Source organism: Schistocerca americana, chromosome 4, assembly GCF_021461395.2.
Source record: "Schistocerca americana isolate TAMUIC-IGC-003095 chromosome 4, iqSchAmer2.1, whole genome shotgun sequence".
Lineage (NCBI taxonomy): Eukaryota > Metazoa > Arthropoda > Insecta > Orthoptera > Acrididae > Schistocerca > Schistocerca americana.
Genome location: NC_060122.1, coordinates 62,222,983 through 62,367,161, shown reverse-complemented (window position 1 = coordinate 62,367,161; position 144,179 = coordinate 62,222,983). Strand labels below are relative to the sequence as shown.

Genomic DNA, 144,179 nt, shown 5'->3' with positions numbered 1-144,179 from the left:
AGCACTTACAGAGTGCCCAATTGCTGTTACATGTTTCGTATACCTAAAATGTGGTTTTGGCAAATTCAACACAGTGCGGGGATCATTACCAGCCCTTGTACCTCTACCAGTGCATCTAAGGCCATAGCACAGTCTCACTTTAGTTTTATACAATTCGTTACCTGAGCACTTTGATGAAGTATGAAATGCTTTTTTCGTTTTTGCACTTGTGACATTTAATAATTAATTTAGACGCAACACCTGTTCTATCTCCAATATCCTCATAAAGTTTAACTTCACCAATACAAAGACAGCAGGAGACAGTTTCAGAAAGAACTTGTGCAAGGGTTTGCAGATCAATAATGACGTTGTCCATAATATCATTACCTTTACCACTGTCACCCGTTTCTAAAGTTACTGTCCTTATCGATGCACTAGGAGGTGTGGTCACTTCAGAAACATTATCGTGGTTTCCCTCACTGCTAGCACACATGTTATCAAGTACTTCAGAAGAAAATGCAGGTCTCACATATCTGTTACCTGCAAATTTGCGTTTCTTGAAGTTACTTTCACGCTTAGTCATTTTATTTACATATAAGAAGCAATAGAAATTATCTTTCTACAAAAATAGCCGATAATCCCACTACTTTCGACGAAAACAAATATCAGAAACAAAGGACTGATTTGTTTATTCGTAATACCAACTTCTGAGAAGTAGCAGTAGGTACAAAACAAAGCAATTCACAGCTTTCTAGAGTGGGTACTTCGCTATATATGAATGCTCAACTGTGGCAATATAAACTGCAAACTTTGACAGTCACACATCGGCATTCAAAATATTATTTGAAGGTCTCACAGTTGACTGATTTTAATGAATTATATACCAAAATGTTCAAGAAAATCAGAAGTACATTATAGAGTAGGAAACAGAAAATGTCTAACTTCAGTGAATTTGACATAAAATCTCCGCTTAACAAGGATTTTGAAGACAAAGTAGACACAGATGGTGATGGCGTAGTTGAAGCCTGGCTGGAAGATTCAGAAACAGAGGAAGACAACAGTGAAGATGATGAGGAAGTGTTTGAGGAAAACGGCCGTTACTACATTGGAAGGGACAAAGAGACAAAATAGAATAAGTATCGCCATCGCAGAGAGTACAAGACAGGGCTCTCAGTATTATTTGGAAGTTACCTGGGAAAAGCAGCGAGAACGCCTTTTGAATGCCTCATAGATGACGAAATTTTGTCTATTATAATTTTTTGTACGAATCAGTATACTGAGGCCGTCAAAGCTTTATTCCAGCGTGAACGAGACGTAAAACAAATAAAGATTATTGAACTGAAAGCCTTCATCAGTCTCTTATTTTTAGCTGGCGTAAGCAAAAGTAACAGACAAAGATTAGAGGATATGTGGCGGACTGATGGCGATGGCTTCGAGAAATTTCGCCTCTTAGTGAACGTAAAACGTTTCAAATTCATTATGTGGTGTCATAAATTTAACAATCGTGCGACTCGCGATGAAACGATTGGACAAGATAACAGCTATTCGGGAATTATTTTATATATTTTTTACAGGACTGCCAGAAATCCTACACCCTCAGAGAAAATGTTACAGTAGATCAGAAACTGGAAGAATTCCACGGACGGTGCAGTTTTCGCCACTATGTACCTAGCATACCAAACAAATATGGGATTAGGATAAATGCTCTTGTGGATTCCCGAGTATTTTACCTGTATAAGTTGGATATATACGCTGAGTTGAAACCATAAGTATTATATTACATAAGCAATAAACCTTCATATGTTGTGCGACTATGTGAACCTATTTATCAGTCAGTTCGAAATGTGACCGCAGACAACTGGTTTACTAGTATCGGATTGATAGAAGAGTTATGCAGGAAAAATCTTTCTTTTGTTGGAACTATGAAGAAAAACAAGCGTCAGATTCCTCCGGAGTTAGTTACCAGTAAAGGGTTCGCTTTTTGGCTTCAAGAAAGGATGTACTCTAGTCTCCTATGTTCCTAGAAAGGGGAAGTGTGTGATCCTAAAATCAAGTATGCCTGACGATAATTCAATAGATGCAGACACTGGAGATAAACTGCAGCCATCGAATGTAACGTTCTACAATAGCACCAAAGGTGGAGTCGACACTACGGATAACTTGACCTCTTCGTACAATGTTGCAAGAAACGTGAGCTGTTGGCCCATGGATTTATTGTTTGCAGTGATCAATACGAGTGAAATCAATGCGCAAGTAATCAATTGTGAGAACAATGAGAGTTGTATCAGAAGGAAAGGATTCCTGAAACAATTATTTCATTTGATTCAAAGACGTTTGGACTCCACAGGAGTTCACAGGGATCTTCAACTGAGGCTACAGCACTATAGGCCAACGTGTGAAGATGAAGCAGAAGACGAAAGCAGAAAAGGAGAAAAAACAACTGCAAGCAAGATGACACGGTAAAGAGAAGACTGAGAAAATATTGTTGCAAAATATGACAAAAGCCAACCTGTTTGACGCACATTGAACCTTATTGTTCTGATTGTGGCAAAATACCTCATATGTTACCACAGTCCAAAAGTGACGATGATACAACTGAATAAATAATGTTACCAATGTTTCCAGAATGAGATTTTCATTCTGCAGCGGAGTGTGTGCTGATATGAAACTTTTGGAAGGTAGCAGAAGTAAAGCTGTGAGGAGGAGGGCGTGAGTCTTGCTTGGGTATCTCAATTGGAAGAGCACTTGCCCGTGAAAGGCAAAGTTTCCGAGTTCGAGTCTCGGTCCGGCACACAGTTTTAATCTGCCAGGAAGTTTCTTATCAATGTTATTGTCCCATAATGTTATCTTTGCCTTTCTGTAAAGATAATCCAACACTGACGAAATAATATTTCTGTTGCTGTGTGCTTTTATGTCATCTTTGTCTTTCTTTAACGATATATTTAATTTATTGTGTGTTTTGTTAATGAAATTTAATAACTAATCTCGTGAATAAGCGATATGATTAATTTGATACACCACTCCCGATCTCGTAGCGAAAAACACAGATAGAAGGTTAAATATTACGTTTGGAATCTCAATCTGACAACATTCGATAATAAGCGCAGTAATGGAAATACACCCTCCGGGCGACTGTGGTTCTGGAAATACACATATCTATAGCATTCATGTGACTGGACATAATTTTTCACATAAAACAATCCTGTGTTTACCTGACGGCAGTCACAGTTTTCCCGTCAAGTCCATACCTCCCTTACAACATGACATAGTCATTTTCTTTGCATATGTCAGAACACACACATGCTTTATAAGCCCACTAATCACAGTGAATCTACCGCACATCTCCTACTAAGTATAATACTTCGCCAGTAACTGAATGCTGGTGATATCAAACAATATTGAGTGATAATCCGCAATGGATGGACATGTCCCACATGTTTTTCTTGCGAGTGGCACCTGTCTGTCTTAGGAACAGAGACGTAATCATCTTATAAGCGACTAGCTGTTACTTGTTACGAAAACACGATTGCAACGGCTGTATTACTGTAACAGGCGGTCTTGATTCTATAGAAACAGACAAATATCGCTAACGATACCCATGTTACAAACTATACAGGATTTATAAATCGAGATGTGATATTGCTTCCAAATGAAGTGGACTTCTACACAAATACCGTGCCGTTGAATATAGATGGTAATCGCTGAGGTGTGTATTAACAGACGGAAAGCACGGGGTGCACGTCGCCGACGGTGAAAGCTCGTAATAAAATCACAGAATTTAGAAAGAGATTCGATTAAGGAATATTTCTCCAGTGTTTGCAACGCATTCTATCTTGATGCCATTCAGAGATTCGGCAATATATCCACTGGAATAAAGGCGATGGTTGATTGAGAATGATCGCATGCAGTGGATGGTGTGCTGTGTGACGAATCACAAAAAAAAAAAACAAATATCGACGCTGTATTTTGGTTGTGAGAAATGTCAAAATCCTATGACCAATACATTGGTTTTTGAGATCTATAGTGTTAGGCTTCCTGGTAGAAATGCTGTCTATTTCGAGCCAATTCTTTCCATTCAAATATATAGCTACGCTGGATCCTCTGGAGAAATCTTTCAATGATTACAGCCAATAGTCACTCACATTCATGGCACTCTCATATCTATAAAGTTACTTTTTCTAACCTATCTGCTACAGCAAAACTCCAAAGTGGTTTTTTAGGCAGCCCCTGTACACCTTGTAACAGTTCCTTAATCTCTGGAGCTTTGTCCATATGATTGTTCCACTTTAAGACAGAGAGCGCTATATCTACCATCTTCTGCAGCCCATGTAGAAACAGTGAGCTGAGTTAGTGGGACAGGACCGTGTTTTGACCGTTCGGTGGAAGTGGGAACATGTTGTCATGTACAATGTGTAAGGCCAACACCAAATGAATCTTTCTCCCACAACACAAAGATTCGATGATCTTAAACAAAGGTCACTCGCAACATATGGAAGCTGGAAGAGTTTTGCAGCGTTGTGGAGTCTCTTTAAAGGCCGAGCATTTTTCCAACGCACTGCGGTGCGTCTCCAAACTACATACAGGTACTGAAGTATGAAGTAGATCTGTGTCCCTCAGGGCGCATTGACGTCTGTCACCCTAACATATTCTCTATCATCGTTATTTTGTACCATATAACAGATAATAAACAACTACTCTATAAAAAATCTGCTAACGTCATCCTGTAGAGAACTCAATCAAAAGATTCTACAGCAGCCCTGTCTTCCAATATATATCAATATATATATATATATATATATATATATATATATATATATATGTGTGTGTGTGTGTGTGTGTGTGTGTGTGTATAATAAAACAAATACCGTCTGCATGTTTGCATGGAGCATATGCGCTGACCACCATTAAAAATACAGGTACTTATACACTCAGTCGCCTGAACTGTAGGTGGAGGAACATATCCCACAGACTATACTATCAGTCGCAGGAGATGGTCCCTGTGTCATTGTCTGATACATTGCTTTTTTTTCTGCTGTGACACAGCCAAGCGGCGTACTACCCAACTTTGTACACTGCCATACATTTTGTTTACTGCACCAGACTTCGAAGTCTGAGTCACTTTCTAAACACACATTAACATGTTTTGATCCATTAGCTCTCACAGAAATCTAGATCTTGTTCAGTGTAAATTATGTTGCTGCTGCTGCTCCTACAACACACAACTGGATGGTTTTAAATAAGAGACAGTAACATCATATGGAAACTGGAAGAGATTTGCAGTATTGTGGAGTGTTTTCAAACAGCTGTCCGGAGGTGATTGCTTGTCTCTAGATTTAAACTCATCTTTCACAATAAGGGGATAGCTGATGGCTCAGTGTACTGTAACAATTGGTTCCTTGGATTGCAGTCATGTACATGATAACTGTTTCGGTGGTAGCCATCCCTGGAAGGTGTTACCAACCCACCAAGACCCTTTCTCCATCTCAAATAACTGATTTCAGCCAATCATTATGTAGTAATCAACAGTATAGCAGTAGACAGATGGGATGGAAAAGACACCGTCAGTGTACTGTATCAATAAGCGTAACAGTTGGTAGTGCTATCAATTTCAGCAGTTTTACCGTAGTTTCAACAACGAGCAATGATGAAGCAGCATGCTTTCCTATTTCTAGACAGCCCCTCCACTACTTTGCAAGTATGATATACTTGATTGCGAATGTAGATATATGAGGATTGCCCAGAAAGTATTGCACCACAATTTTTTCTTCAATGATTCTTTATTGAACATACATATTTCCACTCCCCCCTCTCGTTTATAGTGGGGAACGTCTTGAATGCTGATTCCCGAACAAATTTTCACCACCGTAATTTGGACCGCAGCACCAGTAGAGGCGATGGTGTCTATTTTGTGATGATCTGACTATGCGTCAGAATCATTAGTTAAAGTTTCTACACAGATTATGATGTAACAACGAAATTCTGTTAATGACCATTCCTCTGCCTAATTCTCTAGTTGGTTTCCGTGAAAGTTGTGGAGGTTAGCACACAAAAGGATGGCACTGGATTCCACTCCCCCCACTCGTTCATAGTGGGGAATGAAGTGGCTGACTGGATGGAACATCGAAATCACATTTGGTAGGATCAGTATTTCAATATCTGTCAGGTACTTTTCGCTGTTTCTTATTGATTATCTTGATTCATTCTTCTAGACGTCCACGAGAGAATGCTTGCCGTATTGTTACCATATCTGACCCTATGCTACTTCTCCAATGATCTTGACGTATATCAGATGCTAAATTTTAGCCCTACTCCCATTCTGCATACTGGCATGGAGCATATGCACTGACCACCATTAAATATGTCATTGCCTGTACTGTAGGTTTGGGAACATATCCCACAGACTATACTACCAGTCGTAGGGGACGGTCCTTTTGTTGTTGTTTCATACATTGTGTTTCTTTCTGCTGTAGCACATCCAAGCAGCGTATGACACAACTTTGTATACCGTCTTACATTTTGTTTACTGCGCCATGACTTCGAAGCCTGTGTCAGTTTCTAAACACAAATTAACACCTTTTGATACATTATCTCTCACAGAAAACTATATACCGCGTGGTGTAAGTTATGTTGCTGTGGCTGCTCCCACAACACACACACTGGATGGTTTTAAATAAGAGACAGTCACAACATATGGAAACTGGAAGGGCTTCGCAGCACTGTGGAGCACTACCGAAGAGCTGTCCGAAGGTGATTGCTGGCCTCTAGATTTAAACTAATCTTTCTCAGTGAGGGGATAGCTGATGGCTCGGTGTACTGTTTTGATTGGTGCAGTCATCTACATGATAACTGTTTCGGTGCTAGCCATCCCCAGAAGGTGTTGACTGTCCACCAAGACTCTTTCTCCATGTCAAACAAGTGATGTCAGTCAATTATTGTGTGGTGATCAACAGCATACCAGTGGATGGATGGGATGGAAAGGAGACCATCAATGTACAGTAATAACACGCATCACAGTTGATAGTGCAATCAGTTTTAGCAAGTTTACCGTAATTTCAACACCTACCAATGACGCAGCAGCATGCATTCAAATTTCTAAACCTGCCCTCCAATACTTTGCGAGTACCATACACTTGATTGTCAATGTAGAGAGATACTCTGCAGTAAGTTCATTCATTGTTAATTCTCGAATGAATACACCAATATATACCAGACAGCATTCTACATGTGGAATAATAGGGTCTACTGCCGGATGTTTGTGTCGCTGTGGCACAATATTTCGGCCACGTAACTCGTTACCTTCTTCAGGTGCTACGTGAGACTGACGTATTGGAGGATCTTGTCCAGTATTTATGCCCAGAGGGCGTTGGGTGCTCTCTGTTACCAGTGAAAATGGAAAGATAGCTCTGCGAAGCAATGACGGTTGAACGAAAATTGAAGTAAACGTAAATCACACTTGTGGACAACACACAGCAGTTACACCTACATTTACAATACGAGAGCCATATGCTGCGGTGAGACAACTCGGTGTATCAGAATCAACCACTCCGCTCCACTGTTCTTTTACGATCTCTTATCATTAATAGTAGCAAAGTTTACTGATTCTGCACGAAATTACATGTTGATATTCATAAAGTTTTTCACTAAATTTTATTACTCACAGAATATTTGCAGTGTACGGATGCCAACAGCTGGTTCTCTGCAGTGCTTGGGTAATAAACGATAACAGTTCACAGGAAAACTATTAGTACTATGTAATGTGCTACACATAGCGAAAACCGTGGCATTGCAAATGACAATTTATATGAACTACTGCTACCTGTTCACTACTATTTCTAAATAGTTTGCAGGTTCGTCTCTTTTTAGAAGGAAGAGGACGAGAAATGTTAATACTTCTGACTGACATTTATTTCTGAAATTCTCTAATTTAGTTGTTTTGTCTGCGTTGCTTACGTCATTAACGATAGTATTTTACATAGTGCCCCGGCATGGAGGTAAACATCCATGTGCTCCGCTGAGTTTACTGGATCTCTGGTGCTCTAGGATTCAAACATGAAATCAAATATTTTCTACCTTAATGTGGAAAGTGGTAATTTTTCTTTCTGTCAGAGCAAAATAATTTCTTTTTATTATTATGGAGTCGAGGTAGCAGTTGCCGTTATACTGGTTATCAGTGTTAACATTCTACCGCGATTCTTATACATATATTTTAACAAAAAAAAATATAACTATTCGGAGCGTGGTAGTATGACCATGATAGGTGAAATTAAAGATACGCCAGTCACTGACACTTCCCGTTTGGTTTCGTTGGATGTTAAGAACTTATACTCCAGTGTTCCGGTTAACGAAACTATAGAAATCATTAAGAGAAATATCCTTAAATACGGTAAAATTTCAACGCAAGAGACAATTGAATTTATTGAACTCCTACAGCTCATTACAAGTTTTAATTATTTTACGTTTAATAACAAATTTCATATTCAGGATGATGGGTTAGCCATGGGGTCCAGTATTTCAGGAACTATGGCGGACATTTTTATCAACGACCTTGAAGATATAGTTCTAAATTCTGACGATAACATTATGGATAAAATTGTTTATTACAAACGTTATGTTGACGAAACTCTGTTACTTGTCGATGGTTCCCGTGAGGACATCGAGGAAATAGTAAAAAAGTTCAACGACGCACATAATAAAATAGAATTTATCGTGGAGTATGAAACTGACAATTGTTTACAATTCCTGGACCTGAATATAAAAAAGCAGGGCAATAAACATGCGTTCTCCGTTTATAGAAAACAAACTATGACTGATGCCATGATCCCGAATGATTCACGCCATCCGCAGGCTTATAAAGAAGCTGCTTTCCGTAGTCTCGTGCGCAGGGCAGTAATATACCTATGAACGAAAAAGATAGGGAGACTGAAGTTAATACCGTTAACAGAATAGCGATGAATAACGGCTACAGAATAGATATGGTTAAAAAACTGTTACGGAAAAGTAATAAGCGCAAAAAGAAAAAAACTGATGGAGAGAAAGTGAAAATTATCACGATGCCATACTACGGAACAGTCTCACAAAAGATAGCAAATATTTTTAAGCCATACGACGTTAAAATAGCTTTTCAGACTAATAACCTAGTGAGGTATAGCCTTAAGCACGATATTGGGGAGAAGAGAAATAAGTTTGAAAGATCGGAAGTTTATAAGATTCAGTGCAGAACTTGTGATGCAAAATATATAGGGCAGACAGGAAGATCATTCGCGATCCGCTATAAAGAATATAAAGATGCGTTTAGGTTAGGAAATTATGACAAATCAGCTGTTGCGAACCATATATACGAAACAGGCCATCCCCTTAATAGCATAGATGATAACGTAGAAATATGGCATGTAGAAAAGAAAGGGAGGAAACTTGATTTACTAGAGGAATTCGAGATAGCTATCCATGAAAAGAAACAAAGCAATATTCTAAATGCACAAGATAATTTTAAAGAAATGAGATTTTTTAGCGGGTTTTTAGAATTACTTTAGGGCAGGTATGCAACTTTAAACTTGTAGCTTGTCACTGACGGAGTTGCGAGAGGCTAACGATGGCAGACCAACGCAATAAGGAAATAAGGCGCCCAATAGCATAGCGTTACCGCAAGCACACGGTTCTAACCACGCCACAACACCCAGGCCTAGGCACGTCAGTCCACAACAGCTCCCGAGCCGGCACAGTGCGACAGCATACTTGGTAGCTATGGGATGGCCATCGACTTGTGTCAACAACTTCAATGTAAGACGGGGACCCACAGTCCAATATACTTTTAATTCTGTTTTACTCTATCGACTTCCCAACTATTTGTGATGGTGTTTTGTCTTTTTAGTCCGTTTAATTTCATGACATAGACTTTACAACCTGATGATGAGAGCATTGTCTCTTGAAACGCGTTGTTAAAATATGTGTATAAGAATCACGGTTGAATGCTAACAGTGATAACCTAAAATAATTTCATTGGAACTCAAATTACAGGTCACCCCGTCTCTTAAAAACACCAGTTAACTTTCTACAAATATATATCGGTGACGTGTTTCAAAAGAAAGACGTCACTAAATACTTCTGTCGCTGCTTTCATTTTAAATACTTCTTTTCATGTATGTAAGCAGTTTACTGAATATCCATCAAGACAGAAATGAAAATAGATTTCTTCATAAATACTTCAGAAAATATGTATAACTCAGTTATTTTCATTTATCTCCAAAACCGCCATTTCAACTTGATTTAGTCAGTAATAAAGAATGCAGTCCAATGGCAAGCATTAAAGCCGTTAAGCAAGAACATATATTTTGACTTGATTGTGGTCTGGACAAGAAGAATACAACATCCAGAAAATTCAGTACAATTTCAGTTTTCCGTTCTTTTTCTTAATTATACATCCCGTGAAATTTGAACGTGGCGATCTGATTTTCTCGTTCTTCGCGAAGAAAGGTCATCATAGCTCCTCCTATCTCTGCGACCCATGTGAAACAAAACACTTTTTAGTTTCACTTCAAGTAACTGTCTCTATGACAGCTCATTAACATTAATATGGAGTATACCATGTATAGTGAGGGCAACGGCCTTGCCTCAGTAGATACAACGGTTCCCGTGAGATCACCGTTAAGCGAGGTCGGCACTTGGATGGGTGACCAACCAAGCCGCCATGCGCTGTTGCCATTTTTCGGGGTGCACTCAGCCTCGTGTTGCCAATCGAGGAGCTACTGGACTGCATAGTAGCGGCTTCGGTCAAAAATACCATCATAAGGACCGGGAGAGCAGTGTGCTGACCCCACGCCCCTCCTACTCGCATTCTCCACTGAGGATGACACGGCGGTCGGATGGTCCCGGTAGGTCACTCGTGGCCTGACGACGGAGTGCTTTTTTTATACCATCTATAGTAATTTATCAACATCGTTCAGGCGGTCAGTTCTTCAGTGATTCGAATGGCTCTGAGCACCATATGACTTAAACCTAACTAACCTAAGGACATCATACACATCCATACCCGACGCAGGGTTCGAACCTGCGACCGTAGTGGTCGCGCGGTTCCGGACTGAAGTGCCTAAAACCGCTCAGCCACAACGGCCGGCCTTCAGTGGCAGAGCGCAAAATCTGTACCACTACAACTCGTGTTGTTGCACTCGTACAGTTGGCGTCGAACATCAGATGCAAAATCCCGTCTAAGTTACGTATTAGCATGGAGTACAACGTATCTGTAGAAAGAAAACAAGACATTATCGAGGGAAGATAGTAAGGACAAAGAAAGAAAGTAGGATACAGTAGGAGAAAGTAAATGAGGCGGACACGTAATTGATGAACAGCGTCGAGTGGAGAAAAAGTTCGTCAAAACGGCCGAGCGGTGTTATGGTAATGGATCGAACTACGAAAGCGGCCATCCCTCTTCTATTTATAGCCGTGTGGGTACGTCACATGCGGCCGTCCGCCTCCCTCGGCAGGAGAATTAAATATGTATGAAACGGCCGCCCGGACAAAGTTACTTTCCGTCCCTCCGAGCGAAGCCTAACCCCCCCCCCCCCCCCCTTCCTCCACCAACCCTACAATCCAGAGTCTGTCGGTCGCATGCTGGCGACAGCGGCGGCGGCAGAGAAAGAGAAACGTCGGTGGGTGCAGCCAACGTGGTGAGGTGTAGCCGGGGTGGTTGGAGAGGGTGGGAGCGAGGGCACAAGTGGATTTTTCAGATGTCGCTGGCACCGTCAACAAAAAGCGTTCGGTCCGGCGAGCAGGGACCGGGATTAGCATCAGCACACGGCGCCGCTGGGCTCCCGTAGGCCCTGCTGTCTGCCTAATATGACGTCCGGGAGCGCTCTCCGCCGTACCAACTTCCAACAACGCTCTGGGGATAGCCACTCACCGCATGTAGACAAAGTGGATCACTTTACTATCAGGGGTCACTAGCGAAACCTTGGGAAAGTGCATTTTCGATGCTAAAGTAAAGAAATTTATAAGATAGTATTAATGAACATTAAAGGGAAATTATGAAGGGTTGTAAGGAAGCAATAGGATACGATAATGGACAATGATTTCGTCACAAAGCAGTTATTAATATTGCTTTCAGTGAAATTCTTCGACAGTGTAGGATCGCACAAGATGTTCGAAACTCTCAGAAAAATTGTTGAGTTATAAGGGGAAGAGCCGGCCGGAGTGGCCGAGCGGTACTAGGCGCTTAAGTCTGGAACCGCGCGACCGCTACGGTCGCAGGTTCGAATCCTGCCTCGGGCATGGATGTGTGTGACGTCCTTAGGTCAGTTAGGTTTATGTAGTTCTAAGTTCTAGGGGATTCATGACCTCCGCTGTTAAGTCCCATAGTGCTCAGAGCCATTATTATAGGGAACGACAGGTAATAATATTTATAAACCACTTTCTTCACCTTGGGCCCCACAGCCTCAACAATCATCAATAGTTAAACATAAGTCCATAGACACAAGCTGTGGAACAAATGATGCATTTAATGTACAACAGCGTATACAGACAGCCATCTTAATGTTATCTGTTTTCATCTTACATCTGCTATTACTGTTTTATCAGAATTATTCTCTGTATGGACAAAGTTGTTTATGTCACGTAACAAGTTTGTTTCGGCCACAATTGATTGCAGTCGTCGTGTCTCCATGTCTGTCACATGCTGTAATTGTGAACACTTTGCTTTACGTTACAGATGTGGAAATACTTCCACACATTTTTCTACTGCATTTATTAAGATATTGTACTTGATACTTGTATTTTTATTTTTATTTTCTAGTCGACAGGTCAAGTTTTTCCACGAAAACTGCACATGTTACAACTTGATGAGTGAATGTATACAGTGTGCTTCGTAGGAAATACTTCAAGGGTTGTTTTCTTAGCGCTTCTGTCCGGATATGATATTTAAACAATGTGATAATAATTTTGCCCTCGTAAGCACTTCTATGTCATGTACCTTTATATTTTAGATGAGGACCTGTGATGACTGTGCTTTGTATAACTATGCATGGCAGGCCATTTTTAAATTAATGGCAATGCTATAGCCACGTTTATTACTTTAAGTAAGTGTTATGTTTGTGTGATGATACGTTCAGTGTGGTCATGTGATATGTGCTTAGCAAAATTTTGCAATGGTTGTTGTTATGTTTTGAGACATACTTGAGAGTGAACAATGCCCGAAACTGGTAGTGTAAAATACAATAAACTTTTATACGCAGTCTGGTGGAAACATTTCAGTCTTCAAATATAAAAACCGCAAAAGAAGTTCTGGGATTAAAAATAATATGAGAGATGTAGTGTTTCTCCCCTACTGTTCAGTTTATACATCGAAGAAAGAATGAGAGATATCAAAGTGTTTAAAATTCACCGCAAAGACTGTCACAGATATGATTCACTGATAACATTGCTGTTCTCAGTGAAAGTGAAGAAGAATTTCAGGACGTGTGGAACGGATTGAACACTCTATTTACCACACAATATCGACTGGGAGAAAACCAGGGAAAGACGAAAGCAATGAGGATTAATAGAAATGAGATTAGTGAGGTATGTACTGTTGTAACTGGCAACCACGAAGTAGCAAATGACGATTGGAGCAAGAACTATATAATGAACAGATAGCATAGGCAAAGATGGTGCTACTGACCTTAATGTGAAGAACAAAATTCTGAGATTGTCTTTCAGGTCACATAGTTGTATAGAGGTGAATTATGGACTGCAGCTAAACCACAAAACACGAGAATCGAAACGTTTGTTATATGGTGTTACGGAGGAATACTGAAAATATGATGCATCACTAAGATAACAAACGAGGATGTCCTCCGCAGAACTGGCGTGGAACGAAATATATGGAAAGCAGTGGTAAGTAGGGACCGGGTGACAGGACCTGTGTTAAGATATCAATGTATAACTTCTATGCTACTAATAATAAATCTTCAGAATGTCGTGTCTCTCTGTCCTTGCACAGCTAATCTCCAAAAATGCCACACCAGTTTTCATGGGGTTTTTGCTGTTAACTTGAGTACAGTTTGGGGTACCGTAGAGACTTTAATTCATTAATATCGAATCACGGAAAGAAAGATATAAAGATATAAAATTTTACTAAAATTTCTTGTCTTTCTGTCTGAACACGCTAATCTTCAGAGCTGTGGGATCGATTTTTATGGCGTTTAAACTGGTAACTTCAGTGGCGCTAGTGGTACCGTACAGACAATATTTCATCTAAAGTTGATCACGAAGGAAAAAAAAAAAGAAATTCACACGTGTTACAAAAATGTATGAATGTATTTACGTACATTCTACATCTCCTCGGAAACCTCTTGACCGTGTAACGATATATATATATATATATATATATATATATATATATATATATATATATATGTGTGTGTGTGTGTGTGTGTGTTGTTCTGTTAATAAAACACAGTAAGGTAACATGGAGCTACATACGATATATTCACTACAACTTCTTATCACAGCTGATTATTATCATATTTGATATTGTGAACACTTTCTCTATTCAAGTGCCCGATAAATAAATCGCTTTCGAATGTCCATACAGACGCAAAATAAATTAGAAACATCTCGGTATGAAAAGCCCTTTATCTTTCACTTATAGAAATATCTCATGGCTGTAATGGAATGTCTATTCATATGAGTAATAATTTATACTTCCGTAGGTTCGGGTAGAGAAACACCTTTTACGTGATACAGTTACTATTACTTCAAATATGAGCACTTTCTTAACTGTGAAAATCTCGTCGCTTGAACAAAAGATAGCCGTGAAGCAACAACCACAAATATCTGTCTTGATATCAACAAGTCTCTTTGCAAAATGAATGAAATTAACTTGACTTTAGTCTGTTTATTCAAAAAATTAATTGTAACACGTCTCCCTTTGGCTTTAAGACACGTAATGTTAGGTCAATTTAGAAAAGGATCTGCCGTCTTGCAAATGGCAGTCAACAGTACTAACTAAACTCGCTCTGTACCTCACGTTACTAATATCTGAAAAAAATGTACAATTAATTTTTCATGCATGTTGGAATGCTACTGCTGCTGAAATAAGTGCTTTGATTATAAATAACATACTGTATTTACCAGAAATACGTTGCAAGATACATACATCTCCATCTACGTCTTACTCTTAGGAAGATTCGAACTAGAGATAATTATGGAAATCTGATGATGCAATAGTGCACACGGCGAATATCACCACGATAGTGTTACCTGAGATCTCTTGGGGACACTTCATTTCACATGACTTCGCTCTCCCCCCCCCCCCCCCCCCCCCCTCCCCACCACCAGATTTTTTCTTTGGGGACGTGCGAAGCGTAACGCCTCTGATAACAACCCTCACACAATCGACTGACTGAAGCACAACACTGAAGACGAAATATCACTCTACAGTGTGGGGAGCATCCAAAAAATAGCAACTCACGTAAAGAAACATGTAGAGGTATGTGTTCAGCACGTGGAGGACATTTTTGGCATCTATTATGAGAAAATGTATGTTGTGAATATGCACTTTACAAGTTAATTAAGAAAGATTTTTAAATTCTTTGCATTTAGGGTTGCTTAACATCTGGCTCATGTTGCGGAAATTCTAGTCTTTGAGTATGACGTCAGTCACGTTCATGCGGCGTTTCGCATGTCCTGGTCCGTCGAACGCTCAGACACATTATCTCCTCTCGCCTGTTAAATCAGTTAAGCTTAATACAATAGAAAATACGTCTGAGTATTTAGAGCAGCAAATGAAATTACCAGTCAACATTCTCGCAGCTTGGTACGTATATGAAATCGTCATAATCAATGAGTGACTTCGGATGTACATGGTGTACGCCATGCACGCCTGAAGAAACCTGATAACTCTAGTCGTCACAGATTTAAGGTCATTGTGAAGGATGGTGGTTCTGTTACCCGTCGTTCGTATGAAGTCTGTTGAGGTGTGACAGTCCTATACATGAACACCGAAAATGTAGTAAGTGATAAATTCTTTTCATCATTTTGTAGGGTCTGTAAGCGAGAAAATCTATCCTAATTGTGTGAAATTATGTGTAGAGTTTGTTGCAACTCAGTTAATGCTCTCTTTCTGAAATACTGGACAGCGCGCACCATACAATGTGTATATTACGAACAAATAGTGTGGAAGTTTAGTTTAAAAACATTTTGGTTTGTATAAAAATGGCGTTCGTTAGTCTGAATCGTGCTATGTAGCACACATTCGCGAAGAACAGCATTTTCGCAAAAATAATAAAGCTCAATAGTCAACGAGGAAATATACTACTGGCCATTAAAATTGCTACACCACGAAGATAACGTTCTACAGACGCGAAATTTAACCGACAGGAAGAAGTTGCTGTGATATGCAAATCATTATTGTTTCATAGCATTCACACAAGGTTGGCATCGGTGGCGACACCTACAATGCGCTGACATGAGGAAATTTTCCAACCGATTTCTCATACACAAACAGCAAATGACCGGCGTTGCCTGGTGAAACGATGTTATAATGCTTCGTGTAAGGAGGAGACATGCGTACCATCACCTTTCCGACTTTGATAAAGGTCGGATTGTAGCCTATCGCGATTGCGGTTTATCGTACGCGGCATTGCTGCTCGCGTTGGTTGAGATCCAATGACTGTTAGCAGAATATGGAATCGGTGGGTTCAGGTGAGTATCACTAGCAGTCGACATGACTGACATCTTATCCGCATGGCTGTAACGGATCGTGCAGCCACGTCTCGATCCCTGAGTCAACAGATGGGGACGTTTGAAAGACAACAACCATTTGAACGAACAGTTCGACGACGTTTGAAGCAGCATGGACTATCAGCTCGGAGAGCATGGCCGTGGTTACCTCTGACGCTGCATCACAGACAGGAGCGCCTGTGATAGTGTACTCAACGACGAACCTGGTTGCACGAATGGCAAAACGTCATTTTTTCGGATAAATCCAGGTTCTGTTTACATCATCATGATGGTCGAATCCGTGTTTGTCGACATCGCGGTGAACACACATTGGAAGCGTGTATTCGTCGTCGCCATACTGGCGTATCCACCGGCGTGATGGTATGGGGTCCCATTGGTTACACGTCTCGGTCACCTCTTGTTCGCATTGACGGCACTGTGAACAGTGGACGTTACATTTCAGATGTGTTACGACCTCTGGCTCTACCCTTCATTCGATCCCTGCGAAACCCTTCATTTCAGCAGTATAATGCACGACCGCATGTTTCATGTCCTGTACAGGCCTTTCTGGATACAGAAAATGTTAGACTGCTGCCCTGGCCAGCACATTCTCCAGATCTCTCATGAATTGAAAAGGTCTGGTAAATGGTGGGCGAGCAACTGGCTCGTCGCAGTACGCCAGTCACTACTCTTGATGAACTGTGGTTACGTGTTGAAGCTGTTTGGGCGGCTGTACTTGTACACGCCATCCAAGCTGTGTTTGACTCATTGTCCAGGCGTATCAAGGACGTTATTACGGCCAGAGGTGGTTGTTCTGGGTTCTGATTTCTCAGGATCTATGCACCCAAATTCCGTGAAGATGCAATCAGATGCCAGTTCTAGTATAATATATTTGTCCAATGAATACCCGCTTATCATCTGCATTTCTTTTTGGTGTAGCAATTTTAATGGCCAGTAGTGTAGGTTTTCCCAGTTCGCTGAATATTGTTCAAAACAGTAAGCATCTTGTACTACACACATTCTAAGGTAGCCTATGTTCATCCTTTGGGTTCAAGCCGTCTCCTTACAAAATTTCATCTAATTTTGTCCAGCGGTTAGCAATAACAAACGTTTTTGCCATGCAGGGAGGTGACAGAGGTCATGGATCACCACCTAATATACTGACAGACCTCCTTTTGCCCGGCTTAGTGCAGCAACCCGATGTGGCACGGACTCAACAGGTCGTTGGCAGTCTGTTCTGAAAATGTTGCCTGTGCAGGATGCTGTGTACGAACTGACCTCTCCATCGTGTACCATAAGTGTTGGATGGGATTCATGCGGGGTGATCTGGATGGCAAAGTCATTCTTTCTGATTGTCCAGAATCTTCTTCAAACCAATCGCGAACAAGTGTGGCCGGTGACATGAAATCCATGAATGGCTACAAATAGCCTCCTCATAGCCGAACATAACAATTCCCTGTCACTGATCGCTTCACGTGGTCCAGAGGACTCAGTCTGTTCCATGAAAATACATCCCACACGATTGAGGAGACAGCGCCAGCTTGCACAGTGCCTTGTTGACAAGTTGGGTCCCTGGTTTAGAGGGGTCTGCGCCACACTCGAACCCTACCACGAGTTCCTGCCCACTGAAATCGAGACTCATCTGAACAGTCCACGGGTTTCCTGTCGTTTAAGGTCCAACCGATGTTGTTACGAGACCAGGAGAGGCGCTGCAGGCGACGTCGTGCTGTTAGGAAAGGCTCTCGTGTCGGTCGTGTGGTGCCACAGCCCATTAACAACAACTTTCGCCGTACTGTCCTAACTGATACGTTCGTCGTACAGTTTTTCACACATCTTACTGTTTATGATGTTGTTGTTGTTGTTGTGGTCTTCAGTCCTGAGACTGGTTTGATGCAGCTCTCCGTGCTACTCTACCCTGCGCAAGCTTCTTCATCTCCCAGTACCTACTGCAACCTACATCGTTCTGAATTTGTTTAGTGTATTCATCTCTTTCTCTCCCTCTCCGATTTTTACCCTCCACGCTGCCCTCCAATACTAAATTGGAGATCCCTTGATCCCTCAGAACATGTCCTACCAACCGGTCCCTTCTTCTAGTCAAGTTGTGCCACAAACTCCTCTTCTCCCCAATTCTATTCAATACTTCATCATTAGTTATGTGATCTACCCATCCAATCTTCAGCATTCTTCTGTAGCACCAAATTTCGGAAGCTTCTATTCTCTTCTTGTCCAAACTATTTATCTTCCATGTTTTACTTGCATACATGGCTACACTCCATACAAAGACTTTCAGAAACGACTTACTGACACTTAAATCTATACTCTATGTTAACAAATTTCTCTTCTTGAGAAACGCTTTCCTTGCCATTGCCAGTCTACAATTTATATCCTCTCTACTTCGACCATCATCAGTTATTTTGCTCCCCAAATAGCAAAACTCCTTTACTACTTTAAGTGCCTCATTTCCTAATCTAATTCCCTCAGCATCACCAGACATAATTCGACTACATTCCATTATCCTCGTTTTGCTTTTGTTGATGTTCATCTTATATCCTCCTTTCAAGACACTGTCCATTCCATTCAACTGCTCTTCCAAGCCCTTTGGTGTCTCACAGAATTACAATGTCATCGGCGAACCTCAAAGTTTTTATTTCTTCTCCATGGATTTTAATACCTACTCCAAATTTTTCTTTTGTTTCCTTTACTGCTTGCTCAGTATACAGATTGAATAACATCGGGGAGAGGTTACAATCCTGTCTCACTCCCTTCCCAATCACTGCTTGCCTTTCATGTCCGTCGACTCTTATAACTGCCATCTGGTTTCTGTACAGTTTTTCACACATCTTACTGTTTATGACGTTATACTCGTATATACGTATATAAACGATGTGTCGTACAATGACAAAATTTAGCAAGAACATTCAAAGTTATAATGGAACACTGAAAAATATGTCGCGAATACACTTACTATTCAAGAAAAAAAAATTAAAACATCATGCCTGATGCGAAAATGAACAACGAAAACGTAGTAAGCGAAAACTTTATTTTTTTCCTTTCAACGTAATGTGATGAGTGTAATGGACAAGAAGTTTCGTACGGGTTTGAGATTATACTGTCACGTACAAGAAGGTGTAATTAAATGAACCACGAACACTGACTTCACATAACGAAGGTTTTTTCACCATTTGCACCATCAAGAGCGCGCAGCGGACTGTCTCAGGCCAGAACACATACAGCTACAGAACATCCCAGTACAATATAAAATGGAAATGTCGTGTGGCTAGGGCCTACCGTCGGGTAGACCGTTCGCCTGGTGCAGGTCTTTCGATTTGACGCCACTTCGGCGACTTGCGCGTCGATGGGGATGAAATGATGATGATTAGGACAACACAACACCCAGTCCCTCAGCGGAGAAAATCTCCGACCCAGACGGGAATCGAACCCGGGCCCTTAGGATTGACAGTCTGTCACGCTGACCACTCAGCTACCGGGGCGGACATCCCAGAACAATGATTCTTGACATTTGTGGATACTTCTAGAATGTACTCGAACCGAATACAGAAACTGAAATTGTATTGTCCAGGTGAGACTTGAACTCACGACCTTCCATGCATCAGTCTAGTATCATATCCAGTACACCACAGTGCTAATCAGCTTATATTGTGACAATATGTTATCTTTGTTCCACGCCACTAAGTGCTCTTTTCTGAAATACTGAAAGAAAAAACTCTAGGTAATCGTACGTTGTGGCCCACACTTCTTTTTCATACCACAGTTACCCTGTTGATAGGTAGGTTAGGTAGGTGGTTTTTATCCCAAGAACGACACTTTCCAGACAGTAAGTGATATGCATACCTTGAACGAACTGTTATTCTGTGTGAAAAAGAGTACATAAAAATATTAATAATCTCCGTGTAATGTATATGAAGAGCAGTATCGATATTTTACGATAATCTATGTTCTGTAGTAAAGATACTGTGAATAATGAAAACAAGCAAGCAGTGTCGATCACCAACCTCTAACAATGCTACGAATCGCATGATGAGGTACTGCTAATTTCCTGATGTTATCGTTCCCGACAAAAAAGAAGGCCTACAATTATCCTGCGGGCAGCTGCACACCAGACTCGAAACTTCTGTGATTATCACGGGGTGTCATCGAAAACATGACGGCTTGTTGAGCTCCAGTATCTGTCATTCTGGATTTTTAAATAGCCACATAGATGAAACAATGCTTCATCAGAGTAGAAAACAGAACCCAACAGCCGACACACTGTTGTGAATAAAACCATTGACAATAGCGTAATCTTTTTCCTGTATCAGGTTCTCGAAGCACATGCACAACAGCTTCTTTGTGGCTGTGCAAGTACTCCCGTAGGTCTTTCCAGTTTGCTGACATTTTTCGCATCAACTCTGTTCGTGAAGGTAGCAATGATGCACGAACATTTTTCCGTGTGGCATCACTTAACACTCATGATCGGCCGGTTGCTTCTCATTCATTCCCAGTACCAGTTTATCTGAAATGGGTGCCTGTGCGTGAAATCGTTGATTTTTTATGCACCCTTGTTGCAGTATAAGCTACACTAATGTCTCCCTGGCATTTTCAGAATTATCGCATTTTGACTTAACTTTCAAGAATGAACACAAGCGCAGCCTCGGAAAAATGTAGATTCATCCGCACACAGACAACTCGATACTGATACCAAAAGTGAGGGAAATTGCTTGGATATCACTTGCTATGCGTCTCTCCATTTCCAGCGCACAATATTCCCACTGGTAAAAAACTCACTTCCTCACCACAATATTTTCTTGATGTAAGGTTTGCGTATATCTGGCTCATCCTGTAGAATAAAGAGGAAAACTTGCTTACCGAGAACGTTGAAATAAAATGCTTGGTTCATATTCGCTATAATGCAATTGAGTTGGTGCTCGCTCTTTCCCTAAAGAGGCACGTCCTTATGTCTCGTTGTTTCTGCAAGATAAACGGGCTGCGGTGTTCCAGCACTTAATAACTTTTTGGTTTTTTATTTTCCTAGCATTTTTGTACTTTTTCACGTGTGTTAGTGCTGTTTTTGTGTACTTTTGCTGCTGTTCTGTTAGGTAAACAGTTTTCTGGTAGCGTGTCAGGCCAACCGATGGTGCCACGACTGTGTATCTGGTGTCTCACATTAGAAAAAAATGGTTCAAATGGCTCTGAGCATTATGGGACTAACATCTGAGATCATCAGTCACCTAGAACTTAGTACTAGTTAAACCTAACTAACCTAAGGACATCACACACATCCATGCCCGAGGCAGAATTCGAATCTGCAACCGTAGCAGTTGCGCGGTTCCGCACTGAAGCTTCTAGAACCGCTCGGCCACACTAGAAATTGAGCTATTATACGACTGCAGAGACTTTTCACAGAACTGCCGAGCAATCGTCTTAAGTTGATCCCGCACTAGTGGAATTGCAGTAAGTTCATGTTATTCTCTAGCAGGGAATGGGGACTCGAGCACTGGGCCTTATAGTCCTTCAAGCAGACGCACATGTTTCATAATAAATTAGCATCTCTTTCCAAAATCAGAGATGGAATTCTACCCTATACTACTAATAACCTACACCATGTGTTGTTTCAAAAGTCTAATCAGGAAACATCGCGTTTCTTTAACGCTTGAGCGACGCCAGGTAAGAAATGTTAATATGCATATTTTTTTATTTGTAGTATGTTAAGTGGAGACTTGTTACTTAAAAATATTTTGTTTCTTTTCTTTCATGTCGAGCGTGGCAGCAAGATGATCCAGTGGGGACTCCAGACGCGGCGGACGACAAGAGCTAATCACTATTGCATCGTAGTCGACGGCCGGCGGCTGGAAGAACCGTTGAAACATCATGCTGACCATTATTAAAATATGTTTTATGTTTTTTTATGTAAAATGAGAAGGAATTCAATGTTCAATGTGGAATGATAAAGTTTTTAATTGGATGCCAATTGGTTATCAACTGTTAAATAAACTTCGAGTTGGAAGTTAAAATAGTCAGTTGACTCTGTTGTTATGACATACATCGTAAATATTACTTTGTGTGGAATTTGCAAATTTTATTAAAATTCAGACTTCTTGAAGAGATTCTGGCAGAATTTTATCAGGAGTGTGGACGATCTTCAATAATATATTTAAAGGAGGAAAGGGACCTCAGGGAAGAATTATTGGAAGAAACTGAGACCACAGAAAGAGGTGATTTTAGAAAACCGTTCGTCCAAGGGCATAGAAATGGCGAAAGAGTCATCATGATGATTGATTGCGGCAGTGAAGTCTGTGTGATAGGTGAAGCACATTTTAGAGGTAGGGAAGAAAACCTGAAGTGTCCAAAACTTCCTGTAACGAGTGTCAAGATAGTAGGAATTACAGGCAGACATGGACCAAATGTAAAGTTGGAGGTGTGGATTTCTTTTGTAATCGCGGGTTTAGATTTTACCTAAACTTTTTGATAGCTCCTAAGATGAATATACCCGTTCTTTTGGGATTAGATTGGTTAAATAACCATGGGGTTATTCTAGATTTTGAGAAAGGTTTTATGATATGCACTGTACAGGGTAAGAGTTTTGAATCCCAGTTTGTAAAGGTGAAATTGAGGATGTGCAGAATGTAGAGAAAGCACACCTATGTGCAGTCATACACGTACCAGTTAATGGTAAGAAACTACTAGAACAAAGTAATGAAAATCGTTTTGAAAAGAAATTAAAATAGAATGATTATTTATCACCAACGGAAAAAAACACTATTAGTAGACTTGTTGGTAAAATATAAGGAAGTTTTCTCCGATAAACCCGGTCGTATAGCAGGGTATGAATGCAAACTTAATATTAAAGATAATAAGCCTTTCTTTAAGAAACCGTCTCCCATACCTATAGCTATTAAACCAGCTGTAGCTCTGGAACTTAAAAAGATGATAGATCAAGACATTATTGAAAGATCTCAAAGCCAATATAATGATCCGATTTTTGTGGTAAAAAAGGCAGACGGCAGTGTGAGATTATTTTAGATGGACGGACACTGAATCGCGTGACTGAAATGGAACGAGATCGTCCCTTACCTATGGAAGTAGTGTTGGCCCGATTAAAAGGGGGGAAGTACATCAGTACAATGGATATAACTACTGGATATTGGCAAGTAAAACTCCATCCAGATTATAGGCCATATACTGCATTTTTATTTGAGGGCAGGTAATTCCAATTCAGAGTTTTACCATTCGGTCTTAATGTATCGGTATCGGTATTTATGAGCTCTATGTGGACGACTTGTTAGTAATCTCTGAGGATTGGGAAGAACACAGGGAATCATTGGAAAATGTATTTGATAAGTTTAAACAAAATGGAATAACACTTAAGTTAGCTAAATCTACATTTGGTAACAAAGAGGTTAAATTTCTAGCCCATATAATTGATGCTAAGGGGATTAGACCTCACCCGAGTAGAGTAGATGCTATTGCACGATGTCCCTATTCGCAAGATAAAAAAACAATTAAAGTCCTTTCTAGGAATGGTAAATTTTTTTAGAAAGTTCATGTCAGGAGACTGTACAATTAACCCATGTGTTACAATTTTGCTTAAACAAAAGACACCCTGGCGTTGCAGTGATAAAGAGAAGGGAGCTTCTAACGACATCAAAAATAATTTAGTATTTTCGGGGTTACTGTACCACCCAGATTTTAATGAAGAATTTAAAACGACTACAGATGCCTCGCATTATGGGATAGCGTGTGAGTTTTTTCAAGGAGATTTTGGGAAGGATTTACGGGATCACCGTAGTATAGCGTTCGCTAGTCACACACTGAATGAGCACGAACGAAACTACAGAAAAGGAAGCCTTAGCCGTTGTGTTGTGTTTCAAAAGGTTTAGATATTTATTAGCAGGAAATAAAACCATATTATATACATATCATCAGGAACTTACATTCCAGATGAAAAGTAAATTATTATGTGAACGACTAATGAGGTGGATGTTAGCCCTACAAGAATTTAATTTCGAAGTAGTATATATAAAAGGGTCACAGAATACAGTGCTTGATGATTTGTCAAGACTGCCGGTAGGAACTGGAGAGTATCCGGAAAGGTTAAAAAACAACACACAAATTAGGATCTATTTCCTTAAACAAGGGGACCATAAAAAGGGATTAAAAAGTTAGTTAAGCTAAAAATGGAGGAACAAGAATTACATGAGAATTTAAAAGCAGTAATACAAGCTTTAAGAAATCATACTCTGGTATCTGGTAAGAAAGGTTACTTGGTAATGAGATCTTGTATTGGAGGAGCGATAAGGAACAAGGTAGATGGAGGATTTGTACACCCTCTCACGTAACTGAACAACTTACTGAATACATACACCAAGGTTATGGACACTGTGGTATTAGAAAATGTCAGTTGCATATGATTGGAGATTATTATCTTAGGAATATGGGAAGAATAACAAGAAAAATAACTCGTGTGTGCAAGTTATGCCAAAAGGTGAAAGAAACGGCACCAGCCTTACGCTATCGTATGTACCCTATAATTCCAGATAGGTTACTATAGACCTCATAGCTGTGGATCTCCTAGGACCCCTTCCGACTGGAAAAGGAAAACAGAGATATATTTTTGTGATGGTTGATTGTTGGTCAAAATATGTTCGGTTATATCCACTTCGCACAGCAAATGCACGTAACCTGAGTCGATTCACTGAAAGAGATTGTGTAGTGAAAGTGGGTGTTCCAAAGAGAATATTGTCAGATAATGGGAGTCAGTTTACAAGTAAAATCTTTAGAAATTATGGAGAAATTTAATATTCTCCACATTAGAGCTTCAAGATATTATCCGCAAAGTAACCTGGCAACGAGGGTAATCCGAGAAATCGTACAACTTTACAGAGTGCATTGTGCACATAAAAATTCAAAGTGGCCTGAGACACTAACTGAATTTGAATTATTGTCAAATGAGTTGCCTCATATTAGTACTGGGGTAGTGACCTTGGAAGTAATGAAAAAGGAGGTGTTAGGAGAACCATTATTACATCTTTTACCATGGCCTGAAAATAACAGCCCCCCTGTAGATATGAATCAATATAAAGTGAGGAAAAAACTCGAAGCCAGTGCAGAAAAGAGATTACAGCGGTATAATCAGGATGCTAAAGTACCCCAGTTTAATAAGGGAGAAAAGGTTATGGTTAGGACACATATTAAGAGTTCCAAAATTAAAAAACAAATCGCGAAATTTTCTCATATTTATCAGGGTCCATGGGAGGTTTTAGATAGTTCCCATCCCAAAGTATTACGTTTATACAACCCCATAAGTAAGAAAGAGAAGGGGACTTGTAACGTGACAGAAGTTAGAAAATATCGGGAGATTAGAGAACCATTACCTCAGGAGGTTCACTGATTTTTAGTTAATGTAGCGATCACAGGGTTCAAGCTGTGACAGTGGTTATCTTACGACAACCTTCCTTATTTTCTATCTTATTCGAATGATCTAAGAATAAAGCAGATAGTTTCGATGCCCACTGTAATCAATTTGAGGATGAAATCTAGAGAAAGACCATTACAATAATCAAAGTTTACAGTACATAGATTATTTTCTATAAATTGCATTTAATAATTACATATTTCCGTTGAAATATGTTTATTGACTTGTAAGGAAAGATTATTTGTATGTTTTATGGACCCAATCGAATGCAATAAGGGTGGGTTTATATTGTTATTTGTAGAGAAGGTATAATTCGACACATTAAACATACACAACACATTACACTTACGCACACAGACACACACACACACACACACACACACACACACATACACACACAGATACTAACGCAGGTAAGGAAGGGTTAAGTTAGTAGGGATTCGTCATTTTAAGAGGATTGAATATCTTCGCGTATGTATGAGAAGGTAAAAAGTGTCAAGCAAAGAGGTTTTGGATAAATAATAAGATACGGGAGAGAGCGAGAGAAAAGGAGTGGATACCTCGGGATAACAGAAAGAAATAAAAATCTATTGAAGGATAAGTAGTAAATAGAAGTTAACCGTCCAGAATGCGAAAACTAAATGACAAGTGAACTTTAATGAAGCGTTAATAATATTACAGAGGGTGTAGGAGAGTGATTATAATAATGAAGTTGCATACTGGTGATGTTTTAATTAGAAGGAAATATGGGTTTTACTAGCCTCACTTTAGTGTAATCCCTTCTCTTGATACATAGTACCCAGGTATTGCTATGAAGCTTCTCTGCAATAACAAACACATATAGAGGAAATTGTTTAGTCATTGAGACTAAGGTTCGTTCAGAGAAAGACTTGTAAGTATACTATGCAATGACACCTAACTGGAATATGGTGATCAATGGGGCCATGGGCGCATGCTTAGAGAAAAGGGCAGTAATCAATTCCAATTAACAAAAAAAAAAAACATCAACGCAATTGGAAGTAGGAGGATGTTTAGATGGTTGTATATAGTTAATGAAATTAAATTTCGACTCTGATTACTAGTAAGAGCATTCTCAAATGGTAGTTTATAAAGTTCGTATAGGGAGTGTGTTAATATGCACTATTTAAACCCTTGGGATAAAACCAGTAAACTTGTGTTAATTTAAAATATTAAATAACCTGTAAGGAGTTCGGATCCATAGAGGATCAGATACCTGATCTCTCCAGAATGTATCACAATATATATTTATAAATCAAGATGTATTATCAAAAAGTTAAACATCAATCGTTAGAAATAAATAACGTGGAAACACAGTAAAATTTCATTAGTAGAAGGTATTTTGGTAGTAACCAATGATTACGATATTATGAAAGAATAAATATCATGAAAAGTTACTGAAAATCTGATATGTAAGTAATTAATAGAGCTCTGGTAGATAAGACAGATATGTATAATATAAGTGGTTAAACTAGATGTATTAAACAACAAAGATAAAGGCTGTAATCTGTTACAAAATAATGTTGTTTTTAGAGTAACCACCTTAATGGATGACAATTAAATTTAAGAGTTTGAACCTTACAATGACTTTTAGTTTAACTATTTAGTACTAAAACGACTAATAACTAACTTACCTAAAGGAGACTACTATGTAGTCTGAAATAATTTCTTCAAATATTCTTAAAAGGAGTAATATGAATGAATCCTATGAATGACTGGTAGGGAACGATACAAAAAAGGATAGATGTACATATATACACAAAATAAAATGATGTTTATAGTCAATATTAAAAGGTTGAAGAGGACTAAAGGCAAAGATGTTAATATACTTTGGAAAAGAAAAATATGAGTGTATACAAAAATGAACTGGAACAATTAATCATAAAGTAGATGAATTACGTCTAAGTTAATAGTAACATTTTGAGATTAATATGAGAAAATAATAGGTTTAGTAGATCTGGAGTCGCTCAGCTAGTGGTGGGGATATGTGGTGTATCAAGAGTCTAAACAGGAAACATAGCGTTTCTTTACCGCTTGAGCGACGCCAGGTAAGAAAAGTTAATATATATACATATATATATATATATATATATATATATATATATATATATATATATATATATATATATATATATGTGTGTGTGTGTGTGTGTGTGTGTGTGTGGTATGTTAAGTGGAGACTTGTTATTTATAAATATTTTGTTTCTTTTCTTTCATTTCGAGCGTGGTAGCAAGATGATCCAATGGGAACTCCAGACGCGGCGGACGACAAGTGCTAACCACTATTGCAGCGTAGTCGACGGCCGGCGCCTGGAAGAGTCGTTGAAACATCATGCTGAGCATTATTAAAATATGTTTTATGTTTTTTTATATAAAATGAGAAGGAATTCAATGTTGAATGTGGAATGATAAAGTTTTTAATTAGATGTCAATTGGTTATCAACTGTTAAATAAACTTCGAGTTGGAAGTTAAAACTGTCAGTTGACTCTGTTGTTACGACATACATAGTAAATATTACTTATGTGTCAAATTTGGAAATTATATTAAAATTCAGACTTCTTGATGATTCTGGCAGAATTTTATCAGGAGTGTGGACGATCTTCAATAATTAACTAGTTTAAAGTTTTATTAATGAGAAGTCGACACGTCCTGACATTTTGAAAATAATCGATACTGTGAAGTGTATTAAAATTCTGTTTTACAACTTTATCGGCGATTGTGGTCAAGAAGATCGGTTCATTAGTGGAATAATTCATTAAATGAGAATAAGATTGATTCTTTAGTGACATTAATTAATTATTTATGGAAGAATTAGGAGAAATTCAATTTATTCTGGCAAAGATATCAAGGAGTGTCGGACCGCACACCGAACATATAAAAAACTCTGTGACTCTATTAAACTGTAAAATTATTTTTTTACGATACAACTTTTCTACAACAGGGACTTGCTGCGTCTATCCTTATCTTCTCGGTTGAATCTGCTACAGCTTAATGTTTTCTTTATGGATTTTTCAAGTAAGTAGGAAAAGAACTTATAATTTGATCAGCAGCGGACCGTCGATATTGGGTACACGGTTAGGCCGTTGTGAAGCCTGTTGCTTTGCAGATTGCCTTTCTTTCTCCTGCTGCAGACATCGTTGCTGAGTTGCTGCGACAGTATCGGCGGTTCAGCGCAAGCGCCATTTAAGTAATATCTTTTCTCATTTTTTGTAATAACTGAGACATGAAACATCTCGTGCCCATCACCCTTTCTCTTACGTCTTGCATCCTGTATGCACGCCATGTTCCTTGCTCTCTCTAATGCATTGACAGAAAAAGAGATCGCAACACCAACAATAATTATTGTAGGGCAATGAAATGTCTAGGTAACAACTTTAACTTCTTAAAATGATACGATCACAGGCAAATGAAAGCGCGAAATTAGCCATCGCAAATATGAAATGCTGGTACATTATTAATAACCGGTGTAACCACCAGAAGCGAAGGTGTTGTAGTTCAAACGGCTCGCTGGGTCGCCGGTGAACTTGACCGTTTTTATCGTTTGGAAAGAGCTATAGTTGAGACTCGTGACACCACATTATACGTCTCCAGTTAGTTGCTGCCCAGCTTCTATGTTGTTCGGCCCGTTTCAGATGTGTAAGCCAAATGTGCTACATTATCAGAGGCCATCTGCTACGTAAGAGACTCCACATGATCACTGCATGCCGCTCTCTTCCCAAATTTCTGTCGGTAACTGGCTGAGTCTGTATTCAGTGAGAGCAGCTATTTCTGCCGGATTTGAAATAGACTGTCATTTGACAGTGCGATGCAGACTTTTCTTCTTCCTGTTAGTTAATACACTTTTATAACCATTGTTTTCACACCGTGTTACGTGTATGCGAGTGGTACACAGCTTTCTGCTTACCTTTTAATTACAAATAAAAGCGTTCCCACGTTTGAATACATCAGCTGGGAACTGAAGAACTCGCGCACTAGCAGATATTTTCAGGACGGTATGTGTGTTCATTTCATTCTGAATCATCATGGTGATGTAGAGGATGTTTTGATAGGATCTCTACATGATTGTAAGGAGCACTTCAGGTACCTAATAACACGTTTGGTTGTCTTAATTTTTGGTGCCCTCCCATGACTTTTCAACGTGATGTATACGGTCTATAAGTAAGCAACGTTCAGAACAGTTTCACACTTGTTACTATAAAATTAATGCTAATTCTGAAAAGAAGAAAGAGAAAAGAAAGAGAGAAAAATTTGTATTCGACGAAGCAAAATTGTGACCTCTTTCTAATATAATGAGTCTTTAGAAACTATATGCCGTTTCCTATAACTTTGTATGTCTATTGCTTTTCTGAGAGGTTACATTCCGCGAATAAAATTCTTAAAAGTTGAGATTGTCTTTTCAAGAAGTTGAAGTTCAAGCAAGGATTACTGGTTCAAAATGTCCAAATGACACTGAGCACTATGGGACTTAACATCTGAGGTCATCAGTCCCCTAGAACTTAGAACTACTTAAACCTAACTAACCTAAGGACATCACACACATCCATGTCCGAGGCAGGATTCGAACTTGCGACCGCAGCATTGGCACGGTTCCAGACTGAAGCGACTAGAACTGCTCGGCCACTACGGTGGGCTTAAGGATTACTGAGATTAACTTAAATTCAGAAAGATTCTTATACATAATACTCCTCGTGATCAGAAGGAAAGCGAATAGGTGCTTCAGTTAGCAAGGTGCTGCTCCAACTGTAATGTCTTAATTCTATTCACATCTTGAAACTTTATAACGATAGCCGTTACAGACAACGGAAACGTCAGATTCATTTACCTGTTTACTTATCTCGGCATTCCTTTCGTTTCCTAATATTGTTTAATCAAATGATTATTATTACTTTAGTTGCTCTTTCACTGAATATTATAACAGTAAGTGACATTGAAAATAATCCACACAACCACACATCCTGGAATCTTAGCAATTAAATATTCGGAGCCTAGTTCGTGCATAAATGCGTCGGAGTCGAACTTGGTGTGGGTTTATTTACAAGGAGAGAGAAAATTTCGTCTTTCAGTTTTTATTGTTAGTACACTAAAGACGTTACGGGAGTTATGTGTGGAACAAGTAAGTTTATCCAGTTTTTAAAATGCGTAGTATGTTATCAATAGAATAAAAAAAAGTATAATCTCGAGCTCTCTTCATCCAACAATAACATATCCTTAACGTTTGAAAATAACAAGATTGAATTCTCTAGACACACTCTCGTTATCTTCAATGAATCCTGACTAGAAGCATAAGATATAAAGTGATGACACATTTCTAAAGAAGGAAATCTACATCTTATGTAAAAAAGTGTCACACTTTTCAGTTGAGAGCAATTACATTTAACTCATTTGTCTTGTTGGTGTGGGCGTAGATAACAGTGAATAGTTTAACCAGATACAGATATCAATCACCAGTTATTGTTTTGATACATTTATTTGATTTAATTTTACTGATTCTTTATCTAGGATTAAAGTTCTTGCAGACTCCATGACTTCTCAATTGTCCATCTTCGCAAAAAACGGTACTTCAGCCGTATCCCTACATTAATTTGAGATTTATGCAGTATTTTTCGACAGTTAGCAGTCTACCGACTATCCTGTGCTATTTCCTTTCATCTCTACCTAGCTACTACACGTAACATGGTCTTTAATCTGTTATTCACATTCTAGTGGTGTTCTGCCTCTAGCATTTCACGCCTGTATGCAGTCCATCAAGAGTAGTGACTGGCGTATTGTGTCGAGCCAGTTGCTCGGCCACCATTGACCAGACGTTTTCAATTGGCGAGAGATCTGGAGAATGTGCTGGCAAGGTCGGCAGTCGAACATTTTCTGTGCCCAGAAAGCCCCGCACAGGTCTGGCATGCGGTCGTGCATTATCCTGCTGAAATGTAGGATTTCGCAGGGATCGAATGAAGGGCAGAGCCACGGGTCGTAACACACCTGAAATGTAACGTCCACTGTTCAAAGTGCCGTCAACGCAAACAAGAGGTGACCGAGACATGTAACCAATGGTACCCCATACCATCACAATGGGCGATAAGCCAGTATGGCGATGACGAATACACGCTTCCAATGTGCGTTCACCGCAATGTCGCCAAACACGGATGCGATCATCATGGTGCTGTAAACAGAACATGGGCTCATCCGAAAAATTACCCTTTCCATTCGTGCACGCAGGTTCGTCGTCGAGTACACCACCGCAGGCGCTCCTGTCTGTGATGCAGCGTCAAAGGAAACCGCAGTCACGGTCGGCGAGGTGATAGTCTATGCTGCTGCAAACGTCGTCGAACTGTTCATGCAGATGGTTGTTGTCCTGCAAACGTCCCTCTGTTGACTCAGGGATCGAGACGTGGCTGCACGATCCGTTACACCCATGAGGATAAGATGCCTTTCATCTCGACTGCTAGTGATACCAGGCCGTTGGGATCATGCACGGCGTTCCGTATTACCCTCCTGAACCCACCAATTTCATATTCTGCTAACAGTTATTGGATCTCGACCAACGCGAGCAACAATGTCGCAATACGATAAACCGTAATCGCGATAGGCTACAATCCGATCTTTATAAAAGTCGGAAACGTGATGGTACGCATTTCTCCCCGTTGCACGAGGCATCACAACAACGTTTCACCAGGCAACGCCGGTCAGCTGCTGTTTGTGTATGATAAATCGGTTGGAAACTTTCTTCATATGAGCACGTTGTAGCTGTCGCCACCGGCGCCAACCCCGTGTGAATGCTCTGAAAAGCTAATCATTTGTATATCACAGCACCTTCTCCCTTTCGGTTAAATTTCGCGTCCGTAGCACGCCGTCTTCGTGGTGTAGCAGTTTTTAATGGCCAGTAGTGTATTTCAATTGATCATTTGGAATAATTTCTTAACAATACTGGAGGCTTTCAAATTTACAAATGTAATGGAAACAGTTTCTAAAAAGAGAAGAGCACAAAATACTTTACTGTAACATGATAATTTTGCTAACTACATGCAGCGTGTATGAAATGTTTGTGTTTTAAGGACTTGACTTTTAGAATGGCGGTACGAAAACAGTGTCATTGTTAGTATTTAACAACACAAAACGATTCCAATACTGCATTTGACTCTTGATTTTCAGATTTTCATCAAACGGGGACAGGCAGACGCCGGATGCGTTGCACCCGACGTGTGGTCGCAGTGCGAGGCAGTGGGTGGCTGGCAGCGGTGGCGGGGGCGTCGCAGCCGGTCAGCGGCCCGCCCTGGGAGAGCAGTAGGCGCGCTCGTGCACCGCCGCCAGCTCCTCGTCCAGCAGCAGCTCGAACTCCCCCAGGGCCTTGGCGCTCGGCACCTTGTTCCAGCGCGCGCTGCACCGCGACACAACACGACACAGCTCTCTCAGCAAAATACATCGTTACGTGGGCACACTTTTCAATAGCACACCCTACAAATTCTATGGCGTACGTGTCTTACCTGGTGAGCCAAAGCATTATGACCACCACCCACCGAAAGTGACGTAGTAAGGACAATATATATATGGCGCAGAGGTAATCATTCTAGTAACAATTTACTACGAGGATGGCCACACAAATTGCAGCGGGTTTTCGACCTCCCCTATCTTCCTCGGTCCATGACGTCCTCTCCAGTTAGTTCCATCTTGCACATAACCTCTCTGATCCCATCAATCCACCTCAGCCGTGGTCTTCCTCTCGGACTGTTGCCTCTGATGTCTTCTTCCAACACCCGCCAGGTAATCTGACCTCGCTGCAGAACGTGCCTGTCCTACGTCAGTCTCCTCTCTTCGATCACGGCCACAATGTCGAGAGACTTGTATATCTGTTGGAATACGCCAGTTTCCCTTTTTCTCCTCGTTCTCCATCCTTCACTGACCAAATACTATGTCTCATAACAGCATTCTGAAATGTCAGGCGTTTCCTTTCTATCTTCTGCGTCTTAGTCCAGATCTCTATTCCCAAATAGGACGATAGGTTGTATAGCTGTTCAGCAGATCCTAATCTTCGTGGGCACCGATAGAAGCCAAGAATTCAGCAGCATTCCAAGTGCAGACCTTGACCTGTTTCCAGTGACGAAACTAGTACAAAATTGGCACATCCATTGACATTAGCGACTTTGATAAAGGGCAGATTGTTAATGCACGGCGCCCGGGAGCGAGAATCTCGCAAATGAAGAAACTGGTTGACTGTTTACCTCTTACTGTCGTGAGCATCTATGGAAAGTCGTTGCAGGAGAGTGAAGCAACGAGTATCTGAGAATGTGTTGGACGCCACACGCCTCGCCACAGGAGGGGGATGCCGGAGGCTTCCCTACTGTGAAAAGCAGGATAGGCCGCGGCATGTGACAGAACTGACGACAAAAAACAGTGATTGTGCAAGCATAATAATTTCGGAGCCCACCGTTCAGCGGACATCGTTGGTAATGGGTCTCTACAGCAGCCACCCCAGTCTGTTCCCAAGTTGACCCAACGACATCGGGCTGCGCACGCAACACCGAGATTGGGCCTTGTCCCAATGGACAGCCTCTGTCGACCTGGAAACAGCATTCGATAGTGTCAAATGAGGCAAGGTGCTCGAAATTCCGAGAGAAATGTGGGTAAGCTATAGGGAAAGGTAGCTAATAAATTATGGTTGGTTCAAATGGTACAAATGGCTCTGAGTACTATGGGACTTAACTTCTGAGGTCATCAGTCCCGTAGAACTCAGAACTACTTAAACCTAACTAACCTAAGGACATCACACACATCCATGTCAGAGGCAGGATTTGAACCTGCGACCGTAGCGGTCGTGCGGTTCCAGACTGTAGCTCCTAGAACCCCTCGGCCACCACGGCCGGCAATGATGGTTGAAACTTTAACAGTGGCAACTTTATTTACAGTTCGTACAAAATAGATACGTGTTTCAAAGTTTTACTGACCTTCAAAGTAGTCACCAGCATTGTGTATAGCCCGTTGCCAGTGATGTGGATGTCGTATGACACTCTTAGCAGTTTGTGTTGACTGTTCATTTTTGGAACACAGCCTACGACCAGCATATAGACCGAAGTGATAGCACTTTCTGCAGTACCTGACCATCATTTTGCAGGACAATGCTCAAGCACGTACAGTGCCAGCTGTTACTGATTTGAAACTTCCTGGCAGATTAAAACTGTGTGCCCGACCGAGACTCGAACTCGGGACCTTTGCCTTTCGCGGGCAAGTGCTCTACCATCTGAGCTACCGAAGCACGACTCACGTCCGGTACTCACAGCTTTACTTCTGCCAGTATCTCGTCCCGAGTTCGAGTCTCGGTCGGGCACACAGTTTTAATCTGCCAGGAAGTTTCATACCAGCGCACACTCCGCTGCAGAGTGAAAATCTCATTCTGTTACTGATTTGTTTGACTGATGGGACTGCTAAGTACAATACCACGTACTGCACTCCCCTGACTCAAGCCCTCATGAGCTCAACTGCATTTCTGAACCAAGGAAACACTTCACGGCATTCGCTTCAGAACTGCTACAAATTCGTCAGGCAGTAGACCGCGGCTCTCGAGCTGTCAACACAACTGGCACTGCTAAGAGTATCCTACGACTTCATCATCGCTGAAAACGGGTTATACACAATGCTAGGTGACTACTTTGAAGGCCAGCAAAACTTTGAAACACGTATCTATTTTGTACGAGCTGTAAATAAATAGTTGCCAGTATTAAAGTTCCAACCCTCGTACAACGCGAGCAAGAACCGAGACGGAAAAATAAGACTACAAGACGAAGAACGAAGTGCTCGGATTAGAAAGGTTGTAAGACGGCGATGTAGTCTTCGCCTCTACTGTTCAATCTGCACATCGAAGAAACAATGACGGAAAAAAAAGCAACGATAAAAAGTGAGATTAAAATTCACGGGGAAAGGATATCAGTCGTTAGATTCGTTGATGACATTGCTATCTTCAATGAAAGTCAAGAACAGTTACAGGATATGTTGAAAGGGATAAAATCTAATGAGTAGAGATTATGGATTGAGAGTAAATAAAAGAAAAATAGAAATTAATTAGAAGCAGCAGAAATGACTACAACAAGAAAGTTTACATCAGAATTGGGGTTAACGAAATAGGCGAAGCTAAGGATTCTGATAGATATGTAGTGTTGTGTCCTACTCACGCGCTGTGTGCTTCTTAGTGGATACAGGAGTGAGAAGATGTTTATGAACAGAGGATTTGAATCCACGTCAACATCTACTTAGATGCTCTGCAAATCACATTTAAGTGTCTGGCAGAGGATTCATAGACCCATCTTCACAATTCTCTATTATATGTCTATTATATCTTTCTATCTCGTACAGCTCGCGGAAAAAATGAACACCTGTATCTTTCCCTACGAGCTGTGGTTTCCGTTACTTTATCGTGGCGATCGGTCCGCCCTATATAGATCGGTGTCAACTAAATATTTTCGCATTCGGAGGAGGAAGTTGGTGATTTCAATTTCGTTAGAAGATTCCGTCGCAACGAAAAACGCCTTTCTTTGAATGATGTCCAGCCCAAGTCCTGTGACACTCTCTCCCACATTTCGCGATAATACAAAACGTGCTACCTTTCTTTGAACGTTTCGATGTACTCCGCCAGTCCTATCTGGTAAGGATCCCACACCGCGCAGCAGTATTCTAAAAGCGGACGGACAGGCGTAGTGTAGGCAGTCTCCTTAGTAGGTCTGTTACATTTTCTAAGTGTCCTGCCAATAAAACGCAGTCTTTAGTTAGCCTTCCCCACAACATTTTCTATGTGTTGATTCCAATTTGAGTTGTTCGTAATTGTAATACCTAGGTATTTAGTTGAATTAACGGCGTTTAGGTTAGACTGATTTATCATGTAACCGAGGTTTAACGAGTTCCTTTTAGCACTGACGTGGATGACCTCACACTTTTCGTTATTTAGGGTGAACTGTCAGTTTTCGCACCATTCAGGTATCTTTTCTAAATCGTTTTGCAGTTTGTTTTGATCTTCTGGTGACTTTATTAGTCAATAAACCTAGCGTCATTTGCAAACAACCGACGACGGCTGCTCAGATTGTCTCCCAAATCGTTTGTATAAAAGGAACAGCAAAGGGCCTATAACACTACCTTGGGGAACGCCAGAAATCAGTTCTGTTTTACTCTATGACTTTCCATCAGCTACTACGAACTGTGACCTCTCTGACAGGAAATGACGAATCCAGTCACATAACTGAGACGATATTCAATAAGCACGCAATTTAACTAGGAGCCGCTTGTGTGGAACCGTGTCAAAAGCCTTCCGGAAATCCAGACTAACGGAATCGATCTGAAATCCCCGTCAATAGCACTCAATACTTCACGTGAATAAAGAGCTAGTTGTGTTTCACAGAAACGATGTTTTCTAAGCCCATGTTGACTGTGTGTCAATAGAACGTTTTGTTCGAGGTAATTCATAATGTTCGAACAAAACATATGTTCCAAAATTTATTTGGTTTAAATCTCTCAATTGCTGCCGATACTATTTCTCTGATTTAAGTCAGTCTTTTCTACACATAATGTCAAATAGTAAAAACAATACATAACTCCGTTGCTGCATTTTCAGCAATAGTTACTTTCAGTAACATTGAATGCTGAAACATCTACAGATATAAAAGATTTTTAAATCTGTCTCTCATCAATACAGTGTCTATTCATGTTAAGTCCTGACCACTTTGAAAGTCTGCAAGTGTTATTCAGTAGGTTAACACACCAAATGAACTCAGTCCATGAATGGAGCTCCGGAGAGGGGATGCTTCTATCTTACCAGCAGCGGCCTAATCATTCGTGGCGGTGCTTTCCTGCCACGGTGGCGGCTGTAGGAAGAGCGACGGCGTAACTGGCCGCACGCGTGTTTGAAGGAGCGGTCGATCAGATAGATGCCGATACCACAGGTAGCAAAAACAACCCGCGAGGGACGGAGGAAGGAGGACATAAAATGCGGACCAGCCCTCGCAAAAAGAGCGTTCCTGGCCAAGAGATATCTACTAGTGTCAAACGTAGTTCTTAATTTGATGAATAAATTTCTGAGAATGTATGTTTGGCGCACAGCGTTGCGTGACAGTGAAACACGGGCTGTGCGAAAATCATAGCGCAAGTGAATCGGAACATTTGCGATGTGGTGCTACAGACCAGTGCTGAAAATTAGGTGGACTGGTAAGGGTAAGGAATGAGGAGATTCTCCGCAGAATCCACGAGGGAAGGAATATATGGAAAACAGTGACAAGAAGAAGGGACAGGATGACGGGACATCCGTTAAGACTTCCTAGGTATTAGAGAGCTGCAGAGGATAAAAGTTGTAGAGGAAGGTTTTAATACATCCAGCATATAATTGAGATCGTGGGCTGCTATTCTGAAATAAAAAGGATGGCACAGGAGAGAAAAATGCCTCAAACAAGTCAGAAGAATAATGACCGAAAAATGAAGTAACGTCAATGAAAACGTGTCGGAAGAGTCACCTTTCTTGTTACACTCGGTCGACAGTGGTTTCTGGATACGCCGTCATCCAGCGAACGGCTGTTCGAGACGCGCAGCGCGCAACAGACACGCACCCAGTGTGGGCCCTATTATGCTTTGAGGGGTAGTAACCCCGTGGTAGTAATCCAAAGCACCACGATAGCTGAGGACAATGTGAACTTCATTACCGACCACCGGAATTCTTTCATGTTCGGTGTCATCCCCGGCAGCGATGGCATCATTCTAACTGTAACTCGACATCATCCTAAGACATTAATTTTTCTCAACAGTAGTTGTAGGTACCAGCGTTATTATTCAAATTTTAGACAGGTCAGTCTTATGTCAGCTGCTTTGCTGAAAACTTTCATATACTTTTATACACAATACGCTATATTTCAAGCTACAATTTATGAAAAAGGAGTTACTTCCTTTTCGATGTTACAATCGATAAGTATTAGCTCTGAATGTACATTTTAATTTTTTTGTTTTAGAAACATTTGGAATTACGAATTATTTGGCACACTTAAAATTTCTATTGTTAATTACGCAATCTAGTGCTGTTTACTATGTTTATTTCTGGAGTCATTCATGAAATAATGATCGAAACTAATAGAAATTCATTTCTCAAGAAAAATTGTACACCTTTTAATACTGAGTGAGATACTAGTAAGCATGCCTTTGTATTTTGGGTGAACAATGTAATTTCGACTCTCTTAATGAGAAAATTCAAAAGACTGTATGATATACTAAAATCTGACAAAATACAGCAACGTAACAACAAAACTTGTGCAACAACAATCTTCAAATTTATTTAGATCAATTCGACAATGAGGACCTAAAATGTGAGAGTGAGAATTTCAGCTTGAAGAATAAGACTCCTAGACAAGAAGAAGTGGAGCTAACCCTACACGAAAAGCTAAGTAAACTGGAAAATTTTATTGTAATCTTTGCTCTTCGCAAATTCTTCATAAAAGACTTTGCTTATTGTGGACAATAACTGGAATTAGGAAAGAGGGGGGAGATTAGAAGCTGGATGACTGTTCTCATCAAAGGCCAGATTCGTGCGTCAGTTGTTTGAGGCGAATGGCAGTGAACTCATGATCGTGTCTTTGAAAGTGAATTAGCCTCATTTTAATCCGACGGAAGCATCTGGGAATTGCATAAACTACGCGTAAACATCTGGTGCCACATACTCCCCAAAAATCTACGATGGGCTTGTCGTAACAATGGCACGAAGAACCCCTGTTGTATTGAGTTCCGAAGGTGGTCATAAAGTTTCAGCTCATCAGTGTATATCGTGCTAATATCATTGTTACACATTGTTATGCACCTTCGAACACACTAAACAGTGCACTGCGTCACAGTAAGCAGTAGCTCTTTGTCATGTTCTATTGAACGAAATGCTGATTCTGCAATGATCAGCAATGCTGGACAGAGATACCTGATGGGAACTTTAAATCTTTTATTAAAAGGCTTAAACGCCAGCAGCTATACTCGGCTGGAAAAACGCATCTAGGCACAGATTATGTTTTGTGGAATTAATTTGCAATAATTTAACAAAACAACAGTGTTATAAGAATAATCATTGATAAATGCAGTGAACAGATACGGCAGCGTGAAGTTTGACGCTCTGCGGATTAACTTCGGTCTGTAGTCACTACAAAATGTGCCGCGGGGAGGGGGTTGGATGTATTAACGTTTATTAAAAAAATGGAGTCCGTCTGATTAAGTTTAATTCGGTAGGGTACGAAATTTATTTATAATTTTGCAAAATGTGGCCAATTCACACGGTTAAAGCAAATTGCCAACGATGTTACATTATCGTTATTATTTAATCGGCAACAGCACATGACACCGCAAAATTGTTATTGTTATTATTGTTGTTCTGATCTTCAGTTCAAAGACTGGGTCTATGGAGCTGTGCACGTTTATCTAATCTGTACAAGGCTCTTCATCTCCAAATACCTACTACCACCTCCATCCATTTTGACCCCGTTATCGTGTTCATCCCCATGTCTGTTTCTATAATTTTTGCGTCCAACACTTCCCTGTTACTTGATGCATCAGGATGTGTCCCGTCAGCGAATCACTTCTTTTAGTAGAGTTGTCTCTTAAATTTCCTTTTTTTTGCGTTACAATTCAGTTCCTCCTCATATTTTATTTCATCTTATTTTGAGTGACGGAGAATGTATCTGATGTTCATTTAATCAATCGGTATCTGTATAACTTTCAATATACACTGTAGGGCAGAAAAACGACGGACCACGAAGGAATTAACGGAATTGAGTGGAACTCGGTAGATGTGATGAACATATACGGCAAACAAATGAATACAGTTGCAGAACAATTGGACGATGTATTCAGGACAAAGAGTTTCACAATGGACCGAGTCAGTTTCGCTTTGGTCCGCTCCAGGTCCTTATGCAAGCAGTTAGTCGGCTTGGCACTGACTGACAGAGCTGTTTGATGTGCTTGCTGGGAATATCTTGTGGAATTCTGGCCAAATGGCGCGTTAGGTCGTCAAAATTCCGACCTGGTTGTAGAGCCCCGCCCATAATGCTCCAAACTTTTTCAACTAGGGAGGTATCCGGGCGACCTTGCTCGCCAAGGTAGGGCTTGATAAGCACGAAGAGAAGCAATAGAAACTCTTGCCGTTTGTGGGCCGGCATTATCTAACTAAAATGTAAGCCCAGGATGGGTTGGCATGAAAGGCCAACAAAACGGGACGTAGAATGTTGTTGACGTGTCACTGTGCTGTTAAGGGTGCTACACATGACCAACGGGATCCTGCTACGAAACGAAATGGCTTCCCAGAACATCAGTCGGGGTTGTCGGGTGGCATGGCAGGCAACAGTCATCTCGGTATCCCACCTCCGTCTGAGGTGTCTCCAATCATGTCTTCGGCCTGGAATCTCATTGGCTGGAGTAGAACTGTCTTTGCTGATGAGTCTCGCCTTGCATTGAGCCCCTCACAGCAGTGGGCTACATCCCTGGCTGTCGCCCATCTTACGGCCTGACAACCAAGAGTGATGGTTTGGGATGCCATCTCTTTTCGTAGCAGAAATCCTTTGATTGTCATCCACTGCACCCTTACAGCACAGCGATACGTCGAGGGTATTCCATGCCCCGTTTCGTTGCACTTCATGACAAGTCATCCAGTGCTTACATCCCGGCAAGATGGCGCCCGACCGCGCACGGCGAGAGTTCCCACTGCCTATCTTCGTGCCTGCCAAATCATCCCTTGTCCGGTAAGTTCGCCGGATCTGTCCCCCAGTTGAGAACGTTTGGAGCATTCTAGGTCCCTCCAACCACCTCGGGATTTTGAAGATCTAACAAGCCAATTGGACAGAATTTGGCACGATATCTCTCAGGACGAAATCCAACGTAGCTATCAATCAGTGCCAAGTAGAGTAACTCCTTGCGTAAGAGCGAGAGGTCGATGAACACATGACTGACTTGCTCAATCTGTTAAGCTCTTTCTCTTCCAAAAATCATGCAATCTTTCTGGACTTGTAATCATCTACTTCTACATCCGTACTATGCAAGCCACCTGACGGTGTGTGGCGGAGGGTACCTTGAGTACCTCTATCGGTTCTCCCTTCTATTCCAGTCTCGTTATGTTTGCGGAAAGAAAGACTGTCGGTATGCCTCTGTGTGGGCTCTAATCTCTCTGATTTTATCCTTATGGTCTCTTCGAGAGATACACGTAGGAGGGTGCAATACTGTATACTGCTTGACTCCTCGGTGAAGGTGTGTTCTCGAAACTTCAACAAAAGCTTGTACCGAGCTACTGAGCGTCTCTCCTGCAGAGTCTTCCACTGGAGTTTATCATCTGCGTAAGGCTTTCGCGATTACTAGACGATCCTGTAACGAAGCGCGCTGCTCTCCGTGGGATCTTCTCTATCTCTCCTATCAACCCTATCCGGTACGGATCCCACACCGGTGAGCACTATTCAAGCAGTGGGCGTACAAGTGTACTGTAACCTGCTTCCTTTGTTTCGGACTGCATTTCCTTAGGATTCTACCAATGAATCTCAGTCTGGCATCTGCTTTAGCGACGATTAATTTTATATGGTCACTCCATTTTAAATCACTCCTAATGCCTACTCCCAGATAATTTATGGAATTAACTGCTTCCAGTTGCTTACCTGCTATATTGTAGCTGAATGATAAGGGATCTTTCTTTCTATGTATTCGAAGCACATTACACTTGTCTACACTGAGATTCAATTGCCATTTCCTGCGTCAGTTCGTTGCAGATCCTCCTACATTTCAGTACAATTTTCCATTGTTACAACCTCTCGATATACTACAGCATCATCCGCAAAAAGCCTCAGTGAACTTCCGATGCTACCCACAAGGTCATTTATGTATATTGTGAATAGCAACGCTCCTATGACACTCCCCTGCGGCACACCTCAAATCACTCTTACTTCGGAAGACTTCTCTCCATTGAGAATGACATGCTGCGTCCATTTGTTTACCTGTGCATTTACATCACGTGTACCGATTTCCGTTCCATTCGAATAATTGCTTCGTGATGCGTCTATTGGTCTTCAGTTGTATTTACGTGCAGATCTGAAGTGAATGTCATATGGATTTATTTATTTCATGTTTTATATAGTTTATGTTATGTCGACGGTACAGAAAGTGCTTTGTTGCCATAAGTGAAAGTTAATTTTTTTAAACTTTACGGCAGAAGTGACAACTGAGAAGCGTATGCTGATGTGTAAATGTGGACAGAAGTAACATCTCAGTTTAATAGTGCAGAGGTAAGCGGTATTCTGCGGAGAAGTTGTTTTTCTTCGTGGTAACGAAAGGACGGTGACATGTGGAAAGGAGAACCGAATTATTATGTACGGTCAGTTGAACAGAGGAGAGTCAAGTGACAAGATGGGGATGACAGATTATTACGGGTGAAAGGAGTGGTATTTTGTGGAAAGTAGGTTTTTTTGTTGTAATAGTTGGACACTGTAATGCGGTAAGGACAGTGAAAGTACTGAGACAGTGGAAGAAATTGGCAGAAAATTATCATAATGGCACTGTTGCAATGACTTACAAAATCGTAAACAAAAAATGTCGGGTCTTGAGATTCTCAAAGGAGAAGGATGACTGGAGAGGTAAGTAGCAAGAGAGAAGTTGCAAACTCTGACGATTTAACCAGAAGACCTACGCAGAATACAGGGTTAACGCTGTAAGTGGTAAAGCCGAAAACGAATGGGTCGGCTTTACGTTCCTCCTTTCTCCGAATCTGTCTGTACTGGCTCGTAACTCGTGGAAATCAGTCGCAAAAGAGTCCAACAGTCCAACAATGGAAAATCCAGGGTGGAATGTAACAACACCAGAGAAGGAAAGTGGTTACTCACGATATAGCGGAGATGCTGACTCGCGATAAGCACAATAGAAAGATTCACACAATGAAACCTCTCGGCGATTAAGGCCTTTGTCAGCAGTAGACACACATACACGCACGCACGCACACACATAAACGCAACTTGCACACTATTCTGCAGTCTCAGAGAGTACAACAGTGTTAGTAACTGTCAGAAAGTAAAACACGCAGTTAATTTTTGACTGTTGAAGTCACTTACTCACCTCGGGAAGCCGTCAGGTGGCAAAACGACGTTTAAAATGTTGTCTATCAACTTCGTTTTAAGGATGCGGTCTTTAATAGTTGTTGATGTCATAGAAGGCGAAGCGTTAATCTGTAACAGAAGAAACACAACAAACTTACGACTACTGTATATGTAAGGCAAGGCAGACTGCACGTTGTCTTCAGTCATAAGACTGGTTTGATGCAGCTTTGCACCCTACTCCGTTCAGTGTAAGCCTGTTCAACTCTGCGTACATACCAGGAACTACATCCACTGGAATCTGCTAACAGTAGTCAAGTGCTAGCCTCCCTCTCCCCTCCACAGTTTTCTTCGCTACCAAATTAACGACTTCTCTATGTCTCATGACGCATCCGGTCAAACGACTCGTTGTCTCTGTCAGTTGTGCTCTAAATTTCTTCACTTTCCTAGTTGACTGGTTGCCTTTTCAACAGTTACCCGAACTACTCGTTGAGTCTTCAGAGTTCTTCTATAATAGCGCATTTCAAAATCTTTTATCTGCTTCTCATCTGAACAGTTTATCCTCCTCATTTGCAGGTCAGGGTGGCCGAGCGGTTCTAGGCGCTACAGTCTGGAACCGCGCGACCGCTAAGGTCGCAGGTTCGAATCCTGCCTCGGGCACGAACGTGTGTCTTGTCCTTAGGTTAGTTACGTTTAAGTAGTTCTGAGTCCTAGGGGACTGATGACCTGAGAAGTTAAGTCCCATAGTGCTCAGAGCCTCCTCGCTTCACTCTCGTATAATGCTACAAACTAGGAAATTGCCTTCACAAAGATATCCTAACATTTTATTTTGTATTGGAGGTTAACAAATTCCTCTTTTTTACAAAACACTCCCTAAGACAAAAAAGAAAGAAAAAAGTGACGCACAGCGAAAGAGTTATGCAAATTGGTCACAAATTGATATTCATACAGATAGCGACAGAAAATGCAAAACTGTTAACTTTGGCGACCGATGAAAGAATCTATGACGTTGCATTGCAATTCACTAGGTACCTGGCATGGATAGCAAACAGAATACATGTCGATACCAGCGCGTAAGATCTTTGCGAATATCATTCCATGTACTCAATTGGACAGCAAACGATGTACGCAGATGTCAGCATTTGAGAGAGGACGTGTAGCTGGGCTTGAAGAAGCCAGTTGGAGTAATCGGTGAAACCCTTGACATTTGAATAGGAGCCCCGTTTTGTTGGCCTTCATGGCAAACCATCCTGGGCTTAAATGTTAGCAAAATAATGTCCACTAGCACACGGCGAGAGTTTCAGCTGCTTGTCTTCTCACTTTCCTAACCTTATCTTCGCCAGCAAGTTCGATGGATCTCTGCCTATTTGAGAAGGTCTGGAGTAGTATTTTTTATTTATTTCAATCACACGTCTAGTTCCGTAGGACCAAATTGAGGAGCAAATCTCCAAGGTCATGGAACGTGTCAGTGCATGAAACTACAACGTAAAAGTAATAACAGATGAAATAAAACGTTTATGGACTCGCAAAAAGTCAAGCCATAAGTTTATGAAGAAGCAATCAAAAATATAAGAATCAGCTTAATTTTTCAAGGAACTCCTCAACAGAATAGAAGGAATGACCCATGAGGAAACTCTTCCGTTTCGATTTGAAAGAGCATGGATTACTGCTAAGATTTTGAATTATTGTGGTAGCTTATTGAAAATGGATGCAGCAGTATACTGAATGAACATCTTTCTGCACAAGAGTTAAAGAAGTGCAATCCAAATGCCGATTGGATTTCTGCCGAGTATTTACTGAGTGAAAGTTGCTATTTTCTGGGAATAAGCTGACATTGTTAACACGAAACGACAGTAAAGAGTATATATATTTAGAGTGCAACGTCAAAATACCCATACTAGTGAACAGGGCCCTCTTACCACGATCTAAAGCCCCAATTAGACAGAATTTAGCGCCATATCCCTCAGGTGGACGTCCAACAACTCTGTCAACCAATACCAAGCCGAGTGACTGCTGGTATAATGACCAGAGGTGGATCAACGCCATTTTGATTTGCTCAGTTTGTGAAGCTCTTCCTCGTGAATGAATCATCCTCATTTACTGAAACTGAAATTATTTGTTTGCCTGCAGATGTAAATCATATCTTCCGATTTCCGTTCGATTCGGATAATTCCTCTGTGGTGCTTCGTCCTTTTTTTCTGTCTTCCTGTTGCTAGTGTATTTTCATGCTACTGCATCTGTAGTGTACATCTTCTCTATTTCTAGCACAATGAGTTATTTTCATCCCTAGACAGCAAAACTAGTCGAACAATGTTAGTATTTCATTTCCTAATCTAATTCGTTCAGCATTCCCTGGTTTCATTCGACTACAGTCCATCATTACCCTTGTTTCACTTTCGTTTATGTAATTTTCAACCCTCTTTTGAAGACATTATCTATTACATTTAACTGCTGTTTCAATTCATTTAAAGTCTGCGTGGTGGAAGTTACTAGAAATATGACTGCCTATGAGGGGAAGAAATCCATTGTGCACTTGGTGTACGTACTGGCTAGAGTCAGTGCGGGAGTAGAACGTGTCCTTTCGGATGCCCTGAAGAGGTCATGGTAGCCAACTGCAGGTAGTGGCAACTGTAGGTAGTAACGACGTGTGTCGCTGTGGAACAGGAAAAAATGTTTTTGGTTTCTAGTGGATATACGTAGTCTGAAGACGGCCAGGCTTGCTTGCAAGATGAAGAGAGAGGTCACTATGTGTAGCATCTTCGACAGAACCGATTACGGACATCTGTTAAAGAGTTGGTCAAACCAGAGGCTCAGAAGGTTCTGCAACCATGAAGGCTGCAAGTTCCTACGCTTGCGCCATAAGATGGATTGGCCTCGGGATCCACTGAAAAGTTCAGGGGTCCATTACATACAGGAAGCAGGGATATGGGTAGCCGGGGCTGAGCGGAATGGACTGGGCAGTTTTTTTGGTTAGAATTTCTAGGAAAAGTGGAAACAGAGCTTCGGTCTCAAAGAGTGCGTGTCAAACACAGAGCAAGGATAGCTCCAGGAACCATTGGTATTGTAGCTGAAAATTGTCGTGTCTGTGTTGAAAAAAAAAAAGCAGAGTTCTCAGAATGTCAAATCGTTATGTATACTGAAATCTAGCCGGAGCCGGAATAAGTTCAGCAGAGCCTTTTACTAAAGACCTAATGGTGTTCAGAAGTGATGGACTGCATTCAGCTGGTGGACGTGTGTTTGTTACTGATAGAAGTACTTTATCTCGTAGCGACGTTGAAGTGGATAATTGCTGTCAGGTAGTATGAATAGAGGTTACACTTAACAACCATAATAAAGAAATAACTTGGTCCTTTTACCGAGCTTCAATTCACGAAATACGGTTGCTGAAGGGCCCAAGGAATATATTTGTCTCATTTCGAAAAGATCATTTATACAATTATAGTTGGTGGGGACTTCAATTTGACCTCCCCTTATTGGCGAAAATACATGTTTAAAATCGGTGGTAGGCATCAAATTTCATCCGGAATGGCACTAAATGTTTCCTTCGAAAATTATGTTGAGCAATTAGTTCAGGAGCCAACTCGAAGTGTATATGTCTGCAATAACACGCATGATCTCTCAAAGACAAGTAATGCTGAGCAAATACCGAGCTCCCTGAGGCAAACAGTGATAAATGACCAAAAGGTTCGAGGAATATATTTGTCTCATTTCGAAAGGGTCATTTATACAAATATAGTTGGTGGTAGCTTCAATTTGACCTCCCCTTATTGGCGAAAATACATGTTTAAAATCGGTGGTAGGCATCAAATTTCATCCGGAATGGCACTAAATGTTTCCTTCGGAAATTATGTTGTGCAGTTAGGGAGCTTGAATGCCGCATCATCTAAACTCACCAAAGAACAACGCAAAATATATCTATTTAAAAATAGATAAAAATTCACTTGACGCCTTCCTATAAAACAGCCTCCATTCTTTCCAAACTAACTATGTAGCTTAGATCACATGTGACTTAAACTCAGCGGAACAGTAGTGGTGACAAATGAGGGATCTGTAACAAGGATAATTAATAAGAGGCGGAAGGACTCTGTCGCGTAAGCTACGAAAGGAGCATGCCAGATGTCAAATAACGGAAAAATTGTAAGATTGGCGATGTTTTACTGAAGCCGAAAATTTAGTGTTGACTTTTAATGTTTCCCATAAGGAAACTCTGTAAAACACGCGAGCGGCAAGAAAGAGTCAATACCTTCACTGGCCGATCAGCAACGGTAATGTTACCGAAAACAGGGCAACTAAAGTGGAGTTACTAAGCCTGGTTTTCTGAAATACCTCCACCAAAGAAGAAGCAGTAAATATTCTAGAATTGAAAGCAGGAACAGCTGCCAACATGGGTAACTTAGCAATAGATAACCTCAGAGCAGCAAAGTAAACTTAATCAATGTAAATATTCCAGAATTCAAACCATGAACAGCCGCCAACATGAGTAACATAGTACAAGATACCCTCAGAGTTGCAAGGTAACTTGAATCAATCAATAAAAGCAAATTTTCCTATCCAGACATGTTCAAAATGGTTCAAATGGCTCTGAGCACTATGGGACTTAACATCAATGGTCTTCAGTCCTCTAGAACTTAGAACTACTTAAACCTAACTAACCTAAGGACAGCACACAAACACCCAGTCATCAGACATGTTCCTTTTGGAGTATGATTACGTAATAACTCCATATTTAGCAGGACTTCATGAATAACCGCTCGCTCGACGAGTGACCCTTATTGTCGTAGCTCAAAGTTGCAAAGATTACATGAATAAACAATTACGGACGCTGAATTTCAATAGGATTTTGGAAAAATATTGAGTGCGAACATAGTGAATTCAATCGTAGAAAACGACCTGTTGACACCTATCAGTACGGATTCAGAAAACATCCATTTTGTGAAAAACAACAGCCTCTTTATTCACACTAAGTAATCAGTGCTCTAAGCTGGGGTTCCCAAACTGATTCAATATTTCTAGATTTCCAGAAGGATTTTGCCAGGTTGACTCACAAACTGCTTCTAATTACACTGCATGTCATTGGAGTCCCATCGCAGCTCTGCAAGTGGATTCCTGACACTCCGTCACAAAGGTCACAGTTCATAGTAATTATATGACAGTCACCGAGTATTACAGAAGCGATATCAGACGTTCCGCTGAATCTGATAGGTCCTCTGCTGTTCGTAATATATGTAACCGATTTAAGACAACATCTGAGCGGCGCTCTTAGATAGTTTGCAGATGATACTGTTTAGTAAAATCATCAGTGTATCAACACCAATTGCAAACTGACTTAGATATTATATGTGTATACACACGAGTGCTAAAAGGAATCCAATGAATTATGGTTGCACAATGAACTGCACAAATCTAAAGGCTGTTAGTTCAACTAATTACCTTCTGATTGCAGTTACGAACGAGATGGACAGAAACCATCCAATAGAAAATGTTGTGGGGGAAGACGAACTAAAGACTGCCTTTTGTTGGCGGATCTTTTTAAAGATGCAGCAAATCCGCTCAAAGAGACTGCCTACATTAATAGTAGAACAATCTTCATACCACCCCACACTCCAATGTTGCCAAAATTATTCAACATGGCGGATCCTAGATGACGGCGATAGATATGGCAACGTCGCAATAACGTCATGGTGGGAAGTTCAAACTTTGGTTTGAAAGCCGGCCGGTGTGGCTGAGTGGTTCTAGGCACTTCAGTCTATAACCACACAACCGCTACAGTCGCAGGTTCGAATCCTGCCTCAGGCATGGATGTGTGTGATGTCCTTAAGTTAGTTAGGTTCAAATAGTTCTAAGTTCTAAGGGAGTGATGACCTAAGATGTTAAGTCCCATAGTGCTCAGAGCCATTTGAACCATTTATTTTGCCAGGAAAATAGGTCAATTGTACTACCTTCACTAACCTAACCACTTCCCCTCTAACCCTCTCCTACCCCCACAGAAAATGGCGGGAAGTTCTTATTCCAGGAGGACAAGGCAACACACCGCAGCTACCTCCACTAACCTAAGTAAATGGCGGTAGAAAAGGGTACTTGGGCTACCTCCACTAACCTAAGTCATCCAACCACCTCCTCTTCCTAGGAATTGGCGGGAAAAGAACTCAGCCTGTGCTGGATAGGATGGATGTAGGATTTTATTTTGCAGGCAACCTTTATTTAAACAATTAGGGGCAGTACCTCCATCCAGTGTGTTCACAACGAGGTCCGGAATCCAACTGACCTAATACACAGTAGTGCCACCACAGGGCACCATCGTTCCTGTTGTGACATAATCCAGGATGCCGGTCCAGGAGGGAAAATTGCGGGAAAAGGACTCAGCCTGTGCTCGGCTGGTGGATAGGTTGGACGTAAGTCGTTATTTTCACGCTTTATTTAAACAATTTAAGGCAGTAGCTCCATCCAGTGTGTCCACCATGATGTCTGGAGTCCAACAGGCTTAGTACACTGAGCCTGAGGTGGGCTGCTGGAGAGGGGAATGAGTGTACTTTATTTATTTTGGAACAATTTATCTAGGGATGGATTTCACACACTTTATTTATTACACTGATACAAAACACGCGCTCTGATATGCTTGGGGGTCGCAATTTACAGCCTACAGACCTGCATACTACTCGTAAATCACCAAAATAATGCAGTAAAATGACGTACAGACAAGCAAAAATTTCGTAAATTGTCGAAATAATGTATGTATAAAGCTCGCAAACACGCCTGTTAATAGTAAATTCTTGAAATAATGCATTTAACTGCCTACAAAACTGCAAACTAATCGTAAATCACCGAAATAAATGAAGTTCACAGACGTGCATACACACTCACAAATTATAAACTCTCGACACAAAGCATACCATTTATTTAGGGACGGATTTCACCTATTTTATTTATTACACTAATACAAAACACTCACCCTGGCGTGCTTGATGTCGCAGTAAATAATCTACAGACCTGCAAACTACTTGTAAATCACCTAAATAATGCAATACACTGATGTGCAGAGACTCATACTACTCGTAAATTGTCAAAATAATGCTGCAAACATGCTTGCTATTCGTCAACTGTCGAAATCATGCATTCCAGTGCCTACAGACTTGTTCACAAAATAATGTGACAGACACGAAAACAACTCCTAAATCACCGAAATAATGCATATATAACTCTCTGACTACATGCTCACAACGCTTAAATAGCCGAATATAATGCGCTGCACAAACACTCAGTGCAAGTATAAAAACACTTTCCAACTATAGTCAACCACGATATATCAGCAAACTGGTCCCCTACAGAACTCTAACATGCACATGCCAGATGGCATGGTCATGCCAGTCCCATACGCAAGACGAATCTGGGCATGCGTGTATACCATTGCTGGGACGATACCCCTTTACCTATTGATACTGATGTCACAGGCCGTGCTATAGCAATCTGTTCCAGATTAACATAGAATGCGCTCCCCCCCCCCCCCCCCCCCGCGATCCTAACGGGACATGGTAGCTGCGTCTAGCCATGAACACGTGCTTACCTGCCCAGTGTGGTTGACGCATTGCTGTGAAATGGATGCAAGGCGACTGACCATCTAAATGGTTCTCAATGTTATACCGTTGTCACTTGGCTATGTAAAATAAGAGCCAAGTTGACTTCTCGGATATTGTAAAGTGCTGCAGAAGATAGCATGTAGGACTGATAGACATGAATGGGCCCTGAGGGACATAGATGTGCTTCAGACTGTAGTATCTGTACGTATTTTGGGGATGCACCACATTACAGTAACAAAATCCACGTCCTTCTCCCAGTTCCCTTACTGCCTTCTATACTATCTAGTGCTGTACAAGCAGGCTTCATTTCACGCTGACCTAACACGTCGTGCACCATTGGCAGAGTTACGACATCTTTTCCCATTTGCACCGAATGGTCAAATCGTGGTCCTGTCGCACCAACTCAGGTCACTCTATTTATATGCATGTTGCAGAAAGTGGTAGATTTGGCTCTCTCCGACGTACGCTCAGTTCCAACTTAAATTCGAACGGTCTCATGCACTAAGCTGCAGAAATGACAGCAGTTGCAAGATGCATAGGGACTACCTAAAACAATGTTGGAATTTTATTGTAGCAGACTGGCTGTAATCGTTAAAGGACTTCTCCATCGGATTCAACAGATGTATGTGGTTGAATGGAAAGACTTTATTCCAGATCATAGACATCATTTCTAGCAGATAGCGATACTGTAGAGATCTGAGAGGCCTGTGTACATTTCTTATGACCTCAGTCACCATGCCATCTACTGTTTGTGATCCTTCTCAATCAACCATCAACCATAATCCAGTGGATATATAGTGGAACTACTGACATGGTATTGATACAGAATACATTACAAATACTGGAGAAATATCAAGGGGCTACATGAGGGATCCGCAAGCAGCACTTTCATACCACGTTCCTTAGCCGAATCACTTTCAAAATTCAACAATTTTATCACGAGGTTGCATTGTGGCCTACGTGTAATTGCACTGCTGGTCTGGAAATATACAGTGCTACGATCACTGTCTATATTCAGTGTCACTGTGTTAGTCTGGAAAAACCCAATTCATTCAGAGGTAACGCCATACCTCGATTTATAAATCCAGGAGAGCTTTTAACACGAATCCTTGTGTGTGTCTGTAGAACCAGGACCTGTTGTGATACTAATATTGCCATGCCTTTTAACATCTGTTTGTAAGACGATTACGTCTATGTTTCTAAGGCACAGTATTACATCTCGCAAGAACGACTTGTGAGGCATGTTCACCCATTGTTGACTTTCGGTTGCTATTATTTCGTTAGTTTTAGGGGTTGTGTGAGAGGTTCACCTTGAGCATCAAGCTTATAAAGTATCTACAAACAGTGTTCTGATAATTGCAAAGGAAATGGCTATGTCCAGTCATAAGAGGGTATGCATTTGAGGTGGGATACTGTGATAGCAAAGAGAAGAGTATGTCAAGTCATAAGAATTGTACAGATACTTCTGTTTGCAGAGCCCCACCCTTGAGCAGGGTGTATCTCCGATAGTTCACTCATTGTCAGATGTCATTCAACTGAGACCGTGATTGTAATATTTAACTGCAAGTACTATGATTAAATATATATGTGACCAATTACCTAGAATGATTTTCTGACTGGGTGTGTGTGCCGCACAGCGCCGGTGGCCTGCGGAGGGCATGATTCACGTTTCTGGCTAATGGAGGAGCTGTCCAAATGGAGAGACCTGTTGAGATGCAGGGATGTAGCTGACTTAACCGTGCTGTCCTCTAGACGGCCGAATAGCGAACTAATATTTAGTATCTGTTGGACAGCTTTCGTGATCGTGTGGAAATTTGAGAAGAGTCGATATTGGGGCGTGGCTGCATATTTCACACCTTTATTCAGTTGAGAGAACATCGACTGTGCTTCGTGTGTCTACCAGGTGAAAGACGGGTGGAAGAGACATTTACTGGTTCTCTAGACATGAGAAACACTTTAGTTGATTTTGTAAATTATAGGTATGATTTGTAATCTGTTACATCACTGACAGCAGTTTCCTCAACTGTTTTCTACTTTTCACATAAAGGTCTAAGTAGACCTAGTTACCCAGTTTCTAGTTACTCAGTGGTTTACAGCATGCTCCACCTTGTTAAAGGTTCAGGTTTCTAGAGTAAAAATGTCCAGTCTATATATTCAAAACTATGTTGCATGAGTGATGCTGCTATGCAAGCGATATTGCTATTCTGGCAAACCATGCGAAATTGCATATGTTCTTGTAATCCCAGAGTCTGGGGATGGGTGTAGAAAAGCAAGCAAGCAAGCAGGTTGGGGCTGGAAGCAGTACCGAGGGGAACCGAATACGAATTTGTAGAACAGTTCTGAGAGTGACTTTAGTCTGCTGAGGACGCTCTGGTCACGCATTGTGATTGTATGACCGCCTGACCTCGCAGGAAATATCTCATGCAACGAGGAGTATACCTACGGTGCATGTGCTTATCCCATCCGTCTTTGTGGTATACTCATATGTACGAGTGTCTGGTGAGCGTTAGCTATACCGATTATGGAAAAGGGGCGTTTTTGTATGGCACAGGATACGAATTGTATGTTTATTACATTGACTTGGTAAGTGGTGAAATATTGCTGCTCTGGAGATCAGTTTCATGCTCCTGTCTTCAGTGGCAGAACAGAGTAAATGAGTAAGAGTCTTTCCGTATCTGACAATCTGTAGGCCAATTTGCTGGGTTTAGTTGTCAGCCCAATATGGCGATTTGTACCAAATAGATTTTGCCATTTAACATCTCATCTGCAGAAAAAAAAGGCGGACAGTGTTTCCACTATGGCAGCTTTAGTATTTCGCAGGTAAATTCACTAAGAGTCAATCAGAATGCTCCATTCATTCACAAGATATCCTTTGTACTGGGAACATAGGAGCCTCTACATAGCAGTGGGGACGTTTGTGTTTCAGATTTGTTCATTGAAAGTGGAAAGTGTAACACGTGATGGACAGGGTGTTATGTTAGGACCAATCAGGATGAATGTATTCGGCGATAATCTGCGCTATTTTTCGTATACAGGTTCTGTTAGGAGAAGAATTCCATGCAGACAAGCTGAGACATCATGAAAGCTCTTACAAAAAGATCGTTAACTATTTCTGGAGCACTTTACAATTTCCGAGTGCTCAACTCAACTCATATTTTACATAGCCATGTGACATCGGTATAACATGGAGAACCTTTCAGATGGTGAGCCGCTACACACGCATTTCGCAGCGATTCGTCAGCCACTCTGGGCAGGTAAGCACACATTCACGGCAGCCCGCATGTCCCGTTAGGATCGCTAGGAGGAAAACAGTCTATGTTATTCTGGAACAGATTTGTATAGCAAGACCTGTGACGACAGTATCCATAGGTAGAGGGGTATTGTGCCACCAATGGCAAATACACATGCCTGGGGGCGTCTTGCATATGGGACAAGCGTGAGCGCGCCACCCAGCATGCATACTATGAGGTTCTGTAGGAGACCAATTTGCTGATACATCGTGGTTGACTATAGTTTGAAAGCGATTTATTATTTAGGTGATTTACTTGTAGTTGGCAGGTCTGTAGACTAATTACTGCGACCTCAAGCAAGCTAGGTGAGTGTTTTCCATTAGTGTAATAAATAAAATAGATGAAATGCGTCCCTAAATAAATTGTATGCATTATTTCGAGAGTTTATAATTGATGAGCGTGTGTGCAGCATTATTTCGCTGATTTACGAGTAATTTGTTGGTCTGTAGGCTGTGAATTGCGACCCCAAGCATGTCAGAGCATGTGTTTGTATCAGTGTAATAAATAAACTATGGGAAATCCGTCCATACATAAATTGTTCCAAAATAAATAAAGTAGACTCCTTCTCCTTCCAACAGCCCAGAACAGGCTGAGTCATTTTCCCGCAATTTTCCTGCAGACCACCATAGGATGAAAAGTCACTCTAGTGTCATGGAAGGTACAACAGTGCCTTCAGGTGGCAGTACTGTGTACTAGGTCAGTTTGACTCTGGACTTTATGGTGGACACACTGTATGGAGCTACTGTCTCAAATTGTTTAAATAAAGACTGAAAATAAAGACTTACATCCAATGTATCCAGGAGCCCAACGCAATCTGAGAACTTTTCCCGCCATTTTTCCTCCGCAGTCCACCATCTTGGATTACGTCACAGAAGGTATGACAATGCCCTCTGGTGACAGTCCTGTGCACGAAATCGGTTGGACTTCGGACCTTGTGGTGAAACTGGTTGGAGTTACTGCCTCTAATGGTTTAAATAAAGACTGCCTGCAAAACATAGGCTTGTATGCATCTTATTCATCTACCCGTGGTCTAGGGGTAGCGTCTTTGATTCATAATCAAAACGCTTTCGGTCCCGGGTTAGATCCCCGCCACTGCCTAAATTTTGATAAATAATCAGCATTGGCGGCCGAAGACTTCCGGCATAAGACGTCAGCCTCATTCTGCCAACGGCCTTGTCAAAGAGGGCGGAGGAGCGGATGGAGGTTCAGGGCACTCTTTTGTCCTAGGGGTGGGAAATTTCCCCTAAAGGCGGAAGAATCAGCAATGATCAACGACATGAGGGTCCAGAAGGCGATGGAAACCACTGCATTAAAGACACGTAGCCTGTATCCACAGGACATGTGGCCTATATTTGAAGAAGTGTCATAATGATCTCTCCATTGGCAAAAGATTCCGGAATAGTCCCCCATTCGGATCTCCGGGAGGGGACTGCCAAGGGGGAGGTTACCATGAGAAAAAGACTGAATAATCCACGAAAGGATAACATTCTACAAGTCGGGGCGTGGAATGTCAGAAGCTTGAACGTGGTAGGGAAACTAGAAAATCTGAAAAGGGAAATGCAAAGGCTCAATCTAGATATAGTAGGGGTCAGTGAAGTGAAGTGGAAGGAAGACAAGGATTTCTGGTCAGATGAGTATCGGGTAATATCAACAGCAGCAGAAAATGGTATAACAGGTGTAGGATTCGTTATGAATAGGAAGATATGGCAGAGGGTGTGTTACTGTTCAAATGGCTCTGAGCACTATGGGACTCAACTGCTGTGGTCATAAGTCCCCTAGAACTACTTAAATCTAACTAACCTAAGGACATCACACAACACCCAGTCATCGCGAGGCAGAGAAAATCCCTGGCCCCGGGGATTTGTCTGATGTGATAGAAGAAGAAACAGGAGTCGATTTAGAAGAGATAGGGGATCCAGTATTAGAATCGGAATTTAAAAGAGCTTTGGAGGATTTACGGTCAAATAAGGCAGAAGGGATAGATAACATTTCTAAAATCATTGGGGGAAGTGGCAACAAAACGACTATTCACGTTGGTGTGTAGAATATATGAGTCTGGCGATATACCATCTGACTTTCGGAAAAGCATCATCCACACAATTCCGAAGACGGCAAGAGCTGACAAGTGCGAGAATTATCGCACAATCAGCTTAACAGCTCATGCATCGAAGCTGCTTACAAGAATAATATACAGAAGAATGGAAAAGAAAATTGAGAATGCGCTAGGTGACGATCAGTTTGGCTTTAGGAAAAGTAAAGGGACGAGAGAGGCAATTCTGACGTTACGGCTAAAGATGAATCAAGACACTTTCATAGGATTTGTCGACCTGGAAAAAGCGTTCGACAATATAAAATGGTGCAAGCTGTTCGAGATTCTGATAAAAGTAGGGGTAAGCTATAGGGAGACACGAGTCATATACAATATGTACAACAACCAAGAGGGAATAATAAGAGTGGACGATCAAGAACGAAGTGCTCGTATTAAGAAGGGTGTAAGACAAGGCTGTAGCCTTTCGCCCCTACTCTTCAATCTGTACATCGAGGAAGCAATGATGGAAATAGAAGAAAGGTTCAGGAGTGGAATTAAAATACAAGGTGAAAGGATATCAATGATATGATTCGCTGATGACATTGCTATCCTGAGTGAAAGTGAAGAAGAATTAAATGATCTGCTGAACGGAAGGAACAGTCTGTACTCATTAGTACACAGTATGGTTTGAGAGTAAATTGGAGAAAGACGAAGGTAATGAGAAGTGGTAGAAATGAGAACAGCGAGAAACTTAACATCAGGATTGATGGTCACGAAGTCAATGAAGTTAAGGAATTCTGCTACCTAGGCAGTAAAATAACCAATGACGGACGGAGCAAGGAGGACATCAAAAGCAGACTCGCTATGGCAAAAAAGGCATTTCTGGCCAAGAGAAGTCTACTAATATCAAATACCGGCCTTAGCTTGAGGAAGAAATTTCTGAGGATGTAAGTCTGGATTACAGCATTGTATGGTAGTGAATCATGGACTGTGGGAAAACCGGAACAGAAGAGAATCGAGGCATTTGAGATGTGGTGCTATAGACGAATGTTGAAAATTAGGTGGACTGATAAGGTAAGGAATGAGGAGGTTCTACGCAGAATCGGGGAGCAAAGGAATATGTGGGAAACACTGATAAGGAGAAGGGACAGGATGATAGGACATCTGCTAAGACATGAGGGAATGACTTCCATGGTACTAGAAGGAGCTGTAGAGGGCAAAAACTGTAGTGGAAGAGAGAGATTGGAATACGTCAAGCAAATAATTGAGGACGTAGGTTGCAAGTGCTACTCTGAGATGAAGAGGTTAGCACAGGAAATGAATTCGTGGCGGGCCGCATCAAACCAGTCAGTAGACTGATGACAAAAAAAAACCCATCTTATTCAGCAGTGTCCTTTTCCCACTAATTCCTAGGAAGAGTGGGTGGTTGGATGACTTAGGTTAGTGGCAGTAGCCCTAGTGTCGTTTTTTCCCACCATTTTCTCAGCTTAGTGGAGATAGCCACGGTGTGTTGCATTGTCCAAATGGAATCTGAACTTTCCTTTATTTTCTGGGGTGTAGGGAGGGATTGGGGGGAGGGGGTTAGGTTAGTAGAAATGGCCCAACTGACCTATTTTCCCGCCAAAATCTAAACTTTTGCCATGACGTCATTGTGACAGTGCCATATACTTCGTAGCCATTTAGCTCCACCATTTTGAATAAATTTGGCAACAATGGAGAGTGGGGTGGTACAGAGGTTGTTTTACTGCTTACATTATGCCTGTCCATTCCATTCTGGAGTACTGCTGCATGGTATGGGATCCTTGCCAGGAAGGTTTGGCGGATGACATCAAATAATTTCAATGAACAGAAGCCTGTTTCGTTTTACAGTGAAAAAATAAAGGTGTCAAAGATAAGATACGCGGATGAGAGTGGCAGTTATTAAAAGAAAGGTGTTTCTCTTTGCGACACAATCTCAGTTTGAATTTATTTGAGTCACCACTCTTCTCCTCCAAATGCGACAATATTTTGTTGACTCCCACGTACATAGCGATTAACGATCATCTTAACGAATTGGAGTTCGGTGAGAAAGATTTAAGTTTCATTTCAGCCATGTGTTATTCGAGAGTAGCATGGCAGAGAAATGGGCTAAAAGTGGTTCGATGACGGGTGTGTCAAGCATTTAAGCGTGAAGAGAATGGTGGTTAATAGGTGTAGATGCAGATGGACAGAATTACAGTGTTATCAGCAATCCTTCGTTATTTCATATCTTCTCCCTGAACTTTGATGCCCTTTTCAATTTCTCCTCGGTTTCCTTTAGTGCTTTTCTAATATGTGGACAGGATGACATAGGTGATACGCAACAATCCTGTCTCAATATACTCTCAACTACTGTTTCCGTTTCATGTCCTTCGACTTTAGAACTGCTCATTAGCTTTACTACATGTTGTAGACAAGCTTCCGCTCACTGTACTTTATTCATACTATGTTCATAACTGAAAAGAGTGTCTTCCAGACAACATTAAAAGAATTTCTGTAGGTATAATAATGCAATTAACATACGTTTTTGAGCTTTATTCTAAGATAAGGCGTAGGGTCAGCTGATCCGCGTGTTGTTACACTTTTCTGGAACCCAATCTGATCAATCCCAAGGTCGGCTTCCACCAATTTTTCCATTATTATGTAAATAAGATGTGTCAGTATTTTGCAAATATGACTATTTAAACTGATGGATCGGTAGCACTCACATCTCTCAGTACCCACTATCTTTGAAAGTATTACGTTTCTCGTTGACGTGTAAGTACATTTTTCCAGACTCAAATGTCTTGCACACCAGATGGAATAGGTCTGCCTTGGCTAGCTTCTCCAAGTACCTCAATAATCCTGGGGGAATGTCACCTACTGCATCAGCCTTGTTTCAGCTTTGATCTTTCAGCCATCTGTCACGCAATGCTCGCCGAATCATATCTACCAAGTCATCCTCACCTACCTCCTCTTCCATTTCCATAATACTGTCCACAAATTCATTTCCCTTGTATAGTCCCTTTGCATAATCCTTCCACCTTACAGAAATCATTTCTTCAGTCAGTACTGGCTTGCGAAATGAGCTCTGTATATTCACCATATTCAAAGAACATAGCAACCCACAAACAGGTTTCAGGTATAAGTAGAGAACCTTAATGGTTGTATCAGAAGATGATGGCAAAGATGGGTCGCCGGTTCACCTCTATGAGCCACGGCTTGAGGTTCTTGTCGATGATGATGTCGTAGCCGTAGCACTCGAAGCAGTGGCGGTCGTTGACCATGACGGGCACTGCCGCCTTGAGCGAGTGCACGATCAGCCACGAGATGTCGTCGAAGAGCTTCTGGGTGACGGCGGCGCCGCGAGTGCCCTCCAGGTAGAGGCGCAGGTTCTCCACCCCCCACTTGCCGCCGTGGCCCTCCTTGTACTCCGTCTGCGGGCAAGCGGACACCGGGGCTGCTTGACGCAATTCGTGACTTTTAATTCACGAACTTACTTAGCTAGTTTCATGTTCCATAATTTTAACGATTCCTTTATGGAAATGATGTGGAACGAGTCAGTTTACAGGATATGAATACCTGATTATTTTTATCATTAATGAACTGGTTACCATTTTACGCCAACTCACGCAACTACACTTAAAACAAGTATGAGGGTCACTCCGAAAGAAATGCACACAATTTTTTTAAATTTCAGTTTTCATTTTGCATGTGTGAAAGTTTTACAGTGTGTCGATACATCCTTACCGCTTGTTTTCAAAATTAGTTCAACCTGTTCCCGTGAGTTGCGACGGCACAGCATGTCTTCAAGATGGCTGCTACACGTGACGTTCGTCAGAAGCAACGTGCTGTCATACAATTCCTGTGCTGTGAAAACGAGACAGCGGAAACATCCACAAGGGGTTGAAAAAAGTGTAGGGAGATGCTGCTGTCGATCGCAGTACAGTTAGTCAGTGGGCAAGCAGGTTACGTGATGAAAGCGGGCACGGCAATATTGAGGATTGTCCTCGCAGCGGCAGGCCTCGTACTGCACACACTCCAGACAATGTGCAGAGAGTTAACGAATTGCTGACTGCTGGCAACGCATCACAGTGAACGAATTGTCACGCCACGTTGGGCTAGGGGAAGTAACTGTTTGCAGAATACTGAAAGTGTTGGCGTTAAAAAAGGTTTGTGCCAGGTGGGTCCCCAGGATGTTGACAGTGGCTCACAAAGAAAGAAGAAAAACGGAATGCAGCGAACGTTTGGAACAGTACTAGAATGATGAAGATGAATTTCTTGGAAGAACTGTGACAGGTGATGAAACATGGCTCCATAATTTTTCACCAGAGACGAAGAGGCAATCAATGCAGTGGCACCAGGCAAATTCACATAAGAAACAAAATTCTGAACCACACCTTCTGCTGGAAAAGTTATGGCTACTGTGTTTCTCACATAAGAAAAAAAATTCAGAACCACACCTTCTGCTGGAAAAGTTATGGCTACGGTGTTTTTCGATTCCGAAAGACTGTTGCTAGTGGACACATGCCAAGTGGAACCACCATAAATTCTGATGCACATATGACAGCACTGAAGAAACTTCAAGCTCGACTGAGTCGTGTTCCACCACATCGGCAAAAGCAGGATGTTTTTCTGTTGCACGACAATGCACAGCCATCCCCCCAGGGGGTCCACAACTCTTTTGTGGATACGTGCGTAGCGAGCACGGGACCCTGAGCTAATGTGGCCCTCCTTCCTTTCCGGGCTGCATACCCTCCCTTTCCGCATCCTTCCCCGTCCCCCATCTTCGCCCCCCCCCCCCTCACCTCTGGCTCTTTCCTTCCCTTTCTCCCCCTCTGGGAGTATGGTTTGTGCCTACGTCCAGAGACGGACGCTCGAAACTCTTACAAATTCCTTGCTTTCTACACTTGCAAGTCTTCGTCTTTCCTCTGTCCTTCTCTTTTCCTTCCCTCTTCTCTTTGCCCTTTTCTCCGCTGCGGCGTTTGAGACCCCTCTTCTTTCCTTTCCCTTTCTCATTTTTCCTCCCTGTGCGTGTCTGAAGGCCGACCCACGCAGTTCCATGCGTAGCCGGTGACGGGGTAACGCGTAATTCCCCGCCCCGGGTAGACAGGTAGGACACGTACGTACCCCCTGGCAACGGCCAGGCCCAGGGAGGGGTGATTACCCGAGCTGATACCTTCCGAAAGTGCCGATTGTTCCCTCCATCCGTTTGTCGGGAGGTGTGACCTGAGGTGTGAACAATCACCTAAGGCGGGAGTGCCCTCAGAGAGGGCCCCCACAAGGGAGGAGTGCGCCATCGGAGACGCTGGTAATCATGGGGGATTTTTCCGCAATGGTTTCCTCACCTTCCACTATGTCTGCTCACAAGCGTAAGTTCACTGAGTCTCAGCCACAGACAGTTCTTCCATCGTTGCCACAGTTCCTTGTTGTTTCTCGGTCTGACGAAGGTCACAACTTCTCCACGGTCAACCCTTTCATTATTCAGAAAGGTGTCGACGCAATTGCAGGTCCTGTACAGTCTTGTTCCAGATTACGGAATGGCACCCTGTTGTTAGAAACAGTCAGTGCCCTCCAGGCACAAAAATTGTTGCGTACCTCACTGCTACACACCTTCCCTGTCTGGGTGGAACCGCACCGTACTTTAAATTCCTCGCGTGGAGTCGTTTATACACGCTCCCTCGATGGATTGTCTGACGAAGAAATTCAGCACTACCTGTCTGACCAGGGCGTAGCGGCTGTTCATAGGGTTATGAAAAGGGTTGACACGAACATCATTCCAACCCGCACTGTCTTCTTGACATTTGACAAAGTTCAACTCCCATCGAAAATCAAAGCAGGCTATGAGATAATTTCCGTTCGCCCTTACGTCCCAAACCCTACGCGTTGCTATCGGTTTCAGCGGTTCAATCACACCAGCCAGTCCTGTTCCAATCCAGCCAAATGTGTTACGTGTGACAAGGATGCTCATGAGGGTGCTTGTCCTCCTCCATCCCCTCGCTGCATCAACTGTATGGGTGACCACGCTGCTTCCTCTCGAGATTGCCCCGTTTTTAAGGACGAAAAGCTCATCCAGGAAATTAGAGTGAAGGAAAAGGTGTCGACCTTTGCTGCTCGAAAATTATTCGCCAGTCGACAGCCCACCGTGCCTCAGACAGGAAAATACAGCACTGTCATTGCTTCTCCTCGGCCAACAAAGGAGGCGGCCACGCAGACTTGCGACCTCACCTTTAGTGCCACGGTCGTCAGATCAGCCAGCGCAAAGATCGCCCGTTCAACCTCACCACTTTCGCCTGCCCACTCTCTGGCTCACCCTTCGTCGAGTTCTGCTAAATCTCGAGCTCAAAAGTCAGACACCAAGACTTCGAAAAAAGAGCATACTCGTGAAGAGCTTTTACGTACCGCAACTTCCCAATCATCGGTTCCTCCTTCATCTAAACATCATACTTCCAAGAAGGCTACTAAGAAGCCCAGTTCCTCTCCTTCTCCGCCACGGCGTGTCCCATCTACAGCACCACCTGGCGGAAATCGCCCTCAGCCGTCTTCTGTGTCGCCGAGGCGCACTGCTGGCGGCCGATCAACCGGCCGATCGCTGGTGGCAGGAGCTGCTCCTGACCAGCCTATGGATCAGGATCTTCTGCCTTCGGCTGAATGCCATTCCATGCAAGCTCTGAGCAGTCGTTGAGTTGACAGCGACCTTGGTCACATTCCTCCATTTTCTGTTCACCCTATGTCCATTATCCACTGGAATATTCGCGGTTCTCGAGCCAATCGGGATGAATTGTCGATCCTCTTACGATCCTACTCGCCGGTCATCTTCTGTCTACAGGAAACAAAGCTGCATCCCCATGACCGCTTTGTTCTCCCTCATTTTCAGTCCGCCCGATATGATCTCCCCTCTGTTGAAGACACTGCAGCACGTGGAGGACTCATGATTCTTCTCCATGAAACTCTCCATTATCACCCAATCCATTTGAACACTTCCTTCCAAGCTGTCGCCGTCCGTCTTTCCCTTTCCGGATGCACGTTCTCTCTTTGTACTGTATACATTCCATCGTCGACAGCAATGGCACGAGCTGATGTCCTTCATCTTCTTGGTCAGCTTCCCCCCCCCTATTTGCTGGTTGGGGACTTCAGTGCCCACCACCCGCTTTGGGGATCTCCACATCCCTGTCCACGTGGCTCACTATTGCTAGACGTCTTCCACCAAGCGGATCTAGTTTGCCTCAACACTGGGGTCCCTACATTTTTATCTGCCTCCACGACAAATTTATCTCATTTGGACCTTGCGGTCGGTACTGTTCTGCTAGCTCGGCGCTTCGAATAGTTCGCCTTTGATGATACACACTCGAGTGACCACTTTCCATGTGTCCTTGGACTGCAGCCTCAACTGCCATACATGCGCCCGCGACGCTGGAAGTTTGCCCAAGCTGATTGGACACTTTTTTCGTCTCTAGCGACATTCGATGACCATCACTTTCCCAGCGTCGACGATGAGGTCACACATATTACCGACGTTATTCTTACAGCTGCGGAACATTCAATACCACGCACCTCCGAATTGCCCCGGTGCCCCCCAGTTCCTTGGTGGAACGAGGCATGCCGTGATGCAATACGTGAGCGGCGACGTGCTCTCCGCGTTTTCCGCCACCATCCTACTTTGGCCAGCTGTATCCGCTATAAGCAGTTCCGAGCGCGATGCTGTCGTGTCATCCGCGATAGCAAGAAGGCAAGCTGGAAATTCTTTATTAGCTCATTTAACACCATCACTCCCTCCTCGGAAGTTTGGAGTCGGCTTCGACGGTTCTCAGGCGCGCCTAGTTTCTCCCCGGTCTCCGGGCTCACTGTCGCGCATGACACATTAGTGGACCCCGTCACAATTTCCAACTCGTTGGGTCAGCACTTTGCTGAGATTTCGAGCTCTTCAAATTACCCGCCAGCGTTTCTCCCGAAGAAACGTACAGCGGAAGTGCGACCTCTTGCTTTCTCCTCTCAAAATCGCGAAAGCTACAATACTGTTTTCTCCATGCGGGAACTCCAACATTCACTCTCTTCTTCTAGCTCCTCTGCCCCAGGACCGGATGGTATCCACGTCCAAATGTTGCTGCATTTATCAACCCATAGTCTGCGTTACCTCCTTCGCCTTTATAATCGAATTTGGACCGACAGTACTTTTCCCAGACGATGGCGGGAAGCTATCGTCGTTCCTGTTCCGAAACCTGGAAAGGACAAACATCTCCCCTCTAGCTATCGCCCCATTTCTCTCACGAGTAGTGTCTGTAAGGTTTTGGAGCGTACGGTGAATTACCGTTTAGCATGGTGGCTGGAATCCCGCAGTCTTTTAACTCCTGCCCAATGTGGATTCCGAAAGCATTGTTCTGCAGTTGACCATCTTGTTGCTCTCTCCACTTATATCATGAACAATTTTCTCCGGAAACGCCAAACAGTAGCAATATTTTTTGGTCTGGAGAGAGCATACGATACCTGTTGGAGGACAAGCATCCTCCGCACACTGTTCTCTTGGGGCTTTCGAGGTCGGCTGCCCCTTTTTCTTCGCGAATTTATGGCAGAGCGCACATTTAGGGTGCGGGTGAACACTACTCTCTCCCGTACTTTCTCCCAAGAAAACGGGGTACCCCAGGGCTCCGTGCTGAGTGCTGTACTGTTTGCCATTGCCATCAATCCAATTATGGATTGTCTCCTTCCTGATGTTTCGGGCTCCCTCTTTGTGGATGATTTTGCGATCTACTACAGCTCTCAATGGACCAGCCTTCTTGAACGACGTCTTCAAGGATGTCTCGATCGCCTCCACTCTTGGAGCATCGAAACCGGCTTCCGTTTTTCTCCCAGTAAGACCGTTTGTGTTAATTTTTGGCGACGTAAGGAGTTTCTTCCGCCCTCCTTACATCTATGTCCTGTCAACCTTCCGTTTTGAAACGTCGCTAAATTCTTGGGTCTTATGTTTGACAGAAAACTGTGCTGGTCCTCCCACGTTTCCTATCTTTCGGCTCGCTGTCTGCGATCCCTTAACACCCTCCGTGTCCTGAATGGTACCTCCTGGGGAGCGGACCGAGTGGTCCTTCTCCGCCTCTATCGCGCCTTAGTGCGCTCGAAATTGGACAATGGAAGCATAGTCTACTCCTCTGCTCGGCCGTCTATTCTTCGGCGTCTCGACTCTATCCACCACCGTGGATTACGTTTAGTGTCTGGAGCTTTTTACACCAGCCCTGTGGAAAGCCTTTATGCTGAGACTGCTGAACCTCCGCTGTCCAATCGGCGAGCAGTCCTTCTGAGTCGTTATGCTAGCCATCTGTCTTCCATGCCTGCTAATCCAGCCCATGACCTTTTTTTCGACGCCTCCTTTGATGTAGGGTGTGCAGGCCGCCCCTCCTCCTACTACCACCGGGAGTCCGCTTCCGACAACTGCTCCATCCTCTTTCCTTCGGCTTTCCTAAAACCTTCTTGACATCTTGGGGTACAGCACCGCCTTGGCTCCGTCCCCGGATCTGCCTGCTCCGTGACCTTTGTCGATTTCCCAAGGATGGTACCCCTTCACTTGTTTATCGTCGGGAATTTGCTGCTCTATGTGCACAAATGACGGACGCCACATTTATTTACACCGACGGCTCGAAAACATCGTTAGGTGTAGGGAGTGCCTATATTGTTGGCGACACCCCAAATCACTTTCGGCTTCCCGACCAGTGTTCGGTTTCTACTGCGGAGCTTTACGCTGTTCTCCAGGCTGTCCACTACATCCGCCGCCATCAGTGGATACAGTACGTTATCTGCTCAGATTCTCTCAGCTGTCTCCTCAGTCTCCAAGCTCTTTATCCTGTGCACCCTCTGGTCCACGGGATTCAGGACTGTCTGCGCTTGCTCCACATGGGGGGGCGTCTCGGTGGCGTTCCTCTGGCTCCCGCTACACGTTGGTATCTGTGGAAATGAGGCGGTCGATATAGCAGCCAAGGCTGCAGTCTCTCTTCTTCGGTCAGCTATTCAATCGATCCCCTTCGTCGATCTACGGAGCGTTTTATGTCGTCGTGTTGTTCATTTATGGCATGCGCATTGGTCGACACTTCTCCCTAATAAATTGCGGGACGTGAAAGCTCTTCCTTGTGCTTGGACCTCTTCCTCCCGAACGCGTCGTCGGGAGGAGGTAATTTTAACTAGACTCCGGATAGGGCACTGTCTTTTTAGCCATCGACATCTTTTAAGCGGCGATCCTCCCCCACTCTGTCCCCACTGCTCTCAGCTGTGGACGGTAAGACACCTTTTAATTGAGTGCCCCTATTTTAATCCGTTACGCTCCCGTCTACAGCTATCGCCCGATATGTCGTCGATTTTAGCAGATGACACGCGCTCAGCCGACCGCGTTCTCAAGTCTATTAGTGCCAGTGAAATGAGGTCAGTCATTTGAAGCTTTTTTTGGGGACAACCAACCCCTTTCTGTAGTGGATTTTTAAGCCTTCCTTCTGCTTTTAGTTTCTCCAATTTTATAACTTTCGTTCCCATTGCTGCTGGTTTTCAATTTCGTTTTTTTACTGTTTCCTAAGTCACGGACCGGGCGCTAATGACATTAGCAGTTTTACGCCCTAACACCAAAACAAAAAAAAAATGCACGGCCACATGTCAGTCAAAAAACCATGGAAGCGATCACAAAACTCGGATGGACAAGACTGAAACACCCGCCTTACAGTCCTGACCTGGCTCCATGTGACTATCATCTCGTTGGAAAACTGAAAGACTCTCTTCGTGGAACAAGGTTTGAAGATGATGACTGCCTTGTGCACACTGCCAAACAGCGGCTCCAACAGGTTGGTCCAGAATTTTACCGTGCGGTTATACAGGCGCTGGTTCCAAGATGGCGTAAGGCAATTGAGAGGGATGGAAATTATGTGGAAAATGAAAATATTGTTCTTAAAGGATGTATCTACAAACTGTAAAACTTTCAAACATGTAGAGTAAAAGATGTATTTAAAAAAATGTGTGCATTTCTTTTGGAGTGACCCTCGTACATTTTTTACTGCTGTTAATTTTTAAGTGGAAATTCGTTAATGGAATAGAAAGAGTCGTCCAGGAGATATGATTTTAAAGTAGTCCGACATTTTCTGTTATTGGCCAAATGATCAAAATCTTTTATTGCTCCATATTTAACTCCTCTCTCATCCACTCACAGCATTAACAACCTCTGTACATAAAAGGCGATGTCCTCACTGCCTACTGATTGACTTATCATGGCCCAACAAAAACCGCTAAACTTGAAATTTGGAAGAGAAGTGTATCTTACACTATAGGCGTCGTTTAAGAAGGGATTTTTCTAAATTCTATGTCCAACGGGGCTGAAATAGGGGATGAAGCGTTTTTTTTAACAAGCCACTATTAAGGCTGCTTTGAAGTTAGGCCAACGAAAATTGGTATTTGGTTTCTAGATCAGAAATAAAGAAATACATGTTTCAGCATTTTCGGGAATTTAATTCCATGAGGGTAAAATAGTGAGTGAAAGCCTTATTTGAAAATACTTTGTTATTAAAGAACTACTAAAGTATTTTTAAAGCTATGTCTGTGAACATTGATATTTCACTCCTCTATTACAAATAAAGAGAGACGTGTTGCAGTGTTCCTGGAAACTGAACCCCTATGGGGGCAAAATACGGTATGAGACTTTTGTGAAAATATTCTATTATAAAAGCATTTTTAATTCTAAATCTCTGAAATTTTAAATTTGCCTGCAGTTAGAAATAAAAAGATACATATTTCAGTGTTTTTGGAAATTCAACTGCTATCGAGGTGAAACGGGGGATGAGTGTTTTTATCGAAATATTTAATTGTGGAAAAATTTCTGAAGTTGAATCTATGAAAATTTGCATTTGGCTTCTTTGTTAGAAATAAAACAGAAGCATGCCACTGTTTTTGGGAATTCACCCTCTAAGGGAATGTAACAGAATCAGACTGATTCGCTGACTCGTCATCACCCAGCCAAAACCACTAAGGATAGGAACTTGAAGTTCGGAGAGGATGTATGTATCCTATACTGTAGGCATCGCTCTAGAAGGGATTGTCCTAAATCCTGCCCCTAACGCAGTGAAATAAGGGATGAAAGACCTTTAGAAAGCATGTCATTGTTAAGGGAATTTTGAAGCCAGATCTGCGAAAATTAGTGTTTGGTTTCTCAGTCACAAAATAAAAAATACTTATTTTGGCATTTTGGAGATTCAACCACTAAGGGAATAAAATAGTGGCTGACTTATTTTGAAAATAAAGAATTACTAAAGAACTAATAAAGGCATTTTTTAGGCTACATACATGAAAACTGGCATTTGACTTCTCGCTTAGAAACAAGAAAAGTCTTTAAGTGTTTCTGGAAATTCAACCCCTAAGGGAGTGCAGTAGAGGATGAAAAATTTTAAGAAAATGTTTTGTTACATTAAAAAAAATTAATGAAATTTATGAATATTGGTGCTTCATTTCTCCGTTAGTTCCACAAGAACGCAAAAGGCATGATTAACAAAAATGTTGGATTCCAGCTACTAGAATCATTTTTTGGTCAAAAGTACATTCGACTAAAAGAAAATGAAAAAAAAAGTCTCTGCAGGCCGTACAGTCCTCAAGAGCGAAGCAACGGGAGCTAAACTAGTAGATAATAAAGGTCATTTCTCCCTATAGTGTCGAAGGTACGTACACCACTATTGTTCTCAAACTTGACGGACTGTTTATGACGAATTTCAGTTGCGAAAATGTACTTGTGATGGTGCAGATGAAATGCCTAGCTCCTCAAAGGGTTACCTGCAAACGTCTGTGGAGGTACACCAGAATTTATTCTTACTGTTCGCTTTTGTGCTATCAGTACTTTCTATCTAGGTGATGAGTTAAAACCAGAAAATTATTCCGTATGAGATTATTCATTGGAAATATGCAAAATATATCAAGAGAATGATATATTTATTTCCAAGATTACCAATTATACAAAGAGCTAAATTAGCTGAACTGTTTGAGAATCTCAGTAATATGCTTCAGGCAGGTCAAAATTTTATCAGTATGTACAACAAAAATTTCACGCATTGTACCCTTCTTACTGAGTCCTGTTGATGTGCTGTTGTTGGTATGTCTATGTTTGTTGTACAGGACAGAATGTAGTTCCTTTTTTTTCAAAATTGAGAGAGAGTCTATTATTCAGAGCACTACTTAGTAAATCTTTGTAAAATATAATTTACCAACACTTGTGTTGCTTCTCTAATGGGATTTATGATAACATTAGTATCATCTGCATAAAGTACAAATTTTAATTATTGAATGTTAAGTGGAAGATCATTCTCATATATGAGGTATAGGAGTGGACCCACAAGTAAACCCTGTGGGACTGTCTTCGTTATTTATGATTTTATTGTCCAGTCACTAAAATTTTCTGCCTTTGCGATATCGTCTGAAATATTGAATACAACCTTCCACGTCTTGTTTGTCAAGTATGATTCGAACTAGCTGTGTCTAAAGCCATCAGTTCCATAAAATTCGAGTTTTTCAAAGAGAGAATCATGATCCACACAATAAAATGCCTTGGAGACATCACAAAAAATACCAACTGGCGATATATTACTATTCAATGCTTGTCCTATTTGATGAGTGAATGCATAAATACCAACAGACCATATATTACCATTCAAGGCTTGTGCTATTTGGTGATTGAATGTACAAGTAGCATACTCAGTCGAGAACCCTTTCTGTAATCCAAACTATTTTACGGTACCAAAACTGTTTCCACTTAAATGCACGACTGCTCTTCAGTGCATTACTTTTTCGAATATTTTGGAAAAAAAAGTCATTAAGGAAATTAGATGATAGTTGTTTAAGTCTGCCTTGTCATATTTCTTATGCAGTAGTTTAAAAATTAAATATTTTAAACTGTCTGGAAAAATTCCCTGTGCCAGTAATGCAATCACTATGGATATTACATATTAAGCTGGACAACATTTTATGATTCTATCTGAAATACCATGAGCTTTCGTTTTTTGGAATTTTTCGAATCGTATTAATTTCAGTCAAGGATGTTGATGCTACTTTTAGCTGCTTAAAGCAGTGATTGCTGTTCACGTCACTAACACTAGTAAGCCTCGTGATATGTGCCCATGGCTGTATTTTTCCACTAAGTTGTAGCCATAGCAATATTCAAAATTTTAGAAAATGAATGTTGTATCGGAGAAAAATTTTGTGACGAAGTGGCACTGTCATTGGTGTTGGCTATCACAGGTTATTTGGATGAGAAATTACTTATTAAAAATCGTATTTACAACGAAAAAAACATACAGTGACATTGATGAACCACTAATACATATTTTAGACCAATTTAGGACTAAACAGTAATTTGAATAAATGTTTAAGAAAATATAGCACACTCTTCCAGTTACTTTTGAGCGCGCTCTCAAAATTTTCACACGTGTGAAAGTTAGTTGACTCTTTGTGCTTAATCCGTGCGCTCGTCTTTCATTCTACGCACTGGAGCCAATTTCCCTCAGTTTTATGGTTGGAAACGATCCGTTCAGGCCACTGCACTAAAGTACAGCCGATCCGTCAATGTTCCAATTTGCGCGAGAGTGAAAATCTCGTCTTCAGAGAATTATTGTCAAGTTACTTGCAAAAGATTCCACATTTGTTCGGTTGCAGTTCCTGCTAAGCTGGTTTTCTTTGACCGATAGTCCTTGCACTGTGAACCGAATTATCGAATGTAAAGCACATGTCTCGGTCCCAATCTCACGCAAAGAACGTTAGGAAGCGTTTTCGAACATCTGCGGTTTATTTCGAATACATGAGCTTTTTGCACTGTAACAGTTTTTAAACTGTTCTGAAAATGGCATAGTTACCAAGAAAAGAAAATATGTTGCCCACTGGCACATATGTAAGTGTATGCAGTTCCTCATTAACTTGTCTTTGGTGGAGTTTAGTAATGAGTACATGCTGCTGACAAAACCAGAAATGTAATCGGAAACGTTAGCCATGTGATAATAGGTATGGCAGCTGGAAGCCGGTTATGGCACTGAAATAAACCATCTTCGAAGTATTTGTGGCTGGCTGTGTTCTTCACCAACAACCTTAACGGTCATGGAGTTCAGAAACCCACCATTGATAAAATAAAATTTAAATATATAAATATTCTTCAGCCCTCTAAGTGTAGCTCCCATATGGGTTATGAGGAAACTATGAGACTAATTACAGCACACACAGAGGCATTTCGGCAGTTATTCATCCGCTCTCTATACGTGGTTGGAGCGGGAAGAAACTATAACATGTGGTACAAAGCTAAGTATCCTATGTCGTGCTCTACACAGTTTTTTCCAAGATATGTACGTACATGAGAATATATAAATTTATATTTGAATGTCACAAAATAGGTTAACATCAAAACTCTCAGCATCGGTGGGTCACATTCAAATGCTAGTCGAAATGTCTATTGAATGCGAACAAATATACTGCCTCTATGGGTTCCATGCTCTATGCAAAGGGTAATTACAAAACAGCTTAATTACTACGAAATGTTGGTGAAAGTCTTACCTCTACATTTCACTTACGTGGTGAGTACGCATATTTGTGCTGGCGATCATTCACTGTTGTTATATTGTGTACAAGAAATGAATCATAACACAGAGTTCAAACGACAATGAAGTCAGCAGCAACCAATTATGCTTCTTGTACTTACATTCCCTAACATCGACATTCATAATTTACGATTTACATGAACTGGCAAGTGTTAATTAGTAAAATTTTAATTCTGTTCCTTACACAGCGATATGGTAAGATAGAATCTTCATCACCATATTTTATTTGGTCTTTAGAGACGGATCAGTTTATAATTTCTAATAATTGTTTGGCAAGATGCTTTTCAGGCACTGTTTGCTTGTTATGTTTTGACAGACAGATAGGTAACTAGCACGCAAAAATTAAAACGAGTTGAGATACCACTTGAAACACAGACGCATGTGGGTCGATGAACCACTGCAAATTCTTCAAACCCAACATACGTATATTTTACAGGTTTGTCACAGTCTGTTTCCAAGTAACTTTCAGTTAGTTAGTCTCTGCGAATACGGGCGCTCATACTTCAATTAGCACCTCAATAGTTTCTTAGGGCTATTGTACCTTTTATCTGTCTTTTCTATTTTTATGAGCCGTGCAAGAAGGTGGAAAACCAACTACGACTCTTAATCTCCCCAGTTTAGACATGGCTTTAAATATACGAGAAGTGTATATTTTATTACGTAGACATGTGCATCAGAGCATACTACCTCACTTTTGAACTTAGCTTAGACTTCATTTTCCTCCAAACTGTTCTTAACCAATCAGTATTTCAGCTGTCTATAACACCACGCAACAGTCTTGTAGGTTCTCATGTCGATATCCATACTTCATTGGTAATGAAGGTGGCTACGTAGGCTACAACTGTCAAGCACAGTGTTTCAACATGGAACTGAGGAACACACACAACGATTTCATCTGTCAATCGTGTCAATCAATGTTGTCACAAAGGTACTCGAAAAGCTTCCAATTCCTGAAGTTGACTAAAACTGAGGAAGTCTCACGCCATATATTCCCAAACATTGTCACATACGATCTGTGTAATGGTCTCATCTTGAAAAATGGCATCGCCGCTTGACATAGAGGCCGTTTTTGAGTGCATGTAGCCTGCACGGATATTGCAACCGCGTCATCACTCTTCTCATGAAATAAGAGAAACAATTTCAATTCAGGTACATATGGTTTACAACAATAAACTTTCGCCATCAGTTAATAGTTGGACCTATATGAACACCCGACCGTCGAAATCCAATTCTCTTTCGATAATTCATTTTTTATTTTAGGTTCTGCTGAAATATCTGGTATGTAGGAATCATAGAAACATCATTTCGGTTGGATTCATTGTCTTGAGCAAGGGCATTAAGGATAAAATTAATGGCAGTTACCGAAATATTTTGCCAAGTATTCTCTTACACGGGAATTTGATCATATTATACGAGCTCAGGAACAAAGATCAGACAGTGAAAAGTAAACTGGCTTCAGCTATAGCACTCTGTTATTGTTGAAAATCAATAAGGACTTACAGAAGACCGTCAAAATAGGAAGAAAAGAAGCACACATTGACAATAGGCAACAATTATGTTGCTGGGAATGAATGCAAAAATTGGACGGACGTGAAGTATCGAATGAAACAACAGAGTAAGAAGTTCGGTGACTTACATTGCGAGACGTCAGCGTTACTTAGTTTGGAATACGGAGAGAAAATGCTTAAGAAAAATAAAAACATGAACAAAAAAAAAAGAAATTATGTGAAAAAGAACGCTGATAGTCTAGGTCAAGAAAATATACAGAGGCGGAAGCAGAAACGTGGATTCACCAGCTTCAGTCAGCTGTTCATCTGTATGAATGGTCGCTATAATAATTTGCAATGTGCGTGTGGTGTAAAGGAAATTCGCAATTTGTGTTTGTATGACAGGAGATAGCATAATCAAAGTAATTGCAAATATGCATTTGTAATTTAGGTATGTGTCGGTATGATTTAAATGGAAAGTAAAATTATTTGTGTGTTTCTATTGATCATTTAACTTCTTTCGCAAAGTTATTGGCAGTATTATTTAGCTTCGTCTATATTAGCTCTGTGCATAACATACATATTTTAAAGTAAATAAACAAATGCAACAATATATTTCTAATATTCCTGCAAGACAGTGAGTTAGAACTATGGCGATAATCGAATGGTATGGAGGACACCACCAACACGAAAACTGTCATGATCGCCACGAACGTCATCACAACCGTGATTCATGAAACTCCACAGGTCACCGCTCACGAATGAACATAGCAACGCCTCAGTCACCCGCCGGAGCCATAAGTACTGTGTTCACTGACATTCCTAGACGCTTATCGTGCTCGGATCACGCCTTGATTGGTATTTTTCCTATCGTTTGGCCTCTTGTAGGGATTGATGTTTTCCTATATATTCTGTCAGAAAAATTGTTACCTAGCCTGCGAAGAGCTCGCAGATCAACGTTTTGTATAGTATTTAAACTTAAAAGCTAGCTCTCAGAACTTGCATAATGGAGGACGACGATTCTAACCCACGTCTGGCCATAATGATTTAGGGTTTCCGTGATTTCCCTAAATAGCCTCAGAAAGTGCCGGGATGGTTCACTTGATACGGCACGGCCGATTTACTTCCCCATCCGTCCCAAACCCAAGCTTTTGCTCCGTTCTAATGACGTCGTTGTCGATGAGACGTTAAAAAGCAATCTCATACTCCTCCTAAACTTAACAGTTTATCGTATACAAATGCTGAAGTGTGTTTCTGCTAGTGCAGCACAATAATATTTTTATTCTTCTCAACGATACACTACTATTGTTATTCTGACAGACTGCATAGCATATTGAAATATAAATACCTAAAGAATGAAGAGGGCTTACCGTGTTTAGAGGCGCTATTTTGTCGAATATTGAAATGATCAGTCGTCGTGTACGTGCATTCCTCTAAATATTTGTACAACTAGAAACACTATCAGTTTGAATATCGGCTCCACTTTTCACCTGTTGCCCTCAGTTTGTCTTACGGATTTTACATGAACGTTGTTCCCGACACTGGAGGAAGTCTAATTGGGTTGGTGACAGGATACAGAAATTCAGTGGTTTAAATGTTCTTCCTGAGTTTTGAAAATAAATGTCTTTCAAGAATCAATAGAATATACTAGTAGTTGAAATGTCTCTGAATGTGACAGGCTACGCCATAACTAATGTACCAAGTATAAGTTGTTGGAAAAGTAAATCACGATTGGTTGGTTGGTTGGTTTAAAAGAGGGGGCAAGGGACCAAAGTGCTAGGTCATCGGTCCCTAAACGATGACTATGAATGAATGTAAAGGAATTTCCATTCGATTGCCTTAGTGAAACCATGTCCAAAGGTATAGATTTAAATACTTCATTGTCTTAAATTAAATGTCAGTGCGAAATTGGACACGGCAATCTGACAGAAAGAGCGAGGACGTGGGGGAAAGTGAATGGGACTGTTTAAACATAATAGGAAGTTGTGATTGCCCAGGTAGAATAGGTGTCCTGTCCAACGATTAATCAATCTTCAATTCTTCAATTGTTTTCATTGGGGTATCTATTCCGGTGAGCTCTAAGGTTAATCATTCATAATTTTTGCTAAGAATATGCAAGTATTGCTTACCTTCAAAATCTATCTATAATTGATTTAACGTGTCTTAACTATCTATGGTAAATCAGTTGGCGAAGAAAAATGCTACGTTTAAGAAAAAGGGAAAATAGATATCACATCATAAAAAGAGACATTGCTGATACTCACTCCGTGTTTCTGAATGGAGACGTTGGTCAGGTGCACGAACACGTTGTCCATCTCCTGGATGCTGGTGTCATACTTGACGGTGCAGAAGCGACAGAAGCCACGCTTGAACAAATATATTTTCAAAGGGCGAAACGACGTCACCAGTACATACAGCCGTAAGTCGAATTTCTTGCCACCGATTAGAAGAGGGTTCTGGATGTACCTGCACAGTAGAAAAGTTTCCTTGAAGTAATCAGCAATCCGAAGTCCCGGAAGTATGTACACACACACGGTCCAGTAACATTAATGTCACCACCACCTATGTCCGACATAAGCTTGCAATAATCACTCACAGACGTGGCAGCACTAACAGTGGAGGGTATATAACACATGCCGAGGATAACGGAAAACAGTGCAGTCGTTGTCGTGATGCGGAGATGGAGTAGACATGTGACGTCAAAAACAGGATGATCATTGGCTGTCAGGCCAACGGTGGAACCCATTTCCGAAACGGCTAAGTCTGTAAGCTGTTTGCGTGCTGGCTTGGTTAATACAGGGTGTTTCAAAAATGACCGGTATATTTGAAACGGCAATAAAAACTAAACGAGCAGCGATAGAAATACACCGTTTGTTGCAATATGCTTGGGACAACAGTACATTTTCAGGCGGACAAACTTTCGAAATTACAGTAGTTACAATTTTCAACAACAGATGGCGCTGCAAGTGATGTGAAAGATATAGAAGACAACGCAGTCTGTGGGTGCGCCATTCTGTACGTCGTCTTTCTGCTGTAAGCGTGTGCTGTTCACAACGTGCAAGTGTGCTGTAGACAACATGGTTTATTCCTTAGAACAGAGGATTTTTCTGGTGTTGGAATTCCACCGCCTAGAACACAGTGTTGTTGCAACAAGATGAAGTTTTCAACTGAGGTTTAATGTAACCAAAGGACCGAAAAGCGATACAATAAAGGATCTGTTTGAAAAATTTCAACGGACTGGGAACGTGACGAATGAACGTGCTGGAAAGGTAGGGCGACCGCGTACGCTGTACGGCAACCACAGAGGGCAACGCGCAGCTAGTGCAGCAGGTAATCCAACAGCGGCCTCGGGTTTCCGTTCGCCGTGTTGCAGCTGCGGTCCAAATAACGCCAACGTCCACGTATCGTCTCATGCGCCAAAGTTTACACCTCTATCCATACAAAATTCAAATGTGGCAACCCCTCAGCGCCGCTACCATTGCTGCACGAGAGACATTCGCTAACGATATAGTGCACAGGACCGATGACGGCGATATGCATGTGGGCAGCATTTGGTTTACTGACGAAGCTTATTTTTACCTGGACGGCTTCGTCAATAAACAGAACTGGCGCATATGGGGAACCGAAAAGCCCCATGTTGCAGTCCCATTGTCCCTGCATCCTCAAAAAGTACTGGTCTGGGCCGCCATTTCTTCCAAAGGAATCATTGGCCCATTTTTCAGATCCGAAACGATTACTGCATCACGCTATCTGGACATTCTTCGTGAATTTGTGGCGGTACAAACTGCCTTAGACGACACTGCGAACACCTCGTGGTTTATGCAAGATGGTGCCCGGCCACATCGCACGGCCGACGTCTTTAATTTCCTGAATGAATATTTCGATGATCGTGTGATTGCTTTGGGCTATCCTAAACATACAGGAGGCGGCGTGGATTGGCCTCCCTATTCGCCAGACATGAACCCCTGTGACTTTTTTCTGTGGGGACACTTGAAAGACCAGGTGTACCGCCAGAATCCGGAAACAATTGAACAGCTGAAGCAGTACATCTCATCTGCATGTGAAGCCATTCCGCCAGACACGTTGTCAAAGGTTTCGGGTAATTTCATTCAGAGACTACGCCATATTATCGCTACGCATGGTGGATATGTGGAAAATATCGTACTATAGAGTTTTCCAGACCGCAGCGCCATCTGTTGTTGAAAATTGTAACTACTGTAATTTCGAAAGTTCGTCTGCCTGAAAATGTACTGTTGTCCCAAGCATATTGCAACAAACGGTGTATTTCTATCGCTGCTCGTTTAGTTTTTATTGCCGTTTCAAATATACCGGTCATTTTTGAAACACCCTGTATATACCACGCGTAGCAAACCGAGGCTATCCAAAACCTGCTCTGAGGCAACTGTGGTGCACCACAGGCCGTAGGCGACGTGGGTGAACGACGGCTATGGAGATGTGTAGCGGTGAATAGACGTGCGACTGTTGAGTAACTGACCACCCTAATGCACCAAGGGGCTACCTACAGTGTCTGGTCCGACGACCGTACAGCGAATGTTGCTTCATATGGGCCTCCACAGCAAGCACTTGGTTAATGATCCCATGCTGACGGCTGTTCATCGGCGATGAAGACTGGAATTTTGTACGACAATATTGTAAACTGAGGTACACTAAGTGGCGACGGGTGGCGTTTTCAGATGAATCACACGTTGCACTTCATCAGACAGGTGGCCATTGGTGGGAGTGGCCTTGCAACAGTCGTTTGAAGGGTCCAGGGCACAGGAAGGAGCGTTGGGATGTGGAGAATGTTTTCGTAACCTTCGCTGGATGATCTCTGAACCGTATCATCTTCATCTTTGTCTAGGTGTGGTGTGTCGTCTTCCGGAGCCTTGCATTTTCTCTGCCGCGATAGGTCCGTTTGCTTTTAAATTTCGGAGGGCGCTGTGTTCTGGTGTAGAGACCTGCTGGCGACGAGAGTATCGAGTGCTGCTGCCGGAGTGAGACGGGGAGTTTAGTTTCCGGTTGTGTGGCAGCGCAATGTTGCGGGAAAGGTGGTAGTACTTCCTGTGAACGCGCGTGATTGCTAGGAGCGTGTGTACTCGGGACGGGCTGTGTGATAAGGAAGCTCGGCGTGGCAACTGTTGACGCGACGTGTCCGCGTTGCTACGGCGGAACTGGGGCTATTGACATAACTCGAGTTGGTGCTGGTTGCAACCTGTCGCCGAATGCTTGTCTGCCTTCTGGACTAACGGTGAGAATTTCTTGACTTGATGAGTCTGACTCAATTTCTGCCCGTGTCATAGGGTGTGTTTTGCTCTAAGGTCGTGTGCCATGGTGGTTTCGCAATTTTAGTAGGCTCAGGCGTGCCCGAAATCCCGGTTCAATGATCTGCTGTTATATTGTCAAGTGTAACTATCACTAGAAAAGAGTGTTAACTCTCTGTGCCTTAATAACTGAACCTAAAATATTATCTGTGGTTGACCCAAGTGCAATAACGACCTTGTATTTTACAATTTGAGTGATATTATTATTTAGTCCTGGCCGTCACATTTACTAAGCCGAAGATTTACGAAGGCCAGTGGGCGTCATTAATAGTTCCTGCCTAGATAGGCGTTATATTTTGAACCATGTGTTTCAATGTTTAGTAATTTTTATCTTATGTGTTACAGAGGGTTGCTGTCATGCCCTATGTGGACGTTTCGCCACGTTGGTGAAGTTCCTAGTTGTTCTGCTGGTCTGCGCCATATTGCTAAAGCAGGCAGTCGTAGCACAGCTGATTGTAAATTTTTCCCAGTGGTGAGGAGCACGGGCTGGTTTTAAGTGCTAACTCACTAACTCCAACCATTCTCAAATATTAATTTTTACTGATATTCAGGCCCTTCAGGCCGAGTGGCGATGTCGCTACCCCTTTTTGGTTATTAATTGTATCTTGTTAGCTTGTTTCATTAAAAAAAGATCTCCTTTGGTATACGAATTTGTCTTTTGGGCTTTACTGCTCTTTTGGACGAAGTAAATAAATTGTGGGCTTTGCATTCTTGTAGCATTATCTAAACAGCATTTGTGGTTATATTTGATTGGCCTTTCTGGCCGAATGATTGAAGTCATTCCTTTCAGTAACTTATTGCATTGGTCAATAATTAATCAAAAGTGTAGGGTCCTTCACATCGTGACTATCTTGAATCGTAAGATTGTCATTCTGACATTACAGTTGTGAATGTTCAGTGGCCCTGGAGTTAAAAAATTTTTGTTGTGTTTTGTGATATATATATATATATATATATATATATATATATATATATATATATATATATATATATATATATATATATCACAAAACACAACAAAAATTTTTTAACTGGTTTTGATATACATATATATATATATATATATATATATATATATATATATATATATATGTATATATATATATCACAAAACACAACAAAAATTTTTTAACTCCAGGGCCGCTGAACATTCACAACATATATATATATCAGTGAAGAAGTGTTTTTTAATATTTAATAAAATTAAATTGTGTTTGAAACTGTAACCTCATTTGGGTCTACGCTTTCACTCCCTGCAGCCTTTGAGCTCTGTTTACCTTACGTTCTGGTTAAGTTTTCCCATACCACGACGTATCAATCTCATCATTCTGGAAGGCACAATGGAGCAAGACAAGTATGCATCTATCCTTGGCGACCATGTGCACTCTTACATACAGCTTGTTTTTCCTACACACGATAGCATCTGCAAAGTGTCTCGAAGCTCGCAGTGTAAGAACTTGTTTCCAGTAGCCCAAGGTAGGTCTACCATAAGTTTAACGCTGGCCACCAAACTCCCAGGATGTAAACCAAATCAAGAATCTGTGGGACCACCTCGATCGGGCTGTTCGGGCCATGATTCCCCAGCCGAGAAAGCTAGGGCAGGTGGCTACAGCAGTGGAGTCGCCATGGCTCCACATGCCTGTCTTTATCCACCAGAACCTCACGGACTATCTTCCTGAATGTCTGTTTGCGGTCCGCGCTGCAGAAGATGGTTATTCAGACTTTTGACAGGTGGTCACACTAATGTAGCTGGACAGTGTAGTAGGAGAGCTCCAGCAGCGAAAGAAGACCACTGGGACTGTCGTCAAAAAATTGTGCGAAAAGTGGAAATAACATCTCGACTGAGTACTTGACAAACACCATTAATTCCTTTAAGTAAATTAATTATTGACGACAGTTTGTCTTTTACTGATTAATACATCAGCGAATGACTTTCCCATACATGTGGTCACGTATGGAAAGTTTGTGGTATCTCAACAAGTCTGAGGCACGTGGGTCATACGTCTTCCAGGTATCTACGCTTGATAGCACTTGCCAGAGATCATGTAGCACAGCCAACGCGTACGACCCCACAAGCGCACGCGAATGTTATGTTAGAATATACCCTATGAGGGACCATTATCAGATTGGATTAAAAGAAGAGGAAAGAGAAAGAGAGAGAGAGAGAGAGAGAGAGAGAGAGAGAGAGAGAGGAGTGGCAGGTGGGGTTCGTCACGGGATCTTTTATCCCGCGCTACAAGAGAGGCATTGTTTATCATGGAGAGGTTTACTATTAAAATTCTGAAAGAGTGGCTTCTGGGAAGAATCGGACAACATATTGCTTCATCCATAACACGTCTCGCGAAATCATGACAACGAGAAAGTCAAAGAAACTAGATCTAATAAGGAGGTTTACCTTTCAGGAAAATGAACAAGGACGGGCCGAAAACGCAGTTGGTACCACAAGTACCCTCCAGCACTCACCGTAAGGTGACTTCCGGGATGCAGACGTAGATTCAGATCAAAAAACGCCACGTCAGATCCACTGGAAAGAAAATCAACCCTTTCAATCGTAGCTTTTGATCAAGCATCTTGTTAGCTTCGTAGGTTATTCAGTTCCTTCCTGTAATCGTATTTGGCGATGCACTGCTAGCGAAGTTACGTGATGAATTGACAGGATTACTGTTTGGTGTTCTTCTTATATTTTGCATCAGTGCTGATTTCTACAGGAGTTGAAAGGAAACTGTCTTAGGCTTCACTGTCGTTTGCATATTTGTCACATCACCTCAGCCGACCGTAGCGAATAGCTACTGTGAGCTAATAGAGGGAGTGGCGGATAAAAGTGGCCCGGGGGGAGTGGATACGACTGGCCGCGAATGTATGCATACAATCACACCCCGTGTAGTGATTGTGTGGATACAACCACATTCCGTGACGCGCACACCACGTGTACGCCTGCTACGTGATCCACACAGCCTCAGAGCATAGTGCGGGCTGTGTCAGCGTCAGTGGAACGGTGCAGTGTGGTGATAGTACTCACTGTGGAGCAGTGGTAGTCCGTTGTGGAAAGTTCCGTGATAACAGAGCCATGGAAACGGTGTGGTCAGTTATTTACTCAAATGTTTAATGGTTTTAAAGTGCTAGCAAAGTGTGTCATGCAACACTTAGTCCGAAATACGGCATCACACAGGATCTGACTTTAACAAGTCAAAAAACATTCCAAAACATGTCCACACACCAGAAAATCTTGCTGCAGTTCACCAGAAAATGCTTCACAGTCCTACCAAATGAACCCTGACGCCTGTCGCAAGAGACCGGCATATCATGTCGAACATGCGAACGAATATTCCTTGTTGACCAACAGAAGCATTCGTACCAAGTGTCTGTTGTTCATGCATTAAAACCAGTAGATGCTCTTCAGCGCCTCCAGTTTTGAGAGTTGCTGATCACAGAGATAACAATGAATGGCTTGGACATGGATCAGTTCCTTTTTTTGCGATGAAGCCTGGTTTCCCTTGAATGGTTACGTCAACTCACAGAAGCACAGGTTCTGGGCAGCGGGGAATACGCATAAGTTCCACGAAACACCATTGCATAATTAGAAGGTTGGGGTTTGTGGCCAGTGTCTGCACTCAGCATTATTGGCACCCTCTTCTTTCATCAGACGCTGCCTTTGGCGCGTTTTATTGCCAACATTTTGCAACGCTTTGTGGCAGCACTAACGTTGGAGGAAAAGACCTACAGTTACTTCCTACAGGATGGAGAAACTGCCCATACAGCCGGTCGAACCTTGGAGCACATTTAGACAATCTTCACGCTTGACAGAGACGTTAGAGGACTTCAGTCTGGTCGCAGACCTAGCTGTCTACATAGGCCACCACATCTGTCAGTACACGACTGCTTAGTGTGGGGAGCCCTCAAGTCCAAGGCGTTTCGCAACAGCTCTCATAGTCTTCAACAACTGCAGCAGAGCATTTCAGATGAGACTGTAGCAGTTCCAACAGTCCAGCTTCCAACCGACTTCAGTAACTTGCTGACCAGGGCCCAAGAGTGCTATGAGATGAATGTTGGTCCCTTTCAACATCTGATGTAATCAGGTCAGCTCTGCATTTCCATTTCCTCTGCTTTGTTTGCTTGTACCCTGGAACTCTGTTCTCCAGCCTAGTCCTATTTGCCCCATCCTGTAAGTTGAAATCTCGAAGAGTTCCTCAGACGGGCACTGCTGATAATTCCACAACTAGTGCATCCTGCTGCTGATCCCCTCCAGAAGATCGAACTATATCTGACATGTAACAGTTATTTGGTTTTGCTGCATGTCACAAAATGAAAGGGGTATCGCAGCAGCATTCGTTTCTCTAAGAGACTGCCCTGGTACTGTAGATGGCTCCACCATTTATTTGGGACATCCTCGAAGGGGACGCATAACTACATCTTCATCTAAAAAGATGTTCTATACACAAAACGCATTTGTGTATAAATACTTTACCACTTAGATTTACCCCGAGCTATTACACTTGTATAAGGTAAGCTAGAAGAAAAACACTTCAGAAGAACCCTTCAGAATAAATGAAAATATCCCTAACTTTAGATATGTGATCAACACCCGAAGTGTATGCTGGTGAGGATAGCGCGCTTCTTCACCGTTTTTGGTGTGGGGACTCACAGATTCTTGTTAATGCACGACGCATTTCTTGGTGGACCTCGCAAAGCAGCTTCTTGAGCATTTCTTTGATACACTCAAGCTGAATGCAGAAAGTCGTGAAAATGCGTACAGCCTATCTCTGAACATTCTCTATGACTGCCTTTAGCGCAGCTTGGTGCTCTTCCAAGACACTGGAGGACTGATAGAAAGAGTATTTTGAATGGTAATGATTACTATGAATTCTTACGATGAGTTCATGCTAACATCTCACAGCATGTTACTGACAGCTGATAATGCTACTGAAGCTCCATTGTAACTGCAAAAATGATTCGCATTTAGTAAGTAATGAAATTTGAGTGTCATTTTCTTCACTTTCCGTACTGGGTTTAACTATATATCACTTCTGTTACTTGAAAATCATTGCTGCTATATCACCTGAAAATCATAATACATACCGTAATGTTAAATTTGTGTAAGGCAGAGGGCAAAAGGAAGTGATGTGGCAAGTCTTTTGGCGCGTGGCGTGGCACAAAGGCATATCTCTAGCCTCTAACTTCACATGGAACCAATACTGTCTTCCTAAACAGCGCTTACGAGTCTGACGCGACGCCACTGTCTGGAATGGGGTGCCACGTCACTGCCAAACGAATGCGGCGTGCTCCACTTCCGCCACACGCCACGACTACGCCAGTTGACAGTTTATGAAAGGGTCTGCTTTCGTTGGGAGATTGCCTCAGTACCCAGGAAAATTAGAGACGATCCGGAGTACCTTACTCATGTTGTTGGTCGTATGGAGAAGTTTCTATGTGTTTATGATCACAGCAGTGCTGTATCCAACAACAACAACGCTCAGATAAGTCGGGGGAAACGATTGCAAGTGAAACACCATTGACAGGAACAGGAATTGAAAATCATATAATTTAGTTGTACAAGAGAAGGAAAATGTACAACTAAACAGAAATACGATAGGTGCTTTTTCATAAAAAAGTCTGCCGTTAGTTCTATTGAATCGGTGGATGCAGTGTGTTATCAGATCCTATCGGTATGTATCAACATACATACTTTTCTCTGCCAAAATAACTGTCAACATGGGCTAAGAACGAAACTACAGAGCCCTTTTCTCAACTTTATACCAACATTTTTAGACTTCTGTTGGTTTAGTGAGTACTGACGTTAGTTCTCTTCAGAGTGGTCTATATTATTCTGATACATGACGTAGAATATACTCGGTCACGCTTTGATATATGGCCACGTAGCAAAAGAGTGGCGTGAACTATACATAGATTTTATTCGTGTCGCAATTTAGTGATATTTACAAACCGGATCTTGGACACCACCATATCAAAGGAACATTCTATATAGTTTCTTCCTCTAGGTATTTCCTAAGTAAAAATACGCTTTTCATCAATTGTTTGTGAAAGAGGATATGGTCTCACTATGTGCTTCGTTAAAGGAAAAACTTCATCCATAGCAAAATACTATGGAAATTTTCAGTATTCTTCCGGGAATGATGTATGTTCCTAAAACAACAATGCTTTGCCGGACCAACTTTGTTTTAATTCTCTTTCAAGTCCCCTCCCGGCAGCTGAGTCGTCAGCGCGACAGAATGTCCGGGTTTGATTCCCGGTTGGGTCGGAGATTTTCTCCTCTCAGGGACCGGGTGTTGTGTTATACTAATCGTCATCATTTCATCCTCATCGACGCGCAAGTTGCCGAAGTGGCGTCAAATCGAAAGACTTGCACCCAGCGAACGGTCTGCCCGACGGGAGGCCCTACTCACATGATATTTACATTTTACTCTCTCAGCATTGTTGGGACTATACTCCCCGACGTCAGTTGATAAAAATAATCCTTCTACGTATGAAACAGCTAAGAAGACCGTGGTTTGGAATTGTAAAATGTTGATCCAGAGTCAGCAGGAGCTTCAGTTCTGAGGTGTTTTACGTCGAAGCTACCAATAGTGTTCTATAGACTCGATAAATCCTGGTAACTATCAGCTTTTATCTTCCAGGTTACAACAGATAGTGTTGTTAAATATACAGCCAGCAATGTTCCTTTATTGCCTTTGACGTTTCAGCAACGATTATCTGAATGGTAGTGTATCCTCGGAAAAAGTAAAAGTAAAAATGCATCGATATTCGGATTTGAAACATCTTATAAGCTCCACTTTCGTTTACATTGGTATACCGGTAAGGATGTACCCAACAACATCTTTTAGACTTTTGTTGATTAATATTAACAAATTTGAATGAAACCACAACTCCTTCATCGTCCGAAGTGGCACGTTACTAACGCTGAATCAACTGTATTTGCACGGAGTCACACATATGCCACATATGTACGAGGGTGAGTCAAATGAAAACCTTAAATATTATTTATTGTGCAGAAGTGGTACAAATCTGTATCACTTTTCAACATAATCTCCCCCACGCTCAATGCAAGTCCTTCAGCGCTTACAAAGTGCAGAAATTCCTTTAGCAAAAAATTCTTTTGGTAGTACGCGCAACCACTCATGCACAGCGTGGCGTACTTCTTCATCAGAACGGAATTTCTTTCCTCCAGTTGCGTCCTTGAATGGTCCAAACATATGGAAATCATTTGGGGCAAGGTCTGGTGAGTATGGTGGATGAGGAAGTGATTGGTGAATTGAACCCAGGTTTCGTCCCCAGTAACGATTCTTGCAAGGAAGCCATCACCTTCTCATTCAAAGCGCCGAAGAAGTTCTTCACAAGCATGAACACGTCGATCTCTCATTTAAGGAGTCAGCTGACGTGGCACTCATCTTGCAGACTTCGTGAAACTGGAGCACATCATGCACAATGTGGTGTGCTGACCCATGACTAATCTGTGCCGGCCAGTGTGGCCGCGCGGTTCTAGGCGCTACAGTCTGGAACCGCGCGACCGCTACGGTCGCAGGTTCGGATCCTGCCTCGGGTATGGATGTGTGTGATGTCCTTAGGTTAGTTAGGTTTAAGTAGTTCTAAGTTCTAGGGGACTGATGACCTCAGAAGTTAAGTCCCATAGTGCTCAGAGCCATTTGAACCATTTTTTACTAATCTGTAAACATGCTGCAATGTCATTCGGTGTCACTCGGCGATTTTCCTTCACTATGGTTTCAACTGCTGCAATGTTCTATGGGGTCACAACTCGTTGTGCCTAACGTGGATGAGGAACATCTTCCACGGAAGTCACACCATTTGCGAACTTCCTACTTCACTCGTAGACTTGCTGCTGTGACAAACATGCATCACCGTACTGAACCTTCATTCGTCGATGAATTTCAATAAGTTTCAAACATTCACTACGCAAAAACCGAATAACAGAATGCTGTTCTTCCTTGATGCAAGTCGCAAGTGGGGCGGCCATCTTTATACTGATACTGAGACGGTATGTGTGCATATGCACTATGCTGCCACCTACAGGCCATTCTGCACCCTGTTTGTAGCACGCTTACCAACCTACAGGATAACGGCGCGAAATTTCTATTTGTTATTACAAATTTAAGGTTTTCATTTGACTCACCCTCGTACATGGCATAACACGCGTCATGTCATTTGTCACGCTTTCTGCCTTGGGGTTACTGGCGCATATTATTTGACCAGTGCTACACACTGAGACACTATAATGTTCCCAGCATAATCAATTTGGCAAAGAGTATTAGAACCAATTTCACCGTAAGGCCATGCTTGTTATACGTCGACGTGCATACCGAAGACAGCAGCGTCCACACAGGATAAAAAAATGTGGATCGCATGTAGTCTACGGCAAGGCTTTGGATGTCCACAGCTGTAGCAAGAACATGAACATCATGGACTCTGTAAAGCAAAATATGCGGCTGATGTGGGGATAGCTAGCAATGGAGATTAATTCTGTGGAAAGACCAAATGCAAAGAACACACGTCAGTACAATTCAAGCGTCTGCATCCCACTACAGGCAGTCAGGGAGCGTGTTCGCATGTATTGAAGAAATGATTAATTAAGGACAACATGAAAACAATGCGATAAGTCTATGAAAAAATTAAAATGAATTCTGCGTTAAAGTGTATCCCGCGTATGTTGTGGTCGTGGTAGCATTAGCAAGCTAATAAGAGGATATATAGAAGACATAGGTCCTAATATGAGGAATAATTTTGTGACAATATACGCCTAGAGCACAGCTTGGCTTGGAAGAGTATCATGGAGTGTGAGAAAATCAGAAAAGAAGACAGTCGAACGAATATGTGGTGTTACAGGAGTATACTGAAAATTAAGTAGACTGGTAAGGTAAGAATTAGGACATTCTCCGCATAGTTGGCAAGCGATAGGAATGTATGAAAAATAGTGGCTGAAGGTGAGGGGAGGATGATATGACATGTGTTAAGAACTTTCCATGGTACTATAGGGAGCTGTAGAGGCAAGAACTGTAAAGGTGTACAGAGAGTGGAACACATCCATCACACAACCGAGGACGCTTTTTGTGAAGGAAATGCAGGTGCAAGATCTGCAATTCACCACTTATGAAAAATAAAAGAAAATAAAAACAAAAAAGAGAAACTGACTTCCTGCTCTATGTATGAAAGACGGACGTACTCCGGTTAGTGATAGCAAGATTATGCTAGGAGGGGTTTTCACCTAGGCCTTCCAGTTACCAGTGGCTTACACAGATGGTATGGCGGAAGTTTGTGAAAGTACGATGTTAACCACGTACTTGGTCAGTGCAGCAGGTGAACCCGTACCTGGCACCATGGCTGATGTCTTCCTTGTAAGACTTGATGCTGCCAACAGAAAATTTGAAAATTTGTGGTAATTTCTATGGGACCAAACTGCTGAGGTCATCGATCCTTCGGCTTACACACTACTTAAATCAACCTACGATAAGGACCCGACGGGGGAAGCCGCGTGAACCGTGGCAAGGCGCATGAGACCGCACGGCTACTCCGCGTGGCTTCCAACCGAAGGATCTTCCATTACATATGACCTTAATTGAGTTACAGTGGTTTGAGGAGGATATTAAATTCTTTCAGCTGATACGCTGGCTCCAGAAAGCACCGTATGAAAAACAGATCAGGATGCAGATGTGCACGGTGTCAGAGAACACTGACAGGTTTTATAGATTCCATGCTACCAAAGAAACACTAGTTTTAAGAGTAAAAGGGGTTAAAATTATTTTTATTATAGCGTTTTTCTTTATCTGATTATATCAATCTTTCTCTGTGAACACTAATTATGATCGAGGGGATTCATATAAAAGGATGGTCTCTCTCTGGCATACATGTTAGGTATCTCGGTAACTTTTACTTAACCCTCGAGTCTTTCTGTCAGTGCACAAACTTTGCAGTGCTTCAAGCATCAACCACAAAATATTTTTGATGTAAGTAGTAACAACACTGTTGCTGAATCAGGAAACGCAACTGACATGAGAAAGAAATATTGCTATTTGCCGTTCAGTATACACTACTGGCCATTAAAATTGCTACACCACGAAGATGACGTGCTACAGACGCGAAATTTAACCGAAAGGAAGAAGATGCTGTGATATGCAAATGATTAGATTTTCAGAGCATTCACACAAGGTTGGCGCCGGTGGCGACACCTACAACGTGCTGACATGAGGAAAGTTTCCAACCGATTTCTCATTCACAAACAGCAGTTGACCGCCGTTGCCTGGTGAAACGTTGTTGTGATGCTTCGTGTAAGGAGGAGAAATGCGTACTATCACGTTTCCGACTTTGATAAAGGTCGGATTGTAGCCTTTCGCGATTGCGGTTTATCGTATCGTGACATTGCTGCTGGCGTTGGTCGAGATCCAATGACTGTTAGCAGAATATGGAATCAGTGGGTTCAGGAGGGTAATACGGAACGCCGTGCTGCATCCCAACGGCCTCGTGTCACTACCAGTCGAGTTGACAGGCATCTTATCCGCATGGCTGTAACGGATCGTGCAGCCACGTCTCGATCCCTGAGTCAACATATGGGGACGTTTGTAAGACAACAATCATCTGCGCGTACAATTCGACGACGTTTGCAGCAGCATGGACTGTCAGCTCGGAGGCCATGGCTGCGGTTACCCTTGACGCTGCATCACAGACTGGAGCGCCGGCGATGGTGTACTCAACGACGAACCTGGGTGCACGAATGGCAAAACGTCATTTTTTCGGATGAATCCAGGTTGTGTTTACAGCATCACGATGGCCGCATCCGTGTTTGGTGACATCGCGGTGAGCGCACATTGGAAGCGTGTATTCGTCATCGTCATACTGGCGTATCACCCGGCGTGATGGTGTGGGGTGCCATTGGTTACACGTCTCGGTCACCTCTTGTTCACATTGACGGCACTTTGAACAGTGGACTTTGAACAGTGTTGCAGCTGCATGGGCAGCTGTACCAGTACACGCCATTCGAGCTCTGTTTGACTCAATGCTCAGGCGTATCAAGGCCGTTATTACGGTCAGAGGTGGTTGTTCTGGTTACTGATCTCTCAGGATCTATACACCCAAATTGCATGAAAATGTAATCACATGTCAGTTCTAGTATTATATATTTGTCCAATGAATACCCGTTTATCATCTGCATTTCTTCTTGGTGTACCAATTTTAATGGTCAGTAGTGTAGTTGCAGCGCAGGAAAGAACCACTAAGTTAAATTGCTAACAAGTCAAGAAGTACGTCTAAACACATTTATGACACTTTCACTGCGACTGTTAGTGATACTGTCGGTGAAGAGACGGAGTGCGCGTGCTTGTGTTTGAACAATTTGTTTTAAGTAGCGGGGAAATTACATGGTGTTTCAAAATGAATGTTCTGGTTTTAAGGCTTTGTAGTATTTCTTACATTGAGATCATAATTACAGATAATATATCAAATGAAAGAGCAACTCTAACAGTTTTTCTTGCAAGTGTTCAGTGAGACCACAATTCTTTCGCCCATCGAGTCAATATACAAGTTCTTCCGAAACCTTGATCACAGTGGCTGAAGTAACTGTTCCGACAGTGCTGTTTCTAAAGTCAGGTAGATTATAAGGTATCGGAGGCAAATACACATGATCTTTTAGGAACCCCAGAAGGTTAAAATCGAATGACGTCAGATCGTGCATGAACGTAGTCATGCAAAACAAGCTCGGCCATACGGCCCCTTTGCAGCCAGTCCAGCGGTCGGATACAATGTCCGCCTTACCAATTGTATGGTGAGTTATGCCAGTCTGAATACTCCCTATCTTGCTGCCAAATGAAGATGTGCGGTTCAGCTTGTTGCAATCGAGGGAAGAGCCATAGCTCTAGTGCGCCAAGCTACGAAACACCAGTAACAGTTGCTTCAACGAAAATGAAAGGCTCCTAATCTTTCCTGCGGAATATGGCATAAAAAATCTATGTAGTGTAGTCTGTTTGCAACTGTACCATCTCGTGGGGATTTTCTGACCCCCAGACATACGCACATCATGTGTGTTCACATTTACACCTAGGTGAAATGTTTTTTCATCACTGAAGACGGCACGATCCAGAAAATCGTCATTGCAAAATTTGCAAATAAATCGTAGTGTGTAGGATTTAGAGCTTGTAACAGCTGCTAACGATAAGGACGTAGCTGTTTGTGTCTCTTTAGACGTCTCAACACAGACTGACCTTCTGAGCAGATTTCTTGGGTTACGCGAGATACACACTCACTCATTCAACACGTTCTTCAGTCACTCTTGGTCGTTACATACTCAGTCCTTTGCGCACAGGTATGCAAAGAAAGGTGTTTGAGTTACTCTTTCGATTGATGTGTTAGTTATAATCGTAAGTTGAATGTAATAAATGCTACAAAGCCTCAAAATCCGTATACTCATTTTGAAACACTCTATACCTACCTGTTGCAGTCTAAAATGAATAGTAACAGACTGTTTCCATCTCGGGGATGCACGCAAATAAAGGGATTTTTGGTGATCTTGGTCCGAACAAAATGTATCTCATTACTAAAATTCGAGTTTCCTTGAGTTAATTTCAAATAAGACGCATATAAAATATCTGTTGCATCCGGCATTTCATACACACTTATATAAACCCGGTATCATTCACCGGGATAAAAGAGAGGTTGTCTACTTCTCTCAAGCTCACTTCCCGTCCCGTCACTCCATCTGAACGTTACCGCTGACCCAGAAAAAACAGAAGAACTCTTAACTTGCTCACACGAGAATGTGACATCACGACTGCAGAATCCACATGTGCTCCTACTTTTGCCAGAAATTTTTGAATAACATTTGCTCTAAATTACTTTTACATACAAAACAGTAAATATTGTAGTAGATAAATGCGGCAGCGAGTGAAACGGCCTATTAAAATGTAAAGTGCTATTGCATTTGCTGTAAAAGAGAAGAAAGTTGCGTCTCTATCTCAGTGATACTGACTTGGAATTTGACACTAGGCTGCCTAATTGCCTTACAACGTAGTAGTGGGTGTTTGATTCAAAATATACATTAACACAGCCATTGCCATGTGAATACTAATGTCCTCAGTGTTAGTGTAAGAGTGCATTTACTGAATACTAGCAGCCGAATGAGAACAAGGTAAGCGTTTCCCCATAGGAGTATTTTGAAAGGACTGATATCCACGTACCTGGAAATGACGTAGGACTCTCTCGACCATGGTCCCATGAGCGCCTTTGTGTCTCTGGTCCACTTGGTGACTTTCGACAGCCGATTGATGAGGAAGATCCCTGCGCCTTGAGACTTTCCACACGGTTTCATTATCCACGTCTTGTGGGGACCGGTGCGGTATTCTTCCAGAAATATGTTGTAGTCTGCGTCAGTGGAACAACATCAAATGGTCAGCTGGCTACGGTCAACGAAGAAAAAGTGGTAACAAGAAATTAAAATTGCTTACTGTATTACTGACTCTTTCCTTTATAATGAGGTTCTTAATCCATCTTTGGAAGAGCTATTCCCTTTGACTAAGAACCAGTGCATAGCTTCAAAAAGAATCCCAGAAATACAACTAACTACATTAAATAGTTGCGTCTGCCGCTTCTGAAAATACTGTCTCTTAGAAGTTCTTTTTAAGCCTAGTAACTATTGTTCATTATTGAACCTCGTATGGCACTGTTCTTTCGCTAGTTACAAGGAAATTCTAGAGGATATTTCCTTGTCACCGTTGTATCTTCTGGTAATATCACGTTGATTTATTTCGCTCATACCTACCTTGGAAATTGTTGTACAAACACAGCGCGAGAATTTAAGTATCATGACCTGCAGCAATGTCAGTGACTGCTGCCATGTATGGCTTCGCCGATCTTTATTCATAGCTTACCATATGATGTAACTAAGCACGCTGAGTAAACAGAGTGTCTTTTCAAGGCTGCTAACTGCAACCACTTCGTGGGCTAAAAGACTGAAAAGTCAATAAAGACAAATACCATTAATTTTTTTCCTATTTGCGTTGTAAATCATCCGATAAAATACATACCACAAATGAATAGCAAATGAGGAAATGAATTATTGTTCACTGCGCAGTCAAGAGCTAAAAGCCAGAAAGTATTTCTTCGTTACTCTAGTTCCAGGAGTAACTTCTCTGACATGACCACCACGAATGCTGAGCTACATTCAGTTGATGAATATTGAGTACGATTTCTTCGTGGGACAGGTATCGTCACGGTTTCATTCCTCAGGCATTTAGACCAAACTTATCTTTTCAGCCTCGACGTGAACAGAATAAACCGCTTTCCATTTCACTAATTACGCTTTATACTGCCTTCGAAAAATTATGTTAGAGACCTCCTCCCCTGTGTTATGTTAGTATGCTGAGAGCAGCAGGCCGCCATACTTTTGTGGCCTATTATAGTTTTCAACTGTCAAAATTGATCTTTGTGTTGTCTCGACTGACGGCAGACTCTGGACGCCACTTGCTGAATAAATCGTCACCTTCTGCGGACTGTAATAACGTGTGGACATGGGGTTGCCAAGTATCCGGCTTTACGTGGACGTGTCTGTTTTTAACAGTCCTGTCTGTCGAAATATATACAAGCCCGGGCTGTTCGGCTTATGTTAGGTTTTTTAGAGACGAAATAAAGAACGCACAGCTAAGGCCCAATGCAAGCTTATAAGATAAGGACGAATGAGGAGATACACCATAACGGTATATGGATATATCAACTACTGCCACTCTAGTAAAAACAAAGTTGGATGACAAGAAGTTTTTAATCAGCGTCAAGATTTCACGAAATTCATCGAACAAAACAGATGGCTCTACCTTTAAAAAGTTTTTCGTTCATGCAAAGTGGACACCTTATTTCAAATCGCATCATAATGAATAATTTTATACTGAATCATTTCAGTATTACTTTGCGAAATATTTCCTTACTGTTCTGGGCCACAATGTCAACGTCAAAACTCGTAAACTCCCAGTGGAAAAAGGAACGCTATAAACCGCAAAACATTCACGAATATGATGTTGTTTTGTAATTTAAAATTATCCTTTCAAGAGTTCCACGAAATGATTTCCAAAAAAATTACTTTCTTGGTAAAGTGGATTTTCAAGTAGGAAATAGTAGTACTTAATCACAAATTAATGCTATTTTTTAATAATTTAACTGAAATGATCAAAGTTAACAAATATCTGTAGCCTTTCCGTCTCAGAAAAACAGATGATTGTTTATTTAGCGTAATGACGAACTTCTTTATTTTTACATAAGATTATCTCCAGAGGAGTACAGCAGGTAAAGAAACTGAGCACATAGTTCCTGTCAAAATGGCCAAGTTGTAAAGCTGTTTAACGATTTTATTTTTTTTTTTAGTTTCTTAGCGTTGACCTCATAAAAACTGACTGTAATTGATCATTAATAGACGATTGAAAATACCCAACTGACTATTTCAATTTATAATTTGTAGCCCGGATTTTGCGGCAAAATTTCCGGCTAAATACAACGCCGATTCTGCTTTTCTGTTTCTGGACCTGGCAACCCTATGTGAACAGCAGAGTGTTGCGTGAGAGTACAGCGTTTAAAGTGATCGAGAATGACCAGATAAGATTTATTGTTTAAAATAATTACTGATATGAGTTTCACTACAGGTCAGCGACAGTCATAAGAGATAACTGTTCTGCAGAATTGATCACTTTTCTACTCTTATAGCGAAGTCGGGTGTCGCACTAATTTGTTTCCATGAAGTTCTATAAAAGTAATGTGTTGTGAAGAGTACTAGTGGGATTACTATTTCTGATATCAAAATAAATATAGTATAATAAAAAGCTTATTGTCGATGAATCAACATTTTTTTGTGAATGTTTGTGATCCTTTGCCTACAAACGTATTTGTGCTGTGTTAAATACTTTTGTTAGGAAAAAATTTTGTACAACAAATTTCCCTTTCTATCCTACAGGAGTGAGATAATTCATGGTATACGTACATTTCTTGGAAAAATTATGGTCGTCTGTTGAAAGAGAGCACAACCACATCGTTTTCTCTCACTCAGGACTCCCCTTATAACGACCAGCACTTCGGAAAGGCATCAACACAGAGCACAAGCAAGAGCCAGCGTTCGATGTGTCAGGAGTGAAATAAATGTAACAAACTTCCCCTTTACGTTATCCGATGTACATAACAACTTTTCTTTCTACGAAACGAAATAATGTTACAGATTAGCAACTCTGACATCTGTGGTATTTCACTGCTCCAGTGTAAATATGGTTCAAATGGCTCTGAGCAGTATGGGACTTAACTTATGAGGTCATCTGTACCCTAGAACTTAGAACTACTTAAACATAACTGACCTAAGGACATCACACACATCCATGCCCGAGGCAGGATTCGAACCTGCGATCGTAGCGGTCGCGCGGTTCCAGACTGAATCGCCTAGAACCGCTCGGCCACTCCGGCCGCCCCAGTGTAAATATCGAGAGATAAGAGGGGGATTAGAATTCAACGTCCCTTTGTTGATGAGGACATTACAAATGAAGTGCAGTCTGAATACGGATGAGGCGGGTAGAAGAAACTGAGCGAGTCCTTTATGACACAACCACACTTGTGTTGAGGGAACATCTAAAGCATAAAACAGCATGGCCTTGAGGGAACTGAATTTTGGCAAACCATCGAGAAAAGGACTATTATCAACTTCTGCTATTTCCTTTGAGAATTCGATGCTAAGATGCATCGAATTAGACTACTACGAAGTGCGTTCATTAAGTACAGTGACACTTCTTTTTTCTCGGGCAGTTTTGGTTAAAAAAATATTAATTTTGTTTGCGACCTCTTTAGCCGTTCCTGCGTCATCTCATATGTTTATAGTAACTCCCGGTAGATGGCTGCGCTGTAACCAGTTTTTGAAATGACGCATACAAATGAGATGTTTCTAAAAGCGAAGACAAGTTAACGAATTTCTTTTGGCGGAAATGCAGACTATTTCAAATATACAGAGGTGTTTGCAGAATATCTACTGACCCAGGTATGTGGATAAAACCAGCGTAAATCGCTGAGAGAAGCATCTGTCGTCAACAGGAAGCTGATAAGGAAATCTGGGCTTCGAAGGGCAGGCCGGTGGAACAGAGCTGTGTTGCCTGTAGTCTCGCAACGTGCAGAAACTATTATTCGGGGTGATCGACGATTAATAATCGGGCAACTCAGTGCTCAACCTGACCTCTCTGGTAGTAGTGCTGACACATTGTCTACCAGTTAGTGTATTCAAAGATTCGTGCCCGATGGGTCCCTGGAAGACTAACTGGAGACCATAAACACGAAAGAAGGAACATCTGTGCCGAATTGCCGTCTCGTAATAAGGCTGATGGTGACGGCTTCTTGTAAAACATGGCAACAGTCGATGAAACAGCAACTGGCTACTTTAAGCCTGGAAAAAATAAAAAATAAATTTAAAAAAACGGAAATCTATGGAGTGACGCTACAAAATATCTCCTTCAAAACAGAAATTCAACACAGTACTCTCAGTTTCTAAGGCCTTCGCTACAATTTTGTGGGTCTCAGAACGTGTTAATTCAAAAATCGACGAGGTAAAGGCTTCAAATGCCTCTGAGCACTATGGGACTTAACTTCTGAGGTCATCAGTCCCCTAGAACTTAGAACTACTTAAACCTAACTAACCTAAGGACATCACACACATCCATGCCCGAGGCAGGATTCGAACCTGCAGCCGTAGCGATCGCGCGGTTCCAGACTGTAGCGCCTAGAACCGCTCGGCCACTTTGGCCGGCACGTGTTATTTCGTTCGATACCAAACTACCAACTCCATCTACTGTGAGACTTACGAAACTGAAGGAAAGTTTAAAAATCGAAACATAATTTTCCTTCTCCACAACAACGAAAGGCCGCAAACAAATCTGCGCTGTCAGACATCACAGAACCCTAGTGGACCGGTCTTCCTCATTCGCCCTACTGTCCTGATATCGTACCTTCAAACTCGCATCTCTTTGGTCCACTGGAGGATGAACTCCACGGCGGGAAGCACTGAAGCAATGTTCGTGAAGTTACTTATGCATGGGCCGCCCGGTTGGCCGTGCGGTCTAACGCACCGCTTTCCGGGCGGGAAGGAGCGCCTGGTCCCCGGCACGAATCCGCCCGGCGGATTTGTGTCGAGGTCCGGTGAACCGACCAGTCTGTGGATGGTTTTTAGGCGGTTTTCTATCTGGCTGGGCGAATGCGGGCTGGTTCCCCTCATTCCGCCTTAGTTACACTATGTCGGCGATTGCTGCGCAAACAAGTTCTCCACGTACGCGTACACCACCATTACTCTACCACCCAAACATAGGGGTTACACTCGTCTGGTGTGAGACGTTCCCTGGGGGGTCCACGGGGGGCCGAACCGCACAATAGCCCTGGGTTCGGCGTGGGGCGGCGGCGGGCTGAAGGGGACTGCGGTAGTCGTCGTGGGGTTTTGGACCACTGTGTCTGCGGCGTGGACGGAGCCTCTTCGTCGTTTCTAGGTCCTCGGTTAACATACAATACACTACAATACTTATGCAAGAGAACATGGGGGAGATGGAGTCAGTACACCGCCAGCATGACGGCATTAGTCTCTCATATTAAGATGCTGTAAGACCATAGAAATGTATAGAGATTACGTTGAAAAAGAGTTTTATAGGCAAAGAATCTGGGAACAGTAAAGTGCATTTAAATCATGAACAAAACCATTAGAAAAATGTGTTGCTTTAGTTACTGAACGATCCTCGTAAATAAAATTACTACTCTGTATGACTGCGGACTTAACCACTGTCCTGCAACTGTCGGGAGTAAAATAATTTCGTTCAGAGGGATGCAGAGCGTCAGCTTTAATAACTGCGTTGGCTCCAGCTGCGACGTTAAGTGTGAACTCTGTGCAATGTGCCTTACCTTAATGTGCCCCACTTATCGCCTTATACACACAGAGGAGTCTGATGGGAGCGTGCGGGCGGGCCGGCTTACCTGCGGGCAGGACGAATGTGACGGGCACGAAGTCGAGGTGCTTGTAGCGGCGCGTGAACGGACAGCGCTCCCCCAGCGGGTTTTGCTGGCGCTCCAGCTCCTTGCAGTAGCGCTTGATGTTGCGCACCAGAAGGTCTTTCCGCGTCAGCTCCGGGTGGTTCGGGAAGTGGTTGATCATCCTAAGTGGGTACACAAACACAAAATAACAAACTTGTCACTGCGCGTGTGGCAGGTTCTGCTGTGTTGAATGTACAAATACAGCGTGTCTTTCTAAAACTCCGCGCTCCCCACCCGTCTTAATGACGGTTCATATAGTAAAAAAGAAGTCTTAGAAATTTACGGGAATGTTATCTGGAAAACTAGACTATATGAAATAACCTAAATTTATTCATGTTATATAGGTGTGTTTGAGGTGCGTAACAGTCTTAAATAATAAACAACATACTTCGCTTAGTCAGTCAGGTTTAATGGCAGTCACTGCTTTGGCACAACGTGTTTCGCCAGCATGCTGTCATTATCAGATGTCCACTTATTAACTATATATCTCTTTACATGATTACGTTCGCAACGAAACGAAGTTTCAACTGTCGCATTTACTACCCAGCCTCACATGCCAAAATACACTACTGGCGATTAGAATTGCTACACCAAGAAGAAATTCAGATGATAAACTTTTATTCATTGGACAAATATATTGCACTAAAAGTGACATATGATTACATTTTCACGCAATTTGGGTGCATAGATCCTGAGAAATAAGTACCCAGAACAACCACCTCTGGCCGTAATAACGGCCTTTATACGCCTGGGCATTGAGTCAAACAGAGCTTGGATGGCATGTACAGGTACAGCCGCCAATGCAGCTTCAACACAATACCACAGTAGATCAAGAGTAGTTCAAAAATGGTTCAAAAGGCTCTGAGCACTATGGGACTTAACTTCAACGGCCATCAGTCCCGTAGAACGTAGAACTACTTAAACCTGAATGACCTAAGGACAACGTACACATCCATGCCCGGGGCAGGATTCGAACCTGCGACCGTAGCAGTTAAGCAGTTCCAGACGGTAGCGCCTAGAAACGCTCGGCCACCCCGGCCGGCATCAAGTCTTGTGACTGGCGTATAGTGCCGAGCCAGTTGCTCGGCCACCATTGACCAGACGTTTTCAATTGGTGAGAGATCTGGAGAATGTGCTGGCCAGGGCAGCAGTCAAACATTTTCTGTATCCAGAAAGGACCGTACAGGATCTGCAACATGCGGTCGTGCATTATGCTGCTGAGATGTAGGGTTTCGCAGGGCTCGAATGAAGGGTAGAGCCATGGGTCGTAACACATCTGAAATGTAATGTCCACTGTTCAAAGTGCCGTCAATGCGAACAAGAGGTGGCCGAGACATGTAACCAATGCCACCCCCTACCATCACGCCGGGTGATACGCCAGTATGGCTTCCGATGTGCGTTCACCGCGATGTCGCCAAACATGGATGCGACCATCATCATGCTGTAAACAGAACCTGGATTCATCCGAAAAAATGACGTTTTCCCATTCGTGCACCCAGGCTCGTAGTTGAGTACACCATCGCAGGCGCTCCTGTCTGTGATGCAGCGTCAAGGGTAACCGCAGTCATGGTCTCCTAGCTGATAGTCCATGCTGCTGCAAACGTCGTCGAACTGTGTCGTGCAGAGGGTTGTTGTCTTGTAAACGTTCCCATCTGTTGACTCAAGGATCGAGACGTGGCTGCACGATCCGTTACACCAATGCGGATAAGATGCCTGTCATCTCGACTGCTAGTGATACGAGGCCGTTGGCATCCAGCACGGCGTTCCGTATTACCCTCCTGAACCCACCGATTCCATATTCTGCTAACAGTCACTGGATCTCGACCGACACGAGCAGCAATGTTGCGATACGATAAACCCCAATCGCGATAGGGTACAATCGGACCTTTATCAAAGTCGAAACGTGATGGTACGCATTTCTCCTGCTTACACGAGGTATCACAACAACGCTTCACCAGGCAACGCCGGTCAACAGCTGTTTGTGTATGAGAAATCGGTTGGAAACATTCCTTATGTCAGCACGTTGTAGGTGTCGCCACCGGCGCCAAACTTGTGTGAATGCTCTGAAAAGCTACTCATTGGCACATTACAGCATCTTTTTGCTGTCGGTTAAATTTCGCGTGTGCAGCACGTCATCTTCCTTGTGCAGCCATTTTAATGGCCAGGACTGTAAAAATGAAGTAGTGCACATTGAAGTACGACGTTGATTTTGACCTGGTGATGGCATTTTCCAACCGGGGGATGGTAGCTGTACTAATAGTGGTTACAACGTTCTCCGCCAACGGATAGCGTAGTGTCACACCTACCAGAGCGCCATCCATGACTACCTTTTATGTCGGAATTCTCACAGCCAGAAGGCTCAGTGTGGAGCAAACGTGCGAAGCAAGCAGGCAACCATGCCACGGAGATGCAATCGTGCTTCCTACAGCCAAATGAATGAGTTTGAATAGGATCAGACTGTGGCCTTCCAATTGGTGGGATGGTCCTTCGGGAGAATTGCCACAAAATTTGGACACGCTGCATCCACTGTGCAACGATGCTGGTATCAATGGTCACGTGACCTTTCTCACACCGTAGAGGAGGTTCCGGGCGTTCACGCAGCACAGACTCCCGCCTGGATCTTTGTATTGTAAGGGCAGCACTGGCAGATCAGCTCGTACAGCTACCGCAGCACAGATAACATGGCTTATGAGCCCACATGTCTCAACACGAACTGTTCTGAGCCGGTCATCCGCAGTAGGTCTACGGCCAAGCACACCTATAGCTCGTCTTCCACTCAGGCCGCAGCCTAGACGCGCACGGCTCGACTTGTGCTGTCAGAGGATCACTTGTAAGATGGAATGGCGCGCCTTGGTCTTCAGCGACGAAAACAGATTCTGCCTGCACCCATGTGGGGGTCATTTGGGCGTACGACGTAGACCTGGTGTACGCTGTTTCGTAGAGTCCATTCACGGAAGACATACTGGCCCCATCCCAGGACTTAGGGTATTGGGTGCGATAAGCTAAAGCTCTCGCTCACATTTGATATTTCTCGAGGAGACTTTAAAAAGCTCTCGGTATCCGCAGAATGTTATGGACCCATTCTTTTGTCGTTAATGCAGTAGGAAGGTGATGTGTTGTTCCCACGCGATAATGCACGCCCACACACTCCTCGAGAAACTCAACGTGCTCATCAAGATGTGCAGCAACTTCTCCGGCCAACCAGATCCCTGTACTTCTCTCCAGTCGGGCATGTGTGGGATATGATGGGACGAGAAGTGGCTAGCGCGACTTGTCAAGCAACAACACTTACAAAACTATGCCAACAGGTCGAACAGGAGTGGCAGAACGTACGTCAGGACAGTGTTCGCCACCTGTATGATCGACTGAATGCCGGAGACAGCGACTATATTGCCGCCTCTGCACTGCCGCACATGGTGGTTACAACACGTGCCAATATGGGTGTTTCACGAATGGTCGATGCCTGGTACCTCAGAACAGCTTGTGCTCTTGATCTGCAAACGTAATCATTTCGTGTATTCAGTATGCACTGTTCCAACAATAAGCCATGGAAAGGTTGTACTATTTTTACTGGCTCTGTAATTAAGACGATGATGGCCAATGATCTCTTCAGTGCAGATGCACACTAAGCCCTAAATCTTATGGGAATCGGCGAGATGCCATGAGTTCTGAGGCTAACGAGCAAGGGCACTACCCCTGCAGTGTGTGGCGTAAGTTGAGAATTTGGATCTGACAGGGGGCGCAGTTGTAGCTACCACTGCGTCCGGATGGTGTAGTGGTCAGCGCATCTGCGTAGTAGGCAAGAGACCTGGGTTCGATTCCCGATCTGGTACAACTGTCTAACTCGCCGCATTAAAGTAAATCAGTGTCCACTGGCAGCTAATGCCTTTAATTCTTTTGTGTCTGGACTTACAATTTAATCTGGGTGTTTGTTCTTCTTCCGACGTTGTCCGATCGTCGGCCGACGTCGGAGTGGATCGGACTGGGAGAAATGTAGGTATAGTCTTAGACACTTACATAATGCAATTACTACACCAAGGGGCATCACAGTATCTAACATTACTACCACGGATGCTACAGGATTTCGCAACATGTACTATTACCAATAAGCAACAGAACGGCTGTATGTTAAAAGTTGGAACTGAATGTAGGTGGGAAACAGAAGTGTACTTACTGCCAATCGTTCAGCCGCATCCCGCTTTCAACGCCGAAAATGCTGCGGCACGTCTGAGTACTGGCCCTAAAGATAAAAGTTTCAGTTCAGTTTCATTTTATATTAACAAATGATGCTTACTAATTTTTTGATTTATCCTGATAGTATTAGGAATTTCATGCCTCGTCTTAAACTGCAATAACGGTTACACTTAAGAAAAGTTACAAATTCGTTGTTTTTCTTTGTTTTCAAATGAATCTTACAACTGTATTTAAAGCTCTTACCTAAAATGTTTCCATATGTACAGGTGTTTAAAAGAAAGTGTCTCATATTCTTACAGTAAGTAACTTCCTATAATGTGGCTGGAATTCAGTCCCTTTTGAGATATGCGCAGTTGAAGATTCGCAGTTCTTGGCCTATATTTTGTATACATATGAGGCAAAATTCACAAGTGATGGCAACTAAATTATTACAATACTCACATCGGAGCAGATACGGATGCTCCAGTTGCAGTGGAGGTGAGACATCAGGACCTCGTCAGCTTCAGAGTCTCGGCAAGAATCGTCGGTGACAAGACATTCGAAGCATACACGATACCAAAGATATTAACATGCGCTACGTATCACCGACTTTTGTGCGATGAGTTACCAGCACCCTTGCAGAAATTGACCTCCGAAAAGACAACGACTGTGTTTTGTGCACGACTGACGATCTCCACATTTTCTACTGATCTTGCAACAGGACCTCACCGCAACGTTTCGTAGGTGATGGATTGGTCGAGAAATTCCAGTAGCATAACCTCGCTGTTCATTGGATTTGAACTCACTGGATTTCTGGATATGGGGACATTCAAAGACACTTGTGTATGCCTGATACATCCACAACCTGCAGACATTACAGAAGCATGTGACAAATGCATGTGACGCATTTACAATGGAGGAAGGTGTATTTGAAAGAGTGCGTGATTTACTGTGAAGAAGAGCCGAATAATGCGACACAGGACATGGTAAGCAAGCACGTCCGGCTACCCGTGCGGTCTAACGCGCTGCTTTCCGAGCGGGCAGGCGTACCGGCCCCCGTCACGAATCCGCTCTGCAGATTAGTATTGAGATCAGCTGTGCCGGTCAGCCTGTGGCTGGTTTTGAAGGCGGTTTTCCACCTACCTCGGCAAATGCGGGCTGCTTTCCCATATTCCACCTCAGTTACACTATGTCGGCGATTGCTGCACAAACAATGTCTCCATGTACGCGTACACCATACTTACTCTACCACGCAAACAGTTGGGGTTACACTCGTCTGGCATCAGACGTTCCCTCGGGGGTCCACGGGTGGCCGAACTGCACAATGACCCTGGGTTCGGTGTGGGGCGCCGGTGGGGTGGGTGGACTGCTGTGGCCTGTTGTGCGGTTGTGAACCACTGAGGGCTACAGCGGGACGAAGCCTCTCCGTCGTTTCTAGGTCCCCGGTTTAAACACACAATATATAATACGTGGTATGCAATGTGCACTGCCTATAGTGTCTACTTGTACATAACGGATATATGGGAATGAGAGGATGGACTGGATGATATTTTGCCATAAAATGGTTTCCGGACATGTGATTACAGGAACTTCGTGCTAGTTTTCACGAATACTTCTTCCTGTAGGAATATGTGACTGTATCTCAAAACCCAGCACTACCATTGCGTGTACCGTTGAGCACATCTAAAAGTCCGAGCGAAAAGTAACGACAACAGCTCCAGTTCATCACATAGTCTTACCGAACTTCATCGTTCCCAAAACATATTAAGGTAAAACACGGCAGGATAACCTCCTACCACTCTTCCATAGGCCAATGATCTTGTTCTCATCACTGTAAGTGACTACATATTCAGACTTACGATCGCGCCGTTCTGAACAGAAGTAGAACCACGAGAGCGGAGTTGTATCGCCTCAATATGTACATTTTTATGTAAACGGTACAGCCTAATTTCCATTGTGTGTCGGAGAGCACTTTCTGCACCGATTATCATTTTCTTCCTATCCTGGTCCATTCGCGACATCAACAGAACGACTGCTGGTAAGTATCAACAGTTCAGTGGCTACAGGTTGATACGCTCAGATTTATTAAATAAATGTTGTTGGTCCTATTCTTCTTCCACGCTTTCCTTTGTGATATAAACCCACACACGTGTACAAAAGCTAAATGTACTGCATAAACAGCACCAATTAAACCATCTCGTAAACACCCCTCTCTTTGCGTATACCTTTGTTTCCTCTAAACCTTACAGAAAGTTTTGCATAAGCTACAACATGACTGTAACAATCTGTCTGAAACATGTGACCTTTTACACATATCCTCACTTTCAGAACCAAATCAATGTTACTTTTCAAGTAACGGTAGCTACATGTTCAATCCTCTGAACATTGCTAACTGTTACTGTCGTAACTTACTAACCACAAATTTGGACACACAGAATCATCATTTCCTCCATTAGTTTCTTTAATATTATTTTACACGTTTTCCTATCTGTGCTACATCAATTCTTGCTTATTTTCCATAAATCTGTGTATCTTTTGTAGTGTTACCATCATCTGGTTGGTTGAAAATCTAAAACGTCCGGGCCGATGCACTGGAAGATCTTAATTCACTTGTCAAACAAGTATAAAATAATGAAACAAGTAAATAATATTTTACAATATTCCATTTGTCTGTTGTTCAACCTGTCTGTCTTCTCTTTTTTCAAACATAAAATAAAAGTAATGCTGCAAGGTTTTCCTTGATTGTGAGTACAGTAAAACTCCGTCCAGATATTCCAAACTGAACCCTCCTTTGCCCCACTCACAGCTTGCTGATATTTGGCTGAGAAAAATCTGACTCTCAAGTAGATGGTATTCGAACAGCCCGCTCTGCCTAGAGGGTGAAGAGCAGTAGAAAACAGGTTCTGTTCCCCATAGATATTTCCTCTGCACCACTCCCAAACTACTGACATACTTAACTATATTTAACTGAAAGCATCAACAACACTTTAATGCACCGGAGCTCTGAGACCCGGCTTTATTTCTCAGTTAGGACAAGGAAAAGTACAAAAAATTAGTACGTACTAGTTACCTTTTGTTCTCGTTGTCACGTATCTTGTAGCTACTTTAGAAAACAGCTGTGAGAAGTAGCCTCTCGAAAATACCAAAACACAATAACTTGAACAAAAGATGCATTCGCTTCGCAGCAAGGTACACTACACATGTGACTGCACGCTGAGGTGACAAATCTCATGGGATAGCGATATGCGGGTATGCAGATGACGGAGGTGTCGCCCACACAAGGCATAAAATGGCGGAGCTGTTAAGCTGTTATTTGTACTCAGGTGATTCAAGTGAAAAAATGTCCGATGTGATTATGGCCGCACAACAGGAAATAACAAATGGTTCAAATGGCTCCGAGCGTTATGTGACTTAATTTCTGAGGTCATCATTCCCCTAGAACTTAGAACTACTTAAACCTAACTAACCTAAGGACATTACACACATCCATGCCTGAGGCAGGATTCGAACCTGCGACTGTAGCGGTCGTGCGGTTCCAGACTGTAGCGCCTAGAACCGCTCGGTCACTCCGGCCGGTGGGGAAATTAACAGACTTTAAACGGGATGGTAGTTGAAGCTAGAAGCATGGGGAATTCAATTTTGAGAATCGTTAGTCGATTCAAAGTTCCGAAATCCACAGTGTGAAGAGCGTGCCGAGAACAAATTTCTGGCATTACGTCTCACCACCACCCAGTGGCCGGCGGTCTTCTTAACGACCAAGAGCAGCGGCGTTTGTGTAGAGTTTTCAGTGCTAACAAACAAGCAACATTGCGCGATATAACCGCAAAAATCAGTGTGGGACGTATGACGAATATATGCATGAGTACACGGCGGTGAAATGGGGCGTTAATGGGCTATGGCAGCGGACGACCAGCGCTAACAGCGAGACATCACCTGCAGAGCCTCTCCTGGGCTCGGAACCGTGTCGGTTGGACGCTAGACGAATGAACATTAGTGGCCTGGTCGGAGGAGTCCTGAATTCAGGTGATAATAGCTGATGGCCGGGTTCGAGTGTGGTGCAGACCTCACGAAACCGTGGACCCGAGTTGACAATAAGGCACCCCGCAAGCTGTTGGTGGCTTCACAATCGTGTGGGCTGTTTTTACATGGACTGAACTGCATCCCCTGGTCCAACTTAATCGATCACTGACGAAATGATTATGTTCGGCTACTTGGCGAGCATTTTCAGCCATTCATTGACTTCATCCCCCCAAACTACGATGGAATTTTTAAGAATAACAGTACGCAATGTAATTTCTTCATCTTATACACATTTTCAAACAATGGAAACTCCAAGTAGGGACGCACACACACACACACACACACACACACACACACACACGTCTCCTTCTTTCTCTCTCTCTCTCTCTCTCTCTCCCTCCCTCCCTCCCTCCCTCACTCCCTCCCTCCCTCCCTCTCTCTCTCCCTTCCCCCCCTCTTTTCAGCATTCATGGACTTCATCCCCCCACACTACGATGGAATTTTTAAGAATAACAATACGCCATTTTCTCAGGCCACAATTGATCGCGATTGGTTTGAAGAACATTCTGGATAATTTGAGTTAAAGATCTGACAATCCACATCGCCCGGCGTGAAACCCATCGGACATTTATGGCACGTAACTGAGAGGTCGTTTCGTGCACAAACCCCTCTACTGGCAACACTTTCGCAATTATGGACCCCTATAGAGGCAGCATGGGTCAGTATTTCTGCCTTCATTGGCTTATAGAGTCTATAACAAGTCCAATTAATTTGGCAATTCAGAGGCTTCCTTTACCAGGATACAGATTAGCTGACTTTTTTTCAAGGAGTTCTTTACGGGGTGGGGAAGTGCTCGTGTACGAAAAAAACAGTATTCCATTTGAGTCCATAGAAGTATCACGGCACTGCACGAAACAGATATTTGAATGTTGTTCAATTAAATATGAATTTTGTGTATGATGGTGCAAGAAAAAGAATGTTAGAACGTTTCCTAAATTCATACGATTTGATTCAACTGTGTTTTTTCCAACTAGGGTGCAGGGAAACAGTAGCACAGACATTGACTGTATTTTTATTCACTCTTCATTACTAGATGGGCTTTCTGTTAGTAAAAGGGTGAATGGTCTTTCATACCGTGATGCACAAATTTTAACAGTAAAGGGCTTTTGTATTCAAACGAATGTGACATATAATTACAAAGTGTGTAGGAAAGTGAATCCAACAGCAACAGAGAGTTTTTTAAAGCTCGTAAAGGGACAAGAGTGGCAGTACGTCTATAGTAGCGATAACATAGACGACAAATATAATGCTTTCCTTAACACATTCCTCATGCCCTTTGAGAGTTGCTTTCCATTAGAACGTTCTAAACGGGGTACTAGCAGTAATGGACAGCCCAGTTGGCTGACTAGTGGGATAAGGATATCCTGTAGAACAAAGCGGGAATTACATCAAAATGTTAGAAGTAGTCACAATCAAGCTACAGTAGCCCATTACAGGCGGTATTGTAAGTTGCTTAAAAATGTTATTAGGAAGGCAAAGAGTATGTGGTACGCAAATAGAATAGCTAATGCACAGGATAAAATTAAAACCATATGATCAGTTGTGAAGGAAGTGTCCGGTCAGCCTCACAGAGTTGACGATGTAAAGTCAGTTCGTAGTAAAAGTATTTCTGTTAATGATAAGTCAGATATATGTGCAATATTTAACCATCATTTTTTGAGCGTTGCTGGTGAATTAAATGAAAAATTAGTTTCTACAGGGAATCATATAACTCTCTTTGCAAATGCTTTTCCTAGATTGATATCCGAAATACTCCCCTGTGATACAGACAAGGAGGAGATTGAGTCAATAATTAAATCAATGAAGACTAAGGACTCTCATGGATATGATGGAGTGCCTAGCAGAATATTAAAGTAATGCACTGCTCATGTTAGCCCTGTATTTAGCCATATTTGTAATTTTTCCTTTAGGAATGGTCAGTTTACTGAACGATTAAAGTACTCAGTAGCAAAGTCTCTTTATAAAAAGGGAGAAGTGGACAATGTAGACAATTTTAGACCTATTTCTATGGCATCAGTGTTTGCTAAAGTTATTGAAAAGGCTGTGTATATAAGGATAATTGATCATTTTATATTAAACTATTTGCTATCTTGTGTGCAGTTCGGCTTTAGCAATCCTCGCTCAAGATGTTTAGGATAAATGATTCATTTAGTAAGTTATTACGTGGGTGTGAAATTCGTGGTTAGCAAAATATTGTTTCGCAAGACATTTTAAGATAACCATGAATGTATTCAGGAAATAGTTACATTACTTTTGTCATTTTTAAATGTACGTATTGTAGAAATAACGTATTGTCAAAGCTGTTTAGTGCATCGATAAAGTTTTGTGCATCGTACTTGTGTCCATCTCATTGTTAACGGTAGTGCCTAAAAGAAGGAAGAAGTGTTCACTCAAATGTAACTGAAATTCTTCAACTGTGTGTTTTCTGAGGTTCCCCTACGCTCTGTCATGAAGCATGTTACTTCATTTCCATTCCAATGTATCTTTACATTCAGATAGGTTTTTTGTTTCCTTGACCACGAACTTACATATTTCAGCTTGATGGCTGACAGGTTACCGAGTATGATTAGTTTCTTAAATCCTTATGCATGCGTTGCACTTAGCTTGATTTATTCAGTAGGCATTGCACTGAATCTGTATTTGTTTGAGATCTACATGCTGTTTACTGATTTGTTACAGGCACAATGGCATAGCAGAGAAAAGCAGATCTTCGTTTTACAGGCCGGGTTACAATTTTATGGCCTTGATTAACAATTCTTAGATATGTTTAGGAAACAGTGATTATTGATCATTTTCTATATGATTCCAAAGTTGTGTCCGTAACTAAGCGTAGACAGATAATAGGTTTTGGAGATTTAGTTTTAGTATACGAATATCATGTATTACATTAGTATAATGGTAATCATCAATAAGTTTTCGTGAGAACAAGCAACAGATACCTAGCTATACCCACAGATGCTAGGTGATATCCCATCATACATTTAGAGGTTTTCATTTAAATAAACATTACATCTTACGTTCACAAGAGATGCAGTGCCACCTTGGATTTTAGAATGTTGCAATTTAGATGATTCCACATAAGTTACAGAGTAAAAATGACATTATTATCATAATTAGATCATCACATATACGCTGAAGCACAAAATTAGAATGTGACATCTACATCTACATCCATACTCCGCAAGCCACCTGACGGTGTGTGGCGGAGGGTATCCTGAGTACCTCCATCGGTTCTCCCTACTATTCCAGTCTCGTATTGTTCGTGGAAAGAAGGATTGTCGGTATGCTTCTGTGTGGGCTCTAATCTCTCTGATTTTATCCTCATGGTCTCTTCGCGAGATATACGCAGGAGGGAGCAGTATACTGCTTGACTCTTCAGTGAAGGTATGTTCTCAAAACTTTAACAAAAGTCCGTACCGAGCTACTGAGCGTCTCTCCTGCAAAGTCTTCCACTGGAGTTTATCATCTCCGTAACGCTTTCGCGATTTCTAAATGATCCTTTAACGAAGCGCACTGCTCTCCTTGGATCTTCTCTATCTCTTCTATCAACCCTATCTGGTACGGATCCCACACTGCTGAGCAGTATTCAAGCAGTGGGCGAACAAGCGTACTGTAACCTACTTCCTTTGTTTTCAGATTGCATTTCCTTAGGATTCTTCCAATGGATCTCAGTCTTGCATCTGCTTTACCGACGATCAGCTTTATATGATCATTCCATTTTAAATCACTTCTAATGCGTACTCCCAGATAATTTATGGATTAACTGCTTCCAGTTGCTGACCTACTATTTTGTAGCTAAATGATAAGGGATCTATCTTTCTATGTATTCGCAGCACATTACACTTGTCTATATTGAGGTTCAATTGCCATTCCCTGCACCATGCGTCAATTCTCTGCAGGTCCTCCTGCTTTTCAGTACAATTTTCCATTGTTACAACCTCTCGATACACCACATCATCATCTGCAAAAAGCCTCAGTGAACTTCCAGTGTCATCCACAAGGTCATTTATGTATATTGTGAATTGCAACGGTCCTGTGACACTGCCCTGCGGCACACCTGAAATCACTCTTACTTCGGAAGACTTCCCTCCATTGCGCATGACATGTTGCGTTCTGTTATCTAGGAACTTCCAATCACACAATTGGTCTGATAGTCCATATGCTCTTACTTTGTTCATTAAACGACTGTGGGGAACTGTATCGAACGCATTGCGGAAGTCAAGAAACACGGCATCTATCTGTGAACCCGTGTCTATGGCCCTCTGAGTCTCGTGGACGAATAGCGCGAGCTGGGTTTCACACGACCGTCTTTTTCGAAACCCATGCTGATTCCTACAGAGTAGATTTCTAGTCTCCAGAAAAGTCATTATACTCGAACATAATACGTGTTCCAAAATTCTAAAACTGATCGACGTTAGAGATATAGGTCTACAGTTCTGCACATCTGTTCGCCGTCCCTTCTTGAAAAGGGGATGACCTGTGCCCTTTTCCAATCCTTTGGAACGCTACGCTCTTCTAGAGACCTACGGTACACCGCTGCATGATGGGGGGCAAGTTCCTTCACGTACTCTGTGTAAAATCGAACTGGTATTCCATCAGGTCCAGCGGCCTTTCCTCTTTTCAGCGATTTTAATTGATTCTCTACCCCTCTGTCGTCTATTTCGATATCTACCATTTTGTCATCTGTGCGACCATCTAGAGAAGGAACTAGGAGATACAAAGCTTCATTACGTTATGAACTACAGACGTTGCAGGGTTACCCTTGGCAGCAAGGCAAATGCTGGAACTGGTAATACCTTCCCAAATATTCCCATTTGGGATCCTCTTTGTCCCACTGTCCGATGCAAGGTGTATGATAACGAACACTTTGCTACACTGTTCACCGCGGGTAGCGAAAACTATAAGAAATACACTGCCTGACAAGAAAGCAAAGCACCTAGAAGACGTGATTGGATGTCAATGTAAATTCGTCTACGTACGCACCATCGGTAGGTAGGAAATGATTAGACTTGCACTTCCCTACGACAGGTAGAACCTCCGCCAGCCAGCATGGTCAATGTTGTTGCCAGGTCTTGTAAGGTATATAAGAGAAGAGTAAAGCGCCAGTCGTAGAGCGATCACGCTGAAGGACATCGAGATGCTTCATACTCATATGAGACAATAGCTGACGGAGTTTGGAAGGGGTCTCGTTGTGTGTCTTTATTTTGCTGGCTAATCGAATCGGGCAACATCGAGATATGTGGGACTTTTTTATGTGACAGTGGACTAATGCTGGCCAGTATGGGAATGTCAGGATATACATACCCGTTGTCAAGGTTCCGGTCCACCACATTTGATCACCACATGAGAAGATGGCTGTATTGGTGCACCAAGCAAGATAGCTGTATTGGTGCACCAACCTCATCGTAACCTCTTCCTATCTGTGCCTACCATCCGTAAACAAGTAATGGAGCGCGTGCAACATTCTGGGTCATCTCGCACCGTTGGTCTTAGACTAGCAGCAGAGAGACTAGAGACTCAACCTCCTATGGGCAGGCCACCGCTTACATCGCAACACCAACGGCTGCATATGAAGTGGCGCCGTGACAGCAGAGCTGGACTGCTGGAAAATGGCATCGCAATGTGTTCAGGATGAATCACGTTTGCGCACCACACCTGATAACCATTGACAGCGACTACGGCGATGACCTGGTGAGAGGTGCCATTCTTCCAGTGTTTTCGAAACGCACAGCGGTGTTACTCTTGGCGTCGTGTTGTGGGGATCTGTCAGGTACGACTTCGGGTCACGGGTAATAGTGACTGAATGACCTGTGATAGCTGGGTGGTACGTCACAGACATCCTTGGGCTCCATGCACTTCTTCTCATCATGGTGCCATATTTCAAGAAAACAATGCTCATTCCCACATGACATGCGTCTGTATGAACTGATTGTATCATGTAAATTTGCAAATTTGTCGTACGTTCCTACGGGACCAAACTGCTGAGGTCATCGGTCCCTAGGCTTATACACTACTTTATCTAACTTAAACTAACTTACTCTAAGGACAACACACACAACCATGCCCGAGGGAGGACACGAACCTCCGATGAGGTGAGCAGCGGAAAACGTGACAAGTCTCCGCGGACCGCACTGTTACGCCGCGCGGCGTTGTACCATGTTGAAGTGCTTCCGTGTCCCGAAAGTGTCCAGATCTCTACACCGTGTGGGACCAGCTCGGACGTCAAGTCGTCTCAGTACCAGTGTCGAGGATATCAAGGAAGAGTTGCAGCAGTTCTGAGCCAGGTTGCTGCAGGAGAGGATACAGTGGCTTCACAAACGAACCGGCGGATGCAGTCTGGCAAGCGATGAGGTGTGGGGGATGAGGGGACAGCGTGCAACGTCATAATGGGTTCATACCGCTAAGCTCTTTGCAAATTTGAATCGATTTCCTGATGTAAAGTCACATACACTTTCAATCCAGTAAGTTTCATGAGAGAAACATTTTGCTAGAAATACTAAGTGGCCTGGCAGTCGTAAGTGAATCAAACAGTAGTTGATACAAATCTTACCAGTAAAAGTTCCAGTCATCTTCTGGTTCAACCGCTCTCCATCCGCGTTTCTGGAAGTTGACGTCCAGCACAAGTTTTTCCAGGTCATTGCAGTAGTGGACTTTCATGTTGCCTGTGAACGCAAAAGAAAGCGTAAGTGGAAGGAACAGAGGTACAAAACCCTTACAAGAATATACTCTGATAGAAAAAAGGTCGCAGCACCGAAAAATAATTAAGGTGCAGTCACGAAACTCTGGGAATACATTTGTCTAGGTAACATAGATACTACAAACATGGGTCCGAAAATGCATACATTTTGCGATAAAGACATGTTTACAGGAGGTGTTAGCCAGCCGCTGTTGCCGAGCGGTTCTAGGCGCTTCAGTCCGGAACCGCGCTGCTGCTGCGGTCGCAGATTTTAATTGAACAGGAGGTGCTCAACGTGGCGTCGATTCATGAAGACGCTCCCGTCTGCCCTCCGGCGTAAGGAAGTACACCCGACTGTTGCTGTATCAGCTGGCCAGCACTGAAGATCGTGTCCGACCATCGTTGATTGGCGTGGCGTAGACCAGTTCATTCAAGTGTACTCCTGATCAAAAGCCTAGGGGGTTGACGTCTGGGCATTGAGCAGGCTAAGGTGTGCGCCTGCCACAAACCCGCCCCCCCCCCCCCCCCCCACCAGCTTCCCTCCCGCCACCCTACGACCCCTGTCTTGAAACTTTTGCGTCAGATTATCGCGCACACTATGACGTAAGTGCGTTGGTGTGCCATCATGGATGAACCACATTTGTAATGGTTGCTGTTGTGGCACAGTCTCCAACAAGGTAGGTAACACATTAATGAGGGAGTCCAGGTACTGCGCCCCAGTCAACCTTTGTGGTGGCAATTATGGCCCTATTAATCAATCGCCAAGTACACCTGCCCATATGTTGATTGAGAATCGGTGTTGATGCCCTCTTTCCTGAATTGCGTGGGGATTTTCACCTGCCTACATTTGCTGGTTACGGAAATTCAAAGCACCCACCTCGTTGGTAAATAAAATCTCGCATGGGAACAGTGGATTTGCGGCACACTTCTGCAACAGCCATTGGCAGACCCGCCGTCTGCCATGATGTGGCCTTAGAGCCTAAACGCGCTGCAGATGGTATGGATGCAGCAATTGTTGGTAGTCCCAGATAAGAGAGTGTGATACGCCTTCTGCTGCTGCTAATCGCCGCGCACTGTTCACCAGGGGTTTCATCCTCCGAACGTAGCACGCGATCCACCACGTCAAGTGTGAGGCCTGTGTGGAGCCTTACGAGGTGCTAGGGAGCCTGTGTCCCTCAGACGCCGGAATAGTCTTCCGGACAGCTAAGAAGCCACTCGGCGCTGTGGATATTTTCCAGCATAGAGGGCACGGGTTCGCAATCTAGGACCGTTTGCTAAACCATAGCGAATAACATATCCGCCATTTCACATGTCGAGTAGTAGGCTTTCATTGCTAACAAGTGGTGGAAGAGAGAAAATTTAAATGTACTACACTATTTCCAAGTACAAACGGCGCAATAATAGTACACACATCAGTAAATCAGCGTTTGGAAGAAGGTAAAACACCTTGGTACGTATCCATTGTTAATAGAACTGTACAATAAGGCACACGAACACGACAAAAACTAACGTACCCTACAAAACGATTCGAACTGCACAGCTGATTGCAGACCAACTAATGGTAGGTAGAATACTATGAGTTAGACATCGCTGCGGCCAGAAAAAGATCCTGCAAGAACAGGACTAACGACGACTGAAGAGAATCGTTCAACGTGACTGAAGTGCAACCCTAACTCAAATTACTACAGATTTCAATGCTGGCGCATCACCAAGTGTCTGCGTCGGAACTATTCAATGAAACCTCATCGATATGGGACTTCGAAGCCGAAGGGCCACTCATATACCCTTGACGACTGCAAGACACAAAGCGTTACTCCTCCCTTGGGGCCCGCAAACACCGACAGTGGATTATTGATGACTGGAAACATGTTGCCTGGTCGGACGAGTCTCGTTTAAAATTGTATGGAGCGGATGGACGTGTACGGGTATCGAAACAACCTCTACTGTTCAAACTGCTGGAGGCTCTGTAATAGTACGGGGCGTGTGCAGGTGGAGTGATATGGGACACCTGATTCGTCTAGATATGACTTTAACAAGTGACACGTACGTAAGTATCCTGTCTGAACACTTGTAACCATTCATGTCCATCGTGCATTCCGAAGGACTTGGGTAATTCCAGCAGGACAATGCGACACCTCACACGTCCAGAGTGGCTCCTGGGACGCACTTCTGAGTTTAAACAGTTCCGCTGGCCTCCGGACTCGCCAGACATAAACATGTTTCAGCATATCTGGGATGCCTTGCCACGTGCTGTTCAAAAGAGATCTCTACACCCTCCAACTCTGACGGACTTATGGACAGCCCTGCAGGATTCATGGTGTCAGTTCCCTCCAGCACTACTTCGGACATCAGTCGAGTCCATGCCACCTCGAGTTTTAGCTCTCCCGCGTGCTCGCGGTGGCCCTACACGATATTGGGCAGGTGTACCAGTTTCTTTGACTCTTCAGTGTGTAAGCCCGTTTTCATCTCGGAAAGTATGCTTTTCCGGAACCGTGTTTATTAGACTTACTTTTCTTGTTTAGATGTGTGCTATCACATATCTAAGTATTCAGCATTTTTTTGAGAACCCTGTACCTGAAGTAGGTACCTAAAAAGACGACTTTATTAGAAAGCAACTTTATGTCAAAATTTCAAAGCAATCGGACAAGAACTTTCTGAGATTAACGATTTTAAACAAACGGATTGTTGCATTTTCATGTATATAGATGCAAATATTTGAATATCGTCATTTAAGTTCTTTGTAGTGTTTTATATGCCTTTATTTTAATTTCTTTAATTATATATTGTCAGTTGATTAATTTTCCCATGTATATTTCATACTCTTTACCCTGAATATCTGTTTTTTTGTGGTACTTCTTTACGAATAAAGAAGGTTCCGAAATCAGTGTCCTACGCTGTGATGAATCTATGCTTTTGCACTGTCCTTTCTTCTAGAAGTGCTGCTAGAAGGTACTGAAAGAGGTGAAGCTGCGGTGGGAGGTTGCTAGAAGAGACAGGGTGGCTCATGTAAGGGCATTGCCGACGAAAGGCAAGGTTCTTCCTTCGTGTCGCAGTGCAGCACATAGATTTAATCATCGAAAGATTTTTAAAAAAACACCCACTCCGATGCAGATGAAAGATTCTTTCTGGCAGCATTCCCATGGGCTGTGGATAAATGATTTCTCAGCACTATCCCCAGAACTGCTGATTTACCTAGGTATTGAGGAGAGTTCCTGTCAAATTTGGAAAGTAGGAAAACGAAGTGCCCGAAATAAAGCTTCGGGGGCAGGCAGTGAATACTGCCTGGATAGCTGAGTCGGAAAAAATAACATTTCCCGTGGGAGGTCAGGTTCCAGGTTTGTGTCCTAGTTCGGCCAATAGTTTTTAATCTGCCGTGAATTTTCATGCAGCAAATTCCTCAACAATCACTTCGTAAACATAGCAGAGAAACGTTATGAGATCGGTTCAACAAAAAAACCATTGCTGGTAGGTAAGAATAAATTCTACGAAAACATTCTAAAGTTGTCTAGGTCAAGAGAAAAAATAATTAACTCTGTCTACATCAAAAATTCTCATAGATTTGATAACATTTCAACAAGTATATTGAAAGTATGTTCTTCTTGTGCAGCTACGGCAGTCAGCCACATATGAAATGCCTCACATTCAAATGTTACTTGTCTAGAGAAGCTAAAGTGTGACACTGTGAGGTCTTCATTTAAGAAAGGTACTCACACAGATTTTAGTAAGTTTTGACCTGTTTTCCACTAACGTCTATGATGATAAGTACTATTCCAGAGTATTGATCTAAATCTCTACATATTCTTACCGACGAATGATACTCATAAATGAAAATTATAAAATTAGCTATCGCAGGTAAGAGCACAGATATGGTGCGGAACTGTTATTTTATTTGCATGTGGCAACTCTTGCCGAGTACGATGAGCGTCTATAACCTTTGTCAAAATTATGTATATATTACGTGAGTACTTCAGCAACACTTGCTCGGATACCTATACCGAAATTCCGGGCAACGCCGACCTGCTTTGAAGCTTTGCAGAAGTACTCAGATGGTATACAAATAATTTTGACAATGGTTACTACGTGGTGTAAAGAGACAAATAAAATGGCCTTTTGATATTCACTGTACGTTGACAACCCACGTTGTGACGTTATGGTTGACAGAACCTACTGATGTGACCAGTTCGATTTGCCAAAGTTTAGTGTCAGTATACGGTTTTGTTAATCGAAATGAACATCTTATGCTATTAAACAGCGGTAACAACACAGTTGATGAAGGAGTCCGGCATAATATTTCAAGAGGTCAGCGTCAAGGATACAAAAAGGTAACGAACAAATTATTGTAAATTAGCAACGTCCAACGGAAGAAAAATTTATTTGTTTCGTACTATTACCACTCATATAATTTATTAATACCCTGCAATGGATTTTTGGAATTTTTTTCTCATTATCAGACGTTTTATTGCGCGCATATGAAAACAAACGTTAGTTCCAAAACCAACTGTTTGATAGTTTATTGACTAAGTCTAATGCAATCTTGACGGTCGGTTCTTTTAACGGCTAATGGTGATAGCTTTTGGGTTTTGATGTAAGGCAGGCAGTTCCGTAACTGCGGAACTGCACATTGCAGTCCTTGTTGGTCGCATGAAAATATTTTATCATGATGAAAAATGTGTTAGTTTCAGAACTAACTTTTCTTTTCATATGCGCGCAATAAAACACCTGACAATAAGCAAAAAATGCCAAAAAAACCAAGGCAGGGTATTAATAAATTATGTGAGAGGTAAAAGTACGAAACAAATAAAATAGTATATAAATGTGAGTGGTAGCAGTTGCAAATAAATAATTTGCTTAAGCATAGTTAAAAATATCTTTAAATATTTTTTTCTGTGTTATATTTTGTACTCAAGAAGGGCCTCTCCACTTATTATTATACCTACAGTAATTTTTCTGACCACCTGTTAAAGTACATTTATTACAAAATTTTGCCTGCCACGATTTCATGTGAAGTTTCTCAGACATGAGGTTGCGCAGTCACCACATTATCTTAGAGAAACTAGAAGTTTCAGTCTTTGTATGCTTAAGGAACAAATGGTTTTCTTCATATTCAACTAAGAGGAGCTCACGGATCTGTGACGAGGAAACTTCTTCTATGTGGTGACAGCTTGGTATTACATGCATCAAAAAAAAGTTACTCAGAAAAGTACTGTGCTAATAGCACAAGGCGGATGCGGAAAAAACAGGAAAACACTTTCTATTAATATGTACGAAAAAGGATGATAATATTGTATAGGGTCCTTTCTCAGGTAAACTGGTGTCAAGTACAGGGATGAAGAGATAACACATTATGTGAAAGAGACGGTAAGTCAGGAATGACGGACTGATATGTGGTCGAGATCAGGAAATCAATACCCACTAATATTGAATTCGTAGGGGAGAGTGTTGCACTTCGGGACACTACTCTGCCCTGCATTAGAAGTTTAATGTTTATCCTTATTACATTTCGAAATTACATCATTAACTTTACGTGTGCTGCGGCATTTTTCTGAAATTACAAAAATTGCTCTGGAAAATTAAGGTGTTTCCAAATGTGAAAGCTGTTGCAGGGTACAATATGGTCATGTACGTACGAAAAATAATCTATTCAGATTCAAAAGTGTTGTGGTGGAAAGAAACTCCTCAATACTGTGTATAATATTTTGCATTATTGCTCTACTACATACCAATAATCAGTAAGTTCATAATGACTCAAATGGATCTGAGCACTATGGGACTTAACATCTGAGGTCATCAGTCCCCTAGAAGTTAGAACTACTTAAACCTAACTAACCTAAGGACATCACACACATCCATGCACGAGGCAGGATTTGAACCTGCGACCGTAGCAGTCGCGCGGTTCCGGACTGAAGCGCCTAGAACCGCTCGGCCACCGCGGCTGGCTAAATCAGTAAGTAAAATCAGATTAAGAACTATTATCAAAAATTAGTTACACGTTAAAAACTTTTTGAAATAGAAGCTATTGGCACCTAGCACAAATTTCAGTTTTTGAGACACAGAACACCATTAAGACATTAAAGAAACTCAGCTCATTTGTAAATATGATGTGTTTCACGGTAAAAAGGCATTCCGTTTCATAACAAAAGTCATTCCACTCTATTTTTCCAACTCTGTGGCACTGATGCAGCAACCGTGGTAAGGTTACAGATAGAATTCTGTCTTGGTTGCACTCAAGATGGATGTATTAGTTCTTCATTAGCGACGCCTTTCGCTAGTGTTGGAAGGCACCTTCAGACAATATAGCACTCCGTATTCAGGCCACGAGTGGCCTACTGGAACCATCCGACCGCCGTGCCAATCCTCAGTGGAGGATTCGGATAGGAGGGGCGTGGGGTCAGAACACTGCTCTCCCGGTCGTTATTATGGTATTCTTGACCGAAGCCGCTACTATTCGGTCGAGTAGCTCCTCAATTGGCATCACGAGGCTGAGTGCACCCCGAAAAATGGCAACAGCGCATGGCGGCCTGGATGGTCACCCAAACAAGTTCCGACCACGCCCGACAGCGCCTAACTTCGGTGATCTCACGGGAACTGGTGTAGCCGCTGCCACAAGGCCGTTGCCTCAGACAATACGGGAAAACTACACTCCTGGAAATTGAAATAAGAACACCGTGAATTCATTGTCCCAGGAAGGGGAAACTTTATTGACACATTCCTGGGGTCAGATACATCACATGATCACACCGACAGAACCACAGGCACATAGACACAGGCAACAGAGCATGCACAATGTCGGCACTAGTACAGTGTATATCCACCTTTCGCAGCAATGCAGGCTGCTATTCTCCCATGGAGACGGTCGTAGAGATGCTGGATGTAGTCCTGTGGAACGGCTTGCCACGCCATTTCCACCTGGCGCCTCAGCTGGACCAGCGTTCGTGCTGGACGTGCAGACCGCGTGAGACGACGCTTCATCCAGTCCCAAACATGCTCAATGGGGGACAGATCCGGAGATCTTGCTGGCCAGGGTAGTTGACTTACACCTTCTAGAGCACGTTGGGTGGCACGGGATACATGCGGACGTGCATTGTCCTGTTGGAACAGCAAGTTCCCTTGCCGGTCTAGGAATGGTAGAACGATGGGTTCGATGACGGTTTGGATGTACCGTGCACTATTCAGTGTCCCCTCGACGATCACCAATGGTGTACGGCCAGTGTAGGAGATCGCTCCCCACACCATGATGCCGGGTGTTGGCTCTGTGTGCCTCGGTCGTATGCAGTCCTGATTGTGGCGCTCACCTGCACGGCGCCAAACACGCATACGACCATCATTGGCACCAAGGCAGAAGCGACTCTCATCGCTGAAGACGACACGTCTCCATTCGTCCCTCCATTCACGCCTGTCGCGACACCACTGGAGGCGGGCTGCACGATGTTGGGGCGTGAGCGGAAGACGGCCTAACGGTGTGCGGGACCGTAGCCCAGCTTCATAGAGACGGTTGCGAATGGTCCTCGCCGATACCCCAGGAGCAACAGTGTCCCTAATTTGCTGGGAAGTGGCGGTGCGGTCCCCTACGGCACTGCGTAGGATCCTACGGTCTTAGCGTGCATCCGTGCGTCGCTGCGGTCCGGTCGCAGGTCGACGGGCACGTGCACCTTCTACCGACCACTGGCGACAACATCGATGTACTGTGGAGACCTCACGCCCCACGTGTTGAGCAATTCGGCGGTACGTCCACCCGGCCTCCCGCATGCCCACTATACGCCCTCGCTCAAAGTCCGTCAACTGCACATACGGTTCACGTCCACGCTGTCGCGGCATGCTACCAGTGTTACTGTCTGCGATGGAGCTCCGTATGCCACGGCAAACTGGCTGACACTGACGGCGGCGGTGCACAAATGCTGCGCAGCTAGCGCCATTCGACGGCCAACACCGCGGTTCCTGGTGTGTCCACTGTGCCGTGCGTGTGATCATTGCTTGTACAGCCCTCTCGCAGTGTCCAGAGCAAGTATGGTGGGTCTGACACACCGGTGTCAATGTGTTCTTTTTTCCATTTCCAGGAGTGTACAAAACCCGTTACGAATATAATGGCCACATACAGATATTCTAAAACAACGAACCATGGAAAAATTATTGAACCCTAAGACATAAAAGTTATCGGTTATAAGTTTCTTTTAGGGTGTACGGGTAGGGGGGAGGAATGGTGGCTAAAGAGTGTACTAGCTCCCATAGTATCCAACATAATAATTAACACTTACCGAACTATGGGTAAATAATCATCCCATGAAATGAGGAGGTAAACGAACAAAATTACACCCAGGAAAGAATGGGCCAAGTGTATGTATAACGCTAAGTTGGTGGTTCATAAAATTAGGTGCCCAGAATTTCCATCCCAATACATCGGCCAGGCGACGATGTCATTTACTGTTAGATTCAGCAAACAGTTGCTAACGAAGAAAGAGTAAATTAAAAAAATATTTCCCCTTCGCTGATCATCTTAACGCCTCAGGCCATCAGTTCCTTAGTTTGGAAAATCATATAATCCTGCACATAGAAAATAAAGGGCGAAAATTAAATTTACTTTTCGAAATCTCGAAACATATTTGCTTCAGGTCTCCGACGCTTTTCAACGAACTGTTACTGTCGAAAATTCAGGCGTTTTTTGATGCTATTATGCGCATCGTCAAAAGATTTTATGAATTTACCGGTACATTAGTTGTGACACTGGACGTTCTTCCCGATTGTTTGCACATAGCCTTCCATCGTTAGAAATCCTAGCGTCGCCACCGGACGAACTTCCCGGTACTACAAAAACACCGCAGGCCTTAATTTTCGTCTCATAGCACGTAAGGTTGCGCTCGTATAACAGATGTAAACAAGGCCTATTTTGTGTTTAAGGCGCGTCCTCTCCGCTTGCTAAGTCAAATAATGTCTGTGTTTGCTTCCTCCTATTGTACAAGGCCATGGTTTACATATTTTAACAGTGTTCTTTTCCTTCTTCAGATGATTTTTTATGCTGTTGACAGAACCTGTATTCTAAAAATAAGTCACATTTGATTTTGCGATTGAGAGTTAACTTTTATTATCATTATTGGCTTGTGGTGTGTTACCACTTCACCGTAAGTCGTGACAAGGTAGGCTTCTGCCTGTTTCTCTGTTATGGCTATTCCTAATAATTGCTTATCCGGCCTGATGTCGTTCTTGTTTTAGGTTCAAATTGCGAACACTGGCATTGTTCCGTATTTTAGCGTTATACATGCGCTTTCCCATTCTTTTCTGGGTGTAATTAAATGCTTTTGGCTCTTGATTTCATGAGATAATTTTTATATTTCATGGTATGGGAGCTAGTACACGCTTTAGCTACCATGTCGGCACTCCCAAAACACATTTTAGGAGCTGTAACTTTTATGGTGTGGAGTTGAAAAAATTTTACGTGGTTTGCGGCTTTAGAATTTTTGGGTTTTGTAATTTTCCTAGACTGTTTGAAGATGTCTTTCAATACAGGCGAAACGGTGTAAACGAAGAAGTAATAAATCGATCTTTATTTCAACCACGACTGAATTCTCTCTATTTCGTTTTGTGGTAGAAGGTGATGCACGACGATGATGTGTGGAACCGTCCACACGTTATGTAACTAGTTTCAAAAATATACAGAATTTTACTCAGCATAAAGTTCTGCAACTGAAGAATTATCAATATCATCAAAATAGCTTTACTATATGGTACAGAACTTAAGCAGGTAGAATCTGCAATAATTACAAACGCTGCAGAAAACAAAACTTCGTGTCTTATAACAACAAAAACAGCGTCATACAACAACAAAAACAGTACATCATGCCGGAAACTGCCCATGGCAATGTCTAGTGCTCATTCCTTCATGCGTTTCTAAAATCAGTCACTGGGTTGAAACACCGATCTGGAAACATCAAGTGTTCCTAGGAAGACTATCCTCCAATATAGAAGAAGCAATAACGGATATAAGGACTCAATTGATGTGGGTCGCGTTTGTCATATAAAAAAAAAAAAAACTGCGTAGTTCGGCGAAAAGTGATCGAGAATTAAGTGCTTAACGATAGCGAAAATATGCTAATTAAGGGCTGTAAGATACACAAAAGCAAAATAAGACTAAATTAATGATTTTCCTTATATTTAAGGAGAGAATACGTTAGTTAAATAACTTGGGGGAGTTCCGTTGTCCACATATGACAAAAAAGAACTTCAGTGTGAGGCCACATCTCAATCACACTGCGGCTAATCTGCGGACTGGTCATGAAAGTACCACTAGTTAGATACCTATGTCTTTAGACATAACACTTTACATTTTTGTGTAAGTAAGGATTGAAAGAAACTTCGTAAGGTATAAATCGCGTTGACTGAAGCCAGGTACACCAACTTGATTCATACTCTCGTCTACCAGCCTGTCGTTAGACACATACAGGCACACACAGGATTCATGACAATAGAAAGCCCACGAAACTGAGGACATCGTCTGCTACCCAATCGATCCATCTATTTGTGGCAGAGGTTACCTTTTGTACCCCTGTCACTGCGCCCTTTTCTAGTCCCAGTCATGAATGGTTTGCGAGAAGAACGACTACTGGTAAGCCGCCGTGTGAGCCCGAATATCTGTGACTGTACCCTAACGGTCTTACACGTAACAGGAAGCTGCATACTGGTTGTCTCTCCCAGGAACGTAACCTCTAGGGATTTTACCACACTGCGATGCATAACGCCTCTGTTCCACCGTCTACTACTGGAGTTGGCTGAGCATCTTCGCGCTCGTTAAATGAACATGAAACGAAACGCGCTGCTCTTCTTTGGATCTTCTCTATTTCCTTTACTTATCCTATCTGGTACGGGTCCCAAATTGAAAAGCAATATTTAAGCATAGATCAAACGAAGGTTATGTAAGATACTTTCATTTTGGTGGACCCTACTTCCCGAGGATTCTTCCAGTGAATCTCCTTCTTGCGTCTGCCTTACCTGCAATTATTGTATGTCACCGATTCGCTTTAAATCGCTCCTTACACACACTGCTAGACATTTTACGGACGTGAATGCTGCCAGTGGTTGTTGTGCAATCGTGTAACCATACAATAATGGGTATTTCTTCCTGTTTACGCGCAACACCTTAGATTATTTTTTTATGTCGTGTGTCAGTTGCCATTCCCTGCACCAAGTGTTGATTGTCTGCAATTCTTTTTGCATTGCGCTACAGTTTTCTAATGTCGTGACATCTTTGTACAACACAGCAATATCCTTGAAAATCCTCATGCAACGTCCGACGTTATTCACTAGGTCATATAAAAGTTAATGGTCCTGCAGCGTTCCTTTGGGACACGCCCAATGTTATTTAACGTATGAAGATTTCTCTCCGTTGAGAATGAGATTTGTTGTAACAAGTGATATGTGAATACAGGTCACGATTGTCTACTGCAATTTTATGGAAAAGTACCGTCTTCTCCTGGGTACTGTTAGTTATAAAGACCAACAAAGAGTACCTGAAAATTTGTTGCAAAATACACACACGTAACTGATTATCCCAATCGTACTGAATGCAGTGGCATGAAGTCAGTGCAATATCGATATAGTTCTAATGTATTAGATACTGTTTAGGGCATAAAAGTGCTTCATACCATACAGTCGATCACAGAAAAGTAAAATTAATCTGTTCAGATCAACAGGTTTCTGAAAGTCACACATCACTATAACGTGACGAAAATCACAATTCACCGAAAAGTAATGTTAACCAAGAAATTATATAATTTTACTGAAGAATGGGATACGACGCGTAGGCTTTGCCCAATGGCTACATAAGTTACTAGAGGCGATGTGTTGCACAGATTTAACAGCAAAGACTGATGTTGAAAAATAAGGGAACACATGACAAAGAAAACAGTCGGTAGACATATGTCACGTAAATTCATATTTCGAACATAATTTTAAGTGAATCGCTTCTTTGAGTCCTAGTTTCCTATTTTCAGTGGACCTATATTGCTCACCTGAAGAATGGGATATTAGTGGAAAAAGGAAAGATGAAAAACGACAGAAGTAACTTTAGCGTGGAATATTTCAGTTGACATATATGAGTGGTATCACGAACTTCAGCTGCAGTACGGGATACGAATTTAACTTATGTCAACTTTTTTCGCCTTCGCTGACACTAGTATCCCATTCTTCAATTGACCTATGTAGGCCAACTGACGAAGGCGAAAAGACCGACATACGTAAAATTTGTATCTCATGTTTCAGCTGGCATATATGGGTCAACTGCAGAATAAGATACGAATGCTATCGAAGACTAAAAAGATAATGTACGTAACATTAGCATCGTGTACCTCAGTTAAACTACACGAACGCGAAAAAAAGCGACGTACATAAGAATTGTATCCCACCCTTCATTTGGCCTATATAGGTCTACTGAAAAGTAGGATACTAGTGCTAGCGAAGGCGAAAAATAACAACTGTAAAATTTGTATTCCGTACTGCAGTTGACGAACCCTGCTTCAAATCTTCCATATTCATAGGAATAGATAAATCCAGACTTAAAAATGAAAATCAAAAAGTAAAATTTCTCCAGAATCAAAAACAATTTTTCCGAAATTCCTCAAACTCACTAAGAACCAAAATAAGTACTGAATGAATCAGAACGAACAAATCATTTTAATTAATACAAGCAACAAAAATCGTACACAAAGTCTGGCAGTGTCTTTTAAAATCACTTTCATTTATTTCAGTTTACAATGATGACGCCTCGTCGCAGTAGAAAACCGATTTATTATCTGGGGCTCGAAACTAAAGACATTAATGTCTATGAGTAAACGATGACGTCATTAGTTGTATCCCATTCTTCAGCTGACCCCAACATAGTCAAAATAGGGATTCTAACATACAGCACGGTGTGAACAAACTGCAGTAAAAAAGTAACTGAGATAAATTTACATTCTCATTACGCCTAATGACAAATAGCTTTCATAAAATAGGCAGGTCACACTATGAGAAACGTCTTCACACTTTGAAAAACTCGTAACTTATATTGAACGAATGCGATGTCATGTACATTATTTATGCTGGAAATGTTTAGTCTATAAAAATAAAGGAAAACTGAGACGATACTTCTGCAGGGTAATTATTCACTATGCACTGAACGAACACGTATCCATACAGTTACTGTACGTTAGTAAATTGACGATGTCTATAACGGCAGGGCGGACATAAACTGACGTACACAATGTAACGCATACTCTCCGATAAAATAGCTACATCACAATGTTATAGTGACGGACGAACATACCTGAAATTTGAGCGGCCAAACTGGATAATGTTATAACTTCAGAACGTTGCTAGGAAATGAACATCCGCATCCCATTGTTAGAACCGCAGCGAGGCCGTCATCAAGATGCCCTTTCTCCGTCATTTACGTCTTAATCAAATAGTTAAAGTAAAAGTGACTCAATGTTTCAAGTCTGTCATGTGAAGAGTCACTACTTTAGGAAGAAATAAGTCATATTTCTCCCTGTGTTTTATCAGTGCTGTGCTTGAGAACGACTAGAATATTTCGAGTAGTTGATGTCACACTGCGGGAAAAGTAGGGCGCTATTCGAGTTCCGTTCGCCCGCAAATTAGCGACTGCTGTTGGTAATATCTCCACGACTTGTCTTCGCGTTATTAATGTAATATGGATTATTATAATATATTGAAGCACCAGAAAAACTGTACAGTCATGGGTATTTAAATACAGAGATACGCAAACAGGCAGAAGAAGGCGCTGCGGTCGGCAACGCCTATATAAGACAACAAGTGTCTGAGAAGTTGTTAGATCTGTTACTGCTGCTAAATGATTTAAGTGAGTTGGAACGTGGTGTAATAGTCATCGCACGAGCGATGGGACACAGCATCGCCGAGGAAGCGATGAAGTCGGGACCACTTGACTAGTGTACTCTGAATATAAGGAAAACGATAAAATATAAAAATTCCGACATCGCTGGGGCCGGAAAAAGATCCTGCAAGAACGGGTCCAACGATGACGGAAGAGAATTGTACAAAGTGACAGAAGTGCAATAGTTCCGCAGATTGCTGCTGATTTCATCGCTGGGCCATCAAGAAGGGTCAGCTTGCGAACCATTCAACGAAACATCTTCGTGTACCCTTGATGACTTCACGACACACAGCTTAACGTCTCGCGTGGGCCAGTCAACACCGACATTCGACTGTAGATGACTGGAAACATGTTGCATGATCGTTTCATACTGTATCGAGTGGATGGACGTGTATGGGTGTGAACACAACCTCACGAATCCATGGATACTGCATGTGATCAGAGGAGTGTTCAAGCTGGTTGAGGCTCCGTAATGGTGTAGGGAGCGTGCAGTTGGAGTCGTATGGGACCCCCGATTCGTCTAGATACGACTCTGACAGGTGACACGTACGTAAGCATCCTGTCTGATCACCTGTATCCATTTATGTCCATTGTGCATTCCGACGGACTTGGCAGCAATTCCAGCAGGACAATGTGACACTCCACACGTCCATAATTGCCACATAATAGATCCAGAAACATTCTTGTGGCCACCAAACTCCCCAGACATGAACATTACTGTTTGTATCTGGGGTGCCTTGAAACATGCTGTTCAGAAGAGATCTCCACTCCCTCCTACTCCTACGGATTTATGGACAGCCCTGCAGGATTCATGGCGTCACTTCCCCCGAACACTACTTCAGACATTAGTCAAGTCCATGCCATGTCGTGTTGTGGCTGTTCTGCATGGTTCCGGAACCCTGTGCCGTCCCCAGTGAAAATACTGAAAAAAAAAAAAAAACTCTGACGCAAATATTAAAACGCATTAATATGGACAAGAGCTTTTATCTCGATGAGAAATAGTATATTGAGTACGATGCTGGCCTCACAGGCGGAAAAAAATTTTCCTCATTTGTATTAATACACTACTGACCATTAAAATTGTTACACCACGAATATGACTTACTATAGACGTGAAATTTAACCGACAGGAAGAATATGCTGTGATATGCAAATGATTAGCTTTTCATAGCATTCATACAAGGTTGGCGCCGGTGGTGACACCTACAACGTGCTGACATGAGGAAAGTTTCCAACCAATTTCTCATACACAAACAGCAGTTGACCGGCGTTGCCTGGTGAAACGTTGTTGTGATGCCTCATGTAACGAGGAGAAGTGCGTACCATCACGTTTCCGACTTTGATAAAGGTCGGATTGTAGTCTTTCGCGATTGCGGTATATCGTATCACGACATTGCTGCTCGCGTTCGTCGATATCCAATGACTGTTAGCAGAATATGGAATCGATGGTTTCACGATGGTAATACGGACCGCCGTGCTGGATTCCAACGGCCTCGTATCACTAGCAGTCGAGATAACAGGCATCTTATCCGCATGGCTGTAACGGATCGTGCAGCCACGTCTCGATCCCTGAGTCAACAGATGGGGACGTTTGCAAGACAACAACCATCTGCCCGACCGGTTCTACGACGTTTGCAGCAGCATGGACTATCAGCTCAGAGACCATGGCTGCGGTTACCCTTGACTGCATCACAGACAGGAGGGATTGCGATGGTGTACTCAACGACTGACCTGGGTGCGCGAATGGCAAAACGTCATTTTTTCGGATGAATCCAGGTTCTGTTTACAGCATCATGATGGTCGCATCCGTGTTTGGCGACATCGCGGTGAACGCACATTGGAAGCGTGTATTCGCCATCGCCATACTGGCGTATCACCCGGCGTGATGATATGGAGTGCCATTGGTTACACATGTCGGTCACCTCCTGTTCGCATTGACGGCACTTTGAACAGTGGACGTTACTTTTCAGATGTGTTACGACCCGTGGCTCTAGCCTTTAATCGATCCCTGCGATACCCTACATTTCGGCAAGATGTTACACGACCGCATGTTGCAGGTCCTGTACAAGCCTTTCTGGATACAGAAAATGTTCGACTGCTGCCCTGGCCAGCACATTCTCCAGATCTCTCACCAACTGTAAACATCTGGTCAATGGTGGCCTAGCAACTGTCTCGTCACAATACGCCAGTCACTACTCCTGATTAACTGTGGTATCGTGTTGAAGCAGCATGGGCAGCTGTACCTGTACACGCCATCCAAGCTCTGTCTGAGTTGATGCCCAGGCGTATCAAGGCCGTTATTACGGCCAGTGGCGGTTGTCCTGGGTACTGATTTCTCAGGATCTATACTTCCCCCCGTGGCGTGAAAATGTAATCACATGTCAGTTTTATATATTTGTCCAATGAATACCCTTTTATCATCTGCATTTCTTCTTGGTGTAGCAATTTTAATGGCCAGTAGTGTATATAAAATGTTAATTTCAGTTTTTGAGTGCAAAGATTACTAATTATGTACAAGACAATCAAGGCAAGTGAAGAAGAAGGGAGTTCAATTGTTCTTCTACTACCCTTTTGCTCTCTCTCTTGTCTGATGTGGTAAGGGTCTGACATGTTTGTTAATTGCTGATGAATGTAAGCTCATTTGTGATAATGATTTAATAGGATAATAGTTTAAAGTTATTGTTCCATTTTATTCGTGGAAAGTGAGACCTGTGTCATGTCCGCTTCTTTTTTAAAATCAGTATTCTAAGTAATCTTCAGCGCAACAGTTGCAGCCGCCACTGCAGTAACAGACGCAGTTACGTGGAAATTTTATTTTATGAATTTGGCGGAAGAGGAGTTATCGCCCGCTCATAATATAATAAATATTTTTTCTACAGCCGCCTGACGCACCGGATGATAACATAGGTTTTTAGATTTTTATTTTCAGTTGCTCGCCGAAATGCAGAGCCAGGACTCGGACTTAATTATTTGTTAATGGCGGTAAGAACAATTCTCTCGCGTGTGTGGGCAGTTGCAAATTATAACAAAGAAATCATGCTTGTAAAGAAAAAAAAATTATACAGAATACAAAAATTAATTTTTAGTTTTCAAATTAAATGCTATGTGTTTCTAGACTGGCCCATATTACAGTAAGTAACGTGAACAAAACGTTTGCTCATATTAATCTTTATTAATCAGCCTGTTATTAATAGCATAAACTCAAAAATAATTTCAATTCAACGTTACACCCAAATATCAATCATTTAAAAAGTTTTTCGCGCCCACACTACATATTTTTATCATTGTCCCGCGAGAAACCCTACACGATATTAGGCAGATGTACCAGTTTCTTTGGCTCTTCAGTGTCGAATTAACTCTGAAACACGGGCCGTAATTCTTCTAGGATGTATGTCAAATGTAGACATCTGTTGACGCTGGTTCCACGACGGATCATGTTGTTGTAATGTACTCTCGTTATCGAAATTACAGTCAGTTAAATATGATTTACTTAGATATTTAATTCATAAGATTTTTTTTTCCTGTCGGAGTCGAATGTTAATAGAATATTTTAAAGCTGGTAACTATTTTTTACCTCTTGTTCCAACGTTTTAGAGTCTAAAAGTCATATAAAATATGTAACTTGATACAAAAAAATAATATTTTTGCCTTTTATCGCTATTTGCTCCTGTGTTTCATGAAACTATCAAAGATAATCAGTGCAATAGCTTGTCGTCGTAGCAGTTTCGCTGAATCAGGCGTGTTGCTTGCACCGCTGATGCACAAGTCCAGTGTCACGTCCTTATTCGAGCAGCATTCGGTACCGTATCTCTATGAACAGACCGCTAGTACCGTCTGCAGAACCCTACGTTTCATTTGTCATTATGGCAAAATTAATGCCTGAATGTTTGACGCGTGATGTAAAAGGTAGTGCACTATAAACTTTCATGGCAACTTTCATGGCAAAATTAATGCCTGAATGTTTGACGCGTGATGTAAAAGGTAGTGCACTATAAACTTTCATGAGGTTTTATGCTAATATATTCTGCAACAGAGGTCCAACTCAAGAAGTCTTAGATATTGAAAAATTTCAGTTACTTTGGACAACATTAGGTCTGCCTTAGCAATTAAATAAGTCCTGGCATTGGGTCAGTCTCGACTTCTATATGCTGCTTGCTGCTCTACTTCATTTAATTCTCAGAAATCGATTAGCAGCTTTAAATGGAAGTAAAAATATGTTGTGAGGAGGAATTTTACGCTGTTTTCACTAGATTGCACCGCCTTGCAATTTGTGGTAACCGGATCGTTTCAATTAATACAGCTTCGATTGCTGGCTGGGTCACGATACAAGGGAAAGTAATCTCATTGTTCCAGTCAGAACGACAGAACTAGAAGACTGAAAAATTTGTCTGCTGTTCTCACAGGGGAGACGATTACACGTGTGGGCACCGAGTTTCGTTAACTAAAGTCTTCGGTTATTACGTGTTTTGCAGTAACACTTTGGTTGCATTAATTGAGCCGAATTTTGCGGAATTAACTGTATTTCGCTTCGATTATCTGACTCACTGGCTACCCTCAATATGTTCCGTTATTTTTCCGCAATTTTTATCACGCAGTCCATATTCACTCGCCCACTGCGAACATGAGCAGTGTGGCGCATGCGTAATAAAAACAGTTCCATATTTTCCGCTCAATTGACCATATCTTTCACTTGCATCATACTCTCACGTTTTTCCTTTGTTTTATTTTCACTGTTGTACGTATCTAATGGAACCAATCAGAGACAGCAGTTTGCAAGCCTTCTTAATTGTGGTCTCCGAGAGCCATTCCCACGTAATACCTCGCACAATGAGCGAGGATGTATCCATTTAGAAATAATGTACATCGTTTCATTCGGAAGTGAATGCAGAACGTCGTCCTTGCAGTAGTGGGGTGATTAAATTATAGGAAACGTCAAACAAGGGAATGCGTTTCAGAAACCGTAACTACCAGTCCGAAAAGGATGAATCACTAAAATAATACAGAGAATTGTGGCGTGATGAATTCTCATTCCAGACTTAACGATTACGGGATCAATGAAGGTATCAGAAATAGAGTTACAAGAGTTCCTGCAGGACATTTGTCTGGCGGCTGTAATTCTCGTTAAGCTGGCCTTAAGATTCACGTTACCTATAAACACTAATTAACAAGAAAGGATGAGATTTAGGTCCGACCGAGCGACGAATTACTACGTAATAACTCTCGTTGTCCCCACTCATTAGCTTTTAACGTTGATGTAGGTTGTGCTACTATCAGGGCCATAATGCGAACGTTTTATGGCATCTGAAACAACTCCCTACAAGGAACACGACTTCTCCATATCGGTAGAAGCAGCTGATAATGGACTTGGAAGCTATTTCCAGTCTCTAGCGCGTTATACACCGTCCGATATCCCTTTCCAGTTTTACTTAAAGGGTTTACGTTATCTCGCGACGTTGCAGAAGAAATGAAGTCTTACGAAGCTTAAATCACAGAGATAAGACCTCGTACTCTCTTCTCTTAAAGATTTGTGTTTGCTCACGTCCCAGAAAAACTGGTGGAAGATCAATCTAGAGTTACTATAGCCAATACGTTGTAGTGCTCACAGCAGAAACAATGCAGAGGTAGCTGAAAAATATTCGAAATGATACTACTGCAAGGAACTTAAAGTACTGAGCGCTGTAAAGAGTTGAGTGAATGCAATCAGCTAAGTTTTCCCCATAATCTTCGAAATAATTGACTTACCAAAAGTTTTAACTTCACATACGATGATGTTTTGACAGATTACCTACCAGCCATACACTGTATCACTTGGTGGGAACATCATTGTGAGCTGAAATTACGATGATTCAGTTGATGGAGTTTCTTTGGACAGTGGTGTTTACTCGATAGCTGCCAGTGTTTCACGAAACTGTAGAAGTGCGTGCACAATCTCTACTTAGTAACTAACGTTGTATTTCTCAGTAGGTTTCTCAGATGACTGGCCACGCCGTGAGTTTGCGAGTGTAATGCACCTCCTGGTAGCTACAGTCGGTAGCGTCGTCGTTGGAGACAGATATCTTTGTGAGGGATCGCCAAATAAGGGAGATCCGTATCTCAAGATATTCTGCCGCACGGGCTTACATTTTGTGTACGATTTCCCTTCTAGTAACATTTTCTGTTGTCTTACACTTCTTACATTGTTAATTCAAAGTTTCTAATGTTAGGACTGCAGATATTTTGACAGTGATGGCATAAAAAATAGTGGAAGAGGGAACAAAACATATAAAATAAAATGACAAATAAGTTATTCAGAAAAGACAAATATTTCGATTTCACTCAGGACATGTCTTTCGGTTTCCATATTCATGATTCTTTTTTCCGTTGGAGGTAACTGCAGCCGGAGGTTCGTTGTGGCAGATGTTCCTGGGAAGCAGTGTCTGTGCCGAGGAATGCCTCGTTGTACGTCTGCTGCATCCTTCTTACCAGGTCCTGACACATTTGTTGCTATATATTGATGTTGAAAGGAACCCGTCGGCTTGATGTTGTTGCTAAATAGTTTGATGACTGGCCTGGTTGCTGGCATTCATCACAATTTTTAAAGGCTGTGATGAAGAAGTTCACAGAGATTTCTGTATATCTGGGTGTTTTCCTCGTTTCTGTGCAAAACATCCTCATTCCTTACCTCATCAGTCCACCAAATTTTCAAAATTCGTCTGTATAACCACACCTCAAATGCTTCGATTCTCTTCTGTTCCGATTTCCGCACAGTCCATGTTTCAGTATCATACAATTCTGTGCTCCATACGTACATTCTCAGAAATTTCTCCCTCAAATTAAGACCTTTGTTTGATACTAGTACGCGTCTCTTCGTAAGGAGTGCCCTTTCTGCCACTGCTAGTCTGCTTTTGATGTCCTCCTTGCTCCGTCCGTCGTTGTTTATTTTACTGCCTAGATAGCAGAATTCCCTAACTTCATGCTAAGTTTCTCCTACTTCCAATTACTTTGGTTTTTCTTCGATTTACTCTCAATCCATATTCTGAACTGATTACACTGTTCATTCCACATTCACTCAGAATAGCACTGTCATCAACGAATCGTGTCACTGATATCCTTTCACCTTGAATTTTAATCTCAGTCCTGAACCTTTATTTCCACCATTGCGTCTTCGATGTACAGATTGAACAGTATGGGGGAAAGACTATATCCCTGTCTTACATTCCTCTTTATCTGAGCACTCTTATTATTCCCTCTCGGCTCTTGTACGTGTTGTATATTACCGTTTCTTCTTGTAGTTTACCTGTATTTTTCTCAGAATTTCGAACATCTTGCACCATTTTACATTGCCGGACACTGTTTCCAGGTCGACAAATCCTGTGAACGTGTCTTGATTTTTCTTTAGTTTTTCTTCTGTTATCAATCGCAAAGTCAGAAGTGCCTCTCCGGTGCCTTTACCTTTCCTAAAACGGAACTGCTCGCCATCTAACTCACACATTCTACCTGTTCCCCCAATGATTTTAGAAATTCCGATGTAATGTTATGTATCCCTCCTGCCTTATTTGATTTTAAATCTTCCATAGCTTGTACAGTTGTTCATGTAGTTCAAAATGTCTGCATAGTTTTCTTTTAAGCAGACACAGTGAAACCCACGTAGGCATCTATGAGCTCTTACTGTCTTAACAGATTCGTTATTGTGTTACTGAATGCTCCTACATATATTTTTAGGACCATGACATTGTGCTATATACACTTTATTATTGACACCCGAAAATAATGTCATAGGCATAACCTTCTGAAAAAGGGCAACAAGTACCTGAAACCGGGAAAGAAATTAAGTTTCTTTTATGCAACTGGTAGCTTATTATTTAATTATATACGACTACAGTTGCTGAAAACGGATAAAATACTAAAATGTCTTTGTTCTTGAACTGTTACCAACCTTCTGTACCGAATCATCAGTAATGAAGGACAGTAGTGCATTTCCTTCATCGTCGTAGCCATTTGTGCGGCCATCTTTGATTGTTACATAGTCTACACCATCAATTAACCTTTATAGCGCTCGTAGCGTTTCTCCATGCACATCACTAATTTGTCGACGAATTTCGGCAGCTTTCACGTCTCTCGCATTTAAAAAGCTAATAAAAGCACCAATTTTACAATCAGCGGCATTTTCAATCGGCTGAGTCATTGTAAATAAATGTTCATGCAACGATAACTACCGCAATGCCCTTTGTGAATAGCCAGCAGCTGAAGCTAATTTGCGAGCATGCGCTGTATAGCGCCCGCAAAGCTCCAACGGACATATTTCAAAACGCCACTTACTTAAAAAACGCTCTTCGTATCCACATATATTATAAAAATATGGATGTACGTGTGAATGTATGTATCTTCCACAACTCCTCCTCCTAAGCCACTGGACGGACATCAACCAAACTTGATACAGAAATCACTTACTGTCTGGAGATGGTCGCTGTGAGGGTGGCTTTGCAAAAGGTGCCTAGCCCAGGAGGAGTGGAAATCCGCACTATATTGATCCTTTATTTGAAAAGGAGACCGCGTAGTGAGTGAGAAAAAATCATTACACGTAATTTCAAACCTTTACGGAACTTTTTCTCGCTCACAACGCCCATAAAGCGATGAACTGAAAAACGTTTATCGCTAACTAAATTTTCGTTGTTCAGGCAGTAAAACTAGTCGTGTGAAGTTAGCACCCCTTTTTCGAGAAATATACATTTTTTCAGAGTTCTTGATAGATATGGCATAGTTCTAGAGTTCTTTGTACAAAATTTCAATAGTTCTGCAGAATTTATCGAAGAAAACAACAATATACGAAAAAATTTTCGTATCGAAAACGTTCTTTGGCAATTTCCGCAAAATGTAAATAAGTACAAGAGTTCTGAGCACAGTTGTGAATAGAGCTCCAAGAGTTCTTTCGAAAATCCAAGTAACATTTTTTTGTGCAGCTAATAGTTTACGAGATAATTGCATTTCAATGAGAAAATCTTTTCACTTACTGTGAAGTTGGCACCCTTTTTTTTAGAAATATATATTTTTTTCAGAGTTCTTGATAGATATGGCATAGTTCTAGAGTTCTTTGTACAAAATTTCAATAGTTCTGCAGAATTTAGCGAAGAAAACAACAAAATTCGAAAAAATTTTCGTATCGAAAACATTCTTTGGCAATTTTCGTAAAAATTAAACTTGTACAACAGTTCTGAGGACAGTTCTGAACAGAACCCCAAGAGCTCTATCGAGAATCCCAACAACATTTTTCTATGGCGATAATGGTTTGAGATAAATTGATTTAATATGGGACACACTTTCTTTACGGAAAATTTATTTATATTCGTACAAGAGTTCTGATGACAGTTCTGGACACCACGTGAAGAGTTCTATCGAAGATCCTAGTGAAATTTTTTTGTGCAGGTAATAGTTTAAGAGGTAATTGCAACTTAATTAAGAATTCCATAAGAGCTCCTACTGTGAAGCTGGCACCCTTTTTTTCACAAATGTATACTTTTTTTAGGTTTCTTGATAGATATGCCATAGTTCTAGAGTTCTTTGTACAAAATTTCAATAGTTCTGCAGAATTTAGCGACGAAAACAATATTCGAAAAAATTTTCGTATCGAAAACACTCTTCGTCAATTTTCGCAAATTGTAAATAAGTACAACAGTTCTGAGCACAGTTCTGAACAGAACTCCAAGAGTTCTATCGAAAACCCTAGTAACATTTTTTTGTGCAGCTAATAGTTTACGAGATAATTGCAATTTAAGGAGAAAATCTTTTCACTTACTGTGAAGTTGGCACCCTTTTTTTCACAAATGTATAATTTTTTCAGATTTCTTGATAGATATGCCATAGTTCTAGAGTTCTTTGTACAAAATTTCAATAGTTCTGCAGAATTTAGCGACGAAAACAATATTCGAAAAAATTTTCGTATCGAAAATATTCTTCGTCAATTTTCGCAAATTGTAAATAAGTACAACAGTTCTGAGCACAGTTCTGAACAGAACTCCAAGAGTTCTAACGAAAACCCCAGTAACATTTTTTTGCGCAGCTAATAGTTTACGAGATAATTGCAATTTAAGGAGAAAATCTTTTCACTTACTGTGAAGTTGGCACCCTTTTTTTCACAAATGTATACTTTTTTCAGATTTCTTGATAGATATGCCATAGTTCTAGAGTTCTTTGTACAAAATTTCAATAGTTCTACAGAATTTAGCGACGAAAACAATATTCGAAAAAATTTTCGTATCGAAAACATTCTTCGTCAATTTTCGCAAATTGTAAATAAGTACAACAGTTCTGAGCACAGTTCTGAACAGAACTCCAAGAGTTCTATCGAAAAGCCAAGTAACATTTTTTTGTGCAGCTAATAGTTTACGAGATAATTGCATTTCAATGAGAAAATCTTTTCACTTACTGTGAAGTTGGCACCCTTTTTTTTAGAAATATATATTTTTTTCAGAGTTCTTGATAGATATGGCATAGTTCTATAGTTCTTTGTACAAAATTTCAATAGTTCTGCAGAATTTAGCGAAGAAAACAACAAAATTCGAAAAAATTTTCGTATCGAAAACATTTTTTGTCAATTTTCGTAAAAATTAAACTTGTACAACAGTTCTGAGGACAGTTCTGAACAGAACCCCAAGAGCTCTATCGAGAATCCCAACAACATTTTTCTATGGCGATAATGGTTTGAGATAAATTGATTTAATATGGGACACACTTTCTTTACGGAAAATATATTTATATTCGTACAACAGTTCTGATGACAGTTCTGGACACCACGTGAAGAGTTCTATCGAAAATCCTAGTGAAATTTTTTTGTGCAGGTAATAGTTTAAGAGGTAATTGCAACTTAATTAAGAATTCCATAAGAGCTCCTACTGTGAAGCTGGCACCCTTTTTTTCACAAATGTATACTTTTTTTAGATTTCTTGATAGATATGCCATAGTTCTAGAGTTCTTTGTACAAAATTTCAATAGTTCTGCAGAATTTAGCGACGAAAACAATATTCGAAAAAATTTTCGTATCGAAAATATTCTTCGTCAATTTTCGCAAATTGTAAATAAGTACAACAGTTCTGAGCACAGTTCTGAACAGAACTCCAAGAGTTCTAACGAAAACCCCAGTAACATTTTTTTGCGCAGCTAATAGTTTACGAGATAATTGCAATTTAAGGAGAAAATCTTTTCACTTACTGTGAAGTTGGCACCCTTTTTTTCACAAATGTATACTTTTTTCAGATTTCTTGATAGATATGCCATAGTTCTAGAGTTCTTTGTACAAAATTTCAATAGTTCTACAGAATTTAGCGACGAAAACAATATTCGAAAAAATTTTCGTATCGAAAACATTCTTCGTCAATTTTCGCAAATTGTAAATAAGTACAACAGTTCTGAGCACAGTTCTGAACAGAACTCCAAGAGTTCTATCGAAAAGCCAAGTAACATTTTTTTGTGCAGCTAATAGTTTACGAGATAATTGCATTTCAATGAGAAAATCTTTTCACTTACTGTGAAGTTGGCACCCTTTTTTTTAGAAATATATATTTTTTTCAGAGTTCTTGATAGATATGGCATAGTTCTATAGTTCTTTGTACAAAATTTCAATAGTTCTGCAGAATTTAGCGAAGAAAACAACAAAATTCGAAAAAATTTTCGTATCGAAAACATTTTTTGTCAATTTTCGTAAAAATTAAACTTGTACAACAGTTCTGAGGACAGTTCTGAACAGAACCCCAAGAGCTCTATCGAGAATCCCAACAACATTTTTCTATGGCGATAATGGTTTGAGATAAATTGATTTAATATGGGACACACTTTCTTTACGGAAAATATATTTATATTCGTACAACAGTTCTGATGACAGTTCTGGACACCACGTGAAGAGTTCTATCGAAAATCCTAGTGAAATTTTTTTGTGCAGGTAATAGTTTAAGAGGTAATTGCAACTTAATTAAGAATTCCATAAGAGCTCCTACTGTGAAGCTGGCACCCTTTTTTTCACAAATGTATACTTTTTTTAGATTTCTTGATAGATATGCCATAGTTCTAGATTTCTTTGTACTAAATTTCAATAGTTCTGCAGAATTTAGCGACGAAAACAATATTCGAAAAAATTTTCGTATCGAAAACATTCTTCGTCAATTTTCGCAAATTGTAAATAAGTACTACAGTTCTGAGCACAGTTCTGAACAGAACTCCAAGAGTTCTATCGAAAACCCTAGTAACATTTTTTTGTGCAGCTAATAGTTTACGAGGTAATTGCAATTTAAGGAGAAAATCTTTTCACTTACTGTTAAGTTGGCACGCTTTTTTTCAGAAATGTATATTATTTTCAGAGTTCTTGATAGATATGGCATAGTTCTAGAGTTCTTTGTACAAAATTTCAATAGTTCTGCAGAATTTAACGAAGAAAACAACAATACTCGAAAAAAATTTCGTATAGCAAACATTCGTTATTAATTTTCGCAAAAAGTAAATTCGGACAACAGTTCTGAGGGCAGTTCTGAACAGAACCCCAATAGTTCTATAGAATATCATAATTACAATTTTTTGTGCAGCTAACACGTTACGATATAATTGCAATTTAATTAGGGAACCTCTTCACTTACTGTGAAGTTGGAATCCTTTTCTTCAGAAATATATATATATATATATATATATATATATATATATATATATATATATATATATATATATATATTCAGAATTCTTGATAGAAATGTCATAGTTCTAGAGTTATTTGTACAAAATTTGAATAGTCCTGCATAATTTAGCGAAAAAAACAATACTCGAAAAATTTTTCGTATCGAATACATTCTTTGTCAATTTTCGCAAAAAGTATATTCGTACAACAGTTCTGAACAGAACACCAAGAGCTCTATCAAAAATCCTAATAACATCTTTTTGTGGCGATGATAGTTTATACGGTAACTGCTTTGATGTTAGACCCACTTTCTCCACAGAAAAAGTAAATTCGTTCAACAGTTTTGATGAACAGTTCTGGTTAACACATCAAGACTTCTATCTATAATCATAATAACATTTTTTGTGGTTGTAATAGTTTGTATGGTAACTGATTAATTGTGGGGCACTCTTACTAAAAAAAAAAAAAAAATTATGTCTGTTCGTATGCTCTGATGCCAGCTCTGGATAGCATTCTAAGAGTTCTATCGAAAAAACTAGTAACATATTCTGTGCAGGTAATTGTTTACGTAGTAACTGCCATTATTAAGGAATGCTTATGAGCATTTCCCGTGAAGTTTGAACCCCTTTTACGATAAATATAAATTTTTTTCACAGTTCTTGATATATATGCAATAGTTCTAGATTTCCCTGCTCAAAACACGAATAGTTCTACAGAATTTCGGGAAGAAAACAATAACATGGCAAAATTTTGGTATGGTAAAAAATTATTTGTCAGTTTGGAAAAAATAAATTTGTATAACAGTTCTGTTGGCAGTTCTGGTTAGCACCGGAAGAGTTGCATTGAAAATGATAAGAACATTTTTGTGGCGATAATAGTTTATACAATAATTGTTTTAATCTGATACTCACTTTATCTAATATAGCAAAATTCGTAGAATAGTTCTGATGACAGTTCTGAATATCACCCACAGAGTTCTACCAAAAACTATAATAACATTATTTGTGACGATGACATTATATGAGATAATTAATGTGGGACTCACTTTTGTCATGTAAAAGTAATAAATTCGTACAAAAGATCTGACTGCATTTCTTAATACGACCCTAAGAGTTCTACCGACAACTGTAATAACATTTTTTGTGGGGATAACAGTTAATGAGATAATAGCATTTTCGAGAGACCCACTTGGTCTACATTATAATAAATTGGCACAACCCTTTTGCTGCCAGTTCTGGATAGCACCGAAAGAGTTCTTTTAAAAACCCTCATAACATTTTTATGGTGCCAGTAGATTATGAAATAGATTGTGTGTTCACTCTGCAGTGGGTGTGCGCCGATGTGAAACTTGCTGGCAGATAAAAACTGTGTGCCGGATTGGGTCTCTAAACCCAGGCTATGACCAAAGAATATCGTCAGAATATCCTTTCGTCCAGGAGTGCAATTTTCGTAGGACAACTTCTACGAAATTGGGAACGCAGGAGATGAAGTACTGCTGGAAGTACAGCTATGAGTACGATCGTAAATTCTCACTTTTATTTTGGAAAACCGAAAATCGAAAACCGGATGTATATTCTACTAAATACAAAAAGTGTAAATGTTCAGCACTATACAAATGCCAGTACACCTTCTTAAGACTGACTGTAGTAACTGTAGGTGGAAGCGTGGGATGTGCACGCTTAGATGATTCAAGGAGAGAAGGCTCGTCAGTGCAAAACAAACAGATGGCTGAGAGAGCAGATACATTCACACGCGCCACTGACCAGATGGTGTCACACCTGTCGAGAATCGCACCAGAGGTACAATGAGCTGTGGTGGAGTGCTGTTGGCGTGGTTACTATGCAACTCACTTGATGGGCATCAATACACCGTTATATTAATGTACAATACTTGAGAAACAATGTCATTCACACACTCCGAGTTCCTTATCACTCAGTACTAGACTAAATTACCGGCCTGGTGATAAGCAGCCTATGTAACTCACCGACTACACATCTTCGTGTTATAAGAAAAAAAGAGAAAAATACCAAGGGACACAAAATATGAATCCGGATAAACTGGAAATCCGGATTATTGAGGACCAAATAAACGAGGTTCTTATTTACAAATTTCGAACTTCTTATTAACTTTAATACTGTATCCCCTCAACATTATAACACCTCTATCAGTCATGTATTGAATTAGGATTTAAACATACTACTTAGTTCGTTTGTACGATATATTCAGTAAATATACTTACATTTCTATACATTGTAAAGACTTTTAACTCTCGCTGTAGTGTAACTCATCAAACTTCCACACTTCCTTTTTAACTAGAACAAATGTTTGCAACAATATTAACGACATCAATTTCAAATTTATTTGTTACACACAGCACATGTTTTTATGTATCCTAGTGGCTGGTGATGTTGCAATATAACTTTCATCCATGAGGGTCCTGGGCATATTTTTAGCTGTTAGTGGGTCCTGGATGTCATGAGAGTTCAAAACAATTACTGTTTTACGTGATAAAATTCATCTGGTTCTTCCTGATTCTAAAAATATACACTTCATGTGTGCCTTTCATTGTTGTATGTATGATTCAGTATCGACGCTAATGCTCTCTTGATGAGATATGAGCCGATTGCTCGATTTTATCCACTGTGCCCTTTCGTATTTCATTTCAGCGATTAGTTTATTTGTTTATCAACGTAGTAAGTAGTACAAAGCTAATCCAGAATGTAAACTGCACTTAAATTCTGTTTGAACTGTTTAATAGTCAGTGTCCGCTGTCTGAACGTCATATATCAGATTAATACACTGCGCCTGGTTGCGTTATTTTATAGGAATTTTATTATTTTAAGTGGGAAGTAATAGATAATGTTGAAGAAATTCGAAGCATATTGTTCGAAGAGCATAATATTATTCGAAATTTACCTGTACCAATAGGTGCAGCCAAAGCAGCATTTGTGATGCTGTAATTACCTCATAGATAACGATATTTGTCTATTGTAGTTTTGTATTCCAATCAGAATTTTGAGAGCATCAAAGCCTCATTTCAGCGTGAGAGAGGGGTAAAATCAATAGATGATCTTGAATTGAAAGCCTTCATCAGTCTCTTGTTTTTAATTGTTGTTAACAAAAGTAACAGATAAAGCCTGGAAGATCTGTGTGGAACTGATGGTGATGGCATTGAAAAATTTCACCTCGCAAACAAACATAAAACGTTTCAAATTTATTCTGGAGAGACTTAGATTTTACAGTCGCGCTATTCGTGATGAAACGAGACAATTAGACAAGCTAACAGCTATTCGGGAAATATTTACTATGTTTGTACACAACTACCACAAATCTTACACCCTTGGAGAAAATGTTACAGTAGGCAAGAAGCTGGAAGGATTCTGTGGAAGGTACTGTTTTCGCCAATATGTATCAATCAAAACAAACGAGTATGGATTCTTAAGTATTTTACTTGTACAATTTGGAAATATACGCTGTGTTGCAACCAGAAGGATTTACCAACTGAGCAATAAACAATTTGATGTTGTTCTGTGACTGTGTAAACCTATATATCAGTCAGGTCGAAATGTGAAAGCGGACAACTGGTTTACTAGTACTGGAATGATAATAGAGCTATGAAGGGAGAGTTTTTCTTTTGTTGGCATGATGAAGAAAAACAAGTGTGGAGATTTCTCTAGAGTTTGCTATCAGTAAAAGAAGGGCTGCCCACATTTCCTTTTTTGACTTCAACAAGACTGAACTCTAGTTTCCTCCGTACCTAAAAGGGGAAGTGACTGATCCAGGCATCACGTTTGCATGAAGATAATTCGATAGATGCTGACAATGTAGATAAACGGAAGCCATCCACCGTAAATTTTAAAATAGCGTTAAGTGTGGTATTTTCACAGCGGATAAGCCGAATGCTTTGTACAACGCTGCAAGAAATGTGCGCCGCTGGTCAATGGTTGTATTTTTGTAATGATCAGTACAGTTGGAATCTATGTACAAGTGATTTATTGTGGCAACAGGAAGAATTGTATCAAAAGGAAAGGGTTCCTAAATCAGCTTTGTTATACAATGTTGTTTTCTTCGCTAAATTCTGCATAACTATTGAAATTTTGTACCGAGAACTCTATAACTATGACTTATCTATCAAGAACTCTGAAAAAAATATATATTTCTGAAAAAAAGGGTGCCAGCTTCACAGTAGGAGCTCTTATGGGGTTCTTAATTAAGTTGCGATTACCTCTTAAACTATTACCTGCACTAAAAAATTCTACTACGAATTTCGATAGAACTCTTCA

General features: G+C 41.8%; 1 protein-coding gene across 1 annotated transcript; it reads right to left on the bottom strand.

Annotated features, from left to right (window-relative positions):
- Window positions 1–33,350: 33,350 nt before the first annotated feature.
- LOC124613258 (polyglutamylase complex subunit TTLL1-like) lies at window positions 33,351–113,370 on the bottom strand. Its single transcript, XM_047141950.1, has 8 exons — window positions 113,264–113,370; window positions 102,635–102,700; window positions 98,404–98,582; window positions 92,619–92,802; window positions 76,372–76,573; window positions 60,243–60,473; window positions 44,169–44,278; window positions 33,351–33,468 (listed from the first exon to the last, which is right to left on the bottom strand). The coding sequence occupies exons 1-8, from the start codon at window positions 113,368–113,370 to the stop codon at window positions 33,351–33,353; spliced, it is 1,197 nt and encodes a 398-aa protein (XP_046997906.1).
- Window positions 113,371–144,179: the final 30,809 nt, after the last annotated feature.

Bases quoted from the DNA above. Each gene is read 5' to 3' on its own strand.
- LOC124613258 (XM_047141950.1), bottom strand. From the start codon at position 113,370: ATGAAAGTCCACTACTGCAATGACCTGGAAAAACTTGTGCTGGACGTC. The intron at 98,583-102,634 runs GTAAGTACACTT...GTACCCACTTAG, and splicing joins ATGCGGCTGAACGATTGGCA to GATGATCAACCACTTCCCGA. The intron at 44,279-60,242 runs GTGAACCGGCGA...CTTCTGTTACAG, and splicing joins TCAAGCCGTGGCTCATAGAG to ATTAACGCTTCGCCTTCTAT.